Source organism: Canis lupus, chromosome 37 (genome assembly GCF_003254725.2).
Source record: "Canis lupus dingo isolate Sandy chromosome 37, ASM325472v2, whole genome shotgun sequence".
NCBI lineage: Eukaryota > Metazoa > Chordata > Mammalia > Carnivora > Canidae > Canis > Canis lupus.
In genome coordinates, this window is record NC_064279.1 from 28,918,493 (window position 1) to 29,040,388 (window position 121,896).

The 121,896-nt window shown below is 49.7% G+C and overlaps 1 protein-coding gene and 2 long non-coding RNA genes across 6 annotated transcripts; 2 read left to right on the plus strand and 1 right to left on the minus strand.

Annotated features, from left to right (window-relative positions):
• Nucleotides 1-7,521: 7,521 nt before the first annotated feature.
• Nucleotides 7,522-20,652, minus strand: LOC112656622 (uncharacterized). The gene is made up of 4 exons (XR_003134516.3): nucleotides 20,556-20,652; nucleotides 14,330-14,501; nucleotides 10,306-10,393; nucleotides 7,522-9,649 (listed from the first exon to the last, which is right to left on the minus strand). It is a non-coding gene; the product is annotated as an uncharacterized LOC112656622 (long non-coding RNA).
• On the plus strand, nucleotides 19,922-121,492 carry SGPP2 (sphingosine-1-phosphate phosphatase 2). Of its 4 annotated transcripts, none has more exons than XM_049106758.1 (6): nucleotides 19,922-20,177; nucleotides 60,269-60,427; nucleotides 94,754-94,933; nucleotides 98,077-98,166; nucleotides 111,920-112,045; nucleotides 118,262-121,492. In XM_049106758.1, the coding sequence occupies exons 1-6, from the start codon at nucleotides 19,992-19,994 to the stop codon at nucleotides 118,895-118,897; spliced, it is 1,377 nt and encodes a 458-aa protein (XP_048962715.1). In that variant the 5' UTR covers nucleotides 19,922-19,991; the 3' UTR covers nucleotides 118,898-121,492. The 4 variants fall into 4 exon arrangements, with proteins under 4 accessions (XP_048962715.1, XP_048962716.1, XP_048962717.1 ...); XM_049106760.1 differs by having other exon boundaries at nucleotides 20,100-20,191; XM_049106761.1 differs by lacking the exons at nucleotides 19,922-20,177; nucleotides 60,269-60,427 and adding exons at nucleotides 68,370-68,630; nucleotides 69,039-69,122.
• On the plus strand, nucleotides 20,815-42,801 carry LOC118353475 (uncharacterized). Its single transcript, XR_007408970.1, has 4 exons — nucleotides 20,815-21,211; nucleotides 21,316-38,584; nucleotides 40,429-40,507; nucleotides 40,805-42,801. It is a non-coding gene; the product is annotated as an uncharacterized LOC118353475 (long non-coding RNA).
• Nucleotides 121,493-121,896: the final 404 nt, after the last annotated feature.

The window sequence follows — 121,896 nt, forward strand, 5'->3', positions numbered from 1 at the left end:
AATCTCCCACTGAAACCTGAAAAGTACGTGCTCTTTTAATTAATGAATAAATAAACGTTTTGCAATAAAATTGCATAAAAACAAAAGAACATTAACTAGAGAGGCTTTTATACTCGGGCAAACATATCTGACACATTGAACTAAAGATAAAAAAAGGGTTTTTAAGAATAAGGCGAGCTGTATTTTATTAATATATTATTGAGATTGAGAACGCTTATTTGCAGATTTTATGACATAGGATGTAATGTGTATCCTAGTTAAGGCTGAAAGTTTTCTCTGCCTTCAAAGTTGTATTCATACCTTGTTTTCATTTCTTAAAACACAGTTACAGCTTGGACATTTCCCCCCACCCTGTTCTGAGAAACAACTGTGCCTCTGGGCTCCTTGCTCTGCCCTCAAAGGCATCCTTCCTTTTTCATGCAAGGTAACACATATCTGCAGCTTAGCAGTTTTATCAGCCAGTTTCCTGAGTGTAGGATTTGAGAAACGTGTCCGCGTTCTTTCATTCTGTCCCCTCACTGTCGTTTACAACCCAAATTGGCGGTGCCTGTGATGGTGTAACATTCTCAACCACATTGTGGTTCTCTTTCATTTGCCACAGAGGTTTACTCCATTACCCAGGAGGTTCCTCCACAGATCTTTCCTGAGTGATCCCAAGTCTATTCCTGGCTTCTGGGGAGATGACCAAGGGGATCCCTGAGTCATGTGCCCAATCTCTTCAAAGGGCCTTCGGTGTAAGTGGATTTTTTTGTTAAAGATTTCTATTTATTTATTCATGAGAGACACAGAGAGAGGCAGAGACACAGGCAGAGGGAGAAGCAGGCTCCCTGTGGGGAGCCCGATGCAGGACTTAGCTGAAGGCAGACACTCAACCACTGAGCCACCCGGACGTCCCTGTGTAAGTGGATATAATGATCTTTTGATTCTTCTCAGGAACTAGCAGAAGGTTGTCTATGTTCCCCAAATTACTAATGAAGAAACCAAAACTTGGAGATACTATTAATTTAATATTATTATTCATCAATTTAGTATTTATTATATAGATCTCTCTCGATCCGCCAGAGTTACACTGTGGTCTTCTGTATTCCTCTAATAACCAGAGCCTCACTCATCTCAAGGTCATTGCTGTTCCCATTGCCTAGAATGTTCTACCTCCAAGTATCCATGGAACTGAAGGATTTTCTGGGATGTAGGACTTTCTGTGCTAAAACTGGGAAGGTCCGGGTAAACTGGACACATTGTTTATCGAGCTAGAATATATGCTTTACTAAGTCAGGAGTCTTGGTTGCATATTTGGGTTTCTACAGCCCCTAGAAGAGGCATACAGTTGATGCTCAGTAGATATTTGTCACATGAATAAATGAATACTATGCAGAGTCCATTCTGGCAGTGGGGGCAGTTGGGACAACCAGTCAAACGGAGTTTCCAGATGCAACATCCAATATCAGAGCTGATGGTGTGGGAGACACAAGACGTAACCATATGGAGTCTAGTGGCGATGTACTGGTTCGGTTCCAATCAACTCGACTGGGCTAAAGAATGCCCAGATGGCAGTAAAATATTGTTTCTGCATATCTTTGTGAGGATGTTTCTGGAAGAGATGAGCATTTGAATCACAAACTGAAATACAAGAGAGCTGGTGGGGGAGAGGACAGAACAGAGAGCATCTCGAGATCTGTGTGACAATATCATTCAGCTTAGCATATACAAAATCTGATTCCCAGAAATGGGGGTGGGGGGCAGATGGAATGGTGAAAAGATGTCAAGAATGCTCCAAAATGATGAACAATATGAATCCGCAGATCCTAAACTCAAAGCGCAATAAATATGAAGAAATCTGCAGGTACCACACAGCATAATAAAAGCAAAAATGAAGGCAAATCATAAAGGTAGGCAGAAAGAAGGACACGTTACATTCAGTAGACGCAATACAACAGTGATGACATCACCAGAGACGATCGAGGCCAGCACAAGCAAAGGACATCTTGCAGGCACCGAAAGGTAACTCCGGGCTTTTATCTTGACTAGTGCTGCCATCCACAGAAGCCCAATCTCGCCAACATCATTGCTAGGTTGTTAAAGCTGAGGAAATCAAGAGATAGGATGAGCTCTCAGAAGTAGAAAGAGAAACTGAGGGCTTGAATAACACTCACAAATTTGGCAAGAGGGGAAAACCAATAAAGGACATAGAGAGTATGAGTAGAGTTACAACCAGGTTGCTCATTTCCACAAAGTCTGCTCTTTGCACATGGGGCTGGGTAGTGCCCCAGGATGTCGCACATCCTCAGCTCCAGTCGTTCAGTCATTGTAAACACCAAAATGATGACCACTGGTCTTCAGGTTTTTCAGTACCCTCCAGGCACTGTACTACTGGTTATGGCTGGATTTCCTAGCCTTGGCAATCTGACATTCTGGGCTAGAGAGTCCTCTGTTGCTGGGGCCGTCCTGGGGACTGTAGATGATTAGTCACATCTTGGCCTCTTCTTGGTCAATGTCAGAAGCACCCCTGTCCCACTGTAATGACCAAAAATATCTCCTGGCATTGTCTAAACATCCGCAGGGGGCAAAATCTCACCTCCGTGTTGAGAATCACTTGAGTATAAGATAGAAAAAAAAAAAAAAACCTGAATCTTAAAAAAAAAAGTCATAAACAGGAAAGAGTAAAGAAGAATGTCTAAGAAAAAAAAAAAACTTTTCATATGGCAGCAGATACTGAAGTCAGAGTCAGAGTCAGAGTGCAGGTTGAGTCCATAAGGCAGCAGCAAAGGTGGACACTGAGTCAGGAAACTGGACAATAGAAGAAATTGGAAGATTCCAAGATAGGCAGCAGGGTCACAGGGTCTTGCTTTTGTAGTGAGAACTTTGAAACCTCAGGGGCAGAAGGAGAAAAGCTGGTAGAAAAAGGTCGCTCAAGGGCCTTGCTGAAAGGGAAGGGGACATAGGAGGCAGCGACACTCGGGCTGCCTGAATGCTGCAGACGTAGTTGGATACTGTGATGCGGGTATTCTAGAAAGTGATGTTTCTTCTGGAAGTCATCCCCCCCTTTTGTAAACATAAAGCTTCTGTCTCTTTATGACAGAGACAAATGAAATCAGTGGGTTGAGGCTCTTCACTTTGTTTTTAATCTACATTTGGCCATCCCCCCACCTCCCATCCCCACCCCCCAGACCTCTAGGGTGCGTCTCTCCCCAATCCCACTGCAGCTTGATAATCATCAATTTGCAGCTTCAAGGCAAAAATCAGTGCTCACTTTTGGACAGCATCTAATGAGATGAGGTAGAGGAGGAAGAGGAAGAGGAGTCTGGTGAGAAGGAAAAGAGAGGCAGAGAGAGAGAGGGAGGAGCAGCAGGAGGAGGAAGATGGGAAGGGAATGCAGAAGGAGAAAGGGGAGGGGATGGATGAGCAGCAGGTTAATGGATCCGTTCAGTTGAATCCTTGTGGTCTCAGCTCCGCCCTTAGAGTTAACCTATAGGAACCACCCTACTCTTGATAGATAACAAGTAGATAAAGATGCGAGATAAATGCAAATTGGGTTGGGAGAGCGAAATCCCTACCTCAGCCCCTACACTAAAATAAATTCCAGATGGATCCATGTTAAACTTAAAAACTGAAATAATAACAGTGCTGGAAAAAGACGTGGGTGGATTTTTAAAAACAATATGAGCATATAGAAGACCCTTTAAAGCCTATTACAAAACCCAAATTAAGTCCGGAATGGAAAAACATTGCTAAACATGACTGTTTAAAATTTTAAAGTTCTGCATGGCAAAAATAACATCAAAGTAAGGAGATAAAATGGGAAAAATTGCCATACATACTATGGGAAAAGAGCCATTTTTGTGATAGTACAAAGAATCCATAAGCAACTGAGAAAAAATATAGAAAAAATAGAAAAATGAGCAAAGGAAAATGATAAAAGAGTTCCTAACAAAGGAGTCAAATTAGGGCAATAAACCCTTATATTTATAAAGAAGCAAGTAAAGTCCTGAGATGCCCTTTTCACCTATCAAATAGGCAAATATTTAAAATATTGTTAGTGCTTAGTTTCAGAATTGAGTAGGAAAGGAGTTTCATGTGCTCTTTAGAGGGCCTTTGAATTGATGACATCTCTCTGCAGGATAATTTTGGAATATCTTTCAAAATTAAAAATGCACAACCCTTTGACCCAGCAAGGTCATGCCCAGGAGTAGAAGTCATTAAGAGAAACTGCACCAAGATGAATACTACAGAATGCTCACTGCATTGCTGCATTCTAATTTCTTAGGGGGAAAAAAAAAAAACCCACTGGGAACAGCTCCAAGTGTCCTGGAATTCTGGGCTTGTTTTCCTGTGTGCACAAATTACAGGTGAAAAATATTCTAACTTTAAAAAGCAGGTCATAAAAGACAAAGTTGCAGGGCTCAGGTCAGTCTGCATCTGGCGATGCCCGAAGCTGTGGGCCGGGCTAGGCCGCGGGAACGGAGTGTTTGGAAGCCCAGCCACTGCTGACAGAGCCACTAGAGCCAAAAAGTGTGTTACTGGGGAATGGTCTCCGAAGGGGATATGTGAATGAACGACTAAATGAATCGATATTGATGCTGATTCCTCTTCTTTGGAGGCAGCAGGACTTGTCTTACACAGTACGGCAGTGGGAGGGAAGGCAAAATGGTGCAGTAAGCAGATGGCTGGGGCAGCCAATTAGAAGGACCTAGATTGCAACCCCACGATGCCTATGCCCAGCTATTCTAATAAAGAGTTTTATTTTTAGAGATTTCTTTAAAGAGCATCATGGAGTAGAGAAGCATGCTAGCAATGCTCCTAATGCACATCTACGGTAGTTGTAAAGGGCCTAGAAAGTCAGAGCAGAATCCATCTGGTTAATTATGTTAGTGTGAAGCAGTCGAGGTTTATGTCAGAACAATTAGTCCCTGAATTCATTTCTCTAATAAGCTCGAGGGTCATATTCCATATCATCCAATTATGGTTTGGAAAAAAATATTGTTTCCATAAAGACATTACACAAGAATGAAATCCATGAACCACAGCCTGAATATTTGAAATATTTATTTATTTATTTATTTATTTATTTATTTATCCAAAGTACATTAAAATGGGTGGTGCATCTGCGAACCTTATGTAAGTTAACACTCAGTGTCACAGTTCCCATAAAAGAGCCGGGTTGCAACACTGCATTTGGAGAGCATTGCGCATCTGTGTGTCTATCACTTTTGCATTTTAAATGAGAGCGACTTCTCTTGCCTAGATTTAGTTCACGGCATTGATTCATACTTAGTTCAATAGTTCTTAGAAGTTTGCTCTAAATTTATTTTCCACCAATGAAGACACTTTCTCTTTTTTAAAAGCACAGATCAATATATGCTTTCTTGGGTCCCAGTATAGGCACTTTTGTGATCTGCCTGGTGAATCTATGGTGAGGAGGACAGTGTGGTCCGTGGGGAGGTAGAGACGTCTCATTGGGCAATGAAAGCAGTTCTCACTATAATTATTGTTTACGTGCCCGTGTCCTCCGCCCTCCCCACACACACCCACACCCCACGTATCTGTGGGCACACACGCAACACCATCTTTGTAAATTTGGGCCTTAACCCAAATAGGTGCCCCTAAATACTTGTCGAGTTAGTGAGGACTCGGCCTCCCCAGCTGCCTGCTCGGCGGCCGTGGTTGTCTGTGCCCTTCTTGGAAGAAAGCCTCGATGTGTGCAGGTGGTGCCGGGGACACAGCCCCGGCCGGGGCAGGGAGGAGGGCAGCTTGGTCTACACCAGCGCAGCTGGATGCCCGCGGCCGGTAATCCCCACATGCGGGGGTTTTCTCCGCAGGCTTTCACAAACCATCTCGCGTCCTCCGTGGGACAGAGCACGCTCAGCTGGCCGGACCCTTTGCCCACCTGCTTCCCCCTGACACGGAGACAGGGCAACGTGGCCAGGACTCAGGGGGTAGAAGGACTTGGCTACCACCGCCCAGTGGTCGCAGCGGCTTGGAGAGAGGGATCCGGGGCCTGGCGCCGCCGGCGGCCCTGACTGACCCCAGCCTCCGCGAGTCCTTAGGGGGCGTCTAAGGACCTTGCTGTCGGGGGGCCGCTCTGGCCCTTCCTGCCGCGCGGAGTGGACGTCGCTGGCGCCCCCGTACCCTGTCCCCCCTCGCTCGGCTTCGCTCTTAGTCCTCTGTTCCCACGTGAGAATCGCCACCGGCTTAGCCGTCTGAAGCCACGTTCATCGTCCCCTCCCGGTTTTGGGGGGTGTCAGGCCTCTGGGCACCGCTGCGCTGGGTCTTCTGCCGAGGGTTTGACAAGGTTGATACCAGCGGGGCTGCTCCCGCAGTTCTAGCAAAATCCAGTTCCCTGCAGTAGGCCTGGGGCCTGCGTTCCTCGGTGGTCCTGAGCCGGGGCTGCTTCCTGCTCTGAGGCTCTGCCACCGGCGTTTCGTGCCCCCTTTTCCTCTTCACGCCGCCGTGGACGGCTTCGAGTCTCTCACTTCCTCTGTCTCTCTAGATCTGGATTGATTGATTGATAAGATTTTATGTATTTATTTGACACAGAGAGAGAGAGAGAGAGAGAGAGAGCACCAGTGGGGCAGAGCAGGGAGCCCGAGTGGGGACTCGATCCCAGGACCCTGAGATGGGGCCCTGAGCTGAAGGCAGGTGCATCAACGACGGAGCCCCCCAGGCGCCTCTGCACCCTGGATTTAAGGGGTGCCTGTGTGCAACCTGCAGCCCTCTGCAGCCCCTTCCCAGCAGGCCCCGCATTAGCAGGTAGGAGGCGCACGGGTGGGGCTGGCAGTTCCATGCGACACAGCGTCCGGGACAGACGCTGGCCCTGCACCTGTGTCGCGGCTCCCAAGCCTTCCGACCCGAGCTCCTGGTGAGCTTTCGCCCTGCCGGCAAGTTCCGCTCAAACGAGCTTCGTGCGCGCCGTGACTGCAGATTCATGGCCAGTGCGTCCCGGGCCACGATGGCCGAGTGTCCACCAGTGGATCCGACTCAGCGAGTCGATGGGGGGCCGGGAATGTGCAGCTCCGGGGAGGACGGCGGGAGGGTCCCGAGGCGAGCGGTGGGCTGACCCACGGGGATGGCTCCCTCCTCCGTGCGGGCCTCCAGGGTACAGGCCGTCCTCCCCGGGGTGGCCTGGGCACCGGTGACACACAGCGTGGAAACCACCTGGCCCGTCTCGAGAGTGCAGGGAACGTGGAGCCGTTGCTCTCCTACGAGGCACAGTGCCTGCCCTGCAGAGGGCATTCAGGGCCCAGTGGGATCCGTTGAATGAAAACCGAAGGTGCGGGAGTTAGGAATACTTTGGACGGCTCGGCACCATCAAACCCTGACTGGTAGTGGTTGTTCGGAGCCAGGATTATTTTTTGCCCAACAAGCTGTTTGTCGGTTTGCCGTCAGCGGCTAAATATCTAAATACCAAGGCTGTAGGCTGGTGTCTCTGTGATTCTCTTTTTTAAAGGATTTAAAAAAACAAACAAACAAACAAATCCAAAAACCCAACCAGTTCTGTTGGAATATAATGTACATACCAGAAAGTTCACCCATCGCAAGAATACACTTTATTGCCTTATAATATATTCACAGTCCTGCCAACCGTCACTGCGATCTAGTTTTGGAACATTTTCGTTGTCCCCAAAAGAGACCCCATTAGCAGGTCCCCAGGTCTGCTCTCCTCCTCTGGCCTAGCCAAGCCCCGATTCCCCGCGCTTCTCTGTAGATTCACGGATTCTGGGCGCCTCCTCACAGCTGTTTTGCAAGTGTGCTTGGCTTCATGCGCTTAGTGCCGGGTGAGCCACTCGATATTGAAGAGCCCAACGCCCATGTGTATTTTTAGCAACATGATTATGCTTCCTCCCTTATCTGCAGAAGCTGATCTCTGTGCCAATTACAGGACCCATTAGTTGACCGGCTGCCCTATGAGCTCTGTGGCTGTCATCACGCGGTCTTCTTCCCCGTGATCATTTTCAGAAGCGCTGCCCTCTCCTAAAGCAACGCGGGTTCGACCAAATAATACCCCTGAGGTGGATGATTTACTAATATAATATTTGTCCACCTAATTAAAGTTGGTGCAATGAAGCTTTTCTTCTCCATTTATATTTCTAAATGAAGATATTCAGATCCACATCATCTGAGAGAGAGGGAAAAAAGATCCTAATCCATTTTCTTTGTGTCCTATGAACCGAGCCTCTAACTACTTGTATTAAAATAAACATATCCCGTTTATGTGACAAACATCCAGTGGCGCTGGCTTCTAAACATAATGGAATTCTTCTTTTTAATATATTTAATCACTGCATGGAGACCTGTCCTAGTTCTTAAGTGGACAATTGGTTTCACTTTCATTTTTTTTTTAAGACAAATTCACGTAGTCCAGTGCTTGTGCTGGTGCTCAGTAACTGCTTATTTTTTTGTAAGTTAAAGTTAGTATTTAGTACAATTTTATCAGCCTGACTTCATAATTAAATTCACTGGGACGCCTGGGGTGCTCAGTGGTTGAGCACCTGCCTTCGGCTCAGGATGTGACCCCGGGGTCCTGGGATCGAGTCCCCCATCGGGCTCCCTGCAGGGAGCCCCCTTCTCCCTCTGCCTGTGTCTCTGCCTCTCTCTCTGGGTCTCTCATGAATAAATAAATAAAATATTTCAAAAAATAATTAAATTCACTAATCAGAAAAGTGTTTGGGTTACTGTCTAGAACAAAGTGGCTTGTGACGACAGCTGCATCCACACACTGCGTGGTGAGGGCCTCCTCTGCAGATCCTGCTCAGGCCATTGTGTTCATCTTGTCCCTGAACCTCTGCCCTGACGTTTCCCCTTCATCCCTCCCTGTCCTCCACCCACACCGTTCTGTGCCTGCTTGTCTTTGTGCTGTGCCTTCTGCCTCTTGTCTGATGTGTCCTCTCTGGATCTCTGCTCGTCAGCCTGACCTCCCTGCAGAAAGGACTCATCCAATCCTGCCTTCCTCACCCCCCGCTAAAAGTCACAGCACATGATGTCGCCTGTCCCAGTGACTTTGTACGTGGCTTCTGGGAAAGAGGACAGAATGGGACTTCTCCTCGACAACAGCTTAGCGGAAACAAAACTTGTGTTTGCCCTGAAGCACAGGACTGTTCATGGATGGTTAGGCCACTTGCGAATTGATGACGGTGGCCAGCCACTGGTTAACGTTATGTTCTGTAGCAGTGATTTAACTGCCCCAAATCTCGGTGTTCTCATCTTTTAGACGGAGTAATAGAAACTTCCCCAAACTTTGCAGTTTCTTATGATGATTAGAGATAAGGTTTGTTCAGTGTTGACGCACAGCGTGGCTCTCCTGGTTCTCAGGCCTTCGGGCTCAGCCTGGACCTACACCACTGGCTTCCCTGGGACTCCAGCTGCAACATGGTGGCATTTAGGTGATCAGGAAATAAAGGAATCATGGGATTGTGTGGTGAGTCATAGGGAGTAGGTGATTCACAGCAAGGCACCCAGAAGCCGGTGGCCAAACCTCATATCTGTCATGTTTGGAAGCTTCCACATGAGGCTGCCAGCGTCACAGGAGCAGGACGGTGCACCCAGTATCACACCAGTATCTCCCATGGGAGGACTCTAAATAGGCCCTGTGCCAGTGAGAGTGAGTTTCAGAAATGCTGTTTTTAGGCTTCCAGCCCTGTGGTGAAAGGGAGAGCTTGGAAGTATTATTTAAAAAAAAAACCAAAAAAAAAAAAAAAAAAAAAAACAACAGAGAAAAGACATGAATCTATAAGATAAAATTGTATTAACTTCAATAGCCCCCCCTAAAAAAAATTGTCCTCCTTCCTCCCGTACAGCAAGTCCAGCAAAAGCCCACGATTTTATTTTATTTTACTTATTATTTTATTTCATTTATTATTTTCTTTTATTTTAAAAGCCCATGAGTTTAGCTGAGCAGACACTGGCCGGCGGTGGGAGCACTCCTGCCCTTGGACTCTCCGGCGCTGGCACTTTCTCCTAGAAGTCCGTCAGACGTGGGGGCTATTTACTGTGCAGTGGCTGGTATGAGACGTGTGTGACATTTATAGGTCAATGACACTGGCCCAGATTCAGCGGGGCCACTCCCCTGAAACCAGCCACCAAAGTGAAGGTTAACCGAGTATAGAAAAGGAAGTCGACTCCTTAACCCAGGCTGGGGAGAGGATTTTGCACCCCCTGACAGAGAGGGGACAACTTCCTGTCTCTTTATGAATTAAGACCTCACTTGTGTGAAAGCGATCCTCCAGTGGACGGAGAGAACCCTCCCGCATTCTTCCTACCATTCAGCCGACCCACGAGACCAGTGACCTCATGTATACAGATGGCACTTACCATGGTCCGTGAATCCAGTTCGTGATCAGAATGGGGATCTGTGAGTCTCCACAGGCGCTTGTTAACCAGGCCGCATGCTGGTATTTGGCTGAGACATAAAACATTTATAGGAGCTGTTACTACTTGAGACCCTCGAACTCACGGGCAACACACACCGTCCAGAGATCAAAGTGGGTACGAGTGTTCCACGTAGCAGCTGGCAGGCGGCGGGTCCGCGGCATTCCACGCTTTCTATCTCAACTCGTGGGGTGAATTAGCCAAGTGACGTAGGGGAGGCTGAGAAAGTGATAATGCAGATTGGAAAAAATTGGGGGATCTGGAGAAGATTCTGTGATCCTTCAAAAAAAGGTAGGCTGTGAAATACTAATACCGCACGGGTACAGAGGGTTCTCGCTGGGCTCAGAGTTAAGAGAATCGCCCGAAGACTACATGAAAGACCTGGATTTGAACCTGGGGTATGCAGATCACTCTGCCTCCTAGCCCCGCCGGCAGTGGGAGAGGGAATTAGCAGGAAGGAAGGCTGGTAGCAGGAGAAAGACTGATGAGCAAAATGACAAATCAGCGCTCTGGTTAATTGTTCTGGAGAGGTAAGGGTTGGCTATTTAAGCAAGACAGTAACCTTACTAAAATTGCCAATGTGTGAACGTACCCTCAATAGAAATCCTACAAATGTCCACGTGGATGACATTCCACCCTCTTCAGGGAAATTCAAATATAGGATCGTTTACTGACTGTTACTAGCTATGCTTGAGGAAGGCGAGAAGATCTGGGTGCCAGGTTTCTAACTAGGTTTACGGGACCACCGCCTGTCCTGTCTCCCTGGCTCTATCCAGGTGCCTTAAGGAAAGGGATGATGATTTCTTTCTGTATCAGCCATTGAGAGACGGCATCCCAATGGATAGCGTTGCTTAGGAGCAGCATCGGCCTTCCTTGATTTAAGTGCCATGACTGTAAAACCCAAAGGCTTCAGGGACCGAGCCAACCATGAAATGAGCAATGAGAGAAGGATGTAACAGAACACGGAGCGAGGAGAACTGTAGAGAACCCCAGCATGGGGCCCATCTAGAGAGAACAGCAGATACTCAGCTCAGCTAAGTGTGGCCAACAATGAATCTTGGCCCAGGGAGATCAGTTTCCAGTTCTTTTTTTTTTTTTTTTTTTTTTTTTAAGGTTTATTTATTTATTCATGAGAGAGAGAGAGAGAAGCAGAGGGAGAAGCAGGCTCCATGGAGGGACCCCGATTCAGGGCTCGATCCCAGGACCCTTAACTGACTGAACCACCCAGGCGCCCCCAGTTAGGAGTTTTAAAAGAAAAAAACAAATCCTTTCAAATCCCAGGAAGTTATACATGGCTGGGAAAAACTCAAACAAATACCAAGTGCACAGAGTGAAAACTGCAAGTTCCCGTTTGCTCCTAGCCTATGCCAGGAGCTGAACGTTAGCAAGTGGGTGTTTTTATCCTGGATCTTCTTCTGTTCTTGTGCGCACACACACACAAATATGTGTTTCGTGTCTTTTAATATCCTAAACATAAGTAGCAAAATGCCGTACATATTGTTCCGTATTATTCCGGGACTGGCTTTGTTTATTAGGGACTGTGTTGGAAGTGAGTATCTGTGAAGCTTTCCGACCAACTTTCAGCTTGTAGATGATTCATGAATATATGCATGAACTATAGCTAAAAATGCTTTCCTTGGATTCAGGAAGCTTATTTGGAGGCTTTAAAATTTTGATAACCAAGTGGTAGGCTTCTACCCTGGTCTATGTAATAAACACAGCCTTAGTGTGCCTTTAGCTGAATTTGTATATTGAATCGTATGATAAAGATGTCCAGGAAACTCGTTATTGGAAAGGACTCAACCATGAGTGATATTCATAGGGAATGTTCTTTAAGAATAAAAATGACAAGGGCAGCCCGGGTGGTTCAGTGGTTTAGCGCCGCCTTCAGCCCAGGGCGTGATCCTATAGTCCCGGGATCGAGTTCCGTGTCAGGCTCTCTGCATGGAGCCTGCTTCTCCCTCTGCCTGTGTCTCTGCCTCCCTCTCTCTCTCTCTGTGTGTGTCTCATGAATAAATAAATGAAATCTTAAAAAAAAAAAAAGAATAAAAATGGCCATCCCTAATATACCACCCGTGAAGAGTCAGATATATTTTATTTTGTTGTCTTGCGCTAGAGCACTCAGTCCCTGGGCTTGACCAACCCCAATGCAAGCCTGATGGAACTGGAAGAAACTATTCACTTTTCTTTATTAGATGTTTTGATGTGTTTTATCAAAGCAAAAGCCAAACAAAGAGAAGGGTTGACTTAGCACTGCTCGGCACAAAAGATCTGTCCCTTCCTTCGGGTTCTTTAGTTAGGTATAATATGCTAAACTTTGCACTGTTCCGCATAAAGTGCGCAAAATCCATCAAAACTTATTGGAAGGGATGCCTGGGTGGCTCAGTGGTTGAGCATCTGCCTTCGGCTCAGGGCGTGACCCCGGGATCTGGGATCCAGGATCGAGTCCCACGTCGGGCTCCCTGCACGGAGCCTGCTCTCCCTCTGCCTGTGCCTCTGCCTCTCTCTGTGTGTGTCTCTCATGAATAAGTAAATAAATCTTAAAAAAAAAAAAAACTTACTGAAAAAAAGTATTTTTTATCATATGGTTGGATTCAACTGGATTCAAACCAAGAAGTTCTGGCTGAAATCAAATTCTTCTCCAATATTCTTCCTTATGCAAGGATGCGCATGGGACCTCCCTCAAATGTCTGCCGCGGGGCAAATCCAAGACTGAGCCCTTCTTCTTACCGTTTGCCTTCTTTCTGAGCCCCCCTCTTTGCAGGAACAGCACCTGTAAATGTTTTCTTTTATTATTATTATTTTTTATTTATTTATTTTTAAATGTTTTCTTTTAAAGCAAGGTTTTAAGCTAGAGTTTCTTCCAACCTGAAAAGGTATTTTTTCCCCCTAAGATAATTTATGTTTGGTGATTTATTGGAAGTGTCCAAAGAGGAAAAATGGTTTTCATTAGTGAGAGAGAAGAAAAAGAGTAGCACCGTGAACAACACAAGATGGGTTCTGTGCTTCACATTTCAGCCTTTCGGTGAGCCAGGTAGCCCATGGAGCCTAGGGCCCTGATCAATTTATCAACAAATGGTAGGTCTCTAGGCTGTAAGCCTGTTAATCCTCAGGTACTCTACATAATGTACGTACAAAGATATACGTTAGCACTAAAATTCATATGTAGTAGTTTGCAAATTCTGGAAGGGTTGTGTGCCAAAAGTTGGCTTGTATCTCAGAATGTTTAATCCATATAAAGTGACGAGGCTTCCAGCAAAGCCCAGGAAGCAATTTGATTCATTAGGAGGTTAAATATTTTCAGTAGATTCACTGAATTCCCGAATCTCCTAGGAAGCCCAGACTGTGTCACCCTCTCTAACAGCCCAGGGGGCTGGGGACAGGAGGGGGTTTAGGGAAGTAGGGTGGGGACCGGTGGTTTCCATGGCAGTAAGAGTGACTGCGGCCTTGGTGATGCCCTGCCCCTAACACAGGTGGGAAACTGCTCCCATCTGAGCTCTAGAGCCTCAGTTTCCATGTCCTGCCAATTCCTGGATATCTGAGTTAGGCCTCTTGAGGCTAAAAGGGATCGAAATGGGCAATCTGATACCAGGGATCTATGGGTAGCACAGAAAAGGAGCTCACAGGGGCTCCTAGGGGGCTCAGTCGGTGAAGCAGCTGCCTTTGGCTCACATCATGATCTCAGGATCCTGGGACCAAGCCCCCCCTTCTTGGGGTTCCCTGCTCAGTGGGGAGCCTGCTTCTCCCTCTGTCTCCCATGCTCCCTGCCCCATCCCTGCTCGTGCTCTCTCTCTCTCAAATAGAGTCAAGAATGAAAGAGAGAAAGAAAGAAGAAGAAAGAAAAGAAAGAAGAAAGAAAGAAAGAGAGAGAGAGAGAGAGAGAGAGAGAAAGAAAGAAAGAAAGAAAGAAAGAAAGAAAGAAAGAAAGAAAGAAAGAAAGAAAGAAAGAAGAAAGGAACCTCATAACCTCATAATGATGGAAACAGCGTAGACCTGGCCCGGGGTGCCTTGTCCGCGTCGCGCAGCTCGTCCTCAGGAGCACACGGCAGGGGCGCCCGCCGGCTGGTGTAGGCCCTAGCTCCTGCATTTCCTCCTCTCTAGTTCAGCAGATGCCGAATGCGGCCTCGGAATCCAAATTCCTAACAAGGAAGCATGTGTGTTGAGCCCAAATTAGACCGGGGGTGCGGGCCGAGGCCAGCCGGCTGTGGCTCTGCGGCCAGGTCGCGCAGCTCGAGGGCGACGGCGGCCTGCCCTCTCACCCTCCGCCTTCCCGCGGGGAGCCGGCCTGAGCGCCCACCCTGCAGAAAGCATCTGCTACCTCTGTAAGTCGGGGGAAAATCTTCCGGCATCTCCGACGATCTTCGGGCGTGGGGGCCGAGGACCAGGCCCCTCCGGCACCCAGGGGCGCCCTCCCCGCCCACCGTGGGGCTCCAGGGCCTTGCCCCCAACAGCCGTGGCCCTGCAGCCCCCGCCTGGGCGGTCTCCGGTGTGCTCCCTGGGGCCACAGAGCCCTCTTCTTAGGGGCACACCCGGCACTTGGGCTTGGGGACCCGTGCCACACTAGCCACACCTGCCACCATCCTATTTCTGAATGAGGCCCCATTTGAGGTCCTGGGTGCTAGGAGATCCTCGGAGCTGGGGGGCACAATTCAACCTGTATAACAAATCATACGACTTTTCCCCTTAGCGCTACTAATGCAACGGTAATATTGACGGATTTTTTGTTGTCGCTGCTACTTAACGACGTTTGTTCACGTTATGACTGGAACCAATTGCACTTAAGCCACCACACGTTCTTTTTTAAGCGGACTGTTGGGTTTCAGCTGTGGATAGCCTAAGATTTTGAGCCCTATCCACAAGTGAGAGTTTTCTGTTTTCCTCCTGGTGCTCTTTCAGCTTGGAGATCCATATCATGATGACTTTATAAGGGAATTTAGAAAAATTCTTTCTTCTGGAAATAAGTAGCATTGAGATCGTCCATTCTTTAAAGGTTGGGAAGAATTTCCCTGTGAAACTATCTAGCCTAAATGCTTTTTATGGGGGGCAGGATTTGAACCCCTTTACCTACATCTGTGATAATTGCTCTGTTAGACTGCGGCCAATTTTTAGTAAGTTTTTTCTTTCTAAGAAATTCTCTATTTCATCTACATTCTCAGAGGGAATGGGAAGGGTATGGGAAGTACCCTCCAAAGACTTTTAAAATTTCCTCTGCTTTTGATGATTATTTCTTCCTTAGCATTTCTAATTTTGAGCTTTCATGTTTTCTCCTTTTATTCTTTGTCATGCTAGCGGTTTTTCGGTTTTGTTATTTTTTTTCCCCAAAAAAAATCTGTTTTTGGACTTCTTTATTTGTTTCATTGTTTTTCTCTTTGCCAACTTAATAGTTTCTGCTTTCAACTGTCTTTAAGGTGTCTATGACTTTGGCAGATTGGTGAGGTAATGCTTATCCCAGATTTGAGAATTTCAGCTGTGGTACATATAGTTTTGTTTTCTTTTTTTAAAGATTCTATTTATTCATGAGACACACAGAGAGAGAGGCATAGACACAGGCAGAGGGAGAAGTAGACTTCCTGCATGGAGTCCGTGACGGACTCAATCCCAGGACCCTGGGGTCACAACCTGAGCCGAAGGCAGGTTCTCAACCGCTGAGCCACCCCGGCATCCAGTACAGTTTTTTTTTTTACTAGAAATCAATTTTCTGATGTCCTGTGTCTTCCATTGCACCATTGTTCTCATGTCATTGCACCTTCTTTTGTGTGTACATGCATCTTATTTCTTTGAGCCCAATGCTATGAATCATATTTGTTTGGGATGATACGGATTGATATTATGGGTATGAAGATAGAAAGTTAATGTAGATGTAAAGAAGCTGTGGTAGGCAGCTGGTAATTCTTACCTCCTACTCTTTAAATTTTTGTCTTATCCCCACCCCCTTTGAACGTGGGCTGGACCTACTGACTTGGTTGTACTAAGTAGAATGTGACCAAAGTATTGGGGTGTGACCTCCAATATCAGATTGTGAAAGATGGCTACTTTGTCTTGCTTGGATTCTCTCTCTGATTTTCTGTTTGCTTGCTTTGATGAAGGAAGCTGCTGGGCGGTGAGCTGTCCTATGGAGAGACCCCTAAGGCAAGAAAGAGAAGGTGGCCTCTGGCCAATAGCCCACAAAGAATGGAAATCTACCAACCACTTCTTACGTGATTTTGGAAGCTGACCTACCTTCAGTTGAGCCTTGACATGCCTGCAACCTTGTGAGAAACCCAGAGCCAGAGGACCCAGTTAAGATGGCCCTGGATTCCTGACCCAAAGAAACTTCAAGACAATAAATGTTGCTGTGGGATCCCTGGGTGGCGCAGTGGTTTGGCGCCTGCCTTTGGCCCAGGGCACGATCCTGGAGACCCGGGATCGAATCCCACGTTGGGCTCCCGGTGCATGGAGCCTGCTCCTCCCTCTGCCTATGTCTCTGCCTCTCTCTCTCTCTCTGTGACTATCATAAATAAATAAAAATTTTAAAAAAAATGTTGCTGTCTTAGGTTGCTATAAATGGGATAATTGGTTATGAAGCAATAGATAACCAATACAGAACCCAACCCTGGATATCTGTCTTGATCTAGGAAATAATCGCCAAGTTGAAAACTGAATGGTTTTGTTGTAATGTGGAAGTGACCTGCTCTATAGAGAGAGAACTCTAAATCAGAATTTAAAATGTAATAATACGATCAATACCAATGTTTTTCATTTAAAAGGCATTTTGACATCATTTTCTTTTAACTTCCTCATTTTGGTTCCACAAAGAGATAACAGTTTTCCCTTTGAATTTACTTATTTTTAGTGCTTTCTTTTGACAAAGATTTGTATGTGCACGTGAGTATTTAGAATGTGTCAAATTAAAGACAGACTGCTAGATAAAATTGGGCAGATTATGGGTTGAATTATAACACAGATTTACATTTTACAACATTTAAACCAACACTGGTTTGATTCCCATGCCTGATTGCCCACCAAAAACATCTGTCCTCCCTGCTCTCACTGAAATACAGTGGAAGCTGGACATAGGCTACCCTGCTGGAGGTGACATTTCCAAGCCTATCTGGGGCCATGTGACCATGTTCTTACTGGTGGAACATAGTCTGCTGCTCAGGACACTCACTGGATTTAAGATGTGCCCATAACCAAGTTTCAATCATGCAGAAGAGGACAGTGACTTTGGGCTTGGTCTCAGTGGGTGGTGGAGCAATAAAATGAGAAGAATCTGAGTTACTGGGTGGCCTCATGGAGCCTCCCATTAACCCAGACTTCTCACCTTAGAACTCTTATATGAAAGGGAAATAAATAGCTGTGCTCTTTAAGCCACTAGATTTTGGGGTCTCTTTGTTATAGCAGCTTAACCTTTACCCTACTGAATACATCCATCACTCTTCCTTTAAAATATGTCACTTAGTAATTATTATATATACACAATTAATCAAAGTACAAATACCTGGATTTCTACACTGGCGGGGGGTAAAAAACCAGCAAAATGTATTTCTCCCAGGCATGACTAGCGTTAAATTATCCAAACAACTACAGGTTATTTTTCCTGCATCAACTTTATTAATTTAAATGCATGACTTCAGGCTACCGTGTAACTTCTCCACTAAATGTTACGCTAGAGCAGTCCTTCAGCCTACCACTTCTAGAGGACATTGATTTTTATTAGATGAGTTGGGAAATTTATGTTCAGAACATCAACCTGTGCCTTAAAAGAAAGGTTCTGGGGAGAGCATATGGATCAGCGTCGGAAGCCACTGGCTTTTTAGTTTCACTTGAGATATTCAGAGCCAAATCCTCCCGAAGATTCCTCCTAAATTGAGTGGCTCTGGTGCAAAACAGAATGCTATGGCCATGTCACCAGGTTGCCTTATAGAGCTTATCTAAAGATTTTTCACAATAGCCTTACAAAACAAGAAGTGCAGATTATTAGTTTATCACAGGGAGAAAACTAAGGCACCCGGTGACATCACAAGTCACTAGGAGCTGGAGCCAGTACTTGATCCTCCAGGGAGATAAAGGACATTATCTGAATGTGCAATTCTTTGGCTTTATGTTACATGTGCCATGCTTGCTTTGCTTCTTTTCTTTGAGAGAAAGGAAATTTAATATGTCAGAGATACATCACTCAAGTGTCTTCATGGGAGAGCCTCTTTCTTTAACACATAAGAAGAACAGGCCCTGCGCTAGTCAAACGTGAGCTTTTAAAACTCAACTAGAGGGTTCCGTCCCAATGGCTGTAAATGGCAGTGACGTTGGGGAGAGGAGCCTTCCTGGGTTGTGACAGCAGCCCTGTGCTTCCTCTATAAGTTAAGTGACTCCCAGGTGTTGTGGCATTCTCTGTCCCCTTGATCTTGCTCTGGGAATGGGACCAGAAACTAAGGTGTCAGGGAGACCAAATCATCCTTGAAAGCTACATCCCAAAGATCTGAAAGGACAACCAGATACACAGGCAAGTGGCCGGTGTTTGTTCATAGTCATTTGTGCAACCAGGGAGTCAGTGTGCAGCCTTCTGCTGTCCACCGCAGACAGAAGGACAGAGGACTAGGTCTGTGCTTTGGCTGCAGGCTGATCAGGGAGGCCTGAGTTCACTGTGCGTCTCAGTCGCTGTGAGGAAGCACAGGAGCCCTCACGGGGGACCTCAGCACCCCTGGGGAGATTCAGGAGGGAGGGAGGGAGGGAGGGAGGGAGACCAAGGCTCCTCTCCTGCTGAGATCCTTAAGCGGGCCAGGGCGCGGTGAGACGTCCAACCCTCCTCCCCGCGCGTCCCCTGGTTCCCTCGGGGTCTAAGTGTCGGAATGAGCCTGCGCCCTTGCGCCACCGCCACCGGGGCCGAGCCAGGAAAGCAGCAGAAGCGGGAGGGGCCGCAGCATCTTTCCCAACGCAGAAAACCGGGAAAGGGGAGCGTTTCCTCCACGCCCGTCTCCCAGGGTGCTCACCCATTGCCAAATCACAAGAGCAGGGGAAGGAAGGCCCCAGCGGGTGATTCAGGGTGACTGTCAACCTCCCGGGTTCTTGAGCAAGGTCGAGGAGGGAGGTCGGGCTGCGGGGAGACGTTGCATCACAGTTTGGAAAAAAAAAAAACACCCACAAAGTTTGGGAATCCTCCCGAGAGGGCTCATTCTTCCAGGAAACAGGAGCGGGGTGCGGGGAGCCGGAGGGCTCGGGGTGAAAGTGGGGTCGGTGCGGGCCCAGCGCGCGCCGCAGGGAGGACGGCGCAGGTGTCCCCGGCTCGGCCCCCCGCGAGGTGGCACCTCTGCGCCGGCCGGTAGGGACGGGGCGCGGGGGCGGGGGGCGGGGGGCGCGGCCGAGGCACCTGCGCGCCGCGCCCCGCTGCCAGCTGGCCCGACGCCGGGGCCGCCCGAGCCGGTCCGAGCCCGCGGGGGGAGGCGGCCACCTGGGCGCGCGGGGCGGGGCGGGGCGGGGCGGGGCGGCGCTAGGACCCGCGCGGCGCACCTGTTGGCCGGCGCCCGGGCCCCGCCCGCCCCCCACCCCCACCCCCACCCCCACCCCCACCCCACCCCACCCCACCCGAGGCCGGCCCGCGGGCGCCCGGGCGGCGCTGCAGAGCGAGCGTGGGGCGCGGGCCCGGGCGCACCATGGCCGAGCTGCTGCGGAGCCTGCAGGACTCCCAGCTGGTCGCCCGCTTCCAGCGCCGCTGCGGGCTCTTCCCGGCGCCCGAGGAGGGTCCCCGCCACAACGGCCCGGGCCCCGCGGAGGGCGCGGCGGCCGGCAGGGGCGCAGGGGCGCCGGCGCACGGGCTGCGGAGCGTCGCGGCCCCGCAGGTAACGGCGGCCAGGTGCGCGGGCCGGGGGGGCTTCCCGCAGGGCCGGTTACGTAACTGCGGACGAGGAGGGGCGGCCCGGAGGGGGGGTCTCGTGCAGCTCCCGGAGGGTCCCGGCCCCCGGCCCCCCGCCCGGGGCTCCAACAGCTGTGCGGGGACCCCCCCCCCCCGCCCTCCGAGTGCGGATGCGCAGCCGCTGCGGCCTAGGGGAGCGCGCCCGGGCATCGCCGCCTGGACGCAGGGACCCGGCAGGCTGCAGCGGCCGGGGGGGGGGGGGGGCACCCGAGGACGCGGCTGCGGACGGAGGTGGGGGCCGCTCCAGCTCCCTCGGTCGCGGAGGGGTGGGAGGAGCCGTTCGGGGGCAGGAAGTGGCCCTTACCTCTGCGGGGATTTCTAGATCCAGGAGCTGAGGAGTTGGGAAGCCCCTGGCTTGCGCGGGGCGGCGCAGCGCGGGCCCCGGACCACGGAGCTCGCTGGGGAGGGCGAGGGCGGGGCTGTGCGGCTCTAGAGAAACCCCCTGGGATGCTGTTCCTGTTCCTTCTCTGCCCCGTGGGATACCTAGTAACTTTTAGAGGAGTTGGAGACCCGCCCCCCCCTTCCTCTCGCCTTAACAGTGGGGCACAGTAGGAGGTGAGGCCCGGCCACCTGCCTGGGAGGCGGCACAGCGGTCCCCGCGCACACCTGTGCGCACCGTACGCCGCGTCGCGCCCAGGTGGATGCAAGGGCCCCTTCTGATTCTCTCTCCCCACGCTTCCCCTGCTTCTCCAACTCCGGAGGCTGAATGAAGCAGGACGCAGTTTCCCACTAATGCCTTTCAAACTGTTTTAAGCATTACCTTTGATAATGGAACTAAATTCTGCAAAGGGATCCTCTTGCCCTTTACAAGCAAGAGGAGCAGGGGTCTTGCAGAGAGGTGACTTCTACCTGCTTCAAAAGCCTGTGCACCAGCTGCAGAGTAGGGGTTTCTCCCCCACCCAACACAGGACCTCACTCACTACAGGCCATGAAATACTTAGATGGAGCTAACCATTCACGGTAAGAAGTCCGTGTACTGGTGTGTGATGGTGGGGAAAATAGCCCACGGGAGCATTCGATACAGGAGAGGTTAGTGAATGTTTTTAAATGTGGGTTTGTTTCAGGTGACTTGGGAAGATTAATATTTTACAAATACGGGGAGAGTTCCCAAAGGAAAATGATTGCCTACCTGTCCTGGATAACTCATAAGAGCCTAAGGGGAAAGTTGGAAGACTCTCCAACAGCTGTCCTTCCCTGTGGCCGCTGGCCCCTGGGCCTTTCCTTCTTTCTCCAAATAACCCCTCATCCTTCATTTTCAAAGGTCAGTTCTTCAAGAGACCCCTTTGCTCACCTTCCAGTCTCTCTCCCCCTTTTATAGGTTCTCTTTCATTCTGATGATTCTTCACTATGGCATTTATCCCATTACGTAAATATGCCTTTGGGGGTGGTGGTGGTATCTGATCATTGCCAGGCTGCTCCAGTGGGTGGTAAGCTCTGAAAATGCAGGAAACTTGCCTGGTGTGCTCATTATTTTCTTCACATGGGAGCTCAGTGAATTCTGCGAATAAATGAGCGCAGACTGCAATATAAAATCTGCCCTTTAAAAGCAAGATAAGCAGATTTCTTGCAAAGACTTGTCTTTCTTGCTGCTTCAGCAAGTCAAATGGTAGGGGTTTCCCCCCTTCCCATCCCAACAGGGCTTCACTCACTATAGAGCATGAATAGTGAGAGAGAGAGCTAAAAATTCAAAATAAAAGATCACAGGTTTTTTAAAACTGAGGAGTAAATATTGAAAATCAAGTGTTTTCCCCGTAGCCTAGAAATCAGCTCTCAGACGCTTAGAGCTCTCACCTTGCAGACCCTCCAAACAATAGAGAAGTGTTTTCTTCATTTGGGTGGCTTTAGAACGCAGCAAATCTAATTATTCTCACTTCCCACATTTGCTGTATTTATTTCACTCCTTAAAACGGGACAAGTGCAGAAATGATTAAGAACTTCCTGGACCAAGTCTCAACGTAACAGCACGTTCTGCTGAGTTAAAGATTAACTAGGGCTGGGCTGAGATTGTTCAAAACTGTCATTGAAATAGTCAGAGGGGGCCTCGGAGATTTCTCGGTAGTCATGACTTTCACAGACAGGTCTGAGTCCTGAAGGGTTAAATGCTTTGTGGAGGACTTCCCAGAAACACACACACAGATCTTTTGACTCTCAAGTCTAAACTTCTTTCTTCTGTACGCCTTCCAGGGAAAAATCCCAGGGTTTCATTTTATCTGTCTCACTGCGAAGGTATGAGGTGTCAGGGTGATTGGGAGCCGGGTCGAGGTTGGCTGGAAAGAGAACATGTCACTTTCCGCATCCTAGGATAACTGGTTTGCAAGGGTAGCCGTGGGAGGACGTACCTGGCAGTAGCCAAGAGCAAGAGGCAGGGATCCTGGGACCGAGTAGGAGGGCAGAGGCCTGCTTAGAATAATGTTTATTTGTTCTGGGGTAAAGCCAGCCTTGGATATAATGGTATTTTGATTTTTATCACCTTTGCTTACTCAACACAGTTGCATTAAGGTAGACTTTGCAGCGCCTTTCCCTATCATTATGTTAGACTGGAGTGATCTTTCCAAACTATACTGAGCTCGATAAATACTTTCTAATAACTATTTGCTCAGACATAGTTCTACAGTTGGGTTGAGGCAGGGATCAAAGATACGTTATTATACAAACCTTTACACCCCGATTTTAGAACAGCTGGGGCCCTCCCAGAATGTCAATCTACAAAAACTCACCCTTTATTTTATTAGCTTTGCTAAAGTGCAAAGAACCATCTTAGGAATCAGGAGACCTGGGTCTGACTCCACCTCCATGTCACTTTGAACTTCTCCAGGCCTCATCTGCAAAATGGGCAGAGTGCAACTGAGTGGGACAGAGTGCAACAGAGTGGCTTTCCACCTGTGGCTGTGCATTACAGTCAGAGGAGCTTGAAAAACAAAAACAAAACACCAATGTCCAGGGTCCAGGCCAGAAGTGGGGTCTGGAGAAGCTGGAAGACAGAGATGGGAAGCTCTGAATTCCCTTCTCCCGGGGCCCACTGCCCTTAGAGTGTTCAGGGCGAGAATGGTGATGCTGGCTGGAGGCAGTGGTCTCGGCCACGTTGACATTTGGGCTTGGTTATAGCTCAGGTGGCCCACAGGTTGAACTTCCAGTTTTGATTTTTGTGGATGTTCAAGGTTTGAAATGGTAAAATAACCCACTTCTTTGAAAAGGTACCTTGGATCACTTTTTTTCTAGTTACAGATATTGTTCCCATGAGAAGACTTGGAAAAATACAAAGAAAAGGTTAAATCCATGGTCATGATACCACTGCATGAAGATAATCACTCAGTACATGTTCAGCCTCATTTTCAGGGGCTATAGAATGTACTCCATAGAATGGATGTGCTATCATTTAGTTGGCCTCTTGCTGGGCTTTTAGGGTTTTTTCCTGTTTTTTTTTTTTTGTGTGTGTTAAAAATAACATCTTTGTATACGTATCTTTCTATATATCTTGACTATCTTTTTAAATTGAGATATAATTGGCACGTAATATATTAGTTAGAGGTGTACAACATAATGATTCAATATTTGTAAGTACCATATTGTGACATGATCATAGTAAGTCTAGTTACCACCTATAGTTACAGTTTTCTTGTGAATGAGAACTTTTTTTTCAAAGATTTTATTTATTTATTTTAGAAATAGTGTGTGTGCACACAACACGGGGAGGGACAGAGGAGGAAAGAGAAGGAGGGAGAGAATCTCAAGCGGACTCTGAGCTGAGTGCAGAGCCCTGTGAAGAGCTCAGTCTCGAAACTCTGAGGCCATGACCTGGGCCAAAACCAAGAGTCAGACATTTAACCAAATGAGCCACTCAGGCAAGAACTTTTAAGATCTACTCTCTTAGCAACTTGCAAATATACATTACATCCCCATGACTTACTTATTTTGTAACTTTAAGTTTGTATTTTCTTCACCCATTTCACCTACCCCCACCTCCAGTGCCCCTAGGCAACCACCAATCTGTTCTCTTAATCTGTGAGTTCAGATTTTTGTTTGTTTTATATTTCACATATAAATGAGATCATAAAGCATTTGTTTTCCTCTGACCTATTTTACTTAGCATAACGCCCTCAAGTTCCACCCATATTCTCACAAATGGCAAGATTTCCCTCGTTTTTACGGCTGAATATTCCAGTGTGTGTGTGGCACGTTTTCTTTATCCATTCATCCAAGGAACTAAAGTTGTTTCTAAATCTTGGCTATTGTAAACAATGCTGAAATGAACATGGGGGTGCAGGTGTCTTTTCACGGTAGTGTTTTGTCTTCAGATAAATACTCAGAAATGGAATTGCTAGATCATGTGGTATTTCCATTTTTAATTTTTATAAAGATTTTATTTTTAAGATTTATTCATTTACAAGAGAGAAAGAAAGAGAGGAGAGGGGGAGGAACGGAAGGAGAGGGAGAGAGAGAATTCGGAGCAGATGCCCTGGGGAGCATGGAACCCCAGGAGGGACCTGATCCCACAGCCCCAAGGTCATGGCCTGAGCCAAAATCAAGAGTCAGATGCTTAACTGACTGAGCCACCCAGGCGCCCATAAAGATTTTAAGTAATCTCCACACCCAACACAGGACTCAAACTCTCAACTCCACGATCAAGAGTTGCATGATCTACTAACTGAGCCAGCCAGGAGCCCCTATTTTTAATTTTTTGAGGAACCTCCATGTTGTTTCCGTTGTGGCGGCACCAATTTCCATTCCCTCCAACAGGGTGCAAGGGTTCCCTTTACTCCACATCCTTGCCAGCACTTGTTATTTCTTGTCTTCTTGATAATAACAGGTATGAGGTGATATGTCACCGTGGTTTTGACTTGCATTTCCCTGAGGATGAGTGATGTGGAGCATCTTTCCCTGTGTCTGTTGGCCATCTGTACATCTTCCTCGGAAAAATGTCTATTCAGATCCTCTGCCCATTTTAATCAGATTATTTGAAAAACAATTCTCCTTATCAGATATATGATTTGCAAACATTTTCTCACATTTGGTAGATTGCCTATTCATTTTGTTAATGTTTTCCTTTGCTGTGCAGAAGCTTTTTAATTTGATGTAGTCTCATTTGTTTATTTTTGCTCTCATTGCCTTTGCTTTGGGTGTCAAATAAAAAAAAAATCACTGCCAACACTGAATTCAGTCTTTGTCTTTTAAATTTAAATTTCCAGACATGGAACTGCTGGGCAGAAATACATATATTAATGGATTTCAATACTGAACTGTCCCACAGACCAGGATACGTAACTGTGACTGCAGTACCCTCACCACTACCAGATATTAACACCCTCTTTAATTTTGGGAGAAAATAGGCCACCTCTATTTCATTTTTTAAAGATTTTTAAAATTTATTTACTTATTTGATTTTATTTATTTATGAGAGAGAGCATGCACCTGTGTGCAAGCAGGGCAAGGGGCGGAGGGAGAGGGTGAGAGAGAGAGAGAGAACTTCAAGCAGACTCTGCATTGAGCATGGAGCCTGAAGTGGGGCTCCATCCTACAACCCTGAGATCAGATCTCAACCCAACTGAGCCACGCAGGCATTCCAATAGGCCACTTCTGCTTCTATCTCATCTTTTCTTCCTTTATTTCCAGCCAACATTTTTTTAAATTTAAATTTTACTTAACATACAGTGCAATATTGCTTTCTGGAGTAGAATTCAGTGATTGATCACTTACATGCAGTATTCAGTGCTCATCACAACAAGAGCCCTCCTTAATCCCCATCACCCACCCACCTCCCTCCATCAACCCACCGTTTGTTCTCTATCGTTAAGAGACTCTTACAGTTTGTTTTCCCACTCTCCTTTTCTTCTCTTCCCATTCCCCTACGTTCACCTGCTTTCCTTCCTAAATTCCACATGTGAGTGAGATCAAGATGCCAGCCAACATTTCCTGATCAGCTACTGGGTTAGTCCTCATCCTTAAAGGTACAAAGAGGGGCACCTGGGCGGCTCAGTGGTTGAGCATCTGGCTTTGGCTCAGGGCGTGATCCCGGGGTCCTGGGATCGAGTCCCACATCAGGCTCCCCAAAGACAGCCTGCTTCTCCCTCTGCCTATGTCTCTGCCTCTCTCTCTATGTCTCTCATGAATAAATAAATAAAATCTCTTAAAAAAAAATAAAGATACAAAGAAAATAAGATCTAGGTCCTGTCCTAGGAAAGCCACAAAGAACATGATGCAATGCAAAAAATACTAGAATATGTAGGTTAATAATAATATTAGGATATTAGGCTAATAATAATAATAGGCTGATAATAGTAATAGGTTTGTGACCAGGGAGACAATAGCAGGAGTAGCTCACCATCTGCAGAGGAGCTCATGAAGTCTTGAGGGACTAAAAGAGCAATAGGAATCAAATAGATGAAAATGTGAGGGGGATCCCTGGGTGGCGCAGCGGTTTGGCGCCTGCCTTTGGCCCAGGGCGCGATCCTGGAGACCCGGGATCGAATCCCACGTCGGGCTCCTGGTGCATGGAGCCTGCTTCTCCCTCTGCCTGTGTCTCTGCCTCTCTCTCTCTCTCTCTCTGTATGACTACCATAAATAAATAAAAAAATTAAAAAAAAAAAAAAAAAAAGAAAATGTGAGGATCTCAGGGCACGTAGGTGGCTCAGTCGGTTAAACATCCTACTCTTAGTTTTGGCTCAGGTTGTGATCTCAGGGTCTTGAGATGGAGCCCTGGGTTTGGCTCCAGGCTTGGTGGGGAGTCAGCTGGAGATTCTCTCTCTCTCTCTCCTTCCCACTGCTCACATGGGCACTCTCTTTCTGTCTCAATAAATTAATCTTAAAAAGAATGAGAATCTCTTTTCTTTGCCGGGAAATCTTAAACAATAGAACATAAAGACACATTGCAATTTTTGGTGAAGAGTGAAATGTTCAGCATGGGCAGAGTAAGACTCTCAGCAGGAAAGAAATTAAGGGGGGATTTAACCCTTAACAATGGTTAAAATGGCAAATTTTATGTTATATATATTTTACCTCAAAAAAAAAATACCCAATGGTTCTACTTCAAGGAGGAGAAACAGGGGCCCCTGGGGGGCTCAGCAGTTGAACATCTGCCTTCAGCTCAGGTGGTGATCCCGGGCTCCTGGGATCAAGTCCCGCATCGGGCTTCCCACAGGGAGCCTGCTTCTCCCTCTGCCCGTGTCTCTGCCTCTCTCTGTGTGTCTCTCAGGAATAAATAAATAAAATCTTAAAAAAAAAAAAAGGAGAAGAAACATAGCATCCTTCTTTCTAAGTGTGGGTTGCACAGAGGAGTAATATTATAGTATGGAAACCCATCAGACACAGCAAAAGTCTAAGACATGTTGATGGGATGTGCTCTTGACACATGTTGAAATGATATACACTCGATACATGTTGGAAGTGGCGTTTCACGTGGGTGGTCTTCCCTAAAACCCACACCTTCAGTCTAATCATGAGAAAGACACCAGACAAATCCTAACTGAGGGACGTTCTGTAAAATACCTGACCTATACTCTTCAAAATTGCCCAGGCCCCAAATAATAAGGAACATCTGACAAAAGTCACAGCCAGGAACAGCCCAAGATGTGACAACTGAATGTAATTGTAGCATCTTCAGGATGCGACCCTGGAATAGAGTACAAAAAAAGGGGGGGGGAATGTTAGGTAAAAACCCAGGAAGTCTGCAAGTATGGAATTTAGTTAATAAAACTGCATCAGTAAATTTCTCTGCAAATAAAAAGCTGTTCTAAGAAATAAAGCCTATTTAAGTTTTTCTAAAAGGGGGCGGGTAATGGAAGGGAGTTCAAAGGTGAGGTCACTCAGGGTGAGCATCTTGGAGCAGGTGACTTTCAGCCTAGGAAGCGGGGGCGGGGGCTGGGGAGAGGGTTCAGCCCCAGGGGAGCGAACCGCCAGAGGGGCCCTGCTGCCCGGGCGGCCTGCGAGGGGAACGGCACAGCGGCGGGGCAGCAGCCGAGCAACTTGGGCCCCGTTCGGCCCGAGGCTGGGAGGCTGGGAGGCCGCCTGACGAGGTCCACGGAGGTCGGCCTCGTGGAGGAGAGTGTAGTGTGGCCCTGGGAGGACGAATGGACACCGTCCAGGCCGGAGAAGCATCTAGAAATCGGAGCGGGAATCCTGGCTGGAGCTGGGGCCTAGAGCCCGAGTTGCAGGCCGAAGCCTGAATGTGGCCTCCTGCTTTTTTTTTTCGTGTTGGCTCCTTCCCTTTTATCCGGGAAACTGATGAAAGGTTCTGACTAATGAATAACTTTTTATTGGTCTGCTCTCCCTGCTCGGAGCCTGGAAGGGGCTGTAGGGCCGGCTAGGAGTCGGTTAGGGAGCAACAAACACCTGTCGACTTAAAACATGTGACTGAATTACTTGGTTTAGGAAAGCTGTTGACAGCGAACCTTGTCTAATTCTAATTTTCTTGACTTAGAATTAAGATGTCAGCCTTTTAAATTAAAAAAAAAAAAAGCACTCTCACTTCTGTTGTTACAGGTTTTGTTAATTATTAAATCCTCTGTTGTCCTGATAAGAATTACGTCTCGAACAAAGGCATTCTTGCGTGTTGTTTGGCACAGAATTTTCCTGGGAGAAAATCCTGTCACGGTTTCCCAGCAACACACTTAGAGTGCTTCTGTCTGTGTCAGGGATCCACGAAGATGCTGAAATTGGGGGCCCCCACCGGCCTGTAGTACCCCACTTGGCGGGTGAGACGCATGGCACGTGCGGAGAAAATGAGACGTGAAAGATCCAGCAAAGACCACGGTGCGGGTCTCTCTGCCCTCCCTCCCGCTTCAGGCTCAGGCCGGGTATGGACTAATTAGCAAAGCGTTTTAAGAATCCGAGCCATCCTGAGGCACAAGCCGGGGTGGATGGAGGAGGAAGGAAATAACCACCTGAGATCTTGAAAGGGGGCTGAACCGGTCTCAGTATTGCCTCCAGGGCCCCAAGATACCCATTTGTTTATTAAACCAACCAACCAACCAACCAACCAACCAACCAACCAGCAGATCCACTCTTGCCCCTGTTAAGGCTGTTTATCTGGCGTGGGGACCGCTGGAGAAATGCCCCCTCCGGAATCTCCGGGGATGGTTTGATTTTTCTCCAGGCAAGATCTCTGTTCCCAGCACAGTTGATGGGGAACAGCCTGCCAAAGCGAGGCCCCTGTGGGTACGAGGAAGAGGAGGGGAGGCTGGTGAACCAGAAGGCTCCTCGGGTTCAATGTTGGGAGCCGAGAAGCTGGGATTTAATTGGTGGAGAAAGGATTTAGGTGAACGTGGATTTTTTGCAATTAAAAAAAAAATCGCCCTCTCGTGGAAGGTGACTAAAAGTAGCCATGAACTAGACATCAAAGATTTTGTTAAAAGCACCACACAAGCGAAAAGAGGCTCTGTTAGAACTTGGGTTTGGGGTTTTGGTTTTTTGGTTTCTTTTTTCTCTTCCTCTCTGAATTTTGATCTTTTGATGATTTTCAGCTAGGAAGATCTCAAATACGTTGGAAATTGATTCGTACGTGTTTCAACTCTTAAAGTAATTCACGTTTATGGTGAGAAGTGGTGGGTGACACCAAAGAGCATAAAGAAGGGAACAAAATTCCCGCATTCATTTTGCAGCCTACGGAGACACGTTCACGTCTCCGAGTAGCGATTCCTTTTAGGTCTGTGCACGTGCAGAAGATTTAAGTCGTGAACATTCTCTCCGCATACGGTTTTGGAAGTGGCTTTCGGCGCCCGGCTGGTGAACGTTTCCCCGCATCGTCCCCGGGCCTCGCTGCTGGGACTTCCAGAGTTGTGTCGTGACTTACCCTGCGATAGGGATTTAGGTTTTGTTTTTTATTTTCCACCCACTCCCTAACGTGTGCATCTAGGTAGTCTCAGTGTTTATCTTTGGCTTCGCCTTGAGTCTAAATGTCGAACCATTTCCTGAGAACCACAGAAGCAGCTCACTTCGGTTTTCGTGCTCACTGCCAAGTTGCCTTTTGGAAAATGGATCTCAAGTATTGCTCCACACGGCAATCCAAGGCTGCTAGTTGTCAAGTATTATCTTCGTTTCCTTTGTTTTCCTTTTCTTTGCATTTATTGTAAGTCAGATACAGCGAGTGCACGGATCTTATAGGTGTACAAGGTGACACCTCTGACCAGATGTCTACCTCCCCGCAACCCCCGCCCAGAGGAGGGAAGGGGACGCGGCCTGACCCCCAGAAGGCCCCCTCAGGCTCCCGCCAGGCAACAGCATCCTCTCCCAGGTACCCACTCTTTTGCCTCCATCAACCATAATGTAGTTTCATCTCCTATTGAACGTAGGATCAATACGTTCAATAGGATAGGATAGGATCAATCGTAGGCAAGTAGGATCCTACAGGATGTGTAGTGTTTTCATTTTTCATGCCACGCAGCATCCAGTGTGCAAATATATGATAACCCGTCCTCTCTACAGACTGTTTATGGGGACGTTTGGGTTTTAGGGAATAAAGGCCAGCATCAGGTATTATTTTTAAAAACTTTTCTTTAAAAAATATAAATAAATAAAACAAACCTTTTCTTTTTAACTCTTCGGCTCTTGATGCAATTTCAGATTCTTGAAAATCTGCAAAAATATGACGGAGAAATTCCTACATACTCTTGACCCGTGTTTTCCTAATGTTAGCAGCCTGTATAAATAACCACCGTGCGGGAATAGAATACAATCTGTGCACCTTGCTCCATTCTGGAAGTTCTCCAGTCTTTCTTTGCATTTCCTGACCTTGACCTCTGAGGAGTCCAGGCAGGTTGTTTTGTATAATGTCAGTTCTGACTTGTTTGGTATTTCCTCACGATTACATTTAGGTTCTACATTTAGGGTGGGAATCCTTCTACCGCAGCCAGAAACTGTGTCCTTAGTGTATCATATCAAGAGACACAAAATGCTGATTTATTCCATCACCAGTGATTTTTACTTCGAACACCTTTAAAAGTGTGTTAAGTGGTTTCTTCCAAGAAAACGTTTTTCTCTTTGTAATTAAGTATCTGTAGGGCCCCTGTCGGTGAAGCTTCACCATCCTCCCTGGGCTCAGGTCATGACCTCAGGGTCCTGGGATGGAGCCCCACATCGGGCTCCCTGCTCAGCGGGGAGCTTGCGTCTCCCTCTGCCGCTCCCCCTGCTTGTGCTCATGCTTTCTCTCTCTCAATCTCTGTTTCAAAAAAAATAAAAAATCTTAAAAAAAAAAAAAAGAGAGAGAGAGAGAGAGAGAGAAGGGAGTATGCTGTAGGCCGGTATCAGACGCATTAGGAAAGCCTTGTTTCTCGGCGTTTTCATCCGTGAATTTTGTCAGCCGTTAGGGACACTCCCTTCTCAACAGTGATGTGCCGATTTGAGAGCAGAATGAAAGCCTCTCATCAGTCTAACATACTTTGCCTCTAATGAGGTTGAATATTTTTCTTCAGCTCAGCAGATACCTGTATCACTCTTTTTGTGAATGTCTGGTCGTCTGCTTTATCCATTTTTTCCACCGTGATTTTAGCGGGGGTGTTTACCTACTGATTTTTGATGGTCTTTTGTAATTTATCCGTTGTGCGTCAGAATCTTCCATTGTGTGTCCGTTAACATAAGCTCCTAACCGATCTATCACTAATCTTTCCTTGTAAGGAGAAAATATTTGGAGTCTGAGGAAGAGAAGGGGGATAGAGAGGGAGTAAGCTCCTAGGTATCCGTGGGCTTAGGTAAGTCATGCAGGTTCCCGTCTTCTCCACCTGTACCTTCTCCGGGTACAGAAAGCCCACCATTCGCATCCTGTGGAGTGCAGGCGATATTTCAGTACCTTGGGCAAAGGCTGCGGGTTCCGCAGGAGCTAGGGAAAGCTTAGAGACCCTGCGACTCTGAGCAAGGAGGGCAGCAGCTTAGAGGGTGTTACCCCCATATTATGATGATGTGAAGGGGAAGCAGGAAATGAATTAGTTCTGTGGTGAACTGCAGAAGGTGACAGACAATTCTGAGTCCTCCCAGCCTTGGGTCTCCCCTTCTCCCTAGTTCCCGAGGAGGCTTCAGGGCTGCCTTCTTGCCATGCTCAGTTATATCACACATGCCCTCAAAGGGCAGGAGTGGGTTGCTATCCCCAATATCTATCCAGGAGCATATTTCTGATAACCATTACTCTTGGAAAGGAGGGGACTAATGGATCCATTAGATCCATTAATTTTGCCTCCATTTAGCCCCATCTAATGCCTCAGCCATATTTTATTGTCCACAAGTTTTGACCCTGAAGGAATCACCTGAATTTTTCCAACATGTTGGGTTAGAAATGGTCTAGCCCTGATTTTCTTCATGCTTACCACTCTGGTACCACTCACTACAGGGTTAGAAATGAGACTTCCCACACTCATCCTGAGTACTTCCTGGTGTAGATAAGTATATTGCTTCAATCAGGGACTTGTTTAAACTATAAGAACGTACTTCATCTTTAAAAGTTCGTACTGAATATACATTTATCTTGCAGCCCACAATTACACTCCTGGGAATTTATCCCAGAGATATGAAAACTTATTGACACAAAAACCTGTACATGATCGTTTATAGGAGCTTTGTTCATAACAGCCCAAACTCAAAACTAACCGAAACATCCCCACTGGATAAATAGCTAAATCAACTGTGGTACATCCATGCCACGGAATACGACTCAGCAGTAAAAAGGAGTAGACTCATGATATACCCAACAACTTGGATGGCTCTCAGGGGCATCGTGCTGAGTGAAAAAGCCAATCTCAAATGATTGCACTGTGTATATAATTCCATTTATATGACATTCGTGAAATGACAAAATTATAAAGATGGAAGATAGATTCGTGGTTGCCAAGGGTTAAGAATGAGAGGATCACTATGAAGGGGTTGTATGAGGTGGATCTTTGTGGTGATGGGGCAGTTTTGTAGCTTGATGGCAGTGGTGGTCATATGGGTCCAACGCGTCCACACAGGTGTAGTAAAACAGCACAGAACTGTATACACACGCTGTCCCATTGCCAGAGGCTAGGCGCTGATATTGTGCTGTAATTATGTGAGATGGAACCATGGGGAGAAGGTGGGTGAAGGGTCTAGTGGATGTGCAGAGATGTGCCACCTTTGCAAATACTTAGGAATCTACAGTTAGGTCAAAATAATGTATTTTTTAAAATTCCATTGCCTTGTAAAAATTGGTCCTGCCCTTCTCACAGCCTTTACTGCAGGCGCTCTTGGTGCACTCTGCAGGAAGCCCAGGAAATGCAGAGCAGCATTTGGGAGATGTTCCTGGGTTTGAGCCAGCCATGCTGCTGCATCTGTTTCCAGAGCTGCAGGGCTGGGTCGCAACCCTGCCCTTGACCCTGGCTTCCTGACTTGGGAGAACACGGAGAAATAGTTGAGGGTCCGAAAGCACATCTATCCTTTATTTATTTCTCTCTCCTATCTAACTTCGTTTCAACTCACATGCTTTATAGCTGCAGATCCTTTGCATTAAAAAGATTTTTTTGCATTAACAAAATCTGATGTTTTTTCCTTTTGTGGAGCCACTTCCGATTGGTGTTGCAAGTAGGTCAGATTTGCAATGTGCAAGTCAGTGCATCTTCAGTCTCTTCCAGGTGTCGTTTCTCCCTCTCGATCTGTAAACATGCTGAAAGCTTCCCACCCCGTCTTCACACACCGCAGAACATCTGCTCGCAGTCCCAGTGTCCCTGGAATCTAACGCTCGGTCTGTCTTGAGCCGCGAGTGTCCCCACTGGGTCGTCTGAGGTCCGCCCTCCTTTCTGCCTTCTCCCCACGCTCTCCAGCTGGTACAGCGTAAACTGCAGCGAAATCAAACCAGGAGCCATGATTTGGGGGGTTTACTTTGCTCATGTGTGATTTCACCAAGAACAGCTGACTTATTTTAGATTAAAAATTGTAAAAGATGGGGGATCCCTGGGTGGCGCAGCAGTTTGGCGCCTGCCTTTGGCCCAGGGCGCGATCCTGGAGACCCGGGTCGAATCCCACATCGGGCTCCCGGTGCATGGAGCCTGCTTCTCCCTCTGCCTATGTCTCTGCCTCTCTCTTTCTCTCTCTGTGACTATCATAAATAAATTAAAAAAAATTTTTTTAAAAATTGTAAAAGATAAATCTCTCCTTAATACACGTAGAGAGCAAAGCAGCCCCTCTTTATTTCGTCGGTGCTCCGGACGGGCGGCTGCAGCTGCGGCCAGGGGAGCTGCGGGCGAGCACTGGCTGCTGTTCCTGCTCTGGCTGGAGTCACCAAGAGCCCTTCCCCAAGCGGTAAACCCACTGCGTCTGCTCGTCTGCTCGGTGGATGGACGCCCTGCTCCCACAGCTGATGTTCGTCGCCAGAAAGTGTTTATCAGGGGCGCTCAGGTGGCTCAGTCGGTTAAGCCTCTGCCTTCGGCTCAGGTCATGATCCCAGGGTCCTGGATTCGAGCCCCGCATGGGCTCCTGCTTGGCGGGGAGGCTGCTTCTCCCTCCCCCAACCCCCCCCCCAACTCCTGCTCATGCTCTCCTGCTCTCTCTCAGATAAATAAATAAAATCTTTTTTAAAAAGTGTTTATAGGGCAGTCCCAGTGGCACAGCGGTTTGGCGCCGCCTGCAGCCCAGGGTGTAATCCTGGAGATCTGGGATCGAGTCCCACATCGGGCTCCTAGCACGGAGCCTGCAAAAAATAATAATAATAATAATAAAATAAAATAAAAGTGTTTATAATATAACTACTTATCAAAGGTTTTTTTCAACAATGTTCTACAAAGGGAAGAACTTAATAATGACATCCAAAGGAGATCTTGAAAGTAATTAAAATTCCATATATTTCTAGACATGGAAATGCAAAAAAAAGAGCAATTTTAAAAATATCAAAAAATAAATAAATAAAAAATAAAAAATGATATCATAATATAACCCAAATTTCAAAAAGTGCATAACCATATATTTGAATGTTTTTTTTTTTAAAGGATCTGGAGTAATGAACCAAATGTTACCAGTGGTTCTTTCTGAATATCTTTGAATATTTCCTTATTCATACTTTTATTTTCTTCATGCTTTTCTTTATTTTCTGCATTTTTTTTTCACAGTAAAAAGGTGGTGGTTTTATGTTTAGAGACAATGAAACTATTTTTGTTTTATTGAAAAAAAACTTTCCCTGAGGATGTTTTGTACTTTTGAGGAATTTTAGTTGCTAAGATTACTAAGGTTGTTCCACATAAAACTGTTTTTTTTTTTATTACCATGGATATCTTTGCAACAAAGCCCCAAATATCAGCAGTCTTGCTTCTGTGTCTCCCTTGAGGGGATGTTTATTAAACCATTGGAAGTGCTCCAAAGCTTTCTTCAGTGGAACAGAATGGCTCCCTCCACGTCACTGCATAAAGACCCCACGTGAAGTTACAGTACACCTTCTCCGACTCTGTCCCAACAACCATATGAAATGCCTGGAGCTTAAAACACATCTCATTCTCCTGCGCTCATGGGCATTTCTTAATGTGCTAAAAAGAATTTGGCCTCGAAAAGATCTCTCCTCAACTTGGGCCAAAGCCGTATCATTAGAGAGCCCAGGAAGGTCTTAAGAAAAGCCACTGTTGTGGTTACCGCCCCACCCTTAAGACAATTTTTGGCAAGTAGTTTTTGCTGTTGCTTTAAAAGTCATTTAGGGAAATCTCTTTTTATTGTTGTAGGTCCAAACAGTTGCAAGTGGTTGGTCTTGAGTCACCTGCCGGCAGGCCCCTGGGCACGCTTTGTGTTGGAACCTGCTTCCTCCTAAGCTGATACAGTATTTAAAGAGAAGGGACCCTCGAGTGTGACTCAGCGTAGGGTAGGGGCATTGCAGCCACCACTGTCCACTGTCGGGTGTGGTTCTTAATTGTATAATATAAGAATTTGTCAGTTTTCATTTTAAAATCAAGCAATGTAATTCCTGATTTTAAAAACTAAGAGAGTGGATATTGTCTTTTTAAAAATAATGAATATCCCTTAATCCCCTAAAGAACTATAAAATAATTTTTACATAAGATTAATTTTAATGTAATTTTAATTGAGGTGTATTAAATCTATGGGTTAATTTGGAGGTAATTATCATCTTTACGATATGGAATTTTCTTACCCCGGAACATGTTAGGGCTTGCTATTTACTTATGTCTTTTTAAATATCTTTCAGTAGGGTTTATAATTATCTCCATAAAATCTTTACCCCTTTTGCTAGATTCATTCCAAATTACCTTATGTGTTTGTTACCATTAAAACAATATTTTGCAATTGTTTTTTTGCTGGCATGTTGGAATGCAATTGAATTTTGTGTATTGATTTGGCAAACTTGCAAACTTTTATTGATTCTAACAAATTGTCTCTCGTTTCTTTGTGTTTGCTCTGAAAATGGCCAAAAAGCAGATTTTTTCATCTTCCTTTTCAGTTCTTATGCCAATCATTTGCTTATTTGTTTCTGCCTTATTGAGTAGACAAGGACCTCCAGTATTATGTTGAGTAGAAGGGGTGATAGCCCACTTTCTTGTCTTGTTCTTTTTTTAAAAAAAAAAGATTTTATGTATTTATTCATGAGAGACCCAGAGAGAGAGAGGCAGAGACACAGGCAGAGAAGATGCAGTCTCCTCGCAGGGAGCCCGGTGTGGGACTTGATCCCAGGACCCGGGGTCACGCCCTGAGCCAAAGGCAGACGTTCAACTGCAGAGCCCCCCAGGCGCCCTAAAACCGTTTTGTTTTGTTTTTCCCAAAACCATTTTTAAAAAGTAGTTTCTTTTTGCAATGTGCATCTGAGCCTCTATTTGAACCCCAAAGTGTGTGGCAGTTTGTGAATCCACATTGGAGAGACTCCGCCCGCAAGCGTCACTCCAGTCTCATCTCCTAGAGTTGAGTATATGGCACTTGCCTTATGTTTTCCAACATACATTTGGAAAGTGCTGGTCGAAACTGGATTTCAGACCGGCTGCTTCTGAGAGCCGAGGACTGGCACTCCGGCTCTGCTCCCCCCGATGTCTGGCAGTGGGGCCCGGTGAGCAGAGCCGAACACACAGCGGCCACGTGTGACTCACGGCTTTTGCCCAAGGAGCTGACCCACTCGCAGGTGGTGGCCTTTGTGAAACACCCACACTTTAAAGGAAAACGACACCATTAGTGCTTTCTCCCCTGAAAAGAGTCACAAAAGTAAAATGGAAAATATACCATCTGAGCGGTGGCTGTCCTGTGAAGTAGAAGCACCGCATCCAGAAATCAAAGAATCCCTGGCTTCACTCTGTGAACCGTTTTTCCCCCGATCTCAGCTTATTTCATTCCTGAAAGAAAGGATTTCGGAGGGGCCAGCGCAGCGGGAGGTGAGGGGCCCAGCGCTGGGCTTCCCTCCTGTCCCTCCTACCGTTTCCTCTGGCTTGTAGTCCCCGGGCGCTGTGCTAGGCCGGCGCAGGTGTTGCCATCATTCTGCTGTTCGGATTTTTTTGACCATTGGTTTTGGGGGTGTTCACTTGGCGCATGTGCCACAAGGAGCGCCCCCAGCAGAAGGCCTGCGTGTTCTGTGTCCGTGCAGGACTTGGGGGAGGCAGGCCGCGCGTGGACCAAGCTGGTGCCTTGCTTCTCGTGCTTCCCAACCGCGTCACCTGGGGTGTGTGGCCTCAGCTCGCCCACCCTGCTTGCCTTGTCTGTGAAGTGGAGGCAACAAGTGCATACACGCCTCCTAGAGTTCTGAGGGTGAGTAAGGTCATGGCTGGGAACCCTGATGCGTGTCGTGTTGTGTCGGGCACCGAGGGAGCTCTCAGATGCTGTCTCCATGCCCGTTCCTGCTGCCTCCTGCCACCAGGGCTGCTACTTCTGCTCCTGCTGGTGCCCCGGCTAATAGGGCATTACTGACACTCTGCTCCAGAGCCCCTACTGCAGTCTTTTCCAACAGGTCTTTTCTGGAATAGATTTCATCTCTTACGGCGGGGCCTGAGTGGTGGGGCGGGGGAGTGTTGGGCCCTCCAGGTGGTGCAAATCTACTCCCTGGGCCACTTCAGAATGGCTTCCACCCTAAAATTTGGGTCAAATGTGCTTTAAATTGTACTGAAGTATATTCACTTTTATATTTCTTCCTTCAGATACTTTGTAGTATCCAATCACTTGCCATAAACATGCTTTCCCAGGTCCTGCTTCCCCTTGTCTGAAATTACTGAGTTATGCAAAGTATTATGTTGTTTGCTCTGAGATAATACGATCAATGTTCATCCAAATACATGAAGCTCTTGACAGTGTGCCAGACCCCGGATTGTACTCTGAGCTCCCGCAGCGGTTCCGTCTCACCTTCCCTGCTCCTGAAGAGCTGTTGGTCCATCAGGAAGGCGGGCAAATAGATGAACACCACCTGGGGAGGACAAAGTTTCAAAGATTATCAAGGTTAGGTTGAACAAGATCTTCCTTTCTCAGATTCTTCCTCATTCCCCCTAAGAAAACTCTAAGTGAACATTTTGAAAGATGTTGCTTTTAAGATTTCTAAAGGACCAATGAAGAGGATGCAAAACTCACCAAATCTAGAATTAGGACAGTTGACATTTTCAGATTTTAGACAACAATAAATGTGATGTCACATGGAAAAATATTCCTGGAGATTTTTTTTTTTTAACTACAGTCTATGATATACAGATTTCACACCAAAGACTAGAGTGTTGTAAGTTAAGAGAATTTAAAAATGGGAAAAGACATTGTGTGCACGGGTAACACGGTAAAGCTTTGAGCATGTGGGTATCAGGACTCCTGTCAGTTCCTGGCCAAACCCCCGACCCAGGAGAGCATTAACTAGGCAGTGATTGGGAAAAGGAGTTTCCTAGGACCCCTTTCCTTTGACTATGTGTGGAGTTCTGAGGATAAGGCCACCACTCTAGGGCCCCTAAGCCCCATGCATAGGAAAATGGTCATCCCATGTGGGGTGAAGGTAGTAACTGTTGTGGTTGGGAGGTAGCCTTGCCTAGGGAGGTGGCCCATTTTTAACCATGAAGCACAGGTCACAGACCTGGGCCTGGAGGACCAAATGTTGACCACGTACACATTTTCTTCCCATGTGGTTTTACTAGGAAAAACTTTCTAGATTTTTCTGGCTTCTGCTTTTTGAGAACATGGAAGATGTAGCATGACCGGCTCACACTCCTGCACAACCTGAGAGGCTGGCTTCCACTTGCTGTTGCCTCCTCAAACCAGAGCAGGCCTCACCACCCCCTTTTGTCTCACACCTACATTGGCTTTGCTGACTTACATCAGTCATTTGACCCATGGAGGCATTTGAGTTTGCCATTCCTGGTCTAGAAAATTCCAGAGTAAAGGAGGATAGCCAGCATTCCCAGGGTAGAAGCCCTCAAGACACCCCCAGAAATGGTAGGAGGAATTTGGGTGCAGTCCTAGGGAGCAGGATGGCACTCTTCGATGCAGGCAGTGGTCCCCAGGAGACACAGGGTCATTTTGGAGGGATTAGGGTGTGCAAATCTGCTGTTGGGGGATGTAGAGGTGGAAAGGCTGATGAGCTCTGGCTTCTCTGAATCCTCCCAGCACCAGGCTTGGATGGACCTACCCTGACTCATCCACGTCCTGGCCCAGGATCCTCATCCTAGGACTAGGCTTGAGAGAAAGGACAGGTTGGGTTTTGAAAAATGAAGAGGATTTGAGTTGTGAGAGGAAATGAAGAGAACACTCCAGGAGGAGGGAAGCGTGGATCAAAGGGCTGTGGTGGGAACAGATGTGCCGTGTGAAAGCAACAGGAAACCAGACCCACAAAGGCAGGAGGAGAAAGTGAGAATAAAGTTGGTTTTTTGGCCACTCAATCTGTTCTTGAATACCAGGCTGAGGATCTAGGGGGCTTGATCCAAGACAACTAGTCACTGTTCGATCTCAGGACCCAGATCACCCAGAGATATTATATTCACTGTTACTATTTTGGGGTATCCCGTTCTAGACACTTCTGTGCATACGTTATATACATCCTTAAATATGGTTTTCAAAAAAAAGTCCTGTTTTCCAACCTGAGCTTCCAGTTGATAAATCTAGAGCTTTGTCGCACATCAACAAATATTTGTTCACAGTATTTTAATGACTACGTAACATCCCATTTTCTACCCGTTATTTGTCATGATTTATGTTGTGCCAATTAAGATCATTTCCATGTTTTCTGCTAATGCAAACACTGTAATAGATGCCTGTGTGCACAGCACACCCTTATTGACCTGACTGAGACGTTCTGAATGGATTTGCAGGACTTGGAGGTGGATGCTTTCTTCGCCTCTTCTATTGAAAGATAACTCGGCATTCTGAGCCTGAAAAATATGGAGCATAGTGAGTATGTCATTGACATAAATGAGAAAATGTGGAAAAAGGAAGAACTGCACTTGTGGAGAAAGACACAGTAGATCAGTCAAGAACTTGTTTGCTCTAGATTTTTTTTTTTTTTGCTCTAGATATTTTTTAGCTGTATTAATAGTTACTTAAAGTTTTTATTTTTTCTTGTGTAACAATAAGTCTAGGGTTGGGGAAGGCTGATGTTTGTTCAGCTGCTTCACAATATCACCAGGGACTCATGCTGCTGCTTTTTGCTCCTCCATCCTTAGCTCATTGTCTTATTGTCTCATCTAGGATGGCTGCTGTTGCTCCTGGCATCATGGCCATGTTCACGTTGGGAAGGAGGTAGAGGTCATGATGGTTATCTCCATCCTTTTTATGAAGAAAACAGAAGCTTATGTAGAAGTTCCTCCCCACCTCCTTCTCACTGGCCGGAGTGGGTGGTGTGGCCACCCCTAATTGCGAGTGAGTTTGAGAAAGGAGAAAGTAGAGTCACCCAGATTGACTTGCCCTGTGGCCTGAGGTTTGAACCTGAGTTTGGATTCTGCTAACAAGCCGAAGGGGACGGGTGGTCCCTAGTAAGCAGCACATGATGTCTCCGATGCTTTGCTTTGAAAAGCTGAGTTCCTGGGACATTCAGGGAGTATGGCTGGGCAGTGAGGAGGCCTGGGACCCGGGCCACGCCGCCCAGTGGGGCAGAGCAGCATGACCCCCGCCTCGCCGTAGAGGGAACCACGCTGGGACGGCAGACACAGAGGACAAAGTGAAGCAGCAGATTATTTGGTTGGAGGGAGCGAACCGTGAGAAGTGGGAAGGGCTCCTCCTTGTAGATGGGTCCACGGAAGCCTCTTGATGACACCTTAGTCGTTCTCCAGATATTACTGAGTGCTGAGTGCTAAGTGCTCCCTGAGAGTGGAGCTGGGCCCCAGGGACACGGTGGAGAAGCCAGGAGAAGGCCATGTGTTCGGTGCTGACCGACCCGGGAAGGAGGCCCAATCCCCACCGGGCGGCAGACGGTGGCAGGTGGAGGCAGTGCTGCGGGGACGCAGACAGCTAGACGAGGGGGGACGTGTCCTCCCAACACCCCCGAAGCAGCTCCTGTGGCCACTGTACCGCCGAGGACACTGAGGTGCCCGGGTGGTGTGTGGGAGCCTGGCCATCAACCTGCCCGGCCCCCAGAGCACAGCCTTGGGAACTTGCTCGTTGCGGTGGCCTCCTGGGCGTGGGCGGCCAGGCCCAGGGACTGTCGTGTGTGCCGGGGTCCTTGTCAAGGCGGTGACATATTCTTCTTCTGCTGCTTCTTTTTTTTTTTTTTTCATTAACCCTTTAAGATTTACCCGGTATCGACTTATGAATACCAACCTCTTTGTGTATATTCCTCATAACATGAGAAAAAAATGTATAGTGACCAAATGCAGAATGCATTCCTGTTCTCATAATTAGATGGACTCCCCCCCCGACAATGTCTTCACTTTTAGTCAGAAGCAGCAAATGCAAAGAAACCATATTAAAGAGAAAAGAGGGAGGAAAAGCTGGAATCAGACACTTAGAGGGAAAAAATACCAAGAAGTCTGCTCTAAAACAACTTTCCAGAAGCTGTTTTGCAGAGTACGGATGACGTCAATCATCCGGGGGTGGTTTTGAAGGGAGAGAAAGGCCTGGCATATTGTCTTCATGGGACCTAAACAAACAAAAAAAGTAGAATGTGTTCCTCGCCCCACTGGGGGAGAGTGCTTGGACAGTCACACTAGTATTTAGGTGACGCCGGTGACAATGCACGGCGCTCTCCAGCTGCCTCTTTATCTAGCCCTGTAAGTGTGGGAAGAGTTACCTTGCTGGCCTCGAGCCTACGTGCTCTGCACTTTCTGTGCCTGGCCTGGGAAGCACGGAACCAGGGGCCGGGGCCTGGGTCCCGAGCTGTCCTGGGAGGCACGGCCACCTCGGACACAAACGCCCCATCTCGTGTCTGAGGGCAGGTGTCCGGCACCTGCTCTGCCCTGTGACGGGTGACCGTAGTGTCTGAGCCGCTTGGTGCTTTGGTTTCGGATTGATAATGTGACAAAGGCAGGAAAAGTAAAAGATGAATGTGGAACCGTCTATGGGAATGGAAAGGAAGGAAGAAAAGGAAAAGAATAGTGATGCTTGGGGGCACCTGAGTGGCTCAGGGTGTGACCCCGGGGTTCCAGGATCGAGTCCCCCATCGAGCATGGAGCCTGCTTCCCCCTCCGCCTGTGTCTCTGCCTCTCTCTCTCTGTGTCTCTCGTGAATAAATAAATTTTTTAAAAAGATAATAGTGATGCATGGATCTTAAGAAGGGATGCTTGTGGCCTGTGAGCACGATGGCCGGGGTGCACGGGACGTGGTCCTAGCGGTGGCCGCTGAGCGCTGGGCCAAGTGAACCTTGTCGCCACTGTCTTGGGCAGCGTACGTCCACCCAGCACTTTCTGCAGGCCACGCACCGTTCGCAACACTTCGTGTGCATTGATGCATTTAGTTTTCACAGCTCCGGGAGGGTGAGGTTTTTGTTTCTAGCGCTGGGGACACAGGCGCAGAGCCAGGGCCCTGCTGCTCGTGGATGACAGAGCAAGGATGGAAGCCCCGGCGTGTGGCCGGGGTGCGGTCCTGCCTCTTGTGATGAGGGTGCCAGGGGCCGTTTGGCCATTTCATTGACCATAACGTGGACGCCAACCACGTGGACGTTACCACTTAACTTTCTTCTCTAAGGGCCCCTTTGGAGCCTCCAGGAATGAGGCCTTTTCCACCTTGTGCGTTTTCTGCCGATGCAATTCAGGGGAGTTGGTTGTTTTTGGTTTTTTTTTCTCTTAAACCTGCCAAGAGTCGAAAGGTAAAGGGAGGAGAAACTGGTGGTTTTTATCTTCCTAACAGAGAGAAGGAAAACTCTATCCCTGCTGGCTCTCCCTGGCTGCTGCCTGCTGGTCCTGTTGCCCGGGTCCCGTCTCAGGGGGTCAGACTGCGGAGAGCAGCCGGGGCGAAATGGGCTACGGCTCCGCCCAGGTGGACGCCTCGATGCCAGGAGAACGTGGGCGAGACAGGAGCGAGTTCGGAGCCAATGGGACAACTTTGGGCTAAACTTTAGGTGGCCCATCGTGAAAGGTCTTCCCAGTCCATGATTCAGAAAAGGCTTCTCCTTCCCGTGAACCACAGAGGTTTCACGGGGACAGGGCGTCCAAAGTTCATAGAAATTTGTTCCCAGGTAGTTGAGCTTCTTAAGACACCTAGGCTTTTTGGCTTGACTGACCCAAGGCTCAGCCAAGCCTGAGTTTCAGTTGCCTCCTCCCAACATAGGACAATTGGATCAAACAGTGGAGCTTTTAAAAAATAAACCAATTTGGGCCTCACTCCCAATCTGGTAGATCAGACTGACCATAGGGGTGAAGTCCAGGCATGTGTGTCCCTCAGCTCTCTGGGTAGCCACTAAGAACTTCTAGATGGTTCTAAGGCCCCTTCTATCCAGAGTGTGTGCTGATGGCAGGCTCAGCCTCCATTGCTCTGGTCAGTCGACAGGTGTTTATCGGATGCTTGCTAGGGGGTGGGCGGAAGGATAGCCACCGTGCTGGAGGCCAGGGACCCCACAGGAGAGCGTTGGCCAGGCTCGCTGCCTTCAAAGAGTTTGCCGCCTAGTGCAGACAAGCAATCAGGTACCAGAGCGAGAAATTCCCAGGCGGGATAAGCTATGAAGAGAATGGAACAGGGCCACGCAGTGGAGCCACTGAGAGGGTAGCCTGGGAAGGCATCTCGAAGGGAGGCTCTGAGGGGCTGGCATCTGAGAAGTGAGAAGGAGCCGCCAGGCAGAGAGCTGTGCTCAGAACATGGGCCGTGAGGCTGCAACCCACTCAAGGAACAAGTATGAAAAGAAGGCCACAGTGGTTGGAGCATAAAGACGAGGTCAGCCTGTAGAGAAGCAGGAAGGATGTGCAGTGGTCAGATCTCCAGCCTTGACCATGAGCGTGCATGTGGACCTCCAAGTGCCATGGGGAGCCACTGGGGAGCCACTGGGGAGCCATGGGGAGCCGTTGGGGAGTCACTGGGGAGCCATGGGGAGCCGTTGGGGAGTCACTGGGGAGCCATTGGGGAGGCATTGGGGAGCCATTGGTGGGCAGAGCCACTGTTGGTTTTGTTTGATTTCTCAAATGAATTGGTTGTCTCTGATTCACAGTGTCATTCTGGCTGCTCTATGGTACCTGACAGGGAGGACTTATGAAATTATTACTTAGTATTTGGCCAAGTACTAATTATTACTTAGTATTTGGCCTTCGTATAAGGCCAAGTAGGCCTTACTTTTTAAATTGAGAATAACTCACACGCCACCAAATTCACCCTTTCAGAATGTACAACGCAGTGGTTCTCAGTATATTCACGAAGCTGCGACGCGACTCTGTCTCTGTGGCGATAATACATCACCACTATCTGCTTTTAGGACTTAAGAATAATTGGCTTCAAACTGCAAAAATGTGACAGTATAAGAAATCATAGTACCAACAACAGAGTGAGAAGAGAAGCCTTGACTGGAATTACAGAGAAGACATGAAGACTCTTCCCGTTCAGCACATGCAACACAACTTCCTGTGAGGACGGAGACTTTCCACGTCTATGCCGTCCAGAGAGGTAGCCACTGGTCACATGGGGCTGCTGAGCATTTGAAATGTGACTAGTACAGCTAACTGGATTTTTTTTATCTAATTAAATTTAAATTTAAATTTAAAGAGCCACATGTGGCCGCCATATCGGACGGAGCAGCTGTATGGCAACATACAAATTCAGCCTTATCTGAGATCGTTACCCCCCTCCGCCCCGGTCCCCTAGCTCCCTCGTTTCCAAAATGATTGAAATTTTGAAACATATGCTGTACAAATTGTTGTATTTGAACTTAATCCTCACTACAAAGAAAAAGCTGCAGAGTTCCCACAAGGAATCCAGATGACGGGGTGGGGGTAAAGGCATACGGATTAGGGGAGCCTCTTCTGGAAATACATCTGAGTGGGGGTCCGTTTGGTTGGCACCAGGCATGGGTGACATCTGTACACTCACAGGAGGGCCAAAGGAAGTTGTGAGCTTGGCCTCGGCTTCACAGCCCCCAAAGACTAAAAGTAATTCCAAAGCCGGAATATTCCGGAGGGCGTCCAAGTGAGGCTGTGGGTTGTGGGTGACAAGAGCAAAATTGCCCTTTCTGGGATTCTATCCCCAAACTATCCGTTAAGAAGAACCAGAGAGCCCTGAGAGACTATAAACTCTCATGCTTAGACTCAATATGTTTCTTCCCCTCAAAGTTTCAGTTAAGCTGTTTCTTTTACTTAAAAAAAAAGTCTCCAGCAGCTTTGCTTCCCCCTCCCCCATGATGTGCTTTTCCATCTTTCAGAAGAAGAAGGGTAGCTCAGGAGTGCCTGTTTTCATTGCTCTTTATTTCTTGGGGGGTCCCCCCCTTCTGTTTAACCACCATGGTTTGCAAATATGAGACATACATGAAGACAAACCCATTTAAGATGCTTCTTATCGTAAGGCTTCCTGTACTGTTTTGGAGCAAAAATAAATCCTTGGTATTTATTATGTATGAAGTTATGAAAAGATGAGATGGCCTTCAATGAATATTTAATATTTCCCCATAAAACCTGACATGCTGGGGAGACCAGAAACACTCACTGCTTGATAAACTTAGAAGAAAAGAATAATCGACCTCTAAAATTGCAAAATTTTAGGACAAGTGCACAAATGGAGACAGAGATCCCATAGCTCAACATATCCTAAAGTTACGTCTTTAACTAATTTAGACATTGACTATATCATGTCGTGACCTCCTACTCTGACGCGTGTATCTTCCTGTGACCTGGAAAGCCAGGTTCACATCTGGAATCCTCAGGCCAATCCAGAGTTCCACGCTGGAATGTGGCATAATCGGGGAGCCAGCCTGTCACCCCCGTCCAGGGCTGGGTGATGGACCCCGCTCTCCATGTGCCTGGGCTCTGTCTATGTCATCCCTCTGATCCCTCGGGCCTGGGGAGCACACCTGGTGCTCCTGTCCACACTAGGGAGGACGGACCCCCGGGAGAGACCCGTCCCATGTGTAGGCTTGGGCATTTGAACGAAGAATGCTGGGGTTCCACGTGCCCAGAGAACAATCTAGAAGACTGGACATCTTCCTTGCTCTATGGAGAAAGGACATGGCTCAAGGATGGTCGGGTGGTGGGGGTGGGGCGGGCTTCTAAATCACAGAGTCCAGGGCACGGGCCCTGGTGGCCGGTTCTAAGGGCAGCACCGAACCTCCTAAGAGCAAGCTAACCCTTTCAATGCCTCTGTGTCCTCCCTAACAGCCCAGCCAGCCAGCGAGCTGGGGCGGTTCCTACAGCCTCTCTTGGGTCACCCTCCACGACCCGGTTCTCCACGTGGTCTCTGTTCACAGAAATCAGAACTTGTAATTCAGTCTTTCCAACCGCCCCCCCCCCAAGTGCTGTTATTTATATTTCAGAGCTTTATTGAGAGACGGTTCACCTCCCTGCAGTTCCCCGATTTTCATGTTTCTGGACATTCGCAGAGTCAGGCTGCCGTCGCCACAGCCGTCTGCGAGCATCCTCAGCACCCTGAAAAGGAGATCTGTACCCATGAGCAGTCCCTCCCCTCAACGCCAGCCCCGGGCCACCCCCGGGCCACCCTCTGACCCTACGTATTCGTCTGGTCTTCACGGAGCGACTTTGTAGGCCCAGAGAGAACAGTATAGTCTCAATACATTCGACCGTTTTATTCGTTTTCTCAATAGATGAAGATTTGTGCTTCTCCACCATTAATCTTCTCAACTTTAATGCACGTGCGAATCCCCTGGGGAATCCGGTTAGAAGTCCCAGTGATCCCGCAGGTCCGGGGTGGGGCCTGAAATCCTAAATTTCAGACAAGTGATGCCCATGCTGCTGCTGGTGGGCGGGGGGCGGGGGTCACACTTCTGTGAACAAGGACGTGGATGATGCTGAAGCCACGATTTTAACCGGAGCAGCCTCTGTTTCAGACAGTGTGCCAAGGACGGTCGTGGGGGCGCAGGGGCCGGGCGCGGCCTGGAAGTGCGGGTGCATGTGTGTCTGCAGGAAGCAGTGGACAGGGCTTTGCCTACGTGGGCCTCTGTCTACCGTTCTGAATGTGGGGTGGGAGGACCCCCAAGCTTCCTCTTCTTCTCCCTTCTGTCTTCAAGTCCGCCCTCTCCCTGGTTCGTCCTTGTCCCGGTGCCAGCAGCAGAGATGCCACGGGCTGTTTGGCTCCGTCGGGTTCTCGTGCCCATCAAGGCTGCGAACCCACGTGGCCCCGACCATCTCTGATGCCCCGGGGTCATGGCTTCTGGTCACATAGCACTTGCTGGAAATTGTGTTTGGTGAAAAGAAATGAGAACCACGTTTTCCACACTTTGGTGTCTTCGGGGAGTTGGCTGTCCTTAGGTGTAGGGACCGTGGTCCCTGTTGGCAGGGGCAGCGGTATCTGAGGCACGTGGCGCCCGGTGACGGAGCAGAGCTGGAACCCAGAGCCTCTGGGTTTGTTCCGCGTGGGTCACCGTCCGCGAAACAACTCGCTTTCTCTGGGTTTCATCAAATTGTTTTTGTTTCTGTGGTTTCTCGCCAAATAGCTGTAGCATCAGATCCCACATGACTAAGCCGAGGCCCCACAACAGAAACCGAGCTTCCTTCGTCCTCCGTGATGGCCTGGGGGACCCCCAGAGCGTCCAGCTTTCATTTCAGATGTGAAATGGGGGCATTAGCGAGGCTCACGTGGGTTCGTGGGACTGTGGGTGGCAGAGGGGGTGGGTGTAACGCCCCGAGGAGTGCAGCGTGGGAGGAGGCCCGGTGGGCCTGTGGCAGCCTGTTTGCAACCAGCCCTTGGAGGGAAACTCACTGAGAAATGACAGGACCATCTGGAGGCCCGTGGGGGCCAGTTAGAGCGCGTGTGACCAGGTCACTTCCCGGCCCACGGTCCACGGCTCCTGTCACCCAGCCTCCTCGTGAGGGCCTAGGACTCCACTGACCGGCCCTGGCCTTCCCCTGGCCCCGCTTCCGCAGCTCCCCTTGTGGCCCTGTACGCTCTAGCTTCCTGGACACCTGCAGCCCAGGGACACTGTCACTGGCTACCTCCATGGCTCTCCCCATGCCTCTGCTTCAGCTAAAGGCCCCTCTTCCCTTTGTCGTCTGTCCCAGTTCCTTCCAGTCATCCTTCCAGGACGGCTTACTTGCCTCCCCTATGATGTCTTTGTCTTTTATTTCTTTGACTTATTATGTTTTTTAAAGTAGGCTCCATGCCCCCCAGCACAGGGCTCGAACTCATGACCTGGAGACCAAGACCTGGGCTGAGATCAAGAGTCGGATGCCTAACCGACTGAGCCACCCAGGCACCCCAATGCCTTTGTTTTTTTTCAATCATCTTCTTTCCCTCCTCATATTCTACAATTGGGTACTTTGACATTTTCTTATTATTTATACTGTTGATAAAAGCAATGCAAATGCAACTATTTAATGAACACATACTGAGTGTCTGATGTGCTGTAGTGTGGTTTACACGAGGGACTTTTCCAAACATCTCTGCAAGGGAGCTGGTGTTAGGCTCGCTGCACAGATGAGAACATGCACACTGCACAGGTAAGGACATGCCCACTGCAAGGTGAGGACACACCCACTACACAGGTGAGGACACACCCAGTGCACAGGTGAGGACATAGACATGCAGAGGTGAGGATATATACACCGCACAGGTGAGGACACACATCCACTTCACAGATGACACAGTCCAGACCTCCCAGAGCAGCTGCAGCAGATCTGTCAGTGGACCCAAGGCAGCCTAACACCCAGAGCCTCTCAGGTGCCAGCTGGATCCACGAATCCCAACCGGAGCAGCCAGAGCTGGTGCAGGAGGCTCGGGTGGTGAGCAAGCCCCCAGCACCTCCAAAGCCCTTGAGACCTGGTCTCACCTGCTGCAAGATGCATTATGGGACCGTTTGCGTGTGTGCCTCTGGGTCATTGTTCCTTCAGCAGGAGGCTTTGTGGCCCCCGGACAGCCTCAGTGTCCCTGAGGCCTTTGGATAATCTGGCAGAGACTTGGGATCACCGGGGATAAGAACCAAGCAAACAGTAATACCAAGAAGTATAAACAGGTGGTTGTGGGGAACATTGTGGGTGGGCGCTCATTTGGTCGGGGAAAGGGCCGCGTAATGGGGCCTGCAGGTGCCCCAGCAGGGTGGGCAGGGGCCTTGTCGCTCCCGGCTGTGACGCAGGCCATCCCGCAGGCTCGCTCGCTGTCTTGTCTGCCTGCGAATCTGCCGTGAGAACCGGTGGGTCAGGGAGTGGATGTCGGTGAAGGGAGCACTTTTAAGAAGGTGACGGCCAAAATCACCATCTAGAGTAATATTCAAGGACCTAGGAAATAAACCAGTGGAGATATCCAAAGGGGCTGAGTCCTGGGGGTGGGATAATGGGTTGTTTTTACTTTGCTTTTACGTAGTTTTTGGACTCCCACATGTTCTCCAGTAAAATGTGTCGATCAGAAACAAGACCAAAAAAACATGATAATCAGATAATCAGGAAAAAACAAAACAAAAAACCCCCAAGTGATAATAATAATAATAATAATAATAATAATAATAATAAAAGCCCAAACCTTGAACTCAAAAATACTAAAGGTAAAACAAAACGAAACAAAAAATCAGCCTTCCCAAGGTACAAAGAGACCGGAGTGTGCCAGGGACTGGCCGGGTGGGGAGGCCCATTGTTCCGACCCAGCGTGGCTTTCTTCTCAATGTCCTTTCATGTGTGCACACACCATTGCAAAGCTTTTCCTAAGTTTATTTTTGCGACCGGCAGCTTTAAACGGGCTCGGAGAGAACCTTCTAGAGGGAACTGCAGTTTGAAAACATGGTGAAGGCTGATGGGATCTCTTGCCCAGCTCAAGGGCAGGGTGGAGGGAGCCAGGCTCTGGGCAACGTGCTCCTCCTCCCGTCTTGCCATCCCCCCCTCTGATGCCCTCTGCCCCTGACGGACTGTGCCCCAGGGACCCGGGGAGGGGGGGTCAAGACAGAAAAGTAGCCCCAAAGTCCTGTCTTTACCGTCTCTTTCCTGGAGAGCTGGATTCAAGGAATGAGGACAAGGTAGCAGGGAGAAGGCTTTTCCTTCCTCCTCCTCCGTGTCCACACCCGCCCCCCACTAACACGAGAGACTCGGACAAGCATACCTCGGAGTCAAAAATGCTGTGCCCAGGGCGCCGGGGGCTCAGTGGGCGAGCGGCTGCCCTCGGCTCAGGTCATGACCCCGGGATCCCGAGATCGAGTCCCCCGTCGGGCTCCCTGCGCCTCGGGGAGCCTGCTTCTCCCCCTGCTTGTGCTTGCTCTCTCTCTCTAAAATAATTTTTTTTTCCTTTTTAATGCTGTGGCCATTTTGCCCAGAGAAACAAGAAAGCAGGAAAACCTCAGGATTTTAAAAAAATGCCCTTGACTTTGGTTGCAAAGCTGTTGGACTTGGTTTTCCTTTTTGTCTGCCTTCCATGTGTTTTTAAAATCTGTAGATGTCAAAAATCACCACGGAGAAAACCTTCCGTGTGCCCGAATAAGTCTCTTACATTTCGATGGCGCCTTTTAATGCCGCAGAAAATGTGTTGTTTTTTTTAAGGGAAAGAGGAACGGGTGGGGTGAGTTGGTGGCGCCCGTTGGGGCAGCCCGGGCGTGGGGCCTTCCAGGTGCCGGATTCTGACCGGATTCTGACCGCGCCGGCAGGAGGGGGCGAGGCCCTGGATTAGAGCTAATGAACTCCCAGTTTGTAGGACGCCTTCTGGAACGCACAGCTCTTCCAAATGTCATTTTGATAAGTTCATATAAAGGAATCAGAAACAGCTGCACCAGAAATCCCCCCAGTACGCGAGGGCTTACCGATCACCGGGAAGAGAGCTGGGGACAATGTGTTTCAGGTTTTAGCAGATCCAAAATGTTTTGAAAAACAGTTAAGTTCTTAACACATTCTGAGAATTTAAAGGGCAGCTGGTTCTCCCTCCCCCCCCCCACCTTCCCCCCTTCAAAAATGGGAAAGGCTGTTTCTGTTGTGTGTGGATTCCTGCTGTTCCTGCCGGCCCCAGGAGGGAATCCTCCCCGCAGAGGCCACCTCCCGTCCCTCCCTCGTGTCTGCAAAGCGCTGCTCCCTCCCTCCGTGTCTCCGATTCCTTGATTTGCTTCCTAAGCACAGACTCGTGAGTGTCCGGCGCAGGGCTCTGAAGGTGATCAGATGAGACCCGGTTCTCTCAAGTCATGGGATCTGTTTCCAACTTCGTGTGGGGCACTGCTGCCACCGCGGGTCACTTGTCACAATTCTGAGAATTTCACAATCTGTGATACCTACCCGTCCGCTCTTTCTGCTGGTGCCCGAGAGCCAAGTCCTGAGGGAAAGAAAAAGAAGAGATCAGGGGCCCCTGGGGGGGGGGGGGGTTCAGGGCATGACCCTAGGTCCCAGGATCGAGTCCTGCATCGGGCTCCCCGCAGGGAGCCTGCTCCTCCCTCTCTGCCTGTCTCTGCCTCTCTCTGTGTCTCATGAATAAATAAAATCTTTCTAAAAAAAGAAAAAGATATCTGATGTTCAGAGGATGAGCTGGAAGGTGACGGATTGGGCAGGAGGGGAGAAAAAACAAAGTTCAAACCCCATGAGAACCCCCCCCTCAAAAAAAAAAAAGCCCTTCCACCCCTCCTCGCTTATTCTCAGACATGGGGGGGGGACGGTGGGGGGCAGGGGTCCCGACAAATGCCGGGGAAGCAGATGGAGGTGGATCGTGGGCAGTTCCCTCTCAAGCTCTTTTACCCAAAGAAGCTGCCCTTTTACTTTATTGACTCTCGGCGTCACCATCCTGAAACTTTAACCACCGAGTGCCGGGCAGTGTCGGTGAGATCACCCGGCTTGTAATTCTATCTGGACGTGGGGGTGAAAGGAGAAACCGGTGCTCATTCTTGTTGCTTCTGTGTCCCCTTCGAGGACACTGCCGCCGTTTCCCAGGCTTGCTAAGCCATCATCGCTTCTTGTCTTTGTAGGTTGGACGGTCTTGATGCCTTGAACCTAAAAAAATAATAATAGAGGCACCCGGGGGGTTCAGCGATGGAGCTTCTGCCTTCGGCTCAGGCCGTGATCCTGGGGTCCCTGGATCGAGTCCCACGTTGGGCTCCTGCATGGAGCCTGCTTCTCCCTCTGCCTGTGTCTCTGCCTGTGTGTGTCTTATGAATAAATTAATTCAAAAAAATTTTTTAAATCTTAAAAAAATAGTTCAGGGATCCCTGGGTGGCGCAGCAGTTTAGCGCCTGCCTTTGGCCCAGGGCGCGATCCTGGAGACCCGGGATCGAATCCCACGTCGGGCTCCCTGCATGGAGCCTGCTCCTCCCTCTGCCTGTGTCTCTGCCTCTCTCTCTCTCTCTGTGTGTGTGACTATCATAAATAAATGAAAAAAAAATTTTTTTAAATAGTTAATTAGAAGTGATGGAAGCATATTAGTAAATAGGTGTGAATTCCGGGAAAACCGCGTGTCTCCCTGGCTGTGGAAGCAGCGGGCCGCCCCCTCCCAATTTAAGTGCAGCGCGGCTTATTAATGGTATTTTGCCTTGAGGTCTAAGAAATTTTAGAAACCCCAAACCCAAAGAATTAAAGCAGGGCTTCTTCTCACTCTTTCTGAGCCAAAATGTGTTTGTCGTCTTGTCAGGTGGGTCAGACCCTGCTGTCCCCCCGCCACTGTGTCGGTGCCTCCCCGCGGCCACCCTCCCCGCCACGTGCCTGGTCCCCACTTCGGGCGTTTCACTAAGTGCTTTCTGCCCCCTCAGACCCCAAGGAACCACGCACCTCGCCCCCGGGCTCCACTCACCCCCTCGGAGGGCAGCCCCAGCACGCACCTGTCACCTGCTTCGAGGTCCCCGTGTTGCTCGCTCGCCCACTGCCAACCTTGCATCACGGTCGGTCCACATAGACGCGGCCTCTGTGTAGGAAAGATCTGCAGGTTTCAGGTCGCCTTTGGGCGGGGGGGGGGGGGGGGGGGGGGGGGGGGGAGGGGGGAGCCTTCGCCCAGCCAGCGTCTCACAGGCCTCGAGAGACCGAGTGTTGCATGAAGCTTCCCGCGGTGGTCGTGGCAGGTCCCCCAAACCCGGCCTTGGAGGTGGCGGGACCGAACCTCTGCGAGTCGTAGATTCCGGTGAAAGCGGCGCCGCGCTCCCTGGGCCCCTCCGCCCGGGGCTCTGGGCCCGAGCTTCCCCGACACCCCAGGCCGGACACCCCAGGCCCGGCCGCAGGGCCAGTGGACGCTTAGCCCCGAATCTTGCCTTTCGGGACGTTGCCCCAGGCACGGAAGGCGTTGTCGGGGAGGCTCCGGGATCCGTAGGTGGCGAATACCCTGGCCGCCCCGGCCGCCCCCCGCACCCCACAGCCCCAAGCCGGTCGTGGGCAACAGTCCCGGGGCCTTGTCACGAGGCTTCCCCGCAAACGGATGAACGAGCGGGCGGGGGCAGCTGTGGGAGCGCAGATCGGACTAGGAACGACAAGGAAGTTCCCAAATTGGGTTAAAAAAAATCAACTTCCAAAAACCATTGATCTTAATAGGATATATGGGATATTTCCTTCTTGGTTTTTATCTTTCCTTTCAAAAAATAATAATAAAGCAAATCGCTTTTTCCTCTTTAACAGAGAATGAGGCGAGGACAGATGCTCCCGCTGCAGACCTTAGAGAACCTTGTTTTCAACCCAGGATCCTGCAGGATTCTGAGAGCGGTGCAAAGGCTCTTTGTAGGGAAATAGGGCTTGCTGGTCTTCACTGTGATGGTCTGAGAGGTGAGGAGTGTTCTCCAGACTTCAGGACTCCTTAACTAATATTGGGTTCCTCATTCAGGAGTTTATGCAAACGCTTCTCGAAGGAAGGCAAGGAGCACGAGATGGCTTCCTTCTTTCCTCCTAATCAGTTGGTTTCACAATCCCGCTGCGATCTCCGTGGGGCCTCTCTTCCAGTGCCTTCCCCTTGGTACCTCCTGCCACCGAGCTGCTCGTCTGGGCTCAGTTCCTACGTTCAGTGTTGTAGGATCATCCCTGGGCCCCGCCGTCACATTCTGGTTTGTCACCAGCATTTTTACCTGTTGCGTTGCTCACGCTACCTTCTGCTCCTAAACACCCACTGAGAGGATTAAATCTGAGAGCTTGGCTTTGACTTTAACATTCTTCGGGGGGGGGCTGGCCTTCCTACACGAAGCACGGCCCGTGGCTGGGCAACGGGGTGGCCTACGCCCCACCTGGGAGCTCCGGAGAAAGCTCGGCCCTGCCCCACGGGAGCTACATCACGAGCTGCGTTTTTAATAAGATGCAGGTGATGCACCTGCACATACTTAGACCTGAGAGGCATTTCCTGAGGCATCTTTACTGCTTGCATCAGCACCTGCGGCCCGCAGTGCGGTTTTTTGTCTGTCGGGCTCCGCGTGCATCATCAGCAATACTGAGTGGATCCTGCCGGCGTCCCTAGGTGATAAATGTGTTATTGTTCCCACTTACAGGAGGACCAACTGAGGCCCAGGGGGTCAGGTCGTTGGTGTGACCCGAGTCAGGTAGCGTGTGGTGGCCCTTAGCTCTGGAGCCCGTGCTCCTGACCTCGGGGCCTCGTCTCTCCAGGCCATCCGCTCTGTGTTCGGTGGCTTCTTTCCCATCAGCCTGTAAAAATCCTCTGAGGAAAAGCCGTGGTTGGGGCGCCTGGGGGGCTCCGTCGGTGAGGTGCGTGCCTTGGGCTCAGGTCACGATCCCAGGGTCCTGGGGTCGAGCCCTGCATCCTGCTCCCTGCTCAGCCGGGCATCTGCTTCTCCCTCTCCTCCCTGCTCATGCTTTCTCTCACTATCCTTTCTCTCCCTCTCTCTCAAATAAATAAATAAATAAAATCTTTTTTTAAAAAGCCATGCTGAAGGGAATGCTGCTGTCTGGTGTGTTTTATAAAAGAGCTTTGGGCCTTAAAGTTATTTTTTAAGGAAGACCACGCCCTACCCCATATAGATTTGACCTCCCTCAGCCCTCGAAGATGGGCTTCCTCCCACTGGCATGTAACGTGCCCTTCCTGGAGCCTTCATGGCCCGACGCGGAGCCCTTCGGGCTTTGTCGAGGTAGAGGACTGCCTCACCCCTGACCTTTGGAAAACAGTCGCGTGTACAGCTCTGATATGAATAAAAATTTGATGACATTGGTCCGAGTTTATCAAATCCTTTAAAGGCCTCAAGGTCGGCATACCCGTAGCCAGTGTCCTCAGGGCCCAAGGTTGATTACAGAAAGGTGTGTGCGATCCGACACCGAGGAAGGCCAGCCGTTTTCAAACAGATTTCTGGCCTGTTTCCAGGAGACCTTCCAGAGAAAGACTTGGGGTGCAGCATGGCCTGGCCTGACATTAGGGGTCCTGCTAGGCTTCCCCTCCCTTTCAACCTGCTAGCCCAGTATTCTTTTATGTAATAGGCCCTGGGATAACATTCTCCTTAAGGGGCCTTTCCCTACCTGCTATTATTATTATTATTATTATTATTATTATTATTATTTATTTTATATATATATATTAAAAAGCTACTGAGCTAATCCAACCCCATCTTTTGCAGCCCAGGCCACTGAGGTGCAGAAAGGCGAATCGACTTCCCAAGGTCACATATTGTTTTGCTAAAAGCAATTCCTTGTATTTGTCCTGTGAGAGCCCGGGTGCAGGGCCAGCTGCCCAGTCCGCTCAGGTTCGCCCCCTGCTGCCTGGGTGGGCCCGACCTGCCCCGCCGCTGGCCCAGGCCCTGTCCTCCCCGTCCTCCCCATGCAGTACTCACAAACCCAGGTCGGGTGTCCACGAAGGGGGTGCAGAGCCGAGCCAAGAGCCCTGGATCCGCGCCTTCTTCCTCTTCCCGGGAGCGGCCAGCCGGCCTGGTTTCCCCTCCTCCCCACTTATTTCTGCATCGAAGGAGCCTTGCGGGGAACACGGGCTGCACCGTTACCGGCAAAATAGAGCAGCTCTCCTCCTTCCCGAAGGCCCTGACCAGCAGCCCCACCGGAGGAGACAGCGGCAGAGGAAATTGGAACCTAAAAAAATGGGGGGGGGGGGTTTTGTTTTTTGTACCCATGGAAACACTTTTTGTTTTCTTAGCTTTCCAGAAAATAAAGCAATAAGCAAAACATGCAAATACGAATGTCAGTGACGTTTTCCAGTTAGTGATAATGGACATGGGGTCCTTTCCATCTTATCCTCCCTCTTTACTAGAAACTTCTGCGTTTGGCTTCACGGCCCACGAGGGGCATGTGGGGAAGTACCTGATTTCTGAAAGAAGCTCTCCACCCACCTAAATATTCGATGCCTTTATGATTTTTTAAAAATATTTTATTTATTTATCCATGAGAGACACATGAGAGACACAGAGGCAGAGACCCAGGCAGAGGGAGAAGCAGGCTCCCTGCGGGGAGCCCGATGTGGGACTCGATCCCTGGACTCTGGGGTCACGCCCTGAGCCAAAGGCAGACGCTCCACCACTGAGCCCCCCAGGTGCCCCCTGCCTTTATGATCTTTTGTCTAAAAACTTAGCTGCTGATCCCTGCCCCCTGGGTCCGTGGCCCAGAGACCGTGGCCCAGGCTGGCCTGTCGGGCCCCGTGAGGGGCTGGTCCTACAGAAACAGAGAAGCAGGGGCCTGGGACCTGGTCTCCACCTCCAGCTTTGAGTCTCCCCCCTGCCCCTGGCTTCCTCTCCCATTTCTGTGTCCACTCCCCTGCTTCCGCTCCCTCTCATCGTTCCCAGTGGGACCAGCACAGACACTGGCGTTCTCATTATTCCCAAAGCTGTGCTGAAGTCCGTCGCCGTGGACTCTTGTTCTGCGTAGACAAGCACCTGGCTTCTGCTTAGGCACATCTAGTTCCCAGGGATCTGGAGGCCGGTGCTGGCTCTCCTGCTGCTTAGTTACGTATTCAGAGATGTCCTCTAGAAACTCCTTTGGGTGTCCTATATAGGCGCTGGTATTTTTAGTTTCCCTTTTGCTGCAGTCTGTTCCTAAGAAGATTTAGAGAATTTCTAGCTCTCCTCAGAAAAGGAGAATTCCTAAGAGATGGTGAAAGGCAGGTCTACAGATTCGCGCGAATAGTCGGTCACCCTGGGAGGTTTGCTGTCAGCCCCACGGCCTTGCCGTTATTTAATAGGACTGAGGTATTGAACTTGGTGTCCAGGACGTCTCTAGGGTAGGGAAATGGTTGTGGCGGAGTGTGTATAATGTCCTGTGACATTGGGTGTCATGAGGGGCACCTGGGTGGTTGAGCATCTGCCTTTGGCTCAGGGCGTGACCCCAGATCCCAGGATCGAGTCCCCCGTCGGAGCTCCCTGCAGGGAGCCTGCTTCTCCCGCTGCTTGTGTCTCTGCCTCTCTCTCCAGGTCTCTCATGAATAAATAAAATTAAAAAAAAATACCTCTAGGTATCATGAAATGACACAAGGGAGGAGTGTGATTCCCTTTTCACAGTTTGGGAAATTTCTCCCCGTAAAGCTTCAAGGCGGGACAGGTTACGGGGTGACTGGGTGTACGGCGGCCGCAGGCTAAGATACCGTTTATGTACAAAAGGGCTTGTGACAGGCTTTGCCTCAAGGACAGGCCTGTCGGATGTGCATTTATGAAACAGAAGCCGAGATCAGCCCTCCTATCAGAGTGAGAGAGGAGTTTGTCATTTATGTGTCACAGTTTGATTTTATTGGTCCTCGTCCTGCAGTTCCAGCCATAGTATCTTGGCAGAAAGGCAAGGACCATAGACTTCTTCCTTATTTAATTCATTTTGGGGACCATTGCCTCTCCTACCTGGGACGGCTCTATCACCATCCTAACTTGAGTTCACTTAGACGTTGCGTTCGTGCCCGAAGAGACGTGAGTTTCTAGCTTATCGCCGCGCCACGCACTCCTTGGCTTGGGGCTGAATCCTTGAACTTCCCGTGACTGGAGCAGAGAGCAGTGTCACCTTCCCCCTGAGTCACAGGACCCTGGAGGGGACGCAGAGATGCTGGAATAGAACCGGGAACCTCTTAGGAGAGAGGAATGCGTACTTGGCAGGCAGCCAATGGTGTCAAGTACAGTTAATTTCTTCCAATTTTCAAGGTCATTTTTTTTTTTGTATTCCTTAAATATAAAAGTAATCTTGGCTTTTTCCCAAGGCCTCCAACACAGTATTGGTCCTTTAAGCCTTCATTCCCTCAAACGGTCCTCTTTGCCCCCCAAGAGTCTCCTTGAAGCCAGGGACCAAGCGTGGCTCATCTTGGCACTCCACTCAGGTTCTGGGTCGTGGTAGGCACAGAAGGAATATTTGCAGAATAAATGCATGCAACGTGGTGCCAGGATTCAATGACTCCAGACACTGTGTGAAACAACCAGGAGCCAATATACAGACCTCGGAGAGTCCCTTTCCCGATTACCCCTGTAATAGGGCTGCCTCTTCTTCCCATTTTCATTGTCAGCATTTTGCTTTGAAGTTATTTTTTATATAGTTTATGACCACCATTAGTAGCATATGAACTTTTTTTTTTTAAGATCTTATTTATTTATTCATGAGAGACACAGAGAGGCAGAGACACAGGCAGAGGGAGAAGCAGGCTCCCTGTGGGACTCGATCCCAGGACCCCGGGATCACACCCTAGCCCAAAGGCAGACGCTCAACCACTGAGCCACCCGGGGGGGGGGGGGGGGGGGGGGGGGGCCAAGGACTCTATTTTTTAGATTTATTTCACAGGGTGACAATGTTTGTGTTACCTCGTTGCTAATCTATCCTAATTTCATGGCGTTTGTTGTATTTTAAAATAGATTGCTTATTCCTGTCTTTACCCCGTTAAGTCTTTTATTTCCCCCTGCCTACTGCTAGGATAAGAGAGAAGGAAGGGATGGTTGAAAATAGGATTACGACTCAGCAGATCCTGCGTGTGCTTCTTGTGTTGCTTACACCATCCCGGGACTGGGTTCACTCGACCCAGTCCAAATAACGATATTCATGGGCATGTGATTTTTCCAAAGTCCCTACTGGTTATCCACGGCTGCTGTAAGTAATGACCACCTGTTTAGGGGCTGCAAACGCCACCAATGTATTCCCTTTCGGCTCTGGGGGTCAGGATTCCAAAACAGCTCTTATTCGGACAAAACGAGGCATCATCAGGGCAACGTTGCTTTGTGAGGCTCGGGGCGGGGGGTGGGAATCTGTCCCCTTTCCTTCTTCCAGCTTCCAGAGGCACCCTTCATCCACCAACCTGTGGTTCCTCACCCCGTCGTCTCCTTGACTTACTTGCCTCCTCCTCCTCCTCCTCTCTGGTGATGAGCCTGGGGACCACGCTGGCCAGGTGATCCCTGCATCTCCACATCATTAATGACACCGCAGAGTCCTTTCTGCCACGGGAGGCGGCACATTCACGGATCCCTTAGGATGTGGGAGATCTCTGGGGACACTATTCCACCTGCCATAACCCTAGACCCCAGAGCGTCTTAACAGATCTTTTATGTACAAAGGGAAGAAAAGGCTTCGGCTCTTTGGGTGCCTTGTCCTGATACCCTGTCTTGGATGTTATGTCATGTTCCGAAGGACTAACCGCTTCTGTGTTTCGTGGGCAAGTCGGGGTTGGCGGATGGTCAACAGCGGTGGCCAGGGTGATGGCAGTGATGCTGTCGTTACATGACGGAAGCGCCCTGGCAGTCGAGAGCAAGGGAGTTCTAGAGAGAAGCATTTAAAACTTGTCGGAGGAACTCAGAGTCTTTTAACTTTTGTCTTTCAGCCTTATGTACAGAAGTATGTTGTGAAGAATTATTTCTACTATTACCTATTCCGATTTTCCGCCGCTTTGGGTCAAGAAGTGTTCTACATCACCTTCCTTCCGTTCACTCACTGGAATATTGACCCTTTTTTATCCAGAAGGCTGATCATCGTATGGGTTGTAAGTATGCTCATTACTCAGCAACCGCTGCTGCTCTTGCAACAACTACCTGCTTGGCATTCGAGTACTTTGCACATCTGTTTTTGTTTTTTAATCACTTAGTTGAGTTTTTATATGGTTATTTTGGAAAAAAAATAATAGGAAAAATTCAAAAGTGACAAACACAACTTGCTTGCAAGAATGAACAAACCTGTGATTCATGTGCATTGGCACACCCCTCTGTTTGGGTGAAGAGAGATGAGAGAAGAGAGATGATGTGACGTGCAGAGGAGAAAGAAAGGATTTCTGAGAAGCCAGGGAGGGGCATAAAATGCCTTCTCCCAAGAGGCCGATTTTAATAGTTTGACCAAAAATTGAAACTAGAAGCTGTTAATTAATAATTCCCAGTGGTCTTGGAAGACCATGTAGTAGGGCACCTGGGGGGCTCCGTGGGTTAAGTGTCTGCCTTCAGCTCGGGTCACGATCCCAGGGCCCTGGGTAAGCCCCACATCAGCTCCCTGCTCAGCGGGGAGTCTGCTTCTCCCTCTGCACCTCTCCCTGCTCGTGCTCGCACGTGTACGCTCAGTCTCTTTCTCTCTCTGAAATAAGTAAATCTTAAAAAAAAAAAAAAAAAAAAAAGACCACCCCGTGCACAGAACGAGGGGCCTGGCATGTGGGGGGGCTCCACAAGTCGTTGCTTGAACAGGGTAATGCTTAGTCTGCGAAGGTGAAGGTGGTTTAATGAGCAACGGCTTCCTCGAAGGTCAGACTGTTTGACTGGGCGGGGGAGCCCCAGGGCAGGGCCGCAGGCCCGGCTGTCTCCCCAGCTCCAGGTTCTGTCCCGAGGCCCAGAAGCCCCCGGCCATGCGAAAGGAGCCTGGGGTCCCGCCAGCTCTGCCCTGAGAAGCTGTGTGATCCTAAGCAGATGACTCCACCGCTCTGGGCTTGGTTTTCTCAGTTGTGGTCCAAGTTAGAGCGGCCTCAGCCAGAAGCCATCACGTCACATGTGCTTTAAGGCAGGGGAAGGCAAGTCAGAGAAGTCCTGGCTCGGGACGGGAGGTGTCAGTGGGCGTCCCAGTGTGGCCAGTGGGTGCACTGGGGAGCAGCGGCCCCTTCGCACCACCTGTGACTGCCGTGAAGCAAAACAGGCTAGGGTTGCCAGATTTGGTTTTTTTATGGGAAGCCTCCCATTTTTTTCTTTTTTCTTTTCTTTTCTTTTCTTTTTTTTTTTTTGAATATAGGCTTACATCTTTAAAACATTAAAAGTCAGCTGAACAAAGACTCCTTGAAGTGCACATGTATGAGGCTTGGTTTGAAGCTCCAGCCTAAAGCTTCCACCACTAAGGTCTCTGGGGCTTACGGTTGGGATTCTTTGGTCCCCAATTCTTTTGACATTTTTCTCCTTTTCCCTCCAAAGCCACAGCCATGGGTTGCTTTCCCCAGCTCCCCTGCTCTGAATTCTAGCTCCTGGATGACAGTATGACCTGAGACTGCGGAAGCTTATGCTTCTTGCCAAAGGCCAGTGTGTGTGATGGTGCAGACTCCTCTGAAGTCTGTCGCACACCCGGGGAGCAGGGCCTCCCCTCCGGAGGGGCAGGGGGGTGGGGTGGGGAAGCAAACGGCCTGGCAGCATCTTGAAATGCACCCAAGGTCCCCGTGCTTGAGCTTGCTCCCTGTCGTTTACTTGCTAACACACTGTGTGTGCGTGGGGACGCGTGAACACACAGCACTTTTCCAAGCCTGGTGGTGGCCGAGCGGCGCACACGATGTGACGCACGATGTGACCCACGTTTATCACTGCTGACGAGTGCTGGCAGCTGTGGCTGGCTGCTGCCAGGCCAGGAGGAACCGTCCCCTGAGGGCGTTACAGGCCGCCCCATCATCTCGGGAGGTTCTGTTTCACTGTGCCTCCAAGGATTTCCCAAGCAGCCTGTGGTCAGAGAGCGAGCAAATCGAATCCTTGCCCCAGAAAGGACAAGCTCAACCTTCCAGGGGCAGGTTGTCCTGCGCTTTGGAGACCTGTTGCTTGTTTTCAAAAGTGGGGGTACGGTCAGGTCCATTGGCCCCCAGCTCAGGGTTTCATATCCCATGTGGACGCTGGGATCCCCAAGGTGGTGGATTCCTTGGAGTTCCTTGTACCGATGGTGGAGGCCCTCCCGGGAGCAGGGGAGACATAGGGACTGGGATGGGGAAGGACGTCGGGGTAGGGGGGAGAGGGGGAGAGATGGGGGAGGGGGAAGGGAGGGGGGTAGAGGGAGAGGGAGGGGAGGATGGGGGAGGGGAGGGGAGGGGGAGAGATGGGGAGGGGGAGGGGAGAGGCAGGGGAGAGGGACGGGGGAGGGGGAGGAATGGGGTAGGGGGAGAGGGGGAGAGATAGGAGAGGGGGAGGGGAGAGGGGGGCGGGGGGAGAGATGGGGTGAGGGGAGAGAAGGGGAGGGGGAGAGGCGAGAGGAGGGGGAACAGGGAGAGATGGGGTAGGGGAGGGAGAGAGGTGGGGTGGGGTAGGGAGGAGACGTGGGGGGGGGGAGGAGAGGGAGAAGGGAGGAGCCCTGTGCTGTGCATAGGTTGTAAGGAGAGATGCCTGATGGCTCGGTGGGGAAAGGGGGAAGGGGGGTAAGAGGGGGGTTGGGGAGGAGGCGGGATGGTCCTCCCTCTCCTTTGAGCAGAGCTGCAGCCCTGCGGATTCCCTGGGCTAACCCCCAGGCCAACGCCAGGCCGACCCTCGGGCCCACCCCCCCAGGCCCATCCCCCCGGGACCCCACCCCCCAGGCCCACCCCTAGGCCCATGCTCGGGCCCACCCCCCCAGGCCCACCCCCAGGCCGACCCCTAGGCCGACCCCAGGCCACCCCTAGGCCGACCTGTCGCCTCCTGGGTGAGCCCCTCCCCGCCCCACTTGCCGGGTTGCAGGTGCGCTCCCCCGCGTCATTGCACCAAAGTTGCTCGGGGTCGTGGGGCGACCGATGCGTGTGCACGGGGCGGCCTAGGCAGGGTCACGGCCCTAGCTGCCCCCCCCCCCCCCACGGCGCGGCTTCTAGTGCTTTCACGGGCGCCTGTGTCTGCGCCCTCACTGGCTTCCTCGCCGTGGGGTGTCAGTGTTCCCATTTTATAGACGGGGATGGTGATGCTTCAAATAAGAACAGCCGCGCCCTGGGTGGAGGCACGTAGCCCCCCGCCGCGAGGCCCCTTTGCCTATTTCCACCGCCTGTAACCCTGCCCAGGCCCCTGACAGGCGCTGATTGCCAGCCCACTCCGGGTCCGGGTGGGGAGCTGAGGTCTAGAGGGATTAAAGAACTCACCCAGGATCACGTTGGGCTCAGGGGATCTCCTCCCGGCTCCCAGGGCCCCCTGTGCTGGAGGCGGCCGCCGCTGTCCTTTCTTAGAGCTAAGTGACATGAAAAGCATCCTCCTTTACCAATTTAAGATTTTATTTATTTGACAGAGGGAGAGCGAGAGCACAAGTAGGCAGAGTGGCAGGTGGAGGGAGAAGGCCCATCCCAGGGCCCCAGATCATGACCTGAGCCCAAGGCAGAGCCACCTAGGTGCCCCCCCCCCCCTTTTTAAATTTTCTTAAGAGCTGTTAAAACCGATGCTTTACGCATTAAAATGACTGGCCCAAAGTTATCTTTAAAAAATTTTTTTCTTAAGATTTTTTTTATTTTTATTTATTTATGATAGTCACACACAGAGAGAGAGAGAGAGAGAGAGAGAGAGAGAGGCAGAGACGCAGGCAGAGGGAGAAGCAGGCTCCATGCAGCGGGAGCCCGACGTGGGATTCGATCCCGGGTCTCCAGGATCGCGCCCTGGGCCAAAGGCAGGCGCCAAACCGCTGCGCCACCCAGGGATCCCAAGATCTTATTTTTAAGTGATCTCTACCCACAACATGGGACTTGAACTTAAAACCCCAAGACTGAGAGTCTCACGTTCTCCCAGCTGACGCAGCCAGGTGCCCCCCCCCCCCCCCCAGAGTTACCTTGTTCCGCACATTTGCTGTGAATGTGTTTCAGGTTTGCCCATATGACATTTGTGAACTCCGAATTCTACTTAAGTGCCGTTTATAGAACTTTCTTGCCAAGTCGAAGGTACTTTATCCCTGGAACCTTAGACCAGCGAGCCTCCAGTCATGGTTTCCCTCTTCTGTCACTTATCAAGGTGTGTAACCTGGCACGGGACTCGGCCAGTGGACTTCACTGAGCAGAGAAGGCTATTCCACCTAGATTCTCATGAAAACATACAGTAGGTCATGTTTTAGGAAGAGTCGCCGTCCAGAGTGGCCGTCCCCTCTCTTGGCTTCCATTCTGGTGCACTGGCAGCCCCACCAAAAAAATACACAAGCTATAAAATAGTATTGCTGTGTCTCAAAAAGCTGAGAGGCCGTTACATTGAAACTGCATGGTGGTCGGCTTGGCAACATGAGGCAACAATCTCACTTTTTCCTAAATCAAGCCATTCTTTTAGTAAATAGCAATGCAAGTGTTGATACTCCGCTTGATCCTTGGGAAGCTCCGTTTTGTCTGTTCTTATGACATTTTACTTATTTATATGCCACCTCTTTTAAGTTATCTCCTGGCATTCAGAATGAGATGCAAGGGAAAAAAAAAATGGGAGAAGCAAAATTAGGGGAAGTACGGATAAATTAGGAGATAAAGGCCTGGTCTGGAGTGAAATGTTGCCTGCTGATTCAAAGTAGAGCCACAAATTTGTCTTTGACTTAGTCCTGACCAAACCAAAATGAGATTAAGTTACAACCATAGGAAACAACTGGCTTGTTCCTAAGGGAGCAGAACTTTTCCTGACACGCAGAGTTCATAGAATCATTGAGCTTAGTGACGTCTGCTGCTAAATTATTTTCCTAGAAATCGTTTGGTATCAGTACCCCCACCACCAGTGGGAGTACCCATTTTGACTTTTCCTTGTAAACTTTGTGCATCCTCATTTTTCTTTTAATCACCGCTGATTTCCCCAATGGAAAAGTAGTGTCTCAGCTAATTTTCATTTCATAAAGTCTTAGTGAAGATGAAAGCATTTTTCAGAGTTTGATTAGCCATTGGTATGATCTCTTCTGTGAAGTCTGCCTTTTGAGTGTTTTTTAAAGGGGGCTTTGGTTTTTTAATTGGTTTTTTTCACCAGTTATGAAATGATACTCAACTAATTGATTTTCCATGGATTAAAGGCAGTAGATCTTTACAGATAAGTTTTTTTTTTTTAGAAGTTTGAGACTTTGGGAAGTGGTATTTAACTTTATGGTATCATTAATATGACTTAAAGTCATCTAAAAGTGAATTTCAAGGCCGCCTGAGTGACTCAGTTAAGTGTCTGCCCTTCAGTTCAGGTTATGATCCTGGGGTACTGGGATCAAGGCCCACATCGGGCTCCACACTCAGCGGGGAATCTGCTTCTCCCTCTTCTGCCCTCCCTCCTTGTCGTCTCTCAAATCTTTTAGTAAAATTGAATTTCAGTGCTTTTATACTGGCTGTTTAGTCTGCACACAGACCTCACCACTCCCTATTGTCTTACCCTTTGTGACCACCCTGGCCCCTTTCAGGCATTTGAATTTGGGATTCCTATTTTCAGGCACCTAATCTTTCTGGCCTGTAGTTTCTCTGGCCATAAATAGCTTATGCAGGTGACCAGCCCTTAGAAAACCTGGTTCTTGGGCAGCCCCGGTGGCGCAGCGGTTTAGCGCCGCCTGCAGCCCGGGGTGTGATCCTGGAGACCTGGATGGAGTCCCACATCGGGGTCCTTGTATGGGGCCTGCTTCTCCCTCTGCCTGTGTCTCTGCCTCTCTCTCTCTCTCTCTCTCTCTGTGTGTCTCTCATGAATAAATAAATACAATCTTTAAAAAAAAAAAGAAGAAAGAAAACCTGGTTCTTGCTGCCTGAACTCCAATAAAATTAAAATTTGTCTTGAGTTTTTCCTTGCCTTTTTTTTCTCATTTGTAAACATTTTCCTTGTTTGCAAATATTTTTTTCTCCTTTGCAAACATTGCAAATTTGCAAGTCAGAAAATCTGCAATTTTTTTTACGTGACCTCAAAAGATCTGTTCCCCACTGTATCTTACCTAAATGTGATGATTTTTAAAGAAATTATTATCCAAATGGTTCTGACAGCTTTTCTGGTTGCTGCTTCTGAGCATTTTCAGGCAGAGTTCATCTCTCTCCTGAGAACTCAAGGCTTCTGTTGACCCCCGATTGGAAGTGAGGTGTGTACGTGGGGTGGGAGGGGCTGTTTGCACCTGCAGCAGCAGCTTTGAGGTTTGCTCAGAAGCTCCTGGTCCTGTGATACCATGAAAGGAGCAGCGGGCTGATGTTTTTAAGTAGTTTTCTTTGGTTTCCAGAAACAGAGACCCGCTCAAAGTAGCTTGGGAAAGAGTGGGGGGGATTTGTTGCAAGATTCCGGGGAATCCGAGGGCCAGGACTTCACGGGGGTTGATGCGGTGGACGGTGTGGTCTCCTCCCAGCGTGAAGCTGTGACCCCACGTACCTGCTGCTTTACCTCTGTTGCCAGGCAGTCACCTCCCAGTGGTCTTTCCCTTTAGATTTTCAAGACCACCTGCCCCGGCTTGTTTTGTACCGTGATCCCTCCACCTCGTGCCCGTGTATACTTGACTGTTCTTGGTCCAGACAGCTGCTCTGCGGGGCGGGGACAGACGGGGAGTTGGGGCACCAAGCCATGGGCCAGGTTGGGATACCCCGACGTGGACTGCAGCCCTCGCCGTGCAGGTGCTCGAGGCAGGTGACAGTTCCGACTTTGAAATGAAAGGAGCCAGCCTGAGGGTCCTGGGAGGGCTGTGACACGGCCGAGAGTCGTCCCTGTCTGCTCCCCGTGTGACCCTTAGACGAGATCCATCCAGGGCGTGGAGTGAGGAGGAAAACAGCCAAAGTTGGGCCAGATAACAACACTTGAATAGACGGAAACCAAATCCACGTCCTCCCCTCTGCGGGCCGACGTGAACGTGGCTTTCCTGAGTGTCTCGTGCACCGTCGAGACCGCCCGGCAGACCGGTGGCCGGGTGACCGTCGGGCTGCCCGCCGTCTGCGGCCCCCTGGACCCAAGCAACGCTTTATGGGGAAGCGCGTCAGTGCACGGTGACTATAGAAGGCACCTGCGTGGCGGACTTCCGCGGCCGGGCCCCCTGTTCCTACTCTGCGGCGTCCAGGTAACTCACCTGGGAGAGCGCTCGTCCAAAAGGATGGGTTTCGGGGGCCCGTTCCGGCGACTGAACGCTGGCCGGGAGCTCTGTGCTACGGGGCCCACCTGAGACGGCCGCTGGCGCGGTGCCCGCCGTCTACACGGTGTGTGACTGCGGTGGAGTCGAGTGTTATTGTATACAACTGGCCCGCAGATGGGTGAGGAGGCAGACTGGGTGATTCCCGGGGTCGGGGCGCTGTCCCGGGGGGCGGGGGTCAGGAAGGACACGGAAGCCCAGCCCGTCCCTCTAATTCACCCCCTCTCGGCTGGGGTCGACTTTAGGGCCAAGAGATGACTCTAAATGTGATTAGCCCCTAATCCTCTGTCTAAACCGCGACCGCCGTTCACTTCAAAAGACTGCCCAGCTCTGGCCGAGGTCAATGGGGCCCGAGGCGTGCGCGGCCGGTCGACCCCACCGAACCGACCCGCGTGGAGTGCAGTGGAGTCAGGCGCCGGATCCCGCCCACTGTCTCTGAAGCAGCGCCTCCTAATTTAGTCTTAGTTAAACATTAAGTAAATGGCCCCAGGGGCTTGGCTAGGCAAAAGGTATTGGTTTGGTTTTGAAACACAATAAGGAACTACTTGGGTTTAAAAAAAAAAGCTGAAGACTGGACTCGTGATGGTAGCACAGGTCGTTTGGGGCTCCGCAGGGGTCACTTCATCACCCTGAACAATGATCTGCAGCCCCCCCTCCCCCCGCACCCCCTTCTCCTTTATGACCATGGCTGGAAAATGTGCCCCACCTTCTTCCCCACCCAGCCTGACCCCGCTCCTCGCCCCTCCCCCCCAAGACTGCAGCTCTGGGGTTGGGGTTGGTTCTGTTCTGATGAATTGTACTCCTCCCCCAGAGCGGCCCCCCATCCCGAGAATCCCTTCTAAACGCATCACTTAATCTCTCTCGCGGGCGTGTGATTGCTTTACCGCTGAGCCAGGTATGAAGGGGTTTGGAACCCCGGCGGCCTGGAGGCAGGAGCCCTTGGTGGGGCTGCTCAAATGCTGCAAAACGCTGAACACTTTCATGGAGTTTGGTGCACAGTGAGTCCTCTTCTCCCGTTGGTTTTATGATAGCTTTTCAAGTCTTATTTAAAAAAAAAAAAAAAAAAAGCATTTGCCGGGTCCTGCTCAGGCCGGAAGGCAAGCAGCAGCCAGGCAGGGAGAAGCAAGGCTGTTTCTCTGAATTCCCAGGAGTGGCCTGGGAAGGGGGTTGGAGGCTCCTGTCCCCCACTGCCTGTGGGTGAGTCCCTGCAGGGCTTTACAAAGCACCCTTCAGGACTGGACTTTGTCCCAGATTCCCTCCCATTCACTTGTAAAACAAAAGAGAATCAGCTAATCAGTAGGCCATGGGGTGGTGGGGTGGTGATGGCCATTCTTTCAGCTACAGTTTTCAAATAAAATCTTAACAATTCTATTCTTTTTTTCCCTGCCAATCAATCCCGTTTGCAGAGCTGTCGTCTTGAAGGGTCTGCTTACTGAGCACCCCCCCAGCCCCAAGCCCAGCGCTTTACATGTAAGAACCCCACTTCCTAGGTGAGAAAACTGAAACCCAGAGGGGTAAGTGGCTTACCCAAAGACACACAACCAGAGAGGAGCTTAGGGAATGTTCACACCTGGTGTTAGTCCCCAACACTGGGTCTTTCTCCTCTTGCTCAACTGGCTACACTTTACTTATCCACACCCACCCCCAATTCTTCAGAAACGTGCTTGGTCTGTTTGGAACACCTCCTTTGCGAGGGCCCTCTATGGACCTTCTCTGTCCGTCAGTCCTCTGTGCTGTGGTCCTGGGAGCACCCCCGCCCTTGTCAGGCCCTGGGTGCCAGCAGTCCAGGGCCTCGGAGGGTGAGGGAGGGCCCTGGCGCCTTGTTTCAGGGCTGGCAGCCTGAGGACCGCCACCTACCCGTCCTGTGGGCTTGCCACACCTCGGCCCACGCTCCATCTCCTCCCCAGCAGCCAAGCCTTAGAGGAGGAGGGAGGGTGGCCCTTTGTCCCATTAGGGGGTGGTGATTTGACCCGCAGGGGACTATCCGTGCTGGGGAAGGCCAGCATTTCCTGTCACTGTGCTTCTGGCCTCCTCTGCCCTCTGCATCCCTCGCCTGTGGGCCCTGCCAGGTGAGGATGAGGAGCCTTACAAAGGCCTCTGGAATCTTCTGGAAGCTTGAGAGCTGCTAGACAAACGTGGTGTTATTAACCAGATGGCTGTACTATCTCCTCCCCGCTGTCCTTCCACCAGAACAGCACCCAGGCTTCTCCGGAGGAGCCCTTTGCTGCCTTTTCTCCCCCCAGGGCAGACAGCATGGGCAGCCCTCTGTCTCGAGAGGCTGGCCTCCACCTTTTGGTCTGGTGGCCTCCGTGGGCACGCGATGGCCTCTGTGGCACACACCAGTGGCCGGGGGACACTTGGCCTGCTTGGTAGGAGTTGGGCCTCCATCATCTGAGGGTTCATCTGGGAAACTGAGGCTAGCCGGCCTGACCCCGGAGACCCGGGCCCCTTTCCAGTCCACCTGCTGGTGTTGGCACCCCGCCTCCAGCACGGTCCCCTCCAGGCTCGATCCAGCGCACAGGCCCTCAGATGCCCCCAGTGAGGCTGCAGGGTCACCGCTGCACCGGCCGAGCCTGGCTGTTCCTCATGAGCGGAGCCTCTGTGCTGGCTGTCAGGACCCTGAAACCCAAGTGCAGTGACAGCTGTCATTCATGCAGTCCTGACTGAGCTGGGTGCGGAGCGGTGGGCCTCACAGACATGACGGCCTGCCACAGATGCGCTATTATTATTCCATCTTCAAGGCAAAGAAGCGATGTGAGCAGGCCAGCCAAGCTGGCATAGCCCATTGGGGACAGAGACAGGATTTGAACCCACGACCATCTGATCCCAGAGCCCTGGCCGAGAACCACTGCTCTCTGCACTAGCCTTTTCCCTTAATTATGTTCAGTGTACTCCCCACTTTTTTATGTATGTGATATGCCCGATTAATTTTATTTTTCATTTTGCAAGTAGAGAACCACAGTAATGCAAAAACCAAGAAAATCGGGAAAAGTATGCTAAATTTTACCGCACGTACTGGCTTGAGGGTAGCTCAGCCTTTTCCTGCCTATTTGCTGGCCCATCCACACAACATCTGATCACAGCTACTACACACTGCTCGTGATAAACAGGACTCAGAGTTCATGCATGAATACGTAAGAAAAAGGGGGATGTGGGGTTGGGATGACTCAGGAGTCTTTCAGCCTAAAAGGAACAAATGAATGAAATGATGGTTTGTTTACCCTGAGAGTGAGGAAACTTGGATTCTAATCCAAGTGAAAATTGCTCCCTCTCTCTTTACCCCAGTGAGTGCTGCAGGAGTAGGAGCAGAAGCGCTCCTGGGGGTGGGGGGCCGGGGGCCAGGGGCCGGGCCTCCTGCTTGCTGGCTGGCACAGGTGTGCCACCCGGTGTAGCCCAGAGTTGACCAATAACTCCCCAAATGGCCTTTATTTCTGGGCTTCGGTTTGACCATGGGTGAAATATGGAGCTGAACAAAGGGACCACAGGGCCCCTTATTTTTTGAGAGTGTCGTAACTATAAAAGTCCTGATGGAGATGGGTCTTGGCAGATATTCAGTCTTGCATCATAGGTTCTGACCTCAGCAATGCAACTGGACCCTATAGCATTTCCCTGGAGAGACGCCCCTACACCCTGACACGGTTAGCTCCTACCAGTTTCTCTTAGGGTCTCCCATGAAAAGCAATAGTGGTTCCTGGTGAAAAGGGGCCCTTAGGGAGATCACTGGACCCACCTCAAGTCTGAGTCACTAGGAGTCATTGGGCCTTGCAAATTCAAGCCAGGGGTTGGGGTGGGCGGAGGGACGCGCAGAGGGTTAAGCACCCACCCTAGTTGGGGCACAAATGCAGTGGCGCACATCAAGGCTGCAGATCTTTCCCTGAGCCTCCGTGTGCTCACGCGCTTGAGACCATTGTTGGTATTGCCTCTGCTCAGATTTAACGAGAAAAAGATGTTAGCTTTTGTTCCTTTTAAAATTAAATTTCTTCTGGCATTCGTAGGCACCGAAATCAGAAGGGGAAAATGTGTTGTTCAGTTTGAAAATGTTTTTCAAATGCGTAGCAGTTTGACTCTCGGGGTTGGGAAACGACATCCTGAGGGTTTTTCCAAAAACTGTTAGCTTGGAAATGAGCAGCTGTGAGCAGCAGCAAGCTCGCTTCCTTTTAAACTACCGCTGCTGTACAAATAAGGGCTCAGTGAATGAAATAAGGAGCTGATTTCTTTTATGAGGCCAAAATAGAAGGTTCAGTCAAAGGAGAAAAATGAATCTGCATTTAATACTAACTGGAATCTTAGTGACTCACCTGGATCAGGGCAGCCAGCAGGAAGTGAGCCTGCACTCCTGGCCACACCCCACGACGGCTTCTTAGACCGGACCCCCCAGGAACAGATCAGGGTTGAGCAGTTCTCAGTGTTTGTCTACGAAAACATTTAGTTGGAAAGAATGGACATAGGGGTGGACTGAAAGTCTCCATTTTTCTCTATGCCAACAAAAATCACAACGTGACTGCTTAATTAGAATTTATTTTAAAAAGGGAGGGGGGGGGGGGACTCAACTCACTTGGGTAAGCATTCCAAACAAGCTAAGTGTTCTTTGAGGCTTTTGCTTAACTGGGGCCTGGATTCAGAAATTCAAACCTAAATTGTACTGTAAAAGCTTTTAGAAGGCGTAAGACTGGATTTTATGTTTTTTTTTTTTTAAAAAAAACCATACTAATCTACAAAGAATATTTGACTACTTTCCCTGGGGGCGATTAAAAGGGTGCGTTTAACACTGAATGGATTAAATAATTAACACTCTGTCAAAGGCCTGAGTTTCAGAAAACCAGGTGCCTGTCTTTGTTTAAAACCCTCTCAGTTACCTGCCAGGGCGTTTGAGGTGTGCTGATCTGTTATCTAGCTCTCTTAGGGATATTAATTTTGTGGGATTTTTATACATTCATGAGGAATATAGTTTAAGGAAAATCTACAAATATATACAAAAGAATATAAACCCACCGAGAGCCTTTTGAGGGGGTCACCTTTAAGATCAAAGCATATAAAGAGCCACTCAGATGGACCCTGGTTCAGAAAATATCTTTGGAAAAGGAACACCTTTTGTGATTGCGATTGCCCTAGAAAAGCCAAGGTGAATGGACAGATGCCCAAATTGAAACCCCATGATAAATAAGATACGCTTTTGAGGTCCTCTGGCCATTTTTCACCCTTTGCAACCCGAAATGCGGAGATTATGTGCGTTTAAACGCTAGCCAGTGATCCAAGTAGGAAGATTAGTGTGAAGCTGTCTCCTAGAACGTGGCGCTTGCATTCTTACACAGGTGTCAGGCTTAATTCGTCACCTGTAGTTTTTTGTTTGGGGATCTTGTAACCATAAACATTAGTCATCGATACCACCACTTAGGTCCTCAGCTACGTGCAGGTGCACCCCTGCCGAGCGGGCTGGGGGTAGCAGGAGTAAGTAAAGGCAGATTAACATGTGCTTGTCTCTTAAGATGATGAGATGGGGCTGGAGTGTCATTGATCTCACACCAGACCTTCACAGCTACTGTGACAACCCCCAGACACAAGCACTATAGAAATAGGCACTGTAGCATTTTCTAGATCTAAAATATGACATCAGGGGCACCTGGGGGGCTCAGCGGTTGAGCATCTGCCTTTGGCTCAGGTCCTGACCCCAGGGTCCTGGGATCGAGTCCCACATCAGGCTCCCTGCAAGGAGCCTGCTTCTCCCTCTGCCTATGTCTCTGCCTCTCTGTGTCTCTCATGAAAAAATAAATAAAATCTTAAAAATATATATATCTAAAAAACAATTGTGGCTGGGCAAAAGCACCCCTTAGGAAAGTTCAAAGGAAAACAATCTTATATTGAGTCACTATCCCATATGTTGAGTAAATAAGAGCAGGATTTAGAGACATCTAAGCGTTTGGTAAAGACTGAGCCTTTTTTCTTTTTTTCCTAAAGGAAAGTTTTCATCTTTTCACTCAGCGATCCAAGTTCTGGTTTCGCCTTGTGTCGACTTCTCAGAAAGCTCCTGGCAGTTTTCTTCGGTTTGTCCATAACCTAAGATGATGGTTTGAGGGCCATGAAAGGCTTGGCAATGTCAGAGCTGATCTTATAGTACTTGTACCAAAGTCCTTTTATTTTTATTTTTTAATTTAAATTCAATTAGCCAACATATCGCACATCATTAGCTTCAGATGTGGAGGTCAGTAATTCATCAGTTGCATGTAACACCCAGTGCTCATCCCATCACATGCCCCCCTTCATGCCCGTCACCCAGTCACCCCATCCCGCCCACCGCCCCTGCAGCGACCCTCCATTTGTTTCCTAGAGTTAAGAGTCTCTCATGCCTCCCTCTCTGATTTCTTCCCATTCAGTGTTCTGTTCCTTCCCCTATGGTCCTCTGTGCTATTTCTGAGGTTCCACCTGGGAGTGAAGCCGTATGATAGTTGTCTTTCTCTGACTAATTTCACTCAGCATAATTCCCTCCAACTCCACCCACGTCTATGTAAATGGTAAGATTTCATCCTTTCTAATGGCTGAGTAATATTCCATCGTGTACACACACCACATCTTCTTTATCCAGGCATCAGTTGATGGCCATCTGGGCTCTGTCCACCGTCTGGCTATTGTGGACGTTGCTGCTATAGACATTAGGGTGCAGGTGCCCCTTCGGAGCACTGTGTTTGTATCTTCTGGATAAATACCGAGCAGTGCGGTTGCTGGGCCATAGGGTAGCTCTATTTGTAACTTCTGGAGGAACCTCCATAGTTTTCCAGAGTGGCTGTACCAGCTTGTGTTCCCACCCACAGTGCACAAGGGCTCCCCTCTCTCTGCGTCCTTGCCAACATCTCTCATTCCCTGACTTGTTAATTTTAGCCATTCTGACTGGTGTGAGGTGGTATCTCATTGTGCTTTTGATTTGTATTTCCCCGATGCCAAGTGATATTAAGCATTTTTTCACATGTTCGTTGGCCATTTATATGTCTTCTTTAGAGAAATGTCTAAAGATATTACATGACTGGATTATTTGTTCTTTGGGTGTTGAGTTAGATAAGTTCTTTATAGACCTTGGATACCAGCTTTTTATCTGATGTGTCATGTGCAAATATCTTCCCCCATTCCGTTGGTTGGCTTTTAGTTTTGTCGACTATTTCCTTTGCTGGGCAGAAGCTTTTTATCTTTTTTTTTTTTTTTTTTTTTTTTATTTATGATAGTCACACACACACACACAGAGAGAGAGAGAGAGAGAGAGAGAGGCAGAGAGAGAAGCAGGCTCCATGCACCGGGAGCCCAACGTGGGATTCGATCCTGGGTCTCCAGGATCGCGCCCTGGGCCAAAGGCAGGCGCCAAACCGCTGCGCCACCCAGGGATCCCAGAAGCTTTTTATCTTGATGAAGCCCCAGTAGTTTGTTTTTGCCTTTGTTTACCTTGCTGTTGGAGGCATGTCTAGCAGGAAATTGCTGCAGCTGAGGTCATAGAGGTTGCTGCCTGTGGTCTCCTCTAGGATTTTGATGGTTTCTTGTCTCACATTTAGATCTTTCATCCATTTGAGTCTATTTTTGTGTATGATGTGAGGAAATGGTCCAGGTTCATTCTTCTGCACGTGGCTGCCCAAATTTCCCAGCACCGTTTAATGAAGAGACTTTTTTCCATTGGATATTCTTTCCTGCTCTGTTGAAGATGAGGTGACCCTAGAGTTGAGGGTCCATTTCTAGGTTCTCTCTTTTTTTTTTTTTTTTTAATTTTTATTTATTTATGATAGTCACAGAGAGAGAGAGAGGCAGAGACACAGGCAGAGGGAGAAGCAGGCTCCATGCACCGGGAGCCCGACGTGGGATTCGATCCCGGGTCTCCAGGATCGCGCCCTGGGCCAAAGGCAGGCGCCAAACCGCTGTGCCACCCAGGGATCCCTCTAGGTTCTCTCTTATGTCTGTTTTTGTGCCAGTACACACTGTCTTGATGATCACAGCTTTGTAATGAGCTTTGTCTTGTAAATGATTGAACCCTGTCTCCTCTGACCAATCTGGATGATACCTGACTTGACCAAACTTGAAATTTCTCTCCCGGCCCAGGCCCCTGAACTTTGACCCACCTTTGCACCAACAGCACACAGCCCGTCCTGCAAGGCCATCCTGAGAATAAACCGAAATCAGAGTTCCACCCTCTGATCTGCTGTCCTGTCCACCTCCCCACCCCTAAGGAACATCTTCATTCTTCCCTCAGAAAGAGAAGCCCTTCTCTGCCAAATCTTTGAACAATTGCAGATCTCCCAATCAGAGGTGTTCCCCGATTGCTCTAGTCCCTCTCCCACCTTGCAATAATTGTTTCAAATAAAGCCTATCCTTACCTAAATCCAGATTTAGGGAGGTTTTTTTGTTGGTTTGTTCAGTAGAGACAATGAAGAAGCACAAAGAATTCCACTCTAGAAGACCTCTGTGTGGAGGCACCACCTTTCTCTTTCAGATACCATTTTGTAGTTTGTGTTTGCTGCCCTTAGACAACACACAGTCTTTTGTATTGCATGATACCTTTCAGGAAGGCATATGAATTTTTCCTCTAACCAGAGCAACATATAAATAACAAAGAAAATTAGAAGACGGAGTCATCTTGTTCAGGCTAGTATTTAGAAGCCGGGTGGAGATCTAAAGATTGCTGCTCAAATACGAAGTGTGTTCCTAACTTTATTTTTTAGTGTCACATCACAAGCATTTGATAGATTGATTACATTATAGTCGAGACAGTTGACGCCTTGAACAACATGAGTTTGAGCTGTGCAGGTCCACTTATTCGTGGATTTTTTCTATAAATACAGACTAGCACTGTAAATGTAAATGTATTTTCTCTTTCTTATGATTTTCCTAATAGTATTTTGTTTTCTCTAGCTCACTGTAATGTATATAACAGTATATAACACATATAACATACAAAAATGAGTTACCTGGCTGTTTTTATTATTAAGGCATGTAGTCGACAGTGGGCTATTAGTAGCTACATGTAAGGGGCACCCAGCTAGCTCAGTCAGGTGACTCTTGATCCTTGGGGTCAGTGAGTTTGAGCCCTATGTGTGGCTGTAGAGTTTACTTAAAAAGGAAAGCACCAAAAAAAATAAAAATAAAAAATAAATTAAAATAAAGGGAAAAAACCTTTTTTTAAAAATCTACATGCATATTTTCCACTGTGCCTCTAACCTCTATGCTATTCGAGGATCAACTATATATTCAAATATAACTATAAAAGCATCTCCCACAAACAAACATTGCACCATTTCTGTATGTTTCCCCCTTTTATATATTTAGAGCTGGCTTTCCCAGCCTTCATGAGAACCATTGAGAACCTGCTCCCTAGCACCTCCTCCTCAGCAGAGTACAGATGGTCTATTAACTTGTTTTCTTACTGTTTCTAATCGAAGAAATGGTTCACAAAGAACGTGAATTTTTAAAGGATGCTGTATCATTTTCAAATAACATATGGGAAAACTATTTTAATGCTATTAGGACATACTGGCTGCTGATGAACTACATCAAATGTGTGTTCTAAATGTGTGTTGATCCCGGGACCTTGATCTCATGAGATGTATGGTCAGGTCTGTAGTAATCAATCTTAATTTTTTTGTTGTTGTTGTTCAGCCCATAGTTGATCCTAGAAGTTACGTGGTATGGGAGAAGGTATTACATAGTATTTTACCTAAGATTCTCAACTATATCCCAGAGTGCTGGCTACAAGCTGTAAATCCTATGTTATTGACCAGTATAAGTGACTGGCTGACTTATTTTTTCCTGACCTTGGTGGATCCAAAGGGTAGAACTTTTCAATCAGAACATCTGAATGGTCTCTTTTAACACAGGGAGCTGTGAAACAGAAAAGCTACAGTATAAACACAAGCACCTCAAAAGAGTTCATGGCCACTAGTCTTCACTTCACACACTGATATGTTTTCCATCACAGTGAGCAGAGACGTTCTCCAGGGGCCTTGGCTGGTCCACTTATTCGTTTAGGGGAGATTTTTATTCTGTACTGTGTACGTGTAATTTTATATCTCCCACATTTCTGGAAACATTCCCTCGTTTCAAGCTGGCATCATCTTTATTTAGCACTATTGCGTTAACTTTATAATGAATCTCCTTCCAGCTGTTCAAATGCACCCCTGACACACACACACACACACACACACGCACGCACAGCACGTAGAGTGATCTCCCTCATGCAAATGTGACCACATACCAAAAACATGTTAACATCCAAGCACCTTAAAACTGCCTGTGAGGCCTTTTCAGACTAGATTTCTGCTTAAATCTCTACCCTTAGCCCTTCTTCCTACCCCTGTCTGGCATCACAGAACTCTGATGACGCACACTCCCACCTCAGGGTATGCATTGTAGGCAAGCCATGTTCTGCTTTATGCTTTCTTCCAGTGCAGCCACCGCCTCTCATGATGTCACCTGTCCCTGCCCCCTGCAAGATCCAGCACCAGCACTATCCTTAGAGAGGCCACCCTTCATCTTGTATCTGCATCCCTACTAGAAGACTCCTCATTGTCCCTTGAAACTAACATGTAGTAGCAACTCAAGTAATTGGGTAAAATAAATAAAATAAATCTTTTCTAAAGATGATTTAAGAGCTGTCCCCCTGTAGGGGACATACCTTTACAGAAGTAATTCATAGTTCAGGGCACTAAAGATGCCCTGGGGAAAAAAATCTACAAAGTATACTAAGTACCCTAGAGATCTTTTAAAAATGGAATCTCCCCCATCCCACCTCCCGAAATCTGGAATGGTTCTCCAGGGCCCCTGATGGAAAGTCAGGACCCACGTTTGGTCCAAATCCCATCAAGGTTTTTCCAGTATGGAAGGAACAACGCTAGTTGTTTCTGAGCTGATTAATATTCAAATCGGAAACCAGATTCTTCTCTGCTTTTTTAAAAAGAGTGTCAGATCTTCGTTCTTACCTTGTCATTGCAGGGCAACAACTCAAATTTTAGTCACTGGTTCATTCATTGAACTGACACCCGACAATACTACTGTAAGCGCTGGGGAATAAGCCACGAGCAGGACAGCCGGCATCCTGCTCTCCTGGCTTTAGCGTGCGGGCAGCAGCGACGGCGGTAAGGAGGTCAGTGCAGCAAAGCTGGTTTGGTTACCGTTTGGGCCACAACCAGGGTGAGAGTAGAGACCTACCTGAAAGAAGGCGATCAAGAAAGAGCACTTTGCGGGGCCCCGGGGCGGCTCAGGGATTGAGCTTCTGCCTCGGCTCAGGGCATGATCCCAGGGTCCCAGGGTCCAGTCCCACACCGGGCTCCACTCAGGGAGCCTGCTTCTCCCTCTGCCTGTGTCTCTGCCTCTCTCTGTGTGTCTCTCATGAATAAATATATAAAATCTTTTAAAAATTTATTTAAAAAAAGAGCACTTTGGGATCCCTGGCTGGCTCAGCGGTTTGGTGCCTGCCTTTGGCCCAGGGCGCGATCCTGGAGTTCTGGGATCGAGTCCCACATCGGGCTCCCAACATGGAACCTGCTTCTCCCTCCTCCTGTGTCTGCCCCCCTCCTCTATATCTATCATAAATAAATAAATAAATCTTAAAAAAGAAAAAAAAAGAGCACTTTGTGCTGTTTCATTTAACTTAAGGCTGGAAGGATGAGGGGGGGCCAGCCAGCTGGGAAGCTGGGGGAGAGATTCCAGGCTGAGACGGGTGGAAGGAGGGCAAAGCTCCCCAGTCCCGCGAGGCGCTATTGCAGACGCGGTCCTGAGCAGGGCAGGGCAGCTGCTGGGGGAAGGATGGGCCGATGACATAAACACGCGCAGCTCAGTGTAGACAGGGTGCGAGCCTCTGCAGGCAGGGGGAAGGTGGTCGGGAGGCCCTGCTGCGAGGGGCCCCTGGGCGCTTCCCGAGCAGCCCCAGGACGTGGCCTAGGCCCGTGGAGAGGTGCCCCCCGTGGGGACTAAGGGCCTAGGCCCGTGGAGAGGTGCGCCCCGCCGCCTTCCCGCGCCCCTTAGTCCCCGCGGGCTGGGATCCGGGCAGCTGGAGAGCGCGGGGCGCCTAGGGACAGAGCCGGGCTGGGGCTGGGGCTGGGGGGCTGGTCCCCTGCAGGCTCCCCGGAGCCGCGGGTGCAGGGGGAGCGCGAGGACGCGGCTTTGGGGGAGAATCAGCTCGCGGTGCGGTGCGTGATGTTCTCAGATGAAAGACATTCTTGTCTTTCCAAAATGATAGGGAAACTCCCTTCTCAGGGATGACGGCCCGGAAATACCTCCCTCCGTGTCTTCACCACCCGCCACCGGCCCCGGGCTCCTGGGAGCGGGGTAGTTGGGCTCATTTGCTCGCTGTGGTCGCGCTCACGCCAAGCAAGCCCTTCCCTGGAGCTTGCTGGGACCAGAGGCTCCTGGCAGAGACCGGAGGGACCGGGGTGCCCGCGCCCCAGGTGAGCTCCGACCTGGGGCGGCTCAGGGCGGCCTGAGCCCCGGGATGGCAGAGGCCTGGGCTGCACGTGGGGGCACTAGGCGGGCTGCCTGGACCTCGGGGCTCGGGGACTCCTCCTTTCTGGGCGAGCCCGTCCGAGGCCCAGGCGGTTCCCAGGACTCGAGGTTAAGTCTTAGACGAGGGCCCAGTACCCTTACGAGTGGGATGTGCCGTTGCTGTTACCACGGGGTGGGGGGCGAGGGGCAGTGGGGTCGTGGCCTGTGGTCATGCGATGCCTCTGCTTTCAGCGTGGAGGGAGGAGGAGAGATGGCCAGACGCGGGAGACAGCCCGCCTGGGGCCCTGGACGTGGGCTGGCTCGGGCACAGGCAGGGCCCCCTGCTCCCTGCTCGCGCTGTCACGTCGATGTGGTTGGGACATGAGCGCCAGAGGGGCTTTGCCCAGGGCCGACAGCACAGCCCACGATGTCAAACTGAGTGGAAATAGCTGTTGTGTATGGAAAAAAAACAATAGAAGAGTCCATTTGGCTCTTCCCCCCGATTCACTGAGTAGCTGCCGCGGATCCGGGCGCCCCGGCCAGCAGCTGACGTCATCCGCGTTGTCCTAAGTGGATTTTCTTCCTCACATCCTAGGATTGTGGCCTCCGTAATCTTGTTAGCTGGCATATTGCGTTGTTGTTATTCTTAGGCGGTTCCTTAGCTCTCCATTTCCTCCCCAGCCTCTTAACTGGTAATTGCGTCTGCTCAGGGATGGGGGGGCACGAGACGGCACCCCTGGAGGAAGCGGCCTCCCCCGGGAACGTGCAGGGGCGCGGGGTGAGGGCCCGGGCCCGCGGCCTGCGGGCTGCCCTGGCCGCTCCTCCCGCCACTTAGCTCCCTGGGAAACTGCTCTCCGAGGAAAGAGAAGGGAGCAGCCCCGGGCAGGCAGGAGGCCCCTGACCCTTGAACTTCCTCCAGTGGCGCCATAAACTATTCCTCTCTGCGCAGCCTGGTTCACTGGTCCCATGAAGGGGAAGGCGCCGACATGGGGTGACTGGATTCAGAACCTGCATAGACGAGGCTGCCTGGCTTGACTCCTGGGAGTCTTTAATCCTTCTGGAAAGAAGGCTTTTTCTTTCTTTTTTTTTTTTTTTCCTCTTGAGTGGCCACCATTCAGGGCTTTCCTGAGTTGTGTAAGATGGTCAAGAGAGGCCACCTCGAGCTGCACATGCTCTCAACGCCTGAGAGCCTCCCTTGACAGGAAGCCACCTTGAGGTGACCCAGTTCCGACTAAATGTGTGAGGAGAGCCTGGGACGGCCCGAAAAACTAGGGGGTCCAGTGTCAGACCTTCAGCCTAAAATCAGGCTCAGCATGTCATGTCATGTCAGCATGATGGGCAACCTCACCCCAGCCCCACCACATCCGGAGGCTTCCTCGTCCACAGACGCTGCCATAGAAAGGCAGGCAGGTGCAGTGTGGTCATGTTTTTTCTTGTCCCCGAGTAATGCAGGGCTAGACTCTGTCTGAGGCTGGATATATTTCGAGACATACCGAACCTGAACCCCATTTAAATAGTACCTACATTTTTTCTAGTTAATTTCTTTTCCTTCTTCAGAAATTCTGACACATATTACAGAAAACAAATGCTTTAGCCTACACGGCCGTTTTTTGTTAGGGTTTGGGTGGAGTTGAAAGGGGACACGTAAGAACATTCATTTTTATGACCAACACTTTTTAAGACCGAGGCTTTATGGTGAAGCACAACTTACCTGGGTGCCACTAGCACGGCCCGAGCCTTAAGAAGAGCCTGGGTGGGCAGGCGTTCCTTGTGTCACTCTCGTAAGTTCTCCCATTTCTCAGGCCCACTCCTAGAACACGAGTGATTTGAATTGTGGAAACATTTGTGAAGGATGAATGAAACAGAGAAACTGGCCGAGGTGAAGTGGGAGATTTGCTCAATTAAATTTTTTTTAAAACATCACCAAGAATTAGGATATGTACATGAAAATGTCTTGGGAAAACTTAGAGATCGAAAGCTGGTGATTTAAATTTAACCTGCTAGTCTCCGCTTCTTATCATGTCCTTGGAAACGAGTAAGAGAGTGACTTGCTAGGGTCCTTTGAAGGTAGAAAAGAGTGCTTTCCTGACTTACTGCCAGAGCACATCCCATATTTGCTTTATCATATGCACTGTATATAGGCTGCTGTTAGCAATGTTGATTCTTTACATCTAAATCATCTAAATGGCTCCCAAGATGATTTATATATATAAGCAAGTGAGGATTCAGGTAAGGCCAGCTTACTAGTAATGCACTTTGCTGCAAAGCTCTAGCTTGCTGTTGATGAACACAAGAGCCCTGTGGGGAAATGATAGCACATTTTGGAAGCTATTATTAGAAATGGCCAAGCCAGTGAGCTTCCCATTCAGCTCGGGGATGACCTTGCACACAGCTTTGGCAGGACTGAGGGATTCAGGAATAATGATCGCAGACTTTACACCACAGCTTTCCGGAGGGGCCGTGATTGTCATCCACGATCATCATGAAACCATCATGATCCAGGAACAGTGAGGGCGTGGGCCACGGTCTTAGGTTCATCCACATCTCCAAGGTCATCATGGATCACCTTGGCCAGGAGGGCCCAGCACTCAGTCTGTAGATGGCAATACTGACAATCTTGAAGCAGTTGTCATTGTCACATCGTCTCCCTTTCTAGGGTTGGTGACATCAACACAAGGATTCAGGATAATAATCCTTTGTCTTCATCTTTCAAGTGAGTGCTGGCCTTGCGTAAGATGGTGAAGATAGTGGGCTCTGTGAGGTATTCAGCGCATCACCCCATCTGATGTTGGTGGGATCTTGCTTCTGGAAAATGAGGATGGAATTCCCATTGAATGTCAGCTTTCCATTCTCAGCCTTGATGGTTCCTTGAACGTGCGAAGGGTATGTATGATCACTTATTAACAAGTAGTCTGGTTATCAAGTTCAAGGAACAAATCAGTAATGGCCACAGTGGCCACTTTGGAAGCAGGCAGGTGACAAGGCACCTGATATAGGCAAATCCCCTTAAGCCAACTTTTACCATCATGACAAGGATGTGGCTGGCACTGCATAAAAAGGTGAAGCTTCTGGGGCAACTGGGTGGCTCAGTAGGTTGAGCGGCTGACTCTTGGTTTGGCTCAGGGTCCTGGGATAGAGCCCTGTGTTGGGTTCCATGCTCGGGGCCGAGGCCTCTGCTGGAGAATTTCTCTTCTTATCCCTCTGCCCCTACTCCCACTCACTGTCTCTCTCTCTCTAAAATAGATAAATGAAAAAAAAGGGGGGTGAGGCTTCTATTGAGTGAGGAGGGACTGAGAGAGTTGCATGAGTTTTAAACATGAAAAAGGAAGTAATACATTTTAGGCCAGGAGACAAGGGCTATGAGTTGCTCAAATCTATTTGGTTCCTGAGTTCTAGACGGCAAGTAGCATGAGGTTTGATAGCAAGAAATTTATCCAAATTTTTACCTAAATCTCTTCAGTTTCCGATTTCAGGATAGAAGAATTTGGATAGTGAGAGATACATGCATCTTCAGTGCCCGCCTGCTTGCGTGCTTGCCTGCGTGCATGCATTCATTTTTTCAGGACCTACCTTGTTGCAGGGGCCAAGGCATAAAACAAGCATAGCCGGGACACCTGAGCAGCTCAGTTGGTTGAGTCTCCAATCTTGATTTTGGCTCAGGTCGTGGGATGGAGCCCGCAGTTTGCTCCACGCTCAGCGGGGATCTGCTCCTCCGTCTCCCTCTACTCCTCCCCCTGCTAGCACATGTGCTCTCGCTTTCCCTCTCAAATAAATAAATAACATCTTTGAAAAAAAGCATAGCCTAAACTAAGGTAATTGTATAAAAATGAGTGGAGATCAGTAACTGCAGGACTATGATTCCCAGAACACCTAGTACGTGCGGCGAGTTTTTATTTTTTAAACATGTACGTCTTGGTTCTACTTATGTTGTAAAATATAATCAATAACAGGTCATGATTTCACAAATGTTTTACTAGAAAGGAGTAAGCCAATTTGAAGACCAGTATTATTTAATAACATGAGTCATCTGTGCATGCGACACAATCTAGACGGTGGTTTGTAACCGATTATCGTTTGAATAACGCTAATGAGAGCTGGGCACTGAGGGGACCCCAAGGCCACATAGGTACGGGGCGGGGGGCACAGAAAGGGTCCCACCAAAAGTCCAGACATATTCCAGGTAAAACTCTGCTGGGTCAATCTTGAAAATCCTAAAACACTAGTCACTTAGGCTGTTCTTGCCCCATAAAGACCAAGGATGATGATGCTTGGCTGATTGGCGAAGCCAATTGGCCAAGAATTCAGTTAGGCTCTTGGCTCCAATGGCTTGCGGTGATTCTCCTTAAAGTGTTGGGTTTCTAACCTGTGGAAAAGTCCTGTGGCAGGTTTTTCTGTGTTTGATGCAGGCAAGAGCAGAAAGGGTTGTAGGTTAAGAATAGTCAGCCAAGACCGAAGATGGACTTTCCTTCCAGCTTAAATTCTGAGACTTTTTTCCGCTGTAGCCTTGGCTGGCTTGGCTGGCGGGTTACGTACACAGATTTTAGCGCCCGCTTGGAGATGCGAGTAGTTTGTGGTTTCAATCAGATGAGAAAGTTGAACACGGTGAGTCAGTGACCTCTAACCGCATTTTGGCTTTAAAGGGGGATCTCTAACAATAAAGGTTTTGATCCTTCCGTATTATTTTGCAGTTTATTTTTCTGCACTCAGCAGGACAGACAAGGGAAATACTTAAAAATGTGAGCAAGACGTCTCCAAGAAAGGAATTTTCTTTGCGATGGTTACGTTGTTATCTGAAGTGAGTTCTTGTTTGTCTTTGTGGGAAAAATTCAAACAGTACACAAGATACCCAAGAGACCTCCGTTCCTACCAGCCGCCCCCACCCGTGATTCTACCTCGAGGATTTCCCACGTGCCTCCATGCATTTGTATGCAAATGCACTTTTAAAAATACAAATGGGATCAATATATACTCTTGCAGCCTCTGGCTTTTTCTCACTTGACCGCATATGTCACAATGCTTTTTGAACTGTCGCATAATTTATTTAACCAGTGGCCTGTCACGGATATTTAGAGCTGTTTCCAGGTTTTTGCCATCGGTTGGTTGGCTGAAGGAGGGCAGGCTTGTGCATGGTTTCAGCTTCCATATGTGCTCTAACTATTAGGACGGAAGACCCCCATTCCCTCTCTGGGTGCCATTCTGGATGTGGCCTCTTTCCAGAGGCGAGTACAAAACCTTGGTCCCAACCTTCTGCTGGATGGCTCACTGGTGGAATGGTACAGATAGGAATTGAAAATTAATCTCTTACTCCCAAGGGCAGTCAGGTGACCTCTATTGAGCGCCACATGAGTGAAATGGGTTAAGATCATAGAATTTGGGCTCCTTAAGGAAAGATATCTGTTTGACTGTATTAATCATCAGAGGCCAGGTGGTGGAGTATGGTGACAAGAGTGGAGGATTTGGAGTCAGAAAACAAAATTCAAATCCAGCTCCACTACCCTGATTGTGTTGTCTTTAGCCAGACACTCACCTTCCCGGCTTCCTCATCCATAAAATAGGAAGGATATGAACATTAAAATAAACAAGGTCTGTGAAAACGCTCTGGATAAAAAAAAAATCACTGCATCACTGCACAAACATCAGGTTATTACTTAACCCGCCTCCTTCTTAATCATGAAAAGGAGGCTCAGTTGGTTTGAAGTAATTTTCCTGAAGGTGTTCATACCTATGTGACTTCATTGCTAATCTTGGTACCTTCAATGTTTGTCTTCAAAAAGTTCAGAAGCAGATCTGAGCTTGAAAAAAATGGAGCGCTAGAAGGAACCAGCAAAGGTTGTCACTTCGTTATTTGATTTTTCTCACCTGTCATTTGTGCTTTAGTTATTATACCTCCATTTCCACGGGACTCTGAATACGGAAAGACCAGTTTTCTGTCAGTCTTCTGGGATTTATAGTGTTTGCTGTAATTTCTTTGTTTTGGTGCTTCAGGCATGGAATGAAATCTTATTAGTTTGAAATTACAGTTGCTTCTCTCAGTGACTCACCACCCAGCCCGTGAGCACACACACACACACACACACAGCCAGAGAACGCACTGGAAATGGGCTCAGAATTTTAAAGAGTAAATAAAGTAATGCCACAAGTATGAGAAGAGATTCACCAACTGAAAACAACTTTGCACACTGGCTGGTGGGCAGTGGCTTCTAGAATGTTCCGAAAGGACCACCACAAAGAGCTGCTTTTAATTCACTCCCTGACACCAAACAAGCTGCCACAGAGCCTCACTGCTTCCAAGGAGAAGGGACGACTCTACCCTGAGTAAACGAACACAGCCAAGCGCAGCCAGTCTTTCATAAAAGTATTGATCTGAAAAGGTTCCACAGCTTCAAAAAAAAAAAAAATTGCTTTAGAAATGAGTCCGCTAGGGGCCCCTGGATGGCCCCGTGGTTGAGCATCTGCATGACCCCGGGGTCCCGGGATTGAGTCCCGCATTGGGCTCCCTGCAGGAGCCTGCTTCTCCCTCTGCCTGTGTCTCTGCCTTTTTCTGTGTCTCTCAGGAATAAATAAATAAAATCTTTGGAGAAAAAAAAAACCTAATCCTGGTTTGAAGTTGAGTGGGTTTCCAGCAGCTCCTTTGTGGCATGGGCCGTCACCCCTGGGTGCCCTGCAGAACCGGGTCGGGGCAGGCCCGAGCAGGGCTCCTGGAGCACAGAGTACTAGGAATCCCCGTAGCCGCTTCCCTGGACTCAATACAGGAAGGCGTTGTCCCCTAAGACTTTTCAGCAAAGGGCTTCAAGAACACAGAGAAGGATTTCAGGACCCATTTTAATGTCTAGGTTTTTTTTTATTCATTTGTATGTTTTATTAAAGTCTGGGCTCTGGATTAAATTAAAATCCCAGCTTTTTTTTTTAAGATTTTATTTATTTATTTGAAAGAGAGAGAAGGAGAAAGCAGGAGAGCATAAGCACTGGAGAGGGAGAAGCAGGCTGCCCATCCAGCAGGTAGCCCCATGCAGCACTCGATCCCAGGACCCTGGGACCATGACCTGAGCCAACGGCAGCTGCTCAACAAACTGAGGCCCCCAGGTGCCCCTAGTTTCTTTTTAGGAATATAATTCTATGGTTTTTAGTGGATCCATATAGTTGCACAACCCTTACCCCCATCCCCAACTATTCTAAAAATAGTTTCATCTGCCCCAGAAGGAACCTCCTGTCCCCATTCCCCTCCCCTCCTGCCCCAGACAACCCTTAATCTACTTGCTGTCTCCAAGGGTTGGCCTGTGTTGAACATTTCAATAAATGGAATTATATTATTATATTATTATTATAGAATATTTGTCCTTTCATCGTCTGGCTGCTGTCACTTGGCATACTGCTGCCAAGGTCCATCCTTGTGTCTGTACCTCATTGCTTTTTATGGACACATAATATTCTGTTGTAAGGACATCCTGCTCATTCCTTCTCCATTCACCAGTTGATGGATGTTTGGGTTGTTTAAACTCCTTGGCTGGTGTGAAGGATGATGCTAAGATCATTTGTGGGCAAGTTTCTGTGAGGACACAGGTTTTCGGTTCTCAGGGCTTCGTACCTGGAAGTGGAAGGATTGGGGGTCTGGCCTTTCCTTACCCAAATCATCATATCAGCAACCTGAGAAGAAGAGGAAGGAGCTTAATTTGGTTGGACTAAGAAATGATACGGGTCTGTAACTGGTAGAGAAGCTGTGGCCTGTGGGTTACATGTTAGTGTTCTCTAGTCCGCAGCAGTTAAAGAATGATATAACCAAATTCCTGGCTCCTGAAAAATAAATCCATGGATAGGCCATGAATCCCAGTGACCCACAATGTTTCCACCCCCTTAAATCCCGAGGGACACACTGTAGTTACTGTGATTCCCCCCGGGAAGAGGAAGCTGTGGGTAGAGGAGGAAGGAAGGAAGGAAGGAAGGAAGGAAGGAAGGAAGGAAGGAAGGAAGGAAGATGTTCAAGTTTATCAAAAGGTGTGGGTGGGTGGAAGAGGTTAGGGGGACATAATCTGAGAAGAGCCTCTTGATGCTCCCTGTATCATACAGAAGATTTAGCTTTTATTATAACAACAGTGGAGCCTTTAAACCATGGGGATGGGGGTGTTTGAGAGGAGGAGGATAAATGATAAATGATGGGGAGGTTCAGCCGGTCATCTCAGTGCATAAGAAAGAGGGAGTAACTGCCTAGTAATAATGTTCTTTCAAGGATCCTCTATGTTTGGAGCTATCTAGGTTTTATTTATACTAGTGTGAAGAGTAAAGTCTGGTTAATCTAAGATGTGTTAGACGGGGTGAAGCTGTCAGTGGGATCGTGATAGCCAGAAAGGGCTACCACATTAGGAGAACTTCTCTGACGGCCCCAGAGAAGCCCAGATGTGAAGAAGAGACCCCACGTTGGAAGTCCTCTGTGCCGGGAAGACCTGTTTTGTGTTGACAGAATTGGTTTCCTAGAAAAGCTTGGGATCTGCTTGGGATCAACGTCAGACTCTCCAGAGAACTGAATTTTTCCCCCCACTTACACATTTCCTTTATCTTAAAATCAGGGCAGAAGTAAAAAAATAAAAACAGACTGATTCCTCATCACAAAATGCTCTAGGGCCCCAGCACCATGCAGGAGACCCAAGACAGCTGGCTAAGGCGTTAATGATCTGTAATTGCTTCCTGTCTTGCCTCCTCTCATGGATTTTTCCTTTACGTGTAGGCCTTTGGGGCCTCAGCCCAAAGGAACGTGATGGATGATGAAACTTAATTTGGTCCCTTTAGGCAGGGGAGCCTTTCAACAATGGAAAGCGAAGCCCTCCGTTTAGGGCAAGCCGTGTCAAGTTAATCATTGCACTCTTGACTGCAGAGTAAATGGAGAAATAGTTCTCTTCTGCCATAGGACTCTCTTTCTTTATTTAAAGATTGATATATTTTAGAGCAAGTGAGCACACGAGCAAGAGGAGGGACAGAGGGGAGGGAGAGAAAGAGAGAACCCACTGACTGGGGACCCCTGCGGAGCTCGACGTGGGGCTCAATGCCAGCACCCTTGAGATCATGACCTGGGCTGAAATCGAGAGCCAGCCACCCAACCGACTGAGCCACCCCGATGCCTCTGCCACAGTACTCTTTGTAATAGACTTTATTTTTCAGAGTGGTTTTGGGTTCATGGCAAAGTTGAGTGAGAAATCGTGATTTCCCATATAATCCTTGCCTTCAACCAGGCACAGCCTCCCACTAGGAACATCCCTCCCTACAGCAGTGCATTTATTACAACTGACGAGCCTACACTGACACATGATGATCACCGAAGCCCGTAGTCTACAGTTCACTCTTGCTGTTGCACCTTCTATGGGTTTGAACAAATGTATGATGACCCTTTGCCGCCATTACAGTGCGTACAGAAGCGTTTCACCACTTTGCCTATTCATCCTTCCTCTCTTCCAAAGTCTCGCAAGCCCTGATCTTTTCATTTCTCCATAGTTTTGCCTTTTCCAGAATATTCTATAGTTGGAAACTTAGAATATGTCACCTTTTCAGATGGTTTTCTTTCACTTGCCAGTGTGGACTTGAGGTACTCCCATGTCTTCTCAGGGCTCAAAAACTCACTCCTTTTTAGCGCTGAATAATATTCCTTTGTCTGGATATATCCACTCACCTACTGAAGGGACGGCTTGGTTGGGTCTAAGTTTTGGCTCTTATGAATGAGCTGCCGTGAGCACGCATGTACAGGCTTTTGTGTGGACATAAGTTTTCGATTCATTTGGGTTAAATACGAAGGAGCACGATGGCTGAATCTTACGGTAAGAGAACGTTTCGTTTTGCCAGAAACCACCAAGCTGCCTTCCAAAGTGGCTGTGACGTCTTGTATCCCCACCAGCAATGAATGAGCCTTCTCGTTTCTCTCCCCCCTCCTCATCAACATTTGGTGGTGTCAGCAGTTTAGATTTTGGCCATTCTGATAGATGTAATGTAATGATAGCACATGGATTTATTTTGTAATTCCCTAATAACATGTGATGCTAATATCTGCAGTATTGTTTCTAATATTTTTGACTTTTTGATTTTGTCAGATCCAGCACACTTTTTTTTTTTTTTAAAGCAGGACAGTGCTGTTTTACTGGACCAATAAGATGCAAAGACTCCAAACATACTTTCTGCCAATGTTTCACTTCATATGCTCTCCGAGAACAAAGATCTTGTCTACCTTGTTCTCCATGGTCAACCCCAAAACAGCACGGTGCCTGTTCATTCACATACTGTTTGCTGAATATAGTGGATTTAATGGTAGTCTTCAAAAAGACGTGGGACCTGTGGACACTATCTTGAGAAAAAGAATGATGGCAGATGTAATTCAGTTAAGTAAGATCTTGAGATGAGGAGATGGTCTTGGATATCTGAGTGGGCCCTTCCATGACAAGTACCCTTAAAAGAAAAAGGCAGAGGAAGAGTTGAGATGGACAGAAGATCAGGAGACAGAAGGAAGGGGAAGAGACAATGTGAGCACAGGGGCAGAGATTGGAGCCCCCCCCTCCAGGGCCCCCAGGAGGGCCTACAGCCACCAGACACTAGGTGGAGGAAACAAAGAAAGGACTCTGCCCTGGGAGTGTGGCCCTGCTGACACCTTGATTTCAGACATCTGGCCTCCAAGCTCTAGGCAACCGCTAATCTATTCTGTCTTTATGGATCTACTGATTCTGGATATTTCATATAAACGGAATCATGCAATATGTAGCCTTTTGTGTCTGGCTTCCTAAATTTAGCATAATTGCATTGCCTTTTACATTCTTTTTTTTTTAAGATTTTATTCATTCATGAGAGATGCAGAGACAGAGACAGAGGGAGAAGCAGGCTCCTTGCAGGGAGCCTAATGTGGGATTTGATCCCAGGACCCCAGGATCATGACCTGAGCCAAAGGCAGATGCTCAACCACTGAGCCACCCCAGTGCCCCCATTCTTCCAACTCTTATAAACCTATTCAACAGTCTCCCAGCTTAATTTTTTTTTAAATCTGTCTACTGCCCCACTTTTGCCAACCTTGATCCCTTTCTCTCTCACCTGGATGTTGCAATATTCCCATACCTGGTCTTCTTCCCTCTAGTCTTGGGGTCTTTGCCTTCACTCTGCCCAGGACACCTGAGGACAGATCCGGTCTGCCTACACCTCTTCCCTGAACCTCCAAGTGGACCTAAGACCCACACGGTGTCTCACGGCCAGGCCCACCCCACACATCTCCTCCTACTTGAGAAAACCTCTGAAATGTTAACATGTTGAAGCCTAGTGTTCAATGGGATGGTATTAGGAGGTGTGGCCTCTGGGAAGTACTTTGGTCGGGAGAGTGGAGCCCTCATTAATAGGATAGTGCCCTGTAAGAAGGACCCCAGGGAGCTCCCTCACTCCCGTCGTCTGGTGAGGACTCAGCAAGAGTATGGCTGTCTGTGAACCAGGAAGCAGGTCCCCACCAGACACCAAATCTGCTGGCGCCTGGATCTTGGACTTTCCATCCTCTAGAATGTAAGGGATAAATTTCCATTGTTTATAAGCCACCAGTCTACGCTCGGTTGTTATGGCAACCCAGGCGAAGACAGCCACTTCTTGAGATGTGATAGACATCTAGTAAATCGCACGTCTTTAGCAGCTCTATGGGGGTGTAATTTGCATACCATATAATTGACCCATCGAAAATGTCCAATTCCACTATTCTGAGTGTGTTCACAAACTTTACACGTATTTAAAATGTACAAGTCAGAATATTTGGGCATGTGTACGTATCCGTGAAATCATCACAGTGATTCAGATCGGTATCCATCACTCCTAAAAGTATCCTCGTGCCCATTTGTAGTCTCTTTCCCCCCCTTCCTGGCAACCATTGGTCTGCTCCCTGTGCTTGACCGATAAACCACTTCCAAGAATTTTATAAAAAGAGAATCCTATAGTATGTACTTCTTTTTTGTTGCTGTTGTTGTGGCTTCTCCATTCTGTCTCTACATACATACATGTCCATAGAATTGATTAGACGATATTTTTCAAGGCGTATTTGCATTATGATGAGATCTTCTGTACGTGATGGTTTCTCCACTCGGGCGGGAACCTGATGCAGGGCTCGGTACATTGTCGCCCTGCTGTCGTGAATGCAAAGGCCCAGACAGGCCTGCGCAGGCCTCCAGTACTACTCCTTTCCTGTGACTTGAAGAATAGAGCTCTTCCTTCTGTGTAAAGAGAGCTGTCACTACGGTAATCGTTACTCGACATTTATCGATCAGATACAATGTGCTGCTGTGGCAATATATTGAAGTGAAATGAACAATTGTCCTAATTCTTAGAAAGTTCCTTCAGGGACACCTGGGGGCTCAGCGGTTGAGCGTCTGCCTTTGGCTCAGGACGTGACCCCGGGGTCCTGGGATCGAGTCCCGCATCGGGCCCCCCTCAGGGAGCCTGCTTCTCTCTATGTGTCTCTCACGAATAAATAAGTAAAATGGTTTTTAAAAACCCTCCTTCTCCATCTGCCTGTGTCTCTACTTCTCTCTCTGTGTTTCTTGTGAATAAATAAGTACAATATTTTTGCAAAAAAAAAACCTCCTTCAAACATAGAAGGAAAAATAGAAATGAAGGCAGAGGGATTCGTGAACTTTAAGGAAATTTAAACGTTTGTCCGAAGGCTTCCCTGGCTGTCTTCGCTTAATGGTTTTTAGGATTCCTGTCTGAGGAGTTTAAGTGTTTTTGAGCAAACTGGAGTTATTATGCCTGCAGGTTTTATTTTTGCGGGTGAGTGAGGAAGGGACTGTGTCAAGGAATCTAGCTCAAGCAGCTTCCGAGACATTCCTGGTAGTCACTCCACACGTAATTGTCAGTCTGATGTGGGTTTTTACAGGTCCCCAGGAGGGAGGCAGAAACATAAAAGAGTGCGTTGGTTTCCAGGACAGTAGTTCCTGGTAATAAGGCGACGGTAAAGAGGTTGGATTTCAAAGTCCGATTAGAAATCACAGCTATGGAATTCAGTGATTGTCACTGAGGATTTAAAGCCTGTGGATTTGGCCTGCTGTGCACAGACAGTGGTTCTTGGTTTTTTAACCCAGAGCAAAATGACAGTGGAGCAGAAAACATAAGCAGCACCTTGGGGGGGGGGGGGGGGGGAGTGTGCTGGAGTAATGCTCAGATGTAAAGGAGTTGAAAGAAAGCACCAGAAGTGGAAAACCCCAAAGCACTCTTGGCTGACTAATGGAAGTTATTTTGGAATAGTCCTTCACGGTGGGTTTTGTGCCAAAGCAAGGTAACACCATCCATCATGAGCTAAATAAAGCCCTGGTAAAATCAATGGGTCATGGTAAGACGATGGGAAGGTTTATCATTAAAGCCCAGGCCCAAGGGACCTGGGCGAGAATACAGGGTCATGCAGGCCTTCTCAGGGCCTTCTGGGCCCATGAACCACCTGGGATTTGTATGAAAACAGGGTTCTAACTCTAAGTCTGGGCGGGGGCCTCGGATTCTGCCTTTGAAACCAGCGTGTAGGTGGTGGGCACACGGCCCGTCCTCAGACCACACTTCGAGTTGCCCACGCAGACTTGAGTAAATGGGCTGCTCTTCCCTCTTTATAAACTGATCCTGAAATCATCCTGTCAAGCTCTCTGACAAGATAAGTCTGTGGTTAGCAGCCCTGTTCATCTCTGAAGGGCATGGAAGCCAAATTCTGATTCCATCTTGTGCTTTAAGAAAAAGAAAGGGGGGGGGCAGTTCTTCATTCATGCCACCATGAAAAATCATTTGAGAAAACTGTCAGTTGAGTTGCCTTTATTTTAAGGTTGAAAATACTCATGCCATTTATTCTACTGATGCTCCTGATTATGGAAAGAAATTGAATTACATCCAGTGTGTCACCTGCATGCGTCGGAAGAAACCGTGGCGTTCAAAAATATTGTCTTAAGCAGAAGGTCTGTAAGAACAGTCACTTTTCTGGTTAAAACTTAAAAACAAGGGCCGTCAGATTTGAGAACCATCCTGGGTTTTGAGGTGTCGTCGTGGTGGCATAAGCCACAGATTTTGAAGCAAAGCTACTGGGTTTCGAATCTGGTGCTCCGCTCGCTAGGGACAGTGGTTACCCCCCTGGGAAATAGAGCTGCATTCTGTGGTGTTACTGGATTAAGTGAATTAGTATCTGTAAAGCTCCGAGGACAGTACCTGGCACACGTGCAAGCTGTAGAAACGCTTGTTGAGTATACCCCGAAAATTTAGATATGGGTCGGTGTGGGGACGCCCGTGTGGTGCCGTTGATGAAGAGTGTGGCTCTTGGTTTCGGCTGATGTCATGACCTTAGGGTCACGGGATGGAGCCCTACCTTGGCCTCCACAGTCAGCTCGGAGTCTGCTCGAGATTCTCTCCCTCCGTCCTGCTTGTCCCCCACTCCTGCACTCTCTCTCTCTTTCAAATAAATAAATCAATCTTAAAAAAAAAGAAAAGAGAAGAAAAATGATAGGTGTTAATGTCACTCATGTCTTCGGGGCCCAGGAAGGCCTGTTTCTCTTCCTCCTGACTCAAGCAGCCTCCTACAGGACTTTCCCGGCAGGTAGGTGGACCAGAGAGGGTGGGGAGTTCGGCCAACGGACCGGGAGCCCCGAAACAAATTCATGCAGTTTAGGGGTCTTGCTGATTTGGTTGGACTCACGGCGGCCCTTTGGTTTTGCAGTTGGTGATGTATATTGGCCAGGTGGCCAAGGACATCCTCAAGTGGCCACGGCCCCTCTCCCCGCCCGTGGTGAAGCTGGAGAAGAGGGTGATCGCCGAGTACGGAATGCCGTCTACCCACGCCATGGCCGCCACCGTCATATCCTTCACCCTCCTCATCTCCACTAGGGACAGATACCAGGTGAGGCCGCCCGACCGCTCCTCCCCGCGCGCCTCATCCTTGCAGGAGGCAGCAGGGAGACGTTTGGTTTCGGATTTGTCCCCTGGGACACCTGGTGGCTCAGCACTTGAGCGTCTGCCTTCAGCCCAGGGCGTGACCCCGGGGTCCTGGGATCGAGTCCTGCATGGGGCTCCCTGCGTGGAGCCTGCTTCTCCCCCTGCCTGTCTCTGCCTCTCTCTATGTGTCTCTCAGGAATAAACAAATAAAATCTTAAAAAAAAAAAAAAAAGGAATTGTCCCTTTTGCGGGACTGATGTTTATAAAATGAAAACTAGGCAAGATGGAAACAAGTGGAGCCAGTGACACCGGCAACCGTTTCTTGGCAGAGGAAGTGACATATGGGTCAGCATCCAAATCGGGCTGTGCCTCATGGGGAAAGAGACACCCCCGGTAACAACACCCCCACTGTCAGCACGACGTGGACTGTCCCGGGAGCCAGGGTGCGGGGTCTCCCCCACCCCCCAGCCCTGCCACCCTGAGCCGCCCGACGAGACAGCACGTGATCGGTTCTCTCGGCCTCTGTTGGCAGCAGACGTGAGGCGCTTATGATCCTCGTAAACGATCCCCGGGGGCTGAGATGATCCCCCCAGATAAATCCTCCTACTAGACTCCCCGGGGCCCGGGGTGGGAGAGAGTCGTGCCCCAAACTGGCTCCCAGGGGTGCCTCTGCTCCTGGTTGGGGCGCGGCCCCTAGAGATAAAGGCTGCGTGTCTTCTAGAGGATTCTCTAGGTGACAGCAGGTTGATAAATGTTGAAAAGAGAAGAATTTCGCTTAATTAGTATCTGCTTAGATGCCGGTTACCGTCAGACCTTTGAAAAATTAGGTTAGTACCGCGGTGGAGTTTTGTTTGGCCTCCCCGATGGGTTCTCTCCCAAGTCTGCATTTAATTGGAGATGTTTTACCTTTTACTCTCCAGACAGTTTAGATTTCATGAGCCCCGGCAGTCTTGCAGGTGGATGACAGTGCTGTTTCACCTCGTCCCTTCCCCCCTGGAAACACGGGGACAGTCTCCGTTCCAGGTGGCGGGGAGCTCAGGGAGGAGTCGGCCTGATGCCGTTGGGTCCTGGCTCTACCCCTGCCGCCTTCTGCTTGGTGACCTGGGTGGAAAGGGGCAGGTCTAAGGATGATGTCCCACTAGGTATAATCTTGTACTGTGACTTACCCATGTGTCACGCCAGCATCACAACCGTCTGAGAGCTCCAGGCCCCACTGAATTAATTTCACGCAGACCTCTGAGCTGCGACGTAGGCAGCGCCTCTGCCCCAGGGGGACACAGGAGCCCCGGGCGGCCCCCAGCAGGCTGCCCTCCCTCCGCCTCCCTCCGCATCCAGAGAGACCTCGTGCAGCAGAAAGGCCCACGTCGCCGTGACTGCGAGGACACAGCGCCAACCACCGTTGATAGATTCGTGTCACGGCTGCCTGGTGCTTTGCAAAACATTCTCTTCACCTCAGATGATGCAGCAGTTCCGTCCGAGTTGTTATGAACGTTTTTCCTGTTCAATTTTTAATGATAAATAGATTTAGCTCTTGGGGTTGCTTGCTGTAAATAGTTCTAAAGATGATTTATTTCTATAACTATGTGTTCAGGCCAGTGCCCAAACTCTAGTTTCTGAACGCATTAACTCATTCATTTTTGACACTTTTTCTTAAATTAAAACCTGAGACTCTGGTTAGTGATCAATGTCAAGAAAAGACATAGGATCGTGCGTGATTGTGATCACATCTTGCACCAGAAAGAAAGTGCTGGGGACACCTGGGTGGCTCCGTGGTGGAGCATCTGCCTTGGGCTCAGGGCATGACCCCGGGGTCCTGGGATCGAGTCCTGAATTGGGCTCCCCGCAGGGAGCCTGCTTCTCCCTCTGCCTGTGTCTGCCTCTCTCTGTGTCTCTCGTGGATAAATACATAAAATCTTTTAAAATTAAAAAAAAAAAAGACAAGAACGAACGTGCTGGATGTGGACTCAGAAGATGCAGCTTCTGGTTCTCTTACCCTTTTACCGGCTGTGTGACCTTGGGCGGGTGGGTTTGCCTCTCCGAGGCCTGAGGCCGGCGCCCGCGGTGAGGATCCAACCAGATGATTGAGGGGAAAGCACCTTTGTGCCTGATAAGGTCCGATAGTGATGAAAGTGATTGTCGAGGTTCAGAGTTCCGCAGCTGTGGGATGGAGCTGATGATAGGCCCCACGGTATAGGGCCGCGTGGGCGCGGCGGGAGGGCGGCTGTCCGGTGCCACCCAGAGTACAGGCAGCTGTGCGTCCTCGTTGTCTTCTCGCCGCGGAACAGCGCGGCGCTAGCGTTTGAGGCCTGTGGGGTAGACCCCTCGGTGTGCGTTTCCACGCAGGGCGTCCCTGTGTTCCTTACGTGACTCCGTGGTAGCCAGATTCCTCTGCTGCTGCTGTGACCCACCGGCAGGTGTGGAGATTTAGCAAAGTCTGGATTGTCGCCTGCCCGTCTGCGGGTGAGGGCGCCCGTTCCTAGCGTGGGCCACGGCCCCTGGGCTTCCGTGGGGAGTCGGTTGGAGGGACTTGGTTGCACTTGCGGATGCCAGTCCTATCCATCCACCCTGCCCCTTGCCCCTTGCCCGACACTGTGTACTTCCTATGTGTTACTCTAAGAATAGGTCGAGATAAAAAAAAAAATTTACTAAATCACTAAATTATTTACTAAAACTGTCAGCACCATGTGTGTGGTCATGAGGCTTAAAGCCAAGCCCTGACCCGGTCTGATATGGATGTTAATATGACATGAGACTTCCTCCCAGGACTCTGGTCCTGGGTGTCTTCCTTCTCTTTGCTCTTTTTCCCACTTTCCAAGTGGTTTTATTATTATTTTTAAAATTTGTATTTATTTATTCATGAGAGACACAGAGAGAGGCAGAAACCCAGGCAGAGGGGGAAGCAGGCTCCCCACGGGGACCTGATGCGGGACTGGATCCCAGGACCCTGAGATCACGCCCTGAGCCGGAGCCGACGCTCCACCGCTGACCCCCCGGCACCCTCCACGGAGTTTCAGACCAGAGACTGCAGGTGCAGGAAGCTGAGGTGGAGGCTCACACGGTGGGGGTGTGAGCAGGAGCTAATGGCCTTGTTTTCTCTCCTCCCCCCAGTATCCCTTCGTCTTGGGGCTGCTGATGGCTGTGCTGTTTTCCACCTTGGTGTGTCTCAGCAGACTTTACACCGGGATGCACACGGTCCTGGTAAGTCCTTGTGCTCAGGTCTTCGGGTGACCGTCCCCGCAGTACAGTGGCCGGCGGGTCGGTGTGTTCCCCACCCTACAGGCCTCTCAACGCTGTTTGCATGTGTGATTATATTTCCCGCCAGGCCAGTGAGGTAAGTAACTATTACTTGTGGCCCCTGCATGATGACAATGGGTCATTAAGGTAGGATGGAGGAGGCTGCGCTGGGCCAGACCCTCGCGACCCGGAGGCCTGGCTGGCGTGGCACCAGGGACTCGGCCCCTTGTTTTCGGGTTGCTGTACGGATGGTGGTGGGTCTCCACCCTCAGCCGGCTGAGGGGAGCGGGCGTGTGCTGGGCTCCCCGCTTGGCCCTCGCAGAGGCGGCCTGCATGTCCAAGGATCTCGGCTGCACCCCCACGGAAAGGGCCCCGCTCCTCCGTGGGAAGAGCCAGAGTCACGGGCTGGCTTCCCTCGCGCTGCCCAGGCCGGAGGCGGCGGTGGACGCAGACACGCCTGCAGTAAGGGTCTGGCCTCCCTTTCACGGTCTCCCGGGTCTGGGGCGCTGCCGGCAGCCCGTTAACACGGCCCAGAGCTCTGTTCCGGGGTTCCAGGCCCCGGTGCTGGCCCCGGTCCTCCTCCGGGCGCTACTGATCGTCGTGACTGGTACGAGGAGGATGTCGCTAAAAACCCATGGGTGTCAGTCTCCAGGTGAAGCTCAAAAGACCGCCAGGTAGTCCCCAAGCGCAGGAATCGGGAGTCTTAAAGGTGCCCGAGGGCTGCTCTCGCACCACGCCAGGATGTGCTTAGCTGTCTCCTGCACGGGGAGGGGTCTCCAGCTCCTGCAGGTGTGAAGGGGGACACAGGTGGCCACACTGTGAGCCGCAGCCCTCGGGGACGCCAGGGGTCCGGCCTTTGAGGGACGTCAGTAGTGCTCATGGAAAACATGGAAATCAAACACCGCAGCTCTGGTGGGCCTCGGGCTGCTGATGCCCCCCCACCCCCGCCTGGGGCCGCGGCCTCTAGCTTCTGTTCAGGGTAAAAAGTCCGTTATTACTCGAGCTGATTTTTGTGGAAGTCTTACGTTTCCCATAGTGAAAACTATCCTAACCGATGATTCATAGAAACCATTTTTATGTGTGTATGATTTCATGTTCTCTTGATTTCAAGAGTAAACCAATTGCAGCTGAAGGGGGGTGCGGGGAGACAGGGTCGAATGTCTTAGAAGGACTGGGGCCGCTCACCGACTCCATGCGGATGAGGTTGAGCAGTTAAGCCTCTGAAAGAGCCAGAACCAGGGTGTCTCTGAGAGTGTGCCCTGTCCCCTCTGGGCTACCACCATTCGAAGAACCCCACAACCTCTCAGATCAGAATCTTCATTTCCAGAGGTGAACCCTTGATGGCCATTGGACCAGTGAGGCTCAACAAGCGGAACAGGTCTCAGAGCACGCACAAGCCCGCAGAAGCCACCCCCGTGGGCTGCAAGGGCCCTGCCCCGAGAACAGGGACTAGAAGGACAACCCAGTGAGGTCACCACTACTGAGAACTCCCAAACCTATGAGGTTCCCATCTGCACGAGTCAGGGCTCCTTGAGTACAAATGATAGACGCCAACTCAAACTCATTTAAGGTTTGAGGAAAACGTATTGGTTTTTACATCCACGCCATAGAAAGGGCAGAGGTGCAGGTCGCCATTGGGAGAATGGGACCTGAGGTCCAGATCTTTGTTGGAAGTCTCCCCGCTTCTTCCTAAGCTTCTCCCTACATCTCTTCACATGGTAGGTCCATGTTCTTGGGCTGCCTTCTCTCTGAGACTAGAGCCTGGGAGCTCTGGGCTTAAATTCTTTGTTTTGTTCCTGAAAGGACTGTAGTAAGGAGAACTGCAGGCAAGTATCTAATGGCCTGGCCTGGACAATGAGCCTATTGCTGCATCGCACGCTGCCGAAGGGTGCTGAGCACGGCAGGTTGGTCCAGTGAGTCAGGAGCCAGCCTCTGTGAGCCGGGGCTGTGATGGGCAGTGGTGGTTAGGGTTGGGGTTACGGTTGGCCTGTGGGAGGGGCAGTTCTCCAAAATGAAATGGATCTGCTGTCAGAAGAAGAGGGCAGACCAAGCCCCAGTGGTATCCTTTCTACATTGACATTATTGCATTTTCCTGCTCTTTCAAGGACTCAAAAACTGGGTATTATACTTGTTTATGTGGGGAGGGGAGGATTAGAGCAAATCAAGATGGTTTCATACTGGTTTTGGTGCCTGAAATTAATCAGCTTGTACAGAATTTAAGTCTTTTGACTGATAAGGTAACCGTCCCTAATATGTGAACAGCAAAATTAGCCCGAGTTGTTGTTGTTGTTGCTGTTAGATTAATGAATGGTTGTTCCATTATTTTGAACTTGAATTAGCTGAAATGCTGTTCTGTTTTATCGTCGCTCATTTGTTTGATCTGTGGATAATTATATAGATACTGGGTTTTATTTGCTTACTCATTTATTTTGTTCCCCTAAGTATTTGCTTTAGTTTTGGTTGCAGTTGGAGAATGTTGAAAAGGCTTCTCAAATATTAAATTATCTGCATCCCATACAAAACTGTGTTCTGGCTTTGGACTAGAGCAATGTCATTGTGTTTTTTTCCAAGTTCTTTGAAACTACTTAAAAAAAAAAAACAACTTAGTTCAAACTGCCCTTCTTAATATGCAAAAGAAAGCTAATTGTAATATAAATTAAGGCCAGCCAAGTCTTACTTTCTGTTGTAGGATAAGTTAGTTACTGAGATAAAAAGGGAATTTGGTTGTGTTTGTGAGCTCCACATTATTATGCACATCGTTCTTTCTTTACCTTACAGAGACATATTTTTATCCTTTTATTAAAATAGAGAAGGGGCACCGGGGTGGCTCAGTGGTGGAGCATCTGCCTCCGGCTCAGGGCGTGATCCTGGAGTCCCCGGATTGAGCCCCACGTCGGGCCCCCTGCATGGAGCCTGCTTCTCCCTCTACCTGTGTCTCTGCCTCTCGTTTCTCTCTCCTCTCTGTGTCTCTCATGAATAAATAAATAAAATCTTATAAAATTCTTAAAAAATAAAATAAAATCTTTTAAAAATAAAATAAATAAATAAAATAGAGAGGGACGCCTGGGTGGCTCAGTCAGTTGAGCACCTGCCTTCAGCTGAGGTCATGATCCCGGGGTCGGTGATCCAGCCCCACATCGGGTTCTCTGCCCAGTATGGAGCCTGCGTCTCCCTCTCGCTCTGCCTGCTTAAGTGCATTCTCTCTCTCTCCTCTCTCTGTCAAATAAATAAATAAAATCTTTAAAAAAATAAAATAGAGAATTATTTCTGGTTTCCAAGGTAATAAGGGCTCACAGTAGGACATTCATCCTCTGTGGTTTTTAAAGTTGTCATGTCATATGCGGGTTTTGGTTTTTTTCTAGATGAACTAAATCATTATTAGCGGCCGAGGGGGCGGCGGGCGGCCCAGGAGGGCACAGGGCACCTCTGCCGTGGCCCACCCTGTTGGGGCACCTCCCGCCAGCTGCCCGGGGTCATGTCTGCTGACAGCACAGGTGACAGGCTCATGTTCCCTGTGCTCCCCGACACCGGCCTGTGAGCCGTGGCTCTGCGGGTCCTCACCTTCAGAAGATGGATGTACCCCTTAGAAAAGAATCCTACACATTTAGTATCAGTAGTTCAGAGCTGTAGAGGCAGAAGCCAATCCCTCGTGCTCAAGGTGAGGCAACTTGGTCTCAGCCAGGAAGCCTCTTATACCCATCACGTGGTCTCGAAACTGGAAAAAATAGAAAATATTAATGAATATTTATGTAGGCTTAAGATAGAAAAAGGCATGATGTTGAATGTAATAATCCACAAAGACAAGTTAGAAGAGCTGACCACAGTACTTTAACTTCTGTATATAAAAAAAATCAAAAGTCATTATTAAAAACATGAACGTAATAAATGAGAGACAAACAATTATTACAAGGAATCAATAAGCAAAAGACCAGCGAACCAATAGCAAGAACAGGCAATTCCCAAAAGACCAAAATAAAAATGTCCAGTAAGGATAAGGAATTGATCCCACCTATATTTATAGGGATGTAATAGAAGTCATGAAGGGGGTGCCTGGGGGGGCTCAGTGGGTTCAGCGTCTGCCTTTAGCTCAGGTCGTGATCCCGGGGTCCTGGGACCGAGCCCCACACCCGGCTCCCTGCTCAGCGGTGAGCCTGCTTCTCCCTCTGCCTCTGCCCCTCCCCTCTGCTCGGGCTCACCCTCTCCATGAATGAATAGAATCTTTAAAAGAAAAAAAAAAAGGATGAAAGACAGGTAAAAATGAGATGTCATTTAAAAATTTTTGCCTGTGAGATTGGCAAAAAATAAAATCCATCAATGAGAATAAGGAGTTGAGTCATGGGATAATCTCATAACGGCACCTTTCGATGTGATATGTATCAAAAGCAGTAAAATGTGTGATGCAGGACTTTTCCAAATACTTATCCCAAAGAATAATTGCACATATCAGTTGTAGTGTCCTTTAAAAATAGTGCAGCAGGAAAAAGAATATAAATGTGCCACAATAAGGCACTGCCCAATTAAACTATCCACGGAGGGCAGCCCGGGGGGCTCTGCGATTTAGTGTCTGCCTTTGGCTCAGGGCGTGATCCCAGGGTCCTGGGATCGAGTTCTGCATCCGGCACCCCGCAGGGAGCCCCCTTCTCCCTCTGGCTGTGTCTCTGCCTCTCTCTGTGTCTCTCACGAATAAATAAATAAAATATTTAAAAGAAAATAAACTACGAATCGTGACCTGGAACAACATTCAATTATTGATTATGTTAAATTTGTTTTTGATAAATATTGCATTTATCGAAAATAGTATTCATTGCTAAAGCAGGTGTCCCCAATCTCCCCGGCCGGACACCCCGCAGCACCCCCACCCCACCCCAGCCCCCGCGAGGCCCGTTTGCCCCCTGGGGGGAAGTAGGCCAGCAGGAGGAAGCCAGGCGCAATGGCTGGATCCCGGGTGACTGATTCCTGTGACATCTGGAAAGGGCAGAACTCTGGTGGGGACAGGAGAGCAGCAGCTGCTGGGAGCTGGGGTGCGGGAGGGCGCTGCCAGGTGGCCGGGGACCTGGTGTGCGCCAACCCCCCCAGCTGTGAACTGTCCGAGGTGAACCTCAGGAGCTGCCAACCTGAAACTGGAATCATAGCCCTAAACAGGGGGGAGAGGGAGAGAACGAGCACTCGCAGATGAATAAAAGCTCAAGAGACTCCGATTTTTTTTTAATTATATTTATTTATTTGAGAGACAGCACAACAGGGAGAGATGCAGAGGGAGGAGCAGATCCCCTACCCCACCCCCCGACATGGGGCTCGACCCCAGGACCTGAGCCGAAGGTGGATGCTCAACCGACTGAGCCACCCAGGGGCCCCCAGACTCCAATTTTTTTTTTAAAGTTCTATAACACAGAGATCTGCTCAAATACATCAAGTGAAAAAAAAGCAGGGTACTCCTCTCTGTTGCATTTTGCACAAAGTTCCCTGGAACCATTGTCCCGGGAGATTCTCTGGTCTGAATAAAGATCCCGAGCAGGTTTGCACTAGGCCTCCGGCCCTCCTCACCCCGACACACAAGAGCATGTCCAGGTTCTCACAACATTTGAAGTCAAGGAAACCAGTGCAGCGCTGCTCACCCGAGCCTCTACCCCGTTTTACACAGTGAGGGAATCTCTAAGGGCCTGTTGTAAACTACAGACTAAATCTCTCTCTGGCCATCATCAGGGATGATTCCCTGGTGGAAATTGCTGGTCCCAGATTGACTTATTTTTGCTGCTTTGTGTGTTTCTGGTCCTGACATCTGTGGATGGGCTAACCAAACAGTAGAATTTTATTAAAAAACAAAAAAACCTAAGACTCTGCACTGGAGTGAAAAAAGAGTCACCTCTAGGTATTTTAGCAAAGTGAATTTAAACACGGGGAATGTGGTGCTCACAAAATGTTGGAAGGGCTTGATGGGCAGAGAGAGCCCGTCGCTGCCGCCGCTGCCCACCCTCCTCATCGCCGCCTCTCACACTCACCAACCAAATTAACAGATGCTAGGCTGAGCCCAGCCTCCGTAATGGCCACAGATGCTTCCAGAAAACCGGGCGCTGGTGACTAGAGGCTGGAATCCTCAGACCTGCTGCTTCAATTCACATGGCTGAGACTTTGCCGGGTCACAGAAGCAGCAGGTGGACGGTGGCTTCCCACGGGGCACCTGTGTGGGGGACCCGACTTCCCGAGGAGCTGAGGGGACGAGGTCTTTAACTTCTCCACGTCTCCAGTTCCGTGGGATGGGGGGAACGGGTGGTAGCTGACGAGTTCCATCAGGCTTTGGGATCCTTTTTCCCTTTTTCATCTCATTTTTTTCTTTTTCTTTTTTTTTTTAATTTTATTTATTTATGCATGACAGACACACAGGGAGAGGCAGAGACACAGGCAGAGGGAGAAGCAGGCTCCCTGCAGGGAGCCTGATGTGGGACTCGATCCCAGGACCCGGGGTCACACCCTGAGCCGAAGGCAGATGCTCAACCCCTGAGCCCCTCAAGGGTCCCACGTCTCATTTCTTCTTCTATGAAGAAATGAGACTATGAAAAGCCCTGCTTGTGGTTGTTTCCAAGAAGTGGGCCTCCCGGGGGAAACTGTTTTGCCGACAGGAAAGACAAGAATGCGAATTTCCCCACCTTTCTTTCTTTTAACTCCCCTACAAATATTTCTATTTGGGTAGAGTTAGGGACCTTCACTGCAAGTCTCTCAGGTGCCTGCATATCTGAGAGTGTACAGGTCACCTTCTAACCAGGAGGCGCAAGCTGTGATGGGCCTGTGGTTGGTGATACTCATCCTGTAGGCTGCGAGGCTGGTGAGGCTAGGACTCTCCTGTCCCTGGTCTCCTGACTCCGAGTCCCCCCTCAGTGCCCGACAGTAAGCGCGCAGTGAGTAGCCAGCGCATTGCATGGATATCGTCTGTAATCTGTTCCTGAATCGATGTTTTCTCTCTCATCTCTTTGTGCTTTATTAAGTCGGATTTGACAGGATTCATCCATTAGCTGGAATATTGCATTTGCTGTCGGACACCAGGCCGACTCCTATTACCTGATATTTGTCCAACATTATTTCCTTTTGCCTGTAAGAGGAAACTCGCGGAAAATTTAGTAGACATGTCACTGCAGCAGTAAATAGCGGGCAGGCACAGATGCTCATTTCGAGCTTCTTGAACTCTCGGGAGTCGAATGTGGCAGACGGGACCGTGGAGCAAGTGGCAGCAGCATGAGCTTTGCGGCTCCTTGAGAGCCCAGTTCCTAGGAGAGAAGGGAGGGTGTCTGAAGACGTGCTGCCCAGTGCCTCACATGCTCCGTTTAATAAATAGGATGATGGTGTAGCCGGGCTGAGGAAGAAGGTTCTGTAGTTCCTGATGGACTTGAGAATTTCATGGAGAACCTAGTGCCTGGTTCTTGGATATAAGGCACCTAGAGGATGAGGAGAGAGAAGGAGGCACCCCAAGTAACTACCACCCAGGTCATGGTACCTGTAGCATTACCAGTACCTTAGAAGTGCCCCCCATGCCCTCTACACTGCACCCCCTCAAGATACCTGCTTCCCAGATCTCTGACCCCATTTCCTAGCAGAACTCCCCATAAATGGAGTTACATACCAGCCATTCTTCTGCATTGGGCTTCTTTCATGACTGTTTTGTTCATGATCGTCACCCATTTTGTTGCTTGTAGCTTAGTTCATTAATGTTTATTGTTGGGTAGTAGCAGAACCTACGACTACATCACACGTTATCCCTTCCGCCACTGGTGGATCCCCTGGATTGCTTCCGGTTGGAGGCTACGGTAAACGATGCTACTCTGAGCTTCCTTTTACATGGCTTTTAAAGCAAATATACACTTGACTATTGAGTGTGAATGTAGGAGTAAAAATGCCAGGTCATAAGGTAAGCTCGGCCTTGGGATACGCGGTTGTATCCTCTGAAGATCACTTAGGCCAATTCCCGCTCCCATCGGTGCTGTCTGAGATCTTCAGTTCTCCGCTTCTCTCCCACCCCCCCACCCCCCGCCCCCCACCATGTCAGCCATTTTAATTGTAGTTGTGCCAGTGGGTGTGTAATAGTAGTTCATTGTGCTTTTATTTTGATTTCCCTGATGAATAATGACAGCCACTTTTCATACATTTATTGGCCATTTATATATCCTCTTTTGCAGGGTGCCTATTTGTCTTCTGACCTTTTCTTTTTTCCTGGGTTGCTCATCTCTATTGGTGAGTCGCCGGTCAGGTCTACATACAGTGTTGCAAATTGCTTTTCCCATCCGAGGCTTCCTGTTTGCTCTACTGGTGGTGTCTTAAGGTAAAGAGAAGTTCTTGATTTGAACATCAACCTTAAGATACTTTTGCCTACACCACAGTCATGAAGTTTCATGAAGTCTTATGTTTGAAAAGATTTATTGATTTGCTTTTGTTATTTAGATCCACGGTCTACTTGGAATTGATTTTTGATTCATCTTTGCTTTATAGGAATATCCAATATGCTCAGCGCCATTCATAAGGATTGTCCTTTTTCCATTTAGTGAAGCATCAATTTTGTCGTAAATCAAGGGACTGTTTATACTATACACACACACACACACACACACACACACACACACACATCCTCCTCTCTGGTGGCAGTTATCTTCGTGCCCATATCACTTCCTCCTTTGCTGTAGCTTTGTAATAAGTCTTGATGTCAGGTGGTGAAAGTCTTTCCAGTTCTTTTAGTGGTTACCCAAGAGATTACAACATGCATCCTTGATTTATGAGAGTCAACTGCAAATTAGTACCTTTACCACTCCCTGGTAGTGAGTCATTAAATGAAATTCAGTTCTCCCTATAATTTAAAGCCCACAAGAACTTATTCTTATTGTTTTATAGGGAACATACATCTAGGTTTATCCACATATTTATCCTTTCCATTGTTCTTCATTCCTGCCTACAGTTCTGTTCGTCCAGGTGGCATCTCTTTCTTTCTGCCTAAATTAGTCTATTTTAGTGTTTCTTTTAGCATGGTTATGCTGGTAATGAATTCTTTCAGTTTTTAGGGGTTTTAGGGGCTTTTTAGGGGTTGTCTCACTTTCATTTTTTTGGAGGATATTTTTGCTAGGTATAGAATTCTTTGTGTCCTTTCCTTCAGTGTCCCTGAACTGGAATCTTGCCACTTCCACTTGTTCACAGTGTGCACTGAGTCAGTGTAACCAGTTTGGTCAGATAACAGTAAGTTTCCAGAGTTCATGTCTGCCAAACAAGGATGACTGTCTTTAAAAATATGGATAATCCATCTGGATAGGCTTCTTGGAGGGCATTTTACAGAAGAGATGGATGTCTAAAATGTGCATTCTTAGTCTTCCGGGCTTCTAGCCCAATTCTAGGAGTTTGCTCTAAAGCATATAATTGCACAAGTATAAAGGTGAAAACAACAGCAAACATTTTTTTAAAAAGATTTTATTTATTTATTTCTGAAAGACACACAGAGAGAGGCAGAGACACAGGCAGAGGGAGAAGCAGGCTCCCTGCAGGGAGCCCAATGTGGGATTTGATCCCAGGACCCCAAAGGCAGAAGCTTCACCCCTGAGCCACCCAGGTGCCCAGCATTTATCAAGTACTTATCATCTGCTGGGCTCCATTCTAAGTGCTTTGCATGTATTAACTACCTCATAGGGCAAGTTAACCACCTCCAGCAACCGTACGAGGAAGGTGCTAGTGTTATTCCAGGCTTACAAAGGAAGCATGAAGCAGAGGTCAAGGAACCTGACCAAGGTTCTATAGTTGGTAAGAGATTGGACTGAGATTGAAAACCAAGCAGTCCAACTTCAGAATCCATGTTTTGTTTTGTTTTTTTAAGAATCCATGTTTTTAATTGTCATTCTTTCTATACTGCCCCTCTAGGATGTCATTAATACATTTAAAAGCAAACAATGAGGATACACTAAGTGTCCGTCAATTAGATCTAGTTAAGTATAGTATATCCAGAGTGGAATGTTCTATAGCCATTAAAGTAATGCAGTTCTGTAATCATGAAAAAAATGTGGATGACATATTGTCAATGAAAAAAAAAAAAGCATTGGGATTCTATAGAACAGCTTATAGAGTACAGTGCCATTAGTTGTGAAATTGCATGCACCAGGGGGTGGTTATGGCAGACGCCTCCACGATGCATTTTTAATAGTGAACCTGACTATTAAAGTCAGGGGTTTTTTGACAAAAAAACAGTAAAGCTATTTTTGGCTAATGGACAGAGACACTATCTTTACTCTTCCTCTATCCTCATATATTTCTTGGTACATAATAGCCAGTTGAAAATAAAAGCACATGATGGCTATTGAATGGATGAGTTAATAAATACTTGAACTCTATTGTTATTTACATGAGGGTTTCCCAGAAGATTTTAGACATTACTGTCATGAACAATAACTCCTTTTTGGGTGCTTGTATTTCGTAGCATTCCCCTGCACTGTCCCTCTATTTGTTTTTTCTTTTGAGAAGCAACACTTAATATGGATTTTGGCAATAAAACAAATACATGAGTTTCAAAGGGCTTATTATATCTTGTGTCCTTTTATTGTTTGAGAATCAATCAGATCAGCAAACTGTTGGTTAGCAAAATTCCTTTTAGTTGCTATAATCCTACCTCCCAACTTGATTGAAAAAAGGAACCAGGTTCTCAACAGAATTAATATCCATCCATCCCTTCTCTCTGGTGATATGTTTTTTTTAACCACCCCCCCCACCCGCCAAATATTTTATTTATTTATTTATTTATTTATTTATTTATTTATTTATTTATTTGACAGAGAGAGAGCATGAGCCCCAGGGGAGGGTCAGAGGCAAAGGGAGAAGCAGGCTCTCTGCTGAGCAGGGAGCCTGATGCAGGATTCAATCCCAGGACCCTGACACCAGGACCTGAGTCAAAGGTAGATGCTTCACCAATGGAGCCACCTGGGTGCCCCAGCGGTGCTGTTTCAAAATGCGAAGTTCATCTGGAAGAGTTTTGAGTCGAGCTGACCCACATTGCCTGTGGAGAGCAGCTGCAGGGTTTGGCCGCAAAGGGCCAAGGGACTGCGTGTCCACTGCAGCCGTGAAACTGCCTGCAAAGGAGTCTTCCTGCCAGAGTGTGTCCTGCTGCTGGTCTGACAGACAAGGCTGGGGCCCAGCGGAGAGCTGGGGAGGAGTCAGAGAGAGGCCTTGCATCCTGTCCTCTGAAAATCTACAGAGTCCAGGATTTAATTTTGATCTCAAAACACTACGGAGGTCTGTGTTTATGTATGTCTGTGGGAATGTTCCTTAAAGCAAGCTCACTTGGGAAAGGAAGTAAAGACTCCATGTATCATATTTTTAAATGTATACAAATCTTCCTAGGAGTGCCATAATTTGATTCTTAAAAAAAAAAAAAACCACCACCCTGAACCCTCCATAAGATTATGTGCATAGATTGACACCACAGTTTGGTTTCCGTACCACACCCGGAGCTCTCCCGGCGCTTACGAAAGCAGAGGGTCACCTATGGACACCATCTAGTGCCTCCGTGTGTCCTGGCTCTCACATCTCCATTTAAGAACGTCATGTGGTTTTGCTTTTTTCTTACCCGGTACACACTTAGTGACAAGGAAGTGACAGTCCTGTAGTTGGGGTGGTCCAGCCTCAGGGACACTGCAGGGCCATGTTCAACAACACTAGGACAGTCTGCAATGCAAGACTGGTATTTTTTCTTTTAAGATTTTATTTATTTGAGAATGAGAATGAGAGAGAGAGAGAGAGAGCAAGAGGAGGCTGAGGGGCAGACGGAGAAGCAGACTCCCGGCTGGGCATGGAGCCCAACGCAGAGCTCGATCCCAGGCCCCTGGGATTGTGACCTGGGCTGAAGGTAGCCGCATAACCAATGGAGCCCCAAAGCTGGTATTTTCCCATCATCTCTAGTTCCTACTGTGATATAAGGGCCACAGACAATGCCCTCCAGAGGTTCTGTTTTTGCACTGGGAGCCAGGGCTCGAGGGCTCAAGCCAGCATTTCCCAAGGTCAGTTTACTCCTCCAAACGTGAGGACCCCTGTTGCTAGGTCGACAGAATTTTCAGATCTTTCCCTGGTACCTCTTGATACCCAAGAGTTTCTACATCAGGATATCCCCTTAGGACTTTCAAAAGCCGGTACCATCGCTTTCAAGTACGGTACCCCCCTAATTCAGAAGTTTTAGTCTTTTGTGTGTGTTTTAAAGAAGCCTTCCAGGAGCTCTGACCTGCCGTGTGCCTGTGGAAGCCCACGTGGGCCTCGGGGGTCGAGGAGGGGAGGTGGTGCTTGCCCTTCCCGGGGTGGCCCCTGGGGGCTGGTTACAAACGCAGACTCTCAGGCCCCACCTGGACCCACTGAATCAGAACCCGCCTCTAAGAAGCTTCCCAGCAGATTCAAATGCAAGATACAATTTGAAAAGCGCCAAAACGGCCTACGTACAAGATCCCTGCAAACATGGGGACGATGGCGGTTATGTCGCAACCTGCCCCGGCCTGTTGAGTTCTGTTACGTTGAGCACGACCTGCTTCTGTTCTCTTGTTGCTCGGAGGCCCCCCTGCCCACCCAGATCGGAGAAAAATCGCTCAAATGTTTGACAGTGCCTTTTGTGTCTCCTAGCAGATTGCCCTTCCCTACCCTTGTCAGTCTTACAAGCTGCTTAGCAGTTGTCAAAAATGATGTTATAACCTGTCTGGAAGCCTGTTTGATCTGCTATCATAATCCTATTGACCTGCCAAGCCTCGTGATTCAGTATAGTTAGAACTGGTCACATGAATGTGAATTATGGGTGGGGAAATTTAGTCTGCTTCATGAAGATCTGTTTGGACATGTTCGATTCTCTGACGCCAAGACAAGCAAGAGGTTATTTCCTAAATCATGCTGCACATGGACTCAAGTTTAGAAATATATACCCAAGTATCTATTGAGCTAATATCTATATTGTAAAACACATGCAATAGTATCTTATTATAGCATCACATTAAGTGACAACACTGGGGTTTTTTTACTTGTTTAGTAAACCAATGCCATTTTTTAAAAAAGATTTTATTTGTGTATTCATGAGAGACAGAGAGAGAGAGAGGCAGAGACACAGGCAGAGGGAGAAGCAGGCTCCATGCAGGGAGCCTGAGGTGAGACTCGATCCCAGGACCCTGGGGTCACCGCCGGAGCCAAAGGCAGATGCTCAACTGCTGAGCCACCCGGGTGCCCCAAGAACTATCACCTTGAGACTGTTGGGTTATATACAAAATTCGTTACTGTCCTATAGGGCAACAAACTGTAAACCCTGGACTTACCATTTCTGCTGGACAGAAATTATTTGTCTCTGCCAAACAAAAATCTCAACTAGCCTGTCACATTATGAAGTCTGAGACCTCTCGTCGGGAGTAAACAGTGAACAGAGCGTTGTCCCTTCTGTCATCCTCGGGTGGCCTTCCCCCTCCCCCACCATGGGACATGAGAACGAGGTATTTTTTGAGGCCTCATGTCCAATTTTATGCCATGTTTCCCGACACGCTTCCAGAAAACCGTTCCCGGTTAAGAATGTCAACATAATCTCTAACGAAGCCTTAAGTGTCCTCCCTTGGAAAGTGAGCATTTATTTTAAAATGGCAGGAGGTGAAAGCTGGCATACGCTCACAGTTACTCCTAAGCTTAGTGAGCTTGCAGAACGTCCTTTTCAAAGCTTTCTCTTTATGGCCATCCTGATCCTTGGTCTTAGATTTGTGCCCGGATATCCGGTGGCTCAGACGACAGTCACGGCGAAGAGGGGCAGCAGCGACAGCGTGTCCACTCAAAGAGCCACCAACATCAGGAGATTCCAGCTACGTTCACACCAGGTGGCAAGGTAACCCTTCCCGCCTTTCCTTGGTCCCTGTGAACGCTGGTGTGTTTCAATAGGAAATTAATATTTTTTGAACTCCTGCAGTCCCCCTCCCTCCCCTATGCGTATGCTAATCACATAGCGGTAGGCTTCTGTCTGTGATCATTCATATTCATATTCATGAACAGCGTTGCCTCTTGCCGTTTGGCTTCTACTGAACCTCACTTGCATTATTCTCAGAAACTGAACCAATTGTGAGCTAGCATGGGAACGAGCACGTATTCAGTGTGTTAACTGGGAAACATCGATCCATAACTAAAGGTTATCTTCTAGAATGATCGTAGGAGTTTGGATTTTTCTTTTTTTAATGCGCCCCCCCCCCCCCCCAGTTTGTCTTAATGTCAGGGTCTGCTCGCCTTGAGAGCATTCACTGAGCGTACAAAGAAGTGGGTCTTGGCTTTTACTCTGCTCCTGGCTTCAGCTCGCTCCGTGAAGGCAGCCAAGGGCAGAGAGGGCCCTTCACACTCTCAGCGGGGGACCTGGCGGAGGGGAAGATGCCAGAATCTTGGAGTTCTCTCAGCATAAATAGTTCCGAGATCTGAATGCATTCTTTCCTAACAATTGAATGAATGGTTTCGGCGCCCCCCCTTCTTTCTAGCTAGCTGACCTTGTGTTGTGCCGTCCCCTCAATAGCATTCCTCGGTGAAGATGTTTGGAGATCGAATGTGAATTTGTCGCAGAAAAGCTGCATATGGGAATGGGATGTAGGGTCAGAATTCACAAAGCCGGCAGTTCTCAGGGTTGGGGCCTGCGGCTGCAATTTCTGGAGAGTTCCCCAGGAGGAGGCTTCTGTTTGGCTAAGAATAAAAACGTTACTTTAATGTGTTTCTCTCGACACTGAACTTCGTGCTGATAGTGGGGGCTCTTTGATTAGCGTTCGTTCCTGAACAATCCAGATGGCCAGTCTTATTTTTTTGTTTTTGGTAACAAGACATAATAAAGCTCAAGCTTTTATCTAAATACTAAGTTTATAATTGAAGATGAAGATAGGCACAAGAATCATCTGTTTGCATTTCGACTTTGGAAAATGCCAGTCTCATGTAATTTTTTTTTTCCCAAATAATGTAAAAGCTTTTTGTTTAAACCCAGGAATGGTAAATTGAATGAACCTTTAGGTTCATTATGTCTCAAATAGCGCACTTGGTAAGTAGGCTAGCCCTGGCAGTGGTACCTTTATTTTAAATGTTGGTTAGGTCTTGGAGAAATGGTAGGTTGGCTATCATCTAGATGCTTGGGGGTGTTTCCTTCCTTGGCATGATGTAAGCATCTATAAGCATCAGTTAATTGTTTCTGTGTTCGTCTATTTTGAAACATTCTGATTTTAACATCATGATTCCTTCACCAGGATTATATTTCTATTATAGTAAAATAATGGGTGTTGGGGCTAGAAAATCTATAAAATATTGCAAGGCATGGTGGAGATAGTAATCATCTGTAATATACAAATAGGGAAAAAAACCCTACTTTTAATATTTGTTTATTTCCTTCTGCTATTTCGCCCATGCATGCAAGTACATATTTATATAGAACCAGGAGCATCCTCTGTGCCAAGTCTGTATTCTGCTTGATATTATCTCCCACTTATGGTCATTTTGAAACCACAGAAAATAAGGCTCCAGAAATGCATCTTCTCAAATGTAAAATGTTCATTCCAAATTAGTACATATTTTTATCCTATTATAGAACGCTTGATTTATATCTTCCCAGATTCTTCTTATGATGCGTGACCTTTGTGCTATTTTTTGCTTGTTTGTATTTTTGGATTGTTCTCTAGTGGAGCATGTGTTACTTTCTGGGCTTAATTGGTATGAATTGAGCTAACCCAACAAGAATCTTCCCTATACATAAATCTGTGAACAGCTTGATTATTTTCTTTGGTTTTTGTTTTGTTTTGTTTTGTTTTTAAAGAATAAACACCTAGGAGTGGAATAATTGGGTCAAAGTGGTGAATATTTTGTATATTTTGTATACTTCATAGTCTATATTCATAGAAAGGAGTTTTAACACCCCCCCCCCCCCAGTAAGGAATATCCAGTCTACCATTTTCGTCCTCGTGTCTTTCCCTACCATGCTTTTGGCACCATTCTGTTTTCCTGGTCCCCCGTGCCGTTCACATCTCCCTGTACACCGCACAGGCTTTCCCTCTCTCCCCTCTGCCCCTCCCGTGACGTGCACCTGCTCGGAACAGCATTGTCGCAGGCCCGGCTGCCGACTCCCCACCTCTGCCCTCACGCCCTCTGCACTGACCTCTGCCCGCAGCCCGTCCAGCCCTCCCAGGGGCCTGGGAACTGTTTTCTCTCCGGCCCTGAGTACTGTGCCGGACGGTAGAGGTTCCAGAGAAAAATCACCTCCTCATTCGGAATTTGCCAGAATCAAACCAGCAGATGCTGTTCTGAGTTGGAGATTCTTGTCAGTTTCTGTCATTTCTCTGAATTCAGTAGCTTGAAAAAATTAATATAAAAAGCTGTTCTTGAGTTTTTAAGCATTATCATCCTTATTTTTAGAAGCTGCTTTGGATACTTTTCTTACTAGAAATGTAGAGCCCCAAATAGGAAAACTCACTGGAGATGGTTCAAGTAGTTTCCTTATAAAAAATACCTAAATGTCTTTATTAAGGGCAGCCCCGGTGGCTCAATGGTTTAGCGCCGCCTTCAGCCCAGGGCCTGATCCTGGATTCCCAGGATCGAGTCCCACATCGGGCTCCCTGCATGGAGCCTGCTTCTCCCTCTGCCTGTGTCTCTGCCTCTCTCTCTCTCTCTCTCTCTCTGTCTCTGTCTCTAATAAATAAATAAAATCTTAAAAACAATAAATGTCTTTATTACAAGATCACCTTTATGGCAGAAAATCCAATGTGTGGCTAGTAGGAACGAAACTATGCCAGAAGCACGTTGGCTAGGATTCCTCTTGCTGCAAAGGCTAGGGCTGCGGACCCAAGGAGTGTGGTCTCCTGGTGCCCTGGAGACTATTCCCACCAGATGTCTGGGGATCGGTGACCGTAGTTACAAAAAAGACCGAAGGAAGGAAGGAAGGCAACTTGTCTTTTCTGTCTGGAGACAACGGGTCTCAACTCTTATGGATAGTCAGGGTAAGAGAAAGGCATGCACTTGTCCCCAACACTGCGAACCGAGCATCTGCTCCACGGAGGCTCTACTGTGACGTGTGCCAGGGTGCGGGGGACTCAGGCGGCCCATCACGGCCTTGGCGGGACTCGGGGGAAAGCACGCGGCCACCGGACAAAGGCAACGTAAGGGAAGGGCTCCGCGAGCGGTGGGAAGCAAGGACCTTCCCGCTGGGTTCAGGGAGAGGTTAGCCCCAAGTGCGGTGATGCGCGAAGCTATTTTGGAAAGGAAATAGCTTTTGAGCTGAGCCTCGGATGAACCGATAGGATCTTGAGAGACGGTCCAAGGGACATACGCGAAAGGAATGCGAACCCCGAGTTGCCTCATCGCACCGGGCAGGTTTGCGGGGAGCAGGTGGCCATGTGACCGCGACGGCGGAGTTCAACGGGGAGGGTGGGGGGGAGCCCCCCAGAACCATAGGCTCATCAAACCCATATCGCACTGGACTCTGCTTCGCAATCTGCAGGCTGTCGGCCCTCGGGGTTAGTATCTAGGCTTCTGCTACCTCTGCGACTCGTGGGGTGTTAGACGCACGCGCCCAGGCCTGCCTCGGTCCCCGGGGAAAGTTGGAGAAAGTGCTATTGAAGCCGCCCTCAGGACGGCAGTCCCTGGAGGTGTGGGGGGGGGGGTGCGGTGACACGAAGGTCAGAGCCCTGGGTGGCAACAGCGGGAGCAGGATTGTGTGCCGAAGGGCCCAGGTTATGGGCCGAGGGGAGGGGCGGGCAGGTAAGGAAGGCAGGGCTGGCTGTGAGCTTCCGGGGGGGGGGGGGGGGGGGGGGCTGGGGTGCCCCCAACAGTGCATGGAGAACACGTGAATCTCCCCAACACCTAGGGATGGAGCCTGACCCCCACCCTCCTGCAGAGCTGCCTCCTGGCCCCGCCCTGTAACCACCTCTGGACTTCCCAGGGCATCTGGCACCTGTTCTTGGACCTGCCTGAGCCCCTCGCGCCTCCTGCTGCCGGACCGTAGGTGTCAGGACAGCCTGGCTGGATCCCCGCTCCCTCGGCCAGGCTGGGTGCTCGGGTGCTCGGGGCGTGCAGCCCCCCCCCGCACCCCACAATCCCTGCCCCAGCGGCTTGAGGACCTGTGGGCCTTGTCCTTCGGCCCCTCCCTGCTTGTCGCGGTCCCCAGCCTCTGTCCCTGGGAGCCCAGCGGGTCCCGCAGGAAGGGGGCGAAGCTCCAGACGCCACAGGGGGCAGGCCTCTGGGCCTTGCCGGGCCCTCTGCCCGCGGGGTTTCAGAGCAGCCCCGGGTTGTAGAAATTGAGGCAAAATGACTCTTGTCCCCCTGGCTCCTTCAGGGCTCAGATGGCACGTGGGTGGGGCTGCCCACCGAGTACAGGCCTGTTGGGGTCATCGGCCCTGGGTCTCCTCCTTTCCCTAGATGCGTGGTCCTTCAAAACGTGCAGGCCACTTATGCTCAGTCCCCACCACCGGTCACCAGGCTCCCCAGGCCCTGTGGAGGTCACGGCCGGGCTCACCTGGGACACCCACTCACCTGGGGTCGGAAGGGAGAGGAGGAGACACAACTCTTCCATGTGGGTGTCTGGAGATGGTGTCAGTGTCAGGCACGTCCAGCGCCGGGTCGCGTCTGCTCCGCCGTCGCCGCCCCCCCCCCCCACTCTAATACTCACTCGCCTGCCCTCGCGCTCCTTAAAATAAATAGATCTTAAAAAAAAAAATCCCATGTCCTGGATGAAACCTCCTCAAGCATTTCACAGCAGCAGAGGACACCCCATCATGCGACACGACCAGGCTCAGGCCTACCCGGTGGAACTTGGCATTTTTCTAGTCGGGTCCCCCCACCCTGAATGCCTGGGTATTATTACTTTTAGGGGCTTTGCAGATTTTCCAATGCATTGTGGGAAATATTTTAAGATTTTCAGTTGTAAAGGTTTCAAAGAATCCATGTGAAACCCTGTAGCAAACCTCAGCAAGCTTCCAGTCCTCTGGCCTGGCCCTACTCCTCCCATCCCAGGGCTTTACCCTCTGATACATTTTGCCTTAAGAACAGTAAGGGAAGGAGAAAGTGGGTGGCGTTAAGGAGTTAGAGGTGGTTTTAGGTATATAAAGAGGGAGGGGGAGAGAGAGAACCCCAAGCAGGCGCTGCCCCCAGCGAGGAGCCCTACCGCCCGACTCCACGACCCTGAGATCCTGACCTGGGGGAAATGAGGAGTCGCAGCGACCAAGCCCCCGGGGCGCCCTGGGGTTAAAGATGTTTTAAATCGGTGTGGAAGGAGGGAAGGGAGGAAGGGAGGGAGGGAGGAGAGCTAAAGAGGAGGACAGAGAAGGGGAGGAGCCGAAGCAGGGATAGCATGTGCCGGGTGGGCCCAGCGGGGAGTCCGGGGGGGGGCGCAGCAGGGCCCCAGCTCCTGGAAGCGCGGGGCACGGACAGCCGGACAGCGGGACAGCCGGACAGCCCGGCAGCAGGGCGAGGAGGGCCACGCTGCCGCGCCCCCGCTGACTCCGCCGGCAGGCCCGAGGGTGGGGGGGCCTGGCCCCGAGCAGGAGGGGGGTGGGGGTGGGGGTGCGCCTGGCCCTGAGCAGGCGGGGGTGAGGGAGGAGGGGGGGTGGAGGCGTGGGGGGGCGCCTGGCCCCAAGCAGGCGGGGAGGAGGGTGGAGGGGGGGGTGGGGGGCACCTGGCCCCGAGCAGGCGGGGGGGGGGGGGGAGGGGGGGCGCCTGGCCCCGAGCAGGCGGGGGTGAGGGAGGAGGGGGGAGGGGGGGTGGGGGTGCGCCTGGCCCCGAGCAGGCGGGGGTGAGGGAGGAGGGGGGAGGGGGGTGGGGGGGCGCCTGGCCCCGAGCAGGCGGGGGTGAAGGAGGAGGGGGGAGGGGGGTGGGGGTGCGCCTGGCCCTGAGCAGGCGGGGGTGAGGGAGGAGGGGGGGTGGAGGCGTGGGGGGGCACCTGGCCCCGAGCAGGCGGGGGGGGGGGGGGAGGGGGGACGCCTGGCCCCGAGCAGGAGGGGGGTGGGGGGAGGGGGGGCGCCCGGCCCCAGCAGGCGGGGGTGAGGGAGGGGTGGGGGGCTGCGCAGGGGCGGGTGGGCTCAGCCGGGTGTCCCCGCAGGACGTGCTGGGCGGCATCGCGGCGACGGCGGTGCTGCTGGCGCTCACGTACCCGGCCTGGAGCCTCATCGACCGCCTGGACTCGGCCAGCCCCGTGTTCCCGGTGTGCGCCGCCGTCGTGCCCTTCCTGCTGTGCTACCACTACCCGGCGCCCGACTTCTACAGCCCGACCCGCGCCGACACCACCACCATCCTGGCCGCGGGCGCGGGCGTCACCATCGGCTCCTGGATCAACCACTTCTTCCAGCTGGCGGCCGCCCCCGCCCCGGCCCCGGCCCCCGCCCCGGCCCCCGCCCCGGCCCCCGCGCCCCCGCCGCGCCCCGCGGGCCCCCCGGGCCTCCCCCTCCCGCCGCTCCCGCCCCGGCTCCCGCCCTGGCTCTCGGCCTTGGCCGCGGGGCTGGCGCTGAGCCTCACCAAGTTCGCGGTGGGCATCGCGCTGGTCCTCGCCGTGCGCCGGCTGGTCCAGGCGCTGTCGCTGCAGGTGCTGTGCTCGTGGTTCCGGGTGGTCCCGCGGGACAGGGAGGCCCGGCGGAGGCTGGAGATCGAGGTGCCTTACAAGTTCGTCACCTACGCGTCCGTGGGCATCTGCGCCACCACCTTCGTGCCCATGCTGCACAGGTTTCTGGGGTTGCCCTGACCCTCACCCCCACCTGGAGGCCGGCCCACCGGACAGGGGAGCACACCGGGCACAGGTGCGGCGGGCAAGTCGCGCCCATATGTGTTTTTCCTTAAAAAAAAAGAAGTCCTTAGGCCCCACGCGTGTTCCGCTGGCACCTGCGGGTGCACCCTGCTGCGGGAAGCGGGCCTGACCCCGTGTGCTTGGGCGCAGGCCTGGCTCGGGAGACCGGGGCGACCCGCTGATCGCAGGGGCTGGAGGTCAGGCTCACCTTGTGCATCGCGGGGCCTCCTGTCCAGACTGGACACTTGGCTCTGGAGAAGGGGCCACAGCGTATACAACTGCAGCCTTCGGTTGGCGGGGGTGGGGGGCGCTTTTTGGTCCTGAGGTCACTAGACTGTGCCCCTGGGTGGCAGCAGGACGTACCCCCGGGGCAGGAGCCCGCACCCTGCTGAGCCCTGGCCCCAGGGGTGTGCGCATCTGCCCCCCCCAACCACGGGTGGGTTTTGCAGAACCCCAGGTGGCGTGGGGACCCTCCTCACCCACGGAGCCCACCGTCCGGCCCACCTCTCTCCATCAGGGCTCCTCCAAGTGTCCTGTGCTCTCCCACTTCTGGGGACTGGGACCAGCCCAGGACCCACCGTCGGGGGTTTCATGCTCCCGTGCAAACCCTGCGAGGGCAGATCCACAGACCCGATGAACTGGATCCCTCCTGCGGCCCGATGGGGGAACAGGCCTCCCGGACATCACCCTCCATTCCTCAGTTCTTTCCTGCACAGGATCAGGGGCTCCCTTTCCATCCCCCTCACCCTCATCTCTGGGCAATCTTGAGGGTAATGAATGCAAGAACGGCGCCCAGGTGTCCAGCTGACCTAACAACCCAGGCCTCAAGCCTGGGGGAGCCCTCCTGGGGCCCAGGAAGGCCACCTGACCTGCGAACATCCCCACGTTCCCTCTGCCGGCGCCTCTTCAGTCCTTAACCCTAAGGAGCAAGCCTCCAGAACTTTCTGAACCGTGAGCAGAAGCGCAGATGTCAGGAGGCCTGTGGTCTCCTCGCTCAGACTTCATTCCCGCCTGGGACAACAGGCTCCTGCTTCTGCCTCCGGGGTGAAAACTGAAAACCCCACTTGTTCTGATTTCAAATATGTTCCCCGACCTTTGTGCTGGGATGATGCGCGGCTTCGTGCCCCCGTCAACAGAGAACAACTTCTAGAAAGATGTTCTGCTTCTCCCTCAAATCCTTCCCCCGGCTGTGGGCTGTAGTGGTTAAGGAGGCAGGGATCCGATGACCTGCCGTCTGAGGTGCTAGTGCACCACGAGGGAGGGGAGGGAGGGCCGGAGGAGCCCAACCTAGAGGCGCCCCTGCCCTGGGCCGCCCCCCAGCCCTCCCAACCCCCCATTCCCCAACAACCCCCATCCCCCCACCTCCCTCACCCCCCACCCCACCCCCACCCCAGCGGCGGGTGAGGCCCCTCCCCGGCAGCCCTGATGATATTCCCACAAGAATGACCTCTGTTGATTTTTCTGAGGCCAATGGGTGAAAGGATGGGGTCTTCCCACCTCAATCTTTTGAGAGGAGGGGCTGTAACTGTCACAGCAGCGGGCGTTGGCGGTTCCTGCAAGCGTGTGTGTGATTTTTAATGCTGTCCTTTAAGTCCCCACGACGGGACAGCCATCGGCCGTAGTATCGTCTTTATGTGAATGTACTTAAGGCTGCATTTACACGAACTCGCAGGGTTGGACTGAGGACATTGGCCTTAGCCGTGGATCATGCTGTCGTGGTTGGTCGCTTTTTAAAGAAGTGTGTTGTTTTGCACCTGGAGAAAGAGGTATCCGTCCATGAGGACGATTTTAGTCTCTGCGGCCTGGAGTGAGGCGGCTGGCCTCTGCTGGCCGGCCCTGCACGCACCTCCCACGCCCCAGGCCCCACCCCAGGCCTGTCCCTTCCACACGGAGACCTAGGCCACCCGCCCCTCCGCTGCCTTGGGACCATTAGGGTTTCTCTCCCTGGGAGAGACTGCCCCCTGCCGGTACAGCCGCAGCCTGGACGGAGCCCCAGCGCGGCCCCAGTGCGGCCCCTGTGCAGCCCGGGAGATGAAGAATCTGCAAGCCAAGCTCCCCGCGGTGCGTCCAGCATGTGTGTAGGGCCTGCGGCCTGGCCAGGCCTGCGTGTGCAAGCCGTGACCCCAATGCCCTCGGATGACGGGCGCCTCCAGGAGCCCACCAGAAGGCGCACTGTCTGGAACATTCCTGCTCCCAGCGCCCCGGGGCCTGCCCGCCCCAGCAGCCTTCTAACCGGCCGCCCCCACGCTGGTTTTGCCCCCGACCTGCGGCGCCACAGCAGGTGCGGAAGGACACACAGAGGGGACCCTGAGCTGAAAACCCCTGAGTGGCGGTGCCCGGAATCCCTGTACCAACATGCCTGCTGGTCGCCGGGTGACACGGCATCTTCTCCCCGCAGTGGGCGACTCGTGCTTCCCGAGTGTAACCAAAGCATGTGCTGTTTCGGGCCCAAATGCTCCGGGTTTCTATTTTGGGAGCCTTCGGCTGTCTTGCTCATGTACTGTATGTAAATTCATTCTTTTTAAAATAAAATCTCTTTTTTTTTTGGTTTGATTAGGACTTCTTATTAAATGTTTCACAAGCCAGTGCTGTGCTCCCCTGGATCATCCCCCCGCCCCCCTGCTGCCCCCCAGCCCCCCAGCCCCCCCTTCAGGGTTCACCGGGACCTGAGTTGAGAAGAGGCAGCGAAATGAAAGGACAGGCGGTGTGATCCCGCTGGTGTCCCGCTTCCACACGGCGGTGCTGGTGAGCGTCGGGGCGGCCCTCGTGTGACACGCAGGAAGTGGGGCGGGTGCCCCCTGGGACCCCTTGATGCTGGAAGGAATCCTCTCACCAGAGACACGCGGCAGCGTGTCCCGTTGGGTAAGTACGATGGGCGCTGCGGGTCGAGGTGACGAGAAGGTTCTGGTCAGTGAGTGCACGGAGTCCGGGGAGCGTGACCCCGTGACCCCGTCCCC

Bases quoted from the DNA above. Each gene is read 5' to 3' on its own strand.
- SGPP2 (XM_049106758.1), top strand. From the start codon at position 19,992: ATGGCCGAGCTGCTGCGGAGCCTGCAGGACTCCCAGCTGGTCGCCCGC. The intron at 98,167-111,919 runs GTAAGTCCTTGT...CCTTGGTCTTAG, and splicing joins CCGGGATGCACACGGTCCTG to ATTTGTGCCCGGATATCCGG. The intron at 112,046-118,261 runs GTAACCCTTCCC...GTGTCCCCGCAG, and splicing joins CGTTCACACCAGGTGGCAAG to GACGTGCTGGGCGGCATCGC.